The 144,179-nt window shown below is 31.8% G+C and overlaps 11 protein-coding genes and 8 non-coding genes across 27 annotated transcripts; 5 read left to right on the forward strand and 14 right to left on the reverse strand.

Moving 5' to 3' along the window:
* Positions 1-17,188: 17,188 nt before the first annotated feature.
* LOC105768322 (protein indeterminate-domain 14) lies at positions 17,189-18,049 on the reverse strand. The gene has a single exon (XM_012588200.2). It carries the CDS (start codon positions 17,966-17,968, stop codon positions 17,483-17,485), a length of 486 nt encoding a protein of 161 aa, XP_012443654.1. The 5' UTR covers positions 17,969-18,049; the 3' UTR covers positions 17,189-17,482.
* Positions 18,050-27,512: 9,463 nt separating this feature from the next.
* LOC105768321 (ADP-ribosylation factor GTPase-activating protein AGD5) lies at positions 27,513-31,877 on the forward strand. Of its 2 annotated transcripts, none has more exons than XM_012588199.2 (11): positions 27,513-27,795; positions 28,597-28,655; positions 28,819-28,909; positions 29,327-29,381; positions 29,492-29,582; positions 29,688-29,922; positions 30,267-30,447; positions 30,597-30,778; positions 30,954-31,181; positions 31,270-31,325; positions 31,484-31,877. In XM_012588199.2, the coding sequence occupies exons 1-11, from the start codon at positions 27,745-27,747 to the stop codon at positions 31,641-31,643; spliced, it is 1,389 nt and encodes a 462-aa protein (XP_012443653.1). In that variant the 5' UTR covers positions 27,513-27,744; the 3' UTR covers positions 31,644-31,877. The 2 variants fall into 2 exon arrangements, with proteins under 2 accessions (XP_012443653.1, XP_012443651.1); XM_012588197.2 differs by having other exon boundaries at positions 27,515-27,795; positions 30,252-30,447.
* Positions 31,878-50,086: 18,209 nt separating this feature from the next.
* Positions 50,087-62,273, forward strand: LOC105768319 (myosin-2). Of its 5 annotated transcripts, none has more exons than XR_008195809.1 (27): positions 50,087-50,248; positions 50,517-50,963; positions 51,746-51,847; positions 51,945-52,088; positions 52,180-52,330; positions 52,433-52,460; positions 52,577-52,745; positions 52,938-53,001; positions 53,129-53,142; positions 53,236-53,320; positions 53,574-53,677; positions 53,787-53,925; positions 54,113-54,231; positions 54,351-54,503; positions 54,589-54,678; positions 54,926-55,003; positions 55,297-55,455; positions 58,091-58,276; positions 58,455-58,660; positions 58,769-58,904; positions 59,025-59,154; positions 59,270-59,383; positions 59,468-59,583; positions 59,682-59,897; positions 60,502-61,041; positions 61,523-61,594; positions 62,080-62,273. XR_008195809.1 is itself a non-coding variant. In XM_012588194.2 (25 exons), exons 2-25 carry the CDS (start codon positions 50,535-50,537, stop codon positions 60,973-60,975), a joined length of 3,606 nt encoding a protein of 1,201 aa, XP_012443648.2. In that variant the 5' UTR covers positions 50,087-50,248; positions 50,517-50,534; the 3' UTR covers positions 60,976-61,253. The 5 variants fall into 5 exon arrangements, 2 of the variants coding, with proteins under 2 accessions (XP_012443648.2, XP_052486357.1); XR_008195807.1 differs by having other exon boundaries at positions 61,545-61,594; XR_008195808.1 differs by having other exon boundaries at positions 61,523-62,273.
* Positions 62,262-63,785, reverse strand: LOC105768320 (chlorophyll a-b binding protein 13, chloroplastic). Its single transcript, XM_012588195.2, has 3 exons — positions 63,617-63,785; positions 63,245-63,406; positions 62,262-62,903 (listed from the first exon to the last, which is right to left on the reverse strand). The coding sequence occupies exons 1-3, from the start codon at positions 63,731-63,733 to the stop codon at positions 62,394-62,396; spliced, it is 789 nt and encodes a 262-aa protein (XP_012443649.1). The 5' UTR covers positions 63,734-63,785; the 3' UTR covers positions 62,262-62,393.
* A 7,651-nt stretch (positions 63,786-71,436) lies between these two features.
* TRNAF-GAA (transfer RNA phenylalanine (anticodon GAA)) lies at positions 71,437-71,509 on the reverse strand. The gene has a single exon. It is a non-coding gene; the product is annotated as a tRNA-Phe (tRNA).
* A 182-nt stretch (positions 71,510-71,691) lies between these two features.
* TRNAF-GAA (transfer RNA phenylalanine (anticodon GAA)) lies at positions 71,692-71,764 on the reverse strand. Its single transcript has one exon. It is a non-coding gene; the product is annotated as a tRNA-Phe (tRNA).
* A 68-nt stretch (positions 71,765-71,832) lies between these two features.
* On the reverse strand, positions 71,833-71,905 carry TRNAF-GAA (transfer RNA phenylalanine (anticodon GAA)). Its single transcript has one exon. It is a non-coding gene; the product is annotated as a tRNA-Phe (tRNA).
* A 68-nt stretch (positions 71,906-71,973) lies between these two features.
* On the reverse strand, positions 71,974-72,046 carry TRNAF-GAA (transfer RNA phenylalanine (anticodon GAA)). Its single transcript has one exon. It is a non-coding gene; the product is annotated as a tRNA-Phe (tRNA).
* A 68-nt stretch (positions 72,047-72,114) lies between these two features.
* TRNAF-GAA (transfer RNA phenylalanine (anticodon GAA)) lies at positions 72,115-72,187 on the reverse strand. The gene has a single exon. It is a non-coding gene; the product is annotated as a tRNA-Phe (tRNA).
* Positions 72,188-72,255: 68 nt separating this feature from the next.
* On the reverse strand, positions 72,256-72,328 carry TRNAF-GAA (transfer RNA phenylalanine (anticodon GAA)). The gene has a single exon. It is a non-coding gene; the product is annotated as a tRNA-Phe (tRNA).
* A 68-nt stretch (positions 72,329-72,396) lies between these two features.
* On the reverse strand, positions 72,397-72,469 carry TRNAF-GAA (transfer RNA phenylalanine (anticodon GAA)). Its single transcript has one exon. It is a non-coding gene; the product is annotated as a tRNA-Phe (tRNA).
* A 537-nt stretch (positions 72,470-73,006) lies between these two features.
* On the reverse strand, positions 73,007-74,130 carry LOC128041150 (cytochrome f-like). The gene is made up of 3 exons (XM_052630503.1): positions 74,016-74,130; positions 73,302-73,431; positions 73,007-73,250 (listed from the first exon to the last, which is right to left on the reverse strand). Exons 1-3 carry the CDS (start codon positions 74,128-74,130, stop codon positions 73,007-73,009), a joined length of 489 nt encoding a protein of 162 aa, XP_052486463.1.
* A 3,456-nt stretch (positions 74,131-77,586) lies between these two features.
* Positions 77,587-77,659, reverse strand: TRNAF-GAA (transfer RNA phenylalanine (anticodon GAA)). The gene has a single exon. It is a non-coding gene; the product is annotated as a tRNA-Phe (tRNA).
* Positions 77,660-77,923: 264 nt separating this feature from the next.
* Positions 77,924-85,330, reverse strand: LOC105768314 (double-strand break repair protein MRE11). The gene is made up of 23 exons (XM_012588186.2): positions 85,136-85,330; positions 84,987-85,033; positions 84,778-84,913; positions 84,543-84,700; positions 84,150-84,240; positions 83,737-83,856; positions 83,587-83,655; positions 83,387-83,478; positions 83,113-83,215; positions 82,920-83,027; positions 82,761-82,823; positions 82,595-82,666; positions 82,363-82,440; positions 81,633-81,695; positions 81,481-81,541; positions 81,069-81,151; positions 80,610-80,723; positions 80,170-80,247; positions 79,937-80,008; positions 79,573-79,823; positions 79,141-79,240; positions 78,502-78,702; positions 77,924-78,284 (listed from the first exon to the last, which is right to left on the reverse strand). Exons 2-23 carry the CDS (start codon positions 85,001-85,003, stop codon positions 78,252-78,254), a joined length of 2,163 nt encoding a protein of 720 aa, XP_012443640.1. The 5' UTR covers positions 85,004-85,033; positions 85,136-85,330; the 3' UTR covers positions 77,924-78,251.
* Positions 85,331-95,323: 9,993 nt separating this feature from the next.
* Positions 95,324-99,406, forward strand: LOC105768313 (probable disease resistance protein At1g61300). The gene is given in 3 exon segments (XM_052630403.1): positions 95,324-95,633; positions 95,723-95,812; positions 96,332-99,406. Coding segments are annotated over 3 exon segments (3,261 nt in total). The 5' UTR covers positions 95,324-95,427; the 3' UTR covers positions 99,297-99,406.
* Positions 99,407-103,401: 3,995 nt separating this feature from the next.
* On the reverse strand, positions 103,402-104,650 carry LOC105768312 (dynein light chain 1, cytoplasmic). The gene is made up of 2 exons (XM_012588185.2): positions 104,439-104,650; positions 103,402-103,680 (listed from the first exon to the last, which is right to left on the reverse strand). Exons 1-2 carry the CDS (start codon positions 104,574-104,576, stop codon positions 103,489-103,491), a joined length of 330 nt encoding a protein of 109 aa, XP_012443639.1. The 5' UTR covers positions 104,577-104,650; the 3' UTR covers positions 103,402-103,488.
* A 12,819-nt stretch (positions 104,651-117,469) lies between these two features.
* LOC105768307 (uncharacterized) lies at positions 117,470-121,445 on the forward strand. Of its 3 annotated transcripts, none has more exons than XM_012588178.2 (3): positions 117,470-117,636; positions 117,859-118,400; positions 120,914-121,445. In XM_012588178.2, the coding sequence occupies exons 2-3, from the start codon at positions 117,948-117,950 to the stop codon at positions 121,271-121,273; spliced, it is 813 nt and encodes a 270-aa protein (XP_012443632.1). In that variant the 5' UTR covers positions 117,470-117,636; positions 117,859-117,947; the 3' UTR covers positions 121,274-121,445. The 3 variants fall into 3 exon arrangements, with proteins under 3 accessions (XP_012443632.1, XP_012443633.1, XP_052486366.1); XM_012588179.2 differs by having other exon boundaries at positions 117,470-117,632; XM_052630406.1 differs by having other exon boundaries at positions 117,471-118,400.
* A 4,175-nt stretch (positions 121,446-125,620) lies between these two features.
* On the forward strand, positions 125,621-128,902 carry LOC105768309 (universal stress protein PHOS32). Of its 2 annotated transcripts, none has more exons than XM_012588183.2 (3): positions 125,621-126,331; positions 128,542-128,592; positions 128,699-128,902. In XM_012588183.2, the coding sequence occupies exons 1-2, from the start codon at positions 125,668-125,670 to the stop codon at positions 128,547-128,549; spliced, it is 672 nt and encodes a 223-aa protein (XP_012443637.1). In that variant the 5' UTR covers positions 125,621-125,667; the 3' UTR covers positions 128,550-128,592; positions 128,699-128,902. The 2 variants fall into 2 exon arrangements, with proteins under 2 accessions (XP_012443637.1, XP_012443636.1); XM_012588182.2 differs by having other exon boundaries at positions 125,622-126,331; positions 128,539-128,592.
* Positions 128,903-136,761: 7,859 nt separating this feature from the next.
* LOC105768308 (zinc finger protein CONSTANS-LIKE 1) lies at positions 136,762-138,189 on the reverse strand. The gene is made up of 2 exons (XM_012588181.2): positions 137,558-138,189; positions 136,762-137,244 (listed from the first exon to the last, which is right to left on the reverse strand). The coding sequence occupies exons 1-2, from the start codon at positions 138,080-138,082 to the stop codon at positions 136,969-136,971; spliced, it is 801 nt and encodes a 266-aa protein (XP_012443635.1). The 5' UTR covers positions 138,083-138,189; the 3' UTR covers positions 136,762-136,968.
* Positions 138,190-144,179: the final 5,990 nt, after the last annotated feature.

The raw sequence follows: 144,179 nt of genomic DNA on the forward strand, positions 1-144,179 counted from the left end.
TGTCTCGATATTAGAGTTGGTGAAACAAATTTATAATCGAATAACAATTGATACATGTCAACAGATTTTAAAGTTAGAATCGATTTGTCAAATTAATTTACACTGATTTAAACATTTTTCCTACATTGGTGTAAATATAATTTTATTTACTTAATTTAATAAAACGAGTTAGGTGAAAGAAGGATGCCACACAATCTACAATACACACAAAAAAAAACGTGTTTATTTATTATTGGCTAAGAGCTACCTATAAAACATAATGTTTATGTTTATGAAAGAGATGTGATTTGCCTCTCCCATGAAATTTAGGGTGGATTTGGATGGACGGGGTGCGGTGGGGTGTGTTTAGCTTACTTTTTGTCTCACGTTATAATATCACTACAGCATCTAATCTCACCACCACCGCCGTTTTTACACTAACTTCAGGTAAACGCACTGTTCATCCAAACCCACCCTTAAACTATTTGGTATGATAAAAAGTTATAACTTTCCCAAAAAAAAATTAATTAGTGAGAAAATAATCCTTGGTATGCTAAAAAATATTAAATTTTTTGAGCATGTATTTTTTCTTTAAAAATTACTTTCCTTAACTATAGAATCAGAACAAATATTTTTACAATATTTACATGTACCTGGAAAGTTAATTTTATTTTTTAGCTAAAAGTACCGTTTTATTATTTATTTTCTTATTTTTATACAATACATTTTAACCACAAAATTATAAAGAATATTTAGTTTTAAATTTATTTTTTGGTACATAGTTTTAAATTTATTTTGACTACTACAAATTAGATTTTAAATTGTATTCTAATTTAAATACATATTAGCAAATATTTAAATTTATATATTAATTTTGATATAAATATATTAATTTATTTTATTAAAATAAATAAATAAACTTACGTCTTTATTAATAATAAACTAATTTTTTCCTATAGTATATACAACTGTAAAATATTAAAATTAATTTTATTGGCTAATTTTAAGGAGGAGATTTATTAATTTTAATATTTTAGAGTGATATTTATTATGCATTAGTATTTGGTATCTAACAGTTAGAGTTGTCCTTGGGCTGGGCCATTTAGTTCGGTCGAAGGCTTGCCCGAAAAGTAGGAGGGTTTCGGTAAAAATATAGACCCGAAAAAATGAGTTTGGACCAAAAATAAGGCCCATTTTTTAAATGGATTGGGCCTCAGGTTAGCTTTTTCTTTTGCCCGAGCTCGGCCCGACCAGAATTTGCAAAAAAAAAAATTTGTTGCTATATTTTTACTGTTTTGCCACTATTTTTTCATTATTTTGCTATTATATTATTACTGTTTTATTGTTATTGTTTGGATATTGTAGAACTCTAGTTTTATTATTAATTTTGCTACTATTTTAAATATATTTGCTTGCTAAGTTGCACTTATTTTAGTGTTATTTAAGTATATATATATTAATTTTTTCTATTTGTTGGGAAACATTTATTTTAATGTTTTTAGTGTATTTGATGTTTTATATTTTTAAAATTTATTTTTGTATAAAAATAATATTAAAATTTTTAATACGAATGGATTGGGCTCGAATTTTATCATTTTTATCCGGGTCAAGCTTGAGCAAAATTTTAGGCCCAATAGTCGGGTCAGGCTGAGCCCAAGCCTAGAAAACATGCCTAAATTTTTTACTTGGCCTGGCCTGAACCCTGCTCGGCCCATTAACATTTCTACTAACAATCTTAAAAAAAATTCATGTGTTTCTTTTATTTAATATTTTACTTGTAACGTCCTGATTAATTTAACATTGTTTTTGTGGAATTTATCATTAGTGAGTATCTACTTTAGTGGCTAAGTGTTTTGATTGTGTGTTTAAGGTCTTGGGTTCAAGTCTAACTTTGGAAAAATATATTATTTTTTGTCTTGGTTTTATCCCTTTTAGATGGGCTTATGTTATATTCTTGGTAAGGTAAACTTATATCAGATTGAGTTTGCTAGTTCAAGTGGTAAGATATGATAAATTTTGTTTCGGTTGTGTAATCTAGGTTCGGTGAAAGTGGGATTCTGAGGTAGTTGAGAGTTAGTGGGTCGATTTAGTGGGGTTTGTTAGTTAGTGGGATAATGGGGGGTTGAGATATTGTGGGATTTAAATTTAAATTTATTTTATTTTATTTTTTTCCCTTTACTCAATTTTTCTTTCTTTTCTGACGTTAGTTTTCTCTCCCTCTTCCTTTCCCTTATGTTTTCTTTTGTTATTTTTCTCTCTTCTCTATTCGACAATCGTTTGTTCCGATTGTTGCAATCTGGTATTCAGGTGGTTCCTCGTTCATTTTGGTAAGTTTTAAAGGTTTGTTTGGGTTGCTTTCCTTTTTCTTTTGAATTGGCGTGATGGTGTAGTTAGGGAAGTTAATTTCTTCTACAAATCTATTGTGTAGGTGAAGGTGGTGTAGCAGCAGATTTCACTCCAACGACTTGATTCGAGGTTGTGGTCATATTTGTTATCGGTAAGTGCACATGCATGATTGGGTTAATCGTGTGAGATTCATAAATTATTTGCTAAACCAGTGTTTGGGGGCTGTTTTTAGGTTTCGGAGGTCTCGAGATTGCTTTTGCATAAAAAAATGAACCAGGTGTGTAACGAAAACAAGAGAAAATGAGGTTCGGTGAAAGCCAAGAAAGTGGTATGTTGACGTCACACGGCGTGTGACGGGCGAGCGTTTGGGTCACACAGGCTAGGCTGATTTGGATGTGTAGGCCACACGGACATGTGGGTCATGGATTAGGCCATGTGGGCCACACAGGCAAAGCCAATTTAGGCGTGTGGGCCTACACAGGCATGTGAGCCCAAAATTCTAAAATTTTCCCTAGGGCCGCACACGTCGTTCCGATCGACTATAGGCCTTTCGTAGGGTCAGTAAGGGCTAAGCAAACCCTAATGCATAGTATCTGCTATTCTGATAGACTGTTTTGAGTACTAAGGAAATCGATATGTATGATTTGACTGTGTTGTGTAAGTATGTATGAAATCTGTACATGAGCATGCGACACGTCTTAATTCTGTTATATATGTTAATCTGTTTATTTGTTGTCTGTATCTGTACGTGGGGTGGGATCTGTTTATTGGAGAAAGCATTCTGTAAGGCGATATTTCACCGTTATTCTGGCAGCATAGCTGCAAATTATTCTGATAAGTTTCGTACGGACACTATGTGATGTGTAGGGTTAAGTGGGTGTTTTATACCCCACGTGATGTGTTGGGATGGACGGAGATGGTGTGTAGAGGATGGGGGTAGGACTTTGCATATTTGTATGACACTGTTGATCTGAATCTGTTGAGGACTCATGTCTGTAACATTTATTTATTTATTTATTTTGACTATGTTGGTATTATTCATTCTTTTGAACTGGCTCGTTTATTTTATGTTGCATCGTCTATGTTTTTTATTTTTCATCGTTTATTTATTTACTACTTTTCACGTACTTCCAAATTCGAGTTTTATTATTTATTGTCATTGTTATCATTGCTATTATATTATCATGAGTGTTACCGTTCATGCGTGTTAACTTTACGATTCATTTATATTAATGCCATGTGTATTATATTTCATTACGTAAATTATTTCATTGTTGCCCCAAGTGTATATTGCAAAATCGTTATTAATCGCATTTGATCCTTTCAAAGTTTTCAAACGACTTCTTTCCGAATGTAATAAAAAATGCACATTCTATTTTCAAATATTCCATTAATATTCATTCAAATTCAAAATAATGCAATATTTTTGCGTTTGGAAAATTCGAGCAAACGTGCCCTAACGTGCTGGGTTTCGATTTCTCGTTTGACCAAATAGCCAAATATCATTTTTAACTTTCAAAATAAGGCAATATTTTACGTTTGAAAAATTCGAGAAAACGTGCCCTAACGTGCTGGGTTTCGATTTCTCGCTCGACCAAATAGCCAAATATCCTTTCAAATTTTCAAGGTAAGGCAATATTTTGCGTTTGGAAATTCGAGGGAACGTGCCCTAACGTGCTGGGTTTCGATTTCTCATTTGACCAAATAGCCAAATATCCTATTAAATCTCAATCCATGTCATTCGGTTTTTTTTAGGATCGTACTCTAAATCTCTTTAAGGTTTTCAATCTTCGACATTAAGACATTAAGTAATCAACTAGGTACCAATTTTGGGCGTATCGAGGGTGCTAATCCTTCCTCGTGCGTAACCGACTCCCGAACCCGTTTTCTAAACTTCGTAGACCAAAATCGTTGTTTTAATAAAATCAAATCGCTTATTAATAACCACTTTTCAAGGTGACCCGATCACACCTCATCAGAAAGGATTGGTGGCGACTCCCATTTTCGTTTTATTTTCAAAATCCAAGTCGACCCCGTTTCATCAAAAAAATGGTGTCAACAGGTATTTTTCCAAATATAAACCCTAGGTTAAATTATTGCTAGAATAAGCTAAATTAAGCTACCGGGACTCCAAAAACGTAAAGAACATTAAAAACGGGGCTTGGAATCACTTACTATTGAGCTTGGAAGCTTAAAAACCCTAACTATGGCTTCCCCCTTGCTGATTTCGTTCACCATGGAGAAGATGAGCACATTTTGCCATCTTTTTCCCTTTTTAATTCTTTTTATTACTAAATGACTAAAATGCCCCCATTTAAAAAAAATTCTATTTCACCCATTTCTTATGTCTATTTTTGTCCATCAATTAACTAATGGTCTAATTACCATATAAGGACCACCAATTTATAATTTCATAACAATTAGACACTTCTAACATGTAGAACTCAACTTTTGCACTTTTTACTATTTAGTCCTTTTGACTAAATTGAGTGCCCAAACGTCGAAATTTTCGAACAAAATTTGTACGAAATTTTTCCGTGAAATTGTAGATCATAAAAATATAATAATAATAATATTTTCTCTCGTCAGATTTGTGGTCCCGAAACCACTATTCTGACTAGGCCCAGAATCGGGCTGTTACAACTAAGGAAATCAATATGTATGATTTGACTATGTTGTGTAAGTATGTATGAAATCTGTACATGAGCATGCGACACATCTTAATTCTGTTATATATGTTAATCTGTTTATTTGTTGTCTGTATCTGCACGTGGGGTGGGTTTTGTTTATTGGAGAAAGTATTCTGTAAGGTGATATTTCGTCGTTATTCTGGCAGCATAGCTGCAAATTATTCTGATAAGTGTCGTACGGACACTATGTGGTGTGTAGGGTTAAGTGGGTGTTGTATACCCCACGTGATGTGTTGGGATGGACGGAGATGGTGTGTAGAGGATGGGGGTAGGACTTTGCATATTTGTATGACACTGTTGATCTGAATCTGTATCTGAATTTGAGTATATGTGCATGTATGTTCCATTGAGTTACACACTAAGTTTACAAAAACTCACATCTTTTTGTTTGTTCTGTTCAGGTAATACTCAGACATAGGCGGGTCGATGCGACGAAGTCTCAGCAGTGACCACTAGTTCGCGAACTGGTTTAATTAACGGTTTTATTTAAATTCTGGATTATTTTGAGAGATTTGTAATTTTTGAACTCTCTGGATTTTTGGTTTTAAAGTTCTAGATTTTGAAACTGTTTAGATTTTTATTCTGTGAATTCCAACAAAACAATTTTCGAAAACAATGGTTTTATGCAAACAAATATTTTTCTGAAAACACAAGCTCAGTTTTCTAATATAAAATTTTCAAACTTCCGCTGCAAGATAAGTTTTACGTAACGAAATAGACTACCGACATTTTCCTTAATGAGTTTAATAATAATAATAATAATATGTTTTTATAAAATGTGGACTCCCTTTTAGTAACAAATTATACGGGAAATTTCAACACGGTAAAATTGGTTTCAAAACCCTCTTCGTAACATTCCCAGATTTGGCTATAACGTCCATGCCGGGTTTGGGGTGTTATATTACTATACCCTTATAAGACATTTATCAACCCCTGACCCTACTTGTGGAGTCTAGAAACCCCGCTGACAGTACATAGAATATTTTTCTATTTACTATTAGTAAAAATTAATTTTACAGTGATAAAATAACATATTATAAACTTAAAAATAGGTTAGACCAGATTAGGTCCAATCCATATTTTAAACAGACTTAAATATTTTACCCAAAATTCATTTTGTAGCATAATATTTTTGTGCAAACCTTCTCAAATATCAGACAAACTTTCAAACTTAAACACTTAAATAAATAATTTAACTTTTAAATAGATCTACTCGACACTGATGCCTTATAAAATGATTGTAGTTTTACTTTTTTTTATATAAAGTTTGTTTACTTGACAAAGCACTTCTACTTGAAGCCTTGGTGGCCCAATGAATCACTTATGATAGATCAGGGCTACCTCGGTAGATATGAAAAGTAATCTTAGAAGATTGTAGGAGATTATAATCTAATAAGATTTGATTGTGTAATCTTTAAGGATTATGTAAATCCCTTAATTGTAGATAGGCTTTGATATTGTCCGTCAATGTAACTCAAATCTATACCGTTGGTTTTGGTGGAGCTTAACTATAAATAGATGACCTCCCCCTCATTTGTAATCATCTATTGTATCCATTGCATTTCATTCTTTAGTAGTGAATACTAATTGAGAGCATTTACTCAAACACCTTGTAGGCGTTGCTTTTCTGTGGTTATTTTGTTCTTTCAAGCTTTCTTTTGTGTTTGAGTTGCTTTCAATTTATTTTCGATGCCTTAAGAGAATTTTTGTGAGAATTCTTACCTTGCAAGAGTTAGGCTGACTTAGGCACATTTGAAGTGTAGAAATCCTCTAAGGCCACACGAATTGCGAGATGAAATGTCTAGTCCCATGACACTTACGATTTGTTAATTGGTCAATTTGGGTGTCTTGATTTTTATTTTGGAATTTAATGATTTGTTAAATGATTTATTGTGTGTATGTTTAATTTTTACGTTTTAATGTGATTAAATGAACGGTTGATCGAGCGGGTCTTTTCGATGAGCATAGTGACCCTCCAGATCTAATCGGGCTTTCAGGTCAAATTTTGGGGTGTTACAGCCAAACCCTACATAGAAATTGTCCTACATAAAAATTAAGTGCCAAATTAGGTAAAATTCATGTCCAAAATTAATTAAAATAAAGAATAAAGATATGTTTATTAAGTGCATTATCAATCCATATATTTTATATTTGAATATTTTTTAATGAATTATGTTTAAATATTTACCTAATTTTAAAAAGATAGAAAATATTAAAGATAAGTAAAAAAATTAAATTGAAGAGATTCATTGAGGCGGTAATGATTTTAAAATTATACATCTATAATAAAGAAGAAAAATAATAGTAAGTTTTGGTGAATTTGGGTATTTGGAGCGTTAATTTATACGATGTAATTAATAATTTTTGACATAATTCTTTAAATTAGATCGGACCGATTGGTTGAATTAGGAATCAATCAATACATCAATCTGTTGACCTGAGTGAGTAAAAGAACGGGTTAAAATGATTTTTATATTTGTCTAGAAAAGTATTAACAATTTAAAGCCTGCGCAAATGCAAAAAAGGAAAAAGACACTAAAGTAAGGCCCTAAGTCGGGCAGTGATATTATAATGTTTATGATATTATTATTTAATTGTTTTTATATTTTAAAAATGATTTTTTTTCAAACTTTTTTAAAATTTTTTTACGTTTTTAATATTAAATTGATTGATAATAAGATCGATTGAATTCATTAAATTAAGAATTAGTCACTTAACCAATTCCGAAAACCATGAATTCTTGGATCTTAAAACGGAATAGCATTTGACTTGGGGGGCTAATTTTATGAAATAGCTGAAGGGATAATTCAATAGGTCTTAATTCGATTGGTATGACTATTGTTATCAATATCGGAGGACATGGGTTCGAGTGTGTTGAAGTGTATTGTCTTTCTATTTATGGGTTGGAGAGGGACTATGGATAGTTCTAGACATTATGTTAAAACAAATTTAGCACTCAATGATTACACATTATGTCAATTTGGTCCTAATTCTAAAAAAATTTAAGTAATTTGACCCTTAATGTTTACACATTCTTTCAATTTGGTCTTGATTCTAAAAGACTCAAATTTTATATTAAAAAAAACAAACTGCTTAAAACTTCAAAAAAAAAATTATATGACAATGCATAGTCGTTTATGTGGTCATACAAATTTGATTAACATAAACTTTATTAGTTTTGTGTGCTTGTAAAATATACATAAAAATGGAAATATTCCATTGCAAATTCATATGCTCATTTAAAGGTTAGGCTTATGGGCCAACAATTAGATGGGTCGGCAAAGTTGGAGCAAATCTTGGACTTGGGTGAGGATTTAGAAGAATGGCCGGTTGAGATTGTGAATGGGAAGAAAAGGCCTCCTATGGACTCGAAAGTAGGTGTTGTTTCTGTAAATAAGGATTCAGCTTCTACAGGAGGTGATCACGCCATTAATGTTGATCAATCTTTATCGACTGAGCCTACAGAGCAGGTTTAGCCTGGCCCAATGAAAATAATATGTTAGAACGTTCGTGAGCTAGGAAACTCTCGAACCTTTCATTGCCTTTAGATGATTTTATATGTAATAATCTGATTTTCAATGGTGTCGAAAACAGCGGTTTCGGAACTTTACATAATTTGAGTTTATAAATATAAAATATTAATATTTATGAGGTTAACATAAAAATATACTAAAATTTGGTTCAATAATTTTATCAAATTCATAGTTAACATAACAATGGCTCCAAGAAATATCTTTTAAGGAATTTCGAATAAATTATCTTAAGGTTTATCTCCAATTTCAAATCTCATGATTGAACCAAGACTCTTCCAAAGCTTGCTGCTGAGATAATGATAAGTTTCAAAGTCATACTCAAGATAACACTCTTCTATCTTGGAGTCTTCTAAATGTGTCATATTATGTAGAATGATATCTAATGTTTATCTTATGTTTTTGTTGCTTATAATATAACTGTAAAAATAAGTATAAATATGATGCACGAGTTGTGGGTTCTCATATGGGCACAACTTACACCACAACATGTTGTGTACTAATAGAAAATTCTAGAGAAAGTGGGTTGAGAGCTAGCCACCAACTCTACACTGGTGAGCTAGTTAGAGATTAACCAAGATATTGGTTCCAAGTAATAACCTCCAGTTGACAACCACAATAGTCAAGTGTGAAGCTAGTAACTCTAGTATATCACTTGGAGGTGTTGGGGAAGGTGCGACAATGTCACTTATGTTTTTTAAGCACTTGGCTTAAATCTGGAGACGAATTTGTGTCAATGATTCTAGATTAGCACTAATCCAACATAAGTTATTAATTGCCATCAATTGAAGGTGATCATTAACCATTACTTTCATGAATTGAGGTTGAATAATCAAAATAATTAATTATTGTTTCATTTACTTTAATTGTCATATTTACTTGCTCTTTTGTCTTTTAACTTATATTAGTAAATTAGTTGAGATAATTAATTGAAGTCTGTTGCACACTTTACTCTAGATTCAATCATCGGAATACTTCTTAATGGATTTATATTATTGTAATTATTACTTGACAACAATACTGTGTAATTGTAATTATCGGGCAAGTAATGAACACCTTGATGAAGAGTTAGCCTGTTTGGAGAAGAACATACGATATTATGAGATTCAATTGAAGCTTAATCAATATAGGACTCGTACTCTCCGCTAGAAGACCAGTTTGCTTGCTCGTGGGATTTAATGCCTTTGCATTTTTTAGCAAAAAATGGGGAGAAGTACGATGGTATTGAGTATGAGGAGCTAAAGGGAGGAGTCTATGGTGGATGGATTTTTCTTTTTTCTTTTTATATGCTTTTCAAATGATACTTTTAATACTTTTTATATTTGTGGCATTAACTTGTTGAAGTTGCCTTTAATTTTTGCCTTTTGTATGATATTATGACTACACTGAGTTTTTATTGATGTATATATTATTTTTGACATTAATGGATGGTTTCATGGTTTCACTTCATAGCTGGATTAAGGGGAGTGTTTAGTTAGAAAACCACATTTACTTGAACATGTTATGATTTTGTTCAAAAATGCCAAGGGGATATTGTTAGTGCCAGTTACATGTGTCAAATACTTCTTCAATTACAACTTAGCTTGCATCAGGCAGGCCAATGTAACATGTCGTATTTGGTTGGCATTCTTTTGATTAAAACTTTTGGACTCTTCAATAGCACACTTTATTGAGATCAAATTATGGAGAAAATCAAGTCATACATAGTTGAAGATTCTTAATGTGATAAAGTATCCAAAAATGAAGAGATCCATTTTCCTTAGAAAACTACATAAAGAAAGATTTTTGTTTATTATTTTCCATATTAAAGATGTTGTTAAGATGAATACAAGGGAATTAGAGATCCGCATTGACTGTAACTGTGCAAGCCACTGTATTTTATTTAAGACAAGGTTTATCATTAATTTATATATGAGATTAAGGGTGGGTTTGGATGGGCGATTGGGTGCGGTGCGTTTAGCTTACTTTTTGTCTCACGCTACAGTATCGCTACAGTATCTAATCTCACCGCCACCGCTATTTTTACACTAACCATAGGTAAACGCACCACCCATCCAAACTCACCCTAAGAGAACACTTAATTTGTTCATGTGAGAAACTTGTTATAGGTAAATTCCTCTTATTATAAAGGATTATATAGTTTTTTTTTTCTAAGAATCAAACTCAAATAACATATGCAAAATTCATTTTACATTAAAGATTTTGATAAGAAAAACTACATGAATTTATCTAATAAAATCATTTCACACGCTACTATAAGATATATCATGACCAGAGTGGACCAAAAATCAATGGTACAATTGGTTTAATCCGTACTTTAAAATTTGAAGGGTGAATTAATGAAAAATTGATTGAATTAGATTTAAATTGATTTAAATATTTAAATTTATTATTATAATTCATAAAAGGAATGCATGGGTTATATTATTATTGATTTTTTTTTGGAAAGTTAAATTCATTAATTCGTTCAATGAATTGAACCATACAATTCAGGGAAAAAATAACAACACTCGTTATAGGTAATAAATAACAAGCTCTATCAACACAACAAATGTTTTAACCTCAGCACCAATAGAATATTATGACATGCTGACAAGTGGTTTTGCCACAACTCAAGCACGAGATATCTAGAGTGATTGTAAACACTCAATACGATAAGAAAATCAGTTTGGATGGTCTGAAGCGGTGAGCAAAAATCGACAAAAGAATCGTGTATTCACCAAACTAGAGAGGACAACAACAAAATCATCCTTAAAATCACTTGCAAAAGGAAGATTGCATCATAAGAAAGACCAAAAGACGTGCTACAAGAGCAGACAAAAACTTTTAAAACTGAAGATTTATTAAACAATAGAAAAACAAACAAAAAACATATAAAACTTAAGACAACATGAGTCCAAATCGACTCATAAAATCATTTTTTATTCTGAAATACTCTCAAAACAGAAAAAGATTAAAAAGCTAACAAAGAGCCACCCATTTTTCTAGAAAAACTACTGGTGGCCGATAGAGTTTAGCGAACGACAAGCATCATCATCTGTCCATCACAACTAGTGAAGACAACAAAGATACCTATAAAATATATATGCAAACTGAAAAGAAAGAAGACATGTGGAGTGAATGAGAAAAAAAAAAAAGGAAGAAAGGATTCGTGGGAGGGAGAAAAAGACGGGCGATAGCCAACCCAAAGGTTAGCACCGCCGTTAGACAAAACAAAAGAGAAAAAACAAACGAATTATATTAATTTATATTTTTTACTACTTCTTTTTCTTTTGAATTTTTATAAAGAAAAATTTTAAGATTTTTATTTTATAGTCATTGAATTAAAAATTCAACCAATTGAATTTCACTGTCTATTTGATTCTTCTACAATTTGTTAAAATTTTAATACCTTTTTCCTTAAAATAAAAAGGAGTTGGAAGTAAGCACTTTCCATTCTTTCATGTCAATTACTCAAACTTTGCTCTCCATAGCTTTACAATTGATGATCATTTTCTTTACTTTTATATATATATATATAAAAGATTCACGTTTGCACATGTTTCGATTATGATTTTGAGTCCCACCATTATCTCTAAAGGACTGAAATTTTTTAGATAGTGAAACCATGTCCAATCTTTAGTTAATCAATGTGAAATCATTTTTTTTTCTAATACTAGCCTCTAGATAAGGGTGTGAACTCTAGTTTCAATAATTGATATTTGAAGAAGTTCTTGGTTTATTGAAGGTTTGAAATTGTTGTTTTAATTGAGTAAAAAAGTGAGCTAGCAATTTTGATCAATAATTTTATTTTGTAAAATTTAATTCAATTAAAGATTGCTTTGAAATATTTATTGGCTTAAGCTCAATTTATCTTACACAATAGATGATTTGCTGCAATGATGAACCCAATTGTTTTACACAAAATTCCTCACTTACAAACAATAATAATTTCTCAAAAAACTGTTCGACACGAATGCAAAAATACAAAGTATAAAGATAAGAAAAATATTCGACTGATAGAGTTTGTGTAACTCAAATCTCGTCACTTGAAGAAATAAATATCGCACTAGTTGAGTTCGTATAGAACTATACTTTTACTATTTGACTTTGATTAGAACAGGGTTTTTTAATACTTGAATACATGTAGTCGAAACTCCTCTTACATTAGTGAAATTCTTCTCCTCTACCTCTAGTTTTGTCCCAAAAAGGTTTCTACGTAACATCTGTTGCCATTATCGATATTTATTATCATACCCAAAACACAACCAACAAGTGCAACTAAACAAGCTATTTAAACTGACTTCATCCAAGAAAAACATTCTCCTCTTTGAATTTCAAAATCTCACTTCATCTATGAGTAATTTTAAACCAATTCTATTGAAAAACTTCTCCCTTTTCAAAATACAGCATCGGCTCATCATAATATGTGGACAAATATGAAAAAACAAAAGTTAAGGTTTTGTCATAATGATGACAACTTTGAATTATTTGGCTGTACCATGTCCTACAGCTTTATGCTGCAATTCAACTTCCATATAAGGGAGTTTTAATTATATGACTGTAACCAAATAAGCTAATATAGGACAAAGGAAACCCTATAATTCAAAGTGGTCGTATGTCAGCCTAAAGTCTCCCATTAACATGATTGTCTGGTGGTTCTTCAATCCAACTTATGACACTACCATTTAAAGCATTTGCTGTAAGTTATAAGGTCCAATGATCCTTTATTTATCTTTGGAATCCAACCCACCGGCCAATGCTGTCCCCCTACTTTATTTGGTTTTTTAAAGCACTTGGATTTTATATAGATTTGGATATGGAACCCATATATTACATATAAATCCTTTAAATTTTAAGGTTTTTGCATCTTATACACCATAAAGTCAGAAAAAAATTTTTAGGGATGAAATTAAATTATAAAATTTATGATAGTAAAAATGTAATTCTATCATTTTAATAGCTTATATCTTTATAATTTTTAAAGAATTAAATCAAATTTTTATCATTTTTAAGGAGAGCCAAAATGTAATTTTACCTTTATTAACTTAAAATTTTTACAAATTTAAAGAGTCTAAATAAAAAAATTTCTATTGTAGGGGGGCGAGAACCCTTGCCAACCCCCCTAACTACGCCTTTGATTTTATATTTGTCCCAAATTCAAGGAAATTAGCAATATCTCAAAGTGATAGAGGTATGTTGACTCTTTATTTATATTAGGAGTGTTAGTTATAGGGTGTAAGATAACTTTTTGTAATAGAATTACGAGAATGAAAAATTATTAATAACAAGTTGTATTATCTTATTTGGTTCATTTAATTGAAATATAATATTTATATGTTTATTTGACAGAATATAAAATTATCTAAATGCATATTTTACTAAATTATTCTTACTGTAACTTTTTTAATTTAATTTATTAAATATTTTTAGTCTCAATTTCTATAAAGTTATAATTTTTTTTTAAGTTGAAATAAAATTTTATTAGCAACTTTTTTTTTGGTTGTTTAAAGTATCCACTGGAGTGAGTCCAGTGATTAATCTTTCGCGTTTGGTAAACTTATTAAAAGATAAACCCTAATCACAAGTTTTAAAGTTACTCCATACTCGGAATCAATATCCAACAACCATAGAAACACAAAACATCTACTAGAGGCGTAGCTAGTGGTGGGGGCTTTGGTTCCTTTGGCTAAATGGTGAAATTGTTATATAAGGCTCTCCGATAACTAAAATATTAAATTTAAACATTTTAAGCCTTTAATTAAATGGAAAAATTCAAATTTTGTCCCCTCTAAAAAATAAATAATTTAATTTAAGTATTTTAATACAATATATTTATCTTTGCCCCTAAATTATAATTTTATTTTAACTTTCTTTAAACAAAATTTCTAACTTCGTCCCTAACATTTACTATTTCATTGTTACGGAAAAATTATTTTTGTTTTCAATTAATCTTAAATTTATTTGAGAAAAAATCTAAATTGATTAAAATAATAAAAACAAAAGGCATCTTGATCCAAATTAAAGATTACATCTGTAATATAAGATAACTTAAAAAATATGCCTTACACGCATATTATTTCGGAATATAACATTATAGACAATAATATAAGATTCGACCCAAATATTCATGATCGATTTGGCTAACATGAATATGAAGATATGATCCAACAAAAATTCTTGAAATATGTAGGATTTTAGATCAAAGTTGGTTTTACGAGGACACCCAAATAGTTGGAGGCAAAAACAAAGAAAAAATCTGTGTTTAGATGTTAGAAGATTCTTGCAATCTTCATCATAGGTACTTCCTTTTATCACGCATCATTTTTCATCTTTTTGAAACAACAACACAAATGTACTTTTCACGGGGCCTAGTTGTGTGAAACTTGAGACCTCACTAAAAAAATCAAATCTATGTATTCATTATTGAAGCTATATTGTAAATAACTTTAAAAGTATCGTAAAAGTTTTTAAGCGAGAAGTTAGGTTGCATTTTTTTTTACATAAAAAATAAGTAAATTAGTTTATATATGAGTTACTGTTCTTTCTCTTAAAAATTTTATCTACTTTTACTGTTAAAAGTATGCATAAGGTGCACGCGTAACAGTCTGGTTATTTCATTAGTCATGCCAATTTTTAACAATTAAAATTGATGAAAATTTTAACAAACTTTTAGCTGCGACAATAAATTTCCCAAACAGAAAAAGAAAAACAACAGTAACATCTAACAAGTTTTTTTGAGTTGAATCCCAACATGGATATGGTGGGTGTCTGATATCTGATGAGCAAATGTTTTAAGAAGTTGAATCCAAATGGATACAGCTTTATGTTGTGTCATGTTCTTGATGCATTAACTCGCTTTTTGTTCTCATTCATTTTACTCTTAAAGAGATGGCAGATTTGACTCATTAAGGGAAAATTCTGAGTCACTGAGTCGAAACAGTGTGTTCATGCTTATGATGATCCTGACTTGAGATTTTGCTCGACAACTATTTGGCTATTTGGCTCATTAAAACTATTTGGTAAATTAAAAAATACTGAATATAATTATGTTGTTTGATAAAAATAAATATTAGTTTTAAAAATGATTTATTTTAAATTTTAATTTTATTAATATAATATTTTATATTATTTTAGATAGTTTTAGATAGAATAGATATGGTAATTTAAATATTTTATTTTTAAAAGGATATTTTATTTTATTTTTGATAAAATAAAACTAACTTAATATTTTCTACGTTAATAAGTAGCTACCAACTTATTTATCTTATCTAACGCTCTTTTAAAAAAATTTATATTTAGTAAAAATTAAAATAATTTTCAAACACGTTTAAAATATTAAATATTGAACATTTTATTTTTAATCAAATAAAAATCTACTGTAGTTTATCAAACACATCCTAAGTATTTTAGATTTATATTTAATTTAATTATAAACTAAGCTTTAGTTGAATTCATTAAATTATTTAATGTAAAATTAATTAATCACCAGTATCTAATGAAAAATTGATTAAAATATAAAAATAAAAAATATCTTAAAGTTTATTATAATTCAATAATTAAATATTTAACATGTACTTTTATAAGAAATTATTAAAAATTAAAATGTAATTATCATTGCTAGCTCAAGTGATAGTTACCCATAAGCGTCGTATATGCTAGAGGTCACAAGTTTGAATTTCACTAAGAGCAAATGTTGAGATTTCCTTGGTGGATGACCATATTACGCACCCAACAAAGTGATCTCACTCTGTAAACTTGTTGTCTCTTCAAGCACTCAAGCTCTCATGACAAGTAAGACAAAACTCTTATTCGGGACTCAAACTTTTCCTGAGGAAGTCAATTTTTTTTAGTCTATATTTATTTTTGTTTATGTCTCTCTATATATAGACTATGTATAAACTTATTCTGCTATAGATCTAGACATATTATAATTTCCAGTCTGGTTGTACTTTATAATGATTAATTTTAATTATAGTTTTTGAACTTGTTTGTAATTGGAATTATGTCTGTAACTTCCAAATACATTATATTTACTAGAATGGTATAACACAATTTATAATTTAATTTAATAATAATTAAATTATTTTTGTATAACTAATTAATTTTTAATATTTTAAATTAAAATTTTAATTGAAATTGAATATAAAGATTGAAAATAAGAAAAAAATAGAATAATAATTAACTAATAAATAATAAAATTTTTATTTCATTTAAAATTCATTTAATAAATATACATTAGGAAATAGTCTATTTTAATGATCAGGGATAAGTGAATATTTCATAGGCATATATAATTTATATATAGAGAGAGTAACGTAGGCTGTATTTGGATAGGCGGTGCTGACGGTGAGATTAAATACTATAGCGTGAGATAAAAAGTAAACTAAATATACTGCATCCCATTGCGCATCCAAAACATATGGCATCAAGTCAATAAAACACTCAATATAAGCAAAGATAAACTTATATCCGATATTATAAACATAAAAAAATACAATTTTAAATATATGAAAAATATCAAAAGAAAATATATCATATCAAATTCAATCATGTGCCCAACACTAAGTAAAAAAAAGCAAAGGATTTTTTTTTTTTTTAACAAAAGATCTGAATTCATTGAAGATTAGATATGAACTCATAATCATAATAGAAGAGGAGATATTGGAAAAAGCTCTAATAAACAAATTGTCTAATCTAAAATATGAATTGTTCTTCATAATCACCAATTACATAAGTTCTTTTTGACCCATAACTTCCATCCTTGAACCTACCTCAGTTTCATGAACGCCAAGCATCAATGGACTTTTCTGATCATCATGCTGTTTTTATGGTGTTGTTTGTTGATTTCCTTCTAATCCATTGAACCATAAATTCAATACCCAAATTTTCTAAGCTCCCAAACACCAACTTGGCAAAGGAAAACTTATCTATCTCTACTTAAACAAAGCAAGACTTTTAAGGTCTAAACCTTTGTCTACAAGACTGGCAACTGATCTCCATGCACTTAGAATCAATCTGCCTTGTTGCTCTTTGCTTCATTTTCTCAGCCTTTTCAACTTCCTCCCTTGCCCTTAGCCACATATGCCTTGCTCTTGCAAACTCAGACTGAGCCATCTCCATTTCCATCTTTGCAAGCTCCCTCACTCTCTCTGCATATGCCGCTTCGATGGCTGCCAATCGAATTTGCTCCCCCGCTTGCCATCTCAAAGATTCGATACTGCTGCTATCGGACTTAACATCACAAATGGAGCCTCCCGTTTTAACACTACCTGATGGTTTCTGGATTGGCCGTAGATTGACTGATAATTGCAGATCAAGTGAAGGACCTTCGTAGTATTGGTCGGTTACCGTTGAATGATTCCTTAGTGAAGAAGAACTGGAAACTGTGGCGGCGATCGGCAGAGGAAGCAGTGGCTGTCCTCTTTGATCTTCCTCTTCCATCTCGGCAAAGAGGCTTAACCATCAAAAGGGAGGGAAGGAAGATATTCCCATATGTAAACAACCCAAGCCATGCCCTAATTACCTTATTACCCCCTCTTTAGATCCAATGATTGCTTTTCTAGGACTATAGATATCATTCATATTAGTTCTAATTCAGATCTTTTCGAGATTTGTGACTATTAAACCCGTACTTAAAAATTAGAGAATAATTTTTTAAGTCTTTTAAAAGTTAATAAAAATAATTTGACTTTTAAAAATTAAAGAAAAAATTTAAACCTCTTAAAAATTGGAAAACAATACTTTGGATCCCTTTCAGTCTTAAGTCCTGGACGGCTGCACCTCCAAATGACCCTAAGGATCGAGCCCGTTGACTACCCTCTTAACCATCAAGAGGGAGGGAAGGAGATATTTCCCTATTTAAACAACTCACCTCATACTCTAATTACTTTATTACCCCTCTTTAGATCAAATATTTTTTTTATGATCAAGTGTCATTAGAATTTGTTTTACGGTTTAACTAATTTTTTTAAGATTCGTGACTACCCGTTCCAATAATTTTATATCCATTCTGACGTGGAAAAAAGTGTAACATGAGAATTTCTTAATGTGAAAGAAGGTTTTAATCCTAATTAATTTTATTGGGAAAGGCATATTTAAAGCTAAAAAGCTTTTACAAAGATTTCTACCTTGGCAGTTGAGGGATGCTAGCAACAAATTAGGAACAGTACACTGTCGCCTAAAGTAAAACATATCTGCTGGGAGAGCTTGAGAGAACTTGTTCCCTGCAAAACTGTCTTACCTCGAAGAGAGATTAGCAAGGATATTGGTTGTGCCAGGTGTGGAATGGGGAAAACTCTAGACCATGCCTTGCTTCATTGTCTCAAGTTGAAAGATGTTTGGGACTTCTTTAAACTCGATGTTCTGTCTACATCTATTTCTCACTTTTTAAGGATTGTTTTGAAGGCATATTTAGACCTGAAAAGGATAAGTTTCTAACATGTTTGTGAGCTATATGGTTTCAACAAATTGCATTTGTTTGTGGGCAGACATAGAGAGATTCAAGGGTGTGTATCAAACGAATGTCAACTCCTTCCTATCAGGCCCTAGTTTCGTCAGTTGTATGGATGGTCCATGATGTTGGTTGGGTTAAATGCAACCTCGATGCAGCTATATTTCAAGTTGAAAAGTCCATAGGCTATGCTACTATTGTTCAAGACGAATGAGGTTTTTTAAGGCTCTCTTGGGATAATTTCCCAGTCCCATGAATCCTTATTTGCAAAGGCTTTATCGGTCCAGGAAACTCTTTTCAGGAACAAAGAACTAAAGCTTGAAAAAGGTGATTATCGAGCTCTCAATTATTTAGAGAGGTGTCACCCGTCTAAATTTAAAGACTTATCAAAAAAAGTGAGAGTTTAAATAAAAATAAAATGTCTAAAAGTTGGATTCAGATTTATGTAGGTTGGGCTTTGAGTAGAACTTTTTTGACCAACCTGACCTGAATATATATTATATTATATTATATTATATTATATTATATTATAAAAATTATTTATATTAATTATAGATGTTAAATAATAATTATACATTTTTATTAAACTACTAACCTAATAACAATTTAATTCATTACCCCTAAAGCCCAAAAAACCTAACCAACTAAATAATCTAGCCTAAATTAAAATATGAACTTGTTTATTTTATACTTCTAACAATACTTTTTTAATGTATTTTTAATGTGTTAGGAAACATTTATTTTAGTATTTATTTTAGTTTGTTTAATATAATATATTTTCTAAAATTTGTTTTTATATAAAAAAATTTAAAAGTAAATATAGGTGGAGTGGGTCAAGGTTGAGCTTACATTTCTAAATTCAGGTCAAGCTTGGAAAAAAATTTTGCCCACTTTTTGGTCCGGACCTTGAAAATCAATATAGAAGTTTTACATGAGCCTTGCCTGAATCTGACCTAGCCTAACCCATAAACAAGTCTAGTAACTTTAAAATTGGGGATGGTTTTTAAGTGAGTGTCTTACTTTAAGAAATCAATTCCTTAATATGCCTTTCCTATGGAATCAACAAAGTGTAAATAAAGTCATTAACTCTCTAGTAGCTTTATTATTTGCAAACCATATTATTTGGGATTCAATTCCTCTTAGTTTAAGTTCAATTTTGTACTTTGAATTGATTGAAGTTAAATTTGAAAAGGGGATGAACGGTGGGATCCTATATACAGGGTAAACTTACTGGTTTTGGTTAAGAGTTTGTCCTCCTTCCTAAGTACTTACTTTTGGTTCTACACTTTATGAATCTAAAATCTTTGTTTCAAATATACATATAATATGTTATCCATTACGTAAATTTATATTTTTATGCAAAGGTAATAAAAATTTAGTATAAAGATTTTCAAAATCTTAAATACATGAAATATATATAAAAATAAAGGGAAAGTCATCCCTTACAACCAGCAAAGGAGGAGCCGACAATAGAGAAAAAAAGAAAAGAAACATGGGGGGAGGGCGAAAGAGACGAAAGGTGGAGGAGGAGGGGACAGTGGGTGTCAACTCTATGGTGTCAGCCCTAGAGCACTGGCCAACGAGAGAGAGGGAAACCCACCATCGACAGTGAGAGGAAGAGACACAACAAGGGAAGAAACAAAAGGAAAACGAAACAGAGAAAATAGAGGGAGGGAGGGAGTGTAACTTCCCAAACTCTTAATTTTAAATTCGTAAAATTATGACAAGAATAAGCTATTAGCTTAATGGTTAAGAGTGAGTAAGGAGACAATGTAATTGGCTAGAGATAAGTTTGAATCCCTTCTTTTGCAAATTGATTAAAATTGTTGCAATTTTGCTCCCTTCCTATTTTGTGTCGTCCCACCTAGTTAACCTAGGTTTAAAAGTCATTTTTTTTTTATTTTTTGTTCACTATTTATTCATTTCTTCTTTTGGTGTAGCCATCCAAGCTTTCTTTGTCACAACCTAAATTCGACGGATCCCATTTGAGAGAATAATGTATGTATATTAACTGTTTTGGCGCATTATAGTAGTATGATTTGCCACCCGACTGATTCGTTAGCAAGGTAGAGTATTGGCGTATTCTAGCATGAAAGCATCTGCCTGGTGTCGGTATCTAAGAAATTGGTCCAGGATATCTTCAAGTGAAGAAAGTTTACACCTCAGAGTTCTTGGTTAAAAAACGAATAGTCTATTAAGCATATGGGAAAAATTTTCCTTTACTCTCCTAGATTTTTTTACCTTAGTTTGCTGAAAACTAAAGAAAATAAATAGGAAAGAAGTGGTTTGAACCTAAAACCTCTAGGGGTACACTAACTACTTAACCATCAAGCCTAGGTCATTACTTGGTTATTCATTTCATCTAACCCCTTATACTTTGGGGTGTTACATGTAATGGTGCTCCAGTCAATTATTAGTGTTCTATGGATTGTAATTGAGGTGTGGGATTCAAATCAGTTGTGAATGGTGTATGCGTGTGTACTACCCTGTTATACCAAATACTTATTATTAATGTTGTTATACCAAATACTTATCGATCAGCCTCCAATTATTCTGTTGTTTGGGTGTCAATTAACTTCAATTTCTTGTTGTTATAGCCTGCTATGTGTTTGTCGATCAGCACTTAATTTTAGCCGTCAATTGTCTTGTGGTCGTTGTGCTAATCTCAAACTTTGCAACACTCATTCCTTTGTTGTTTCAATTGTTGTTCGCTTCAGCCACTACCTTTAAATGCCATCCAAATTGGTTTAGTTGATGTGCTTGTTTAATGTTGACTTCCTACTAGATATAATGATATTGTGGATGTTCTTATTATCATGTTTGGGTGGATTTGGGTTTTATGCTTTTGCTATTTTGACAATTTTGTGGTCTGATTAGTTAGTTTGATTAAAGTTTGATTTATTGGAAAATTGTTTAGATTAGTCATATAACTAAAATTTGTTAGAATTATTTGGCTAGATTAACTTGGGTTGTTACTAAGTTAAGTGTAATTAGAATTCATGTAACTTAATTTTAAATTAGTCTCTCTTTTTAAATGTGACCGTTTAGATTAGTCGGTACAAGCTTATCAATGTTAATTGGTTTGGATAGAGATAATTAAGTTGAATTTGTTGCATCTTATGATAACTTGATTTGAATTAATTAACTATTCGAGAACAAGGTAAATGTGGTGAAATTATTAGATTAGTTTGCTTATATTAAAATTTATTTTAATTTATTGGATTCGATACATGTAGACATGGTATATGATAAATAGTGTTCAAGTAATGGTGAAATTGAAATTATATCTAAATTAGATAAACAATTAGATTAATTTGACTTAGATTAATTAAAATTAGTTTGAAGATTAAAATTAGACTAATCACCATAGAATTGATAACTTATAATTGTTTTAATGAATTTGTATATTTTTTCTATTGAAGTGAAGGAATTAAGCGACCCGTTGAAAGCAAAGCTCGTTGTGGATTGATCGTTTCTAAGAAACAAATACTTAGAATTACATTTTGTGATCCTTACGTTTTAAATTATCTAAAGTCGTATGATTAGGTTCGTTCAATTTTGAGTTGGGGAAAATTGCAGATAGCAATTGGTTTGCAAACTTGCGTAATTCAGGTGTGGGACTTAGTTAAATGCGCATTGTGTACGTGAGTACTTCTTGTTTGATTTGGTCAAATGATGGTATGTCTTTGAGAGTTGTTTGATTGATGTTTTTGTTTGGTGTTTGGTCGAATTGTGTGTGTACCTTTCAATGGGGAAACTGAATGCACATATATTTTCTTTTTGATGCATGTCGAATATGAAGTGTGGATCTTACCTTGCGCAATTAGCCTTAAATTGATATTATATAATTTATATTGGTAAAATGTGTTTACTGGTTGATGTGCATACAAACATGCCATGACTGATATTGTGTTATGTACATATTTATGCTACATACCATGTATGACATTGATTGTATTGAAAGCATGTACACATGCCACTAATTTTGTTAATTGAAAGCATGTAAGGCATACCCCAATACCATTTACCGAAAAGCATGATAAGCATGCCATTATACTGAACTGATATTGATAAGCATGATGTGTTTCATTGATAATGTGTCCTACTACATTTGCATTGGTTGGATTTCGTGGATGACAAAAGAGTTTCATGGAGTACCGACGACATTTATAGTCTGCAACATTGTTGTCAGTGCACTACACCGGAGTACCAAGGAGATTGGGCGATTTAATCACACTACTAGCAACTCGTCTACACTAATACTGGCAGTTTATCTGCATTTTTGTTGGCTCGTCCACAATATTGGCAGCTTGTCTGCAAACCGTTATTGGTTGTTTATCCACACTGAGCTACAACTCCTAATTGTTTTGGTGATTCAGTAGACGAGTTATGAGGAACTCGTGGTGTGTAGCGAATGGATGGGTAGGACCTTATTGCATTGTCATTCTCGAGCATGCATATGCATAACTGTTGAAAGCACCATATTTTGTGAATCCTGGGTACATCTGTAATTATTGATACTATGTTAAGCTTTTGTGCTCAATTGTCAAACCGGTTTCTTGCATGATTTGTAAGTTCTGCATACTCTATTGACCTTTGATTAAGACTCACACTGGGTTTTTTAAGCTCATCCCATTAGTTTAACATTTTTCAGGTAATCCGCAAAGTTAGGGCTCGGACTCAGCATTCGGAGGTCTCGACGCGATTTTTTTCTAAATAAGTATTAAATGTTATAATTTTATTTTATTCAAGTTACGGGAATATTTTGATATTTGCATGCATTGTGACTAAGACTAGATAAATTAGATAACTGAATAATAAATTAATAATTGGTCTAAAAAAATTAGGAATAATGGCTTCTATTAGTAAATAATAGAGTTTGGATTTTTCACTACAAAACTGGTTTCCGAAACGACAAATTAATAGTTAAATATGTTTTCAAAATTAATAAGAGCTTTTATTTCATTAGATCCTAATTAAATTTCAGTATAAATTAATGATTTTATAAATTCAAGTAAAGCCCATTTTAATTTTCCATAAAATAAGCAATTTGCTTTTTATTAGGTCATTTGAGTGGCCACTGTAACTTCAAAATCGAGTCATAACTATTGGTTTTCATATACATGGTAGATGTGCCATGATCTAGTACTTCATAATAACATTTAATTTAAATATGGTTTATTATTAGCCATAAACTTGAACATAGTCTGTAAAATAGACATGAAAAATATTTTTAAAAATAAATTGGTTACCTTTTTTTTCATATATGTGGTAGATGTGCCATTATCAGTACTTGATAATAACCTTTACTTTAATGCGGTTTATTGTCAACCACAAGTCTTTAACATAAACCGTAAAACGAATATGAAAAATACTAAAAAATATTTTTTTTCATATACGTGATAGATGTGTCATGATCTGCATTCTAATAAATTTTTTAGTTATATAAGAATTTTCTTTTGGTGAATTACAATAACAGGACAAAGCCCGAACAACAAATACAACTAATGCGACTCGAACCCAAGCCACACTTAAGGCTGTGAATATCCTTAACCGTCATGTCATCACATGGGGTTTAGTTATATAAGAATTTTAGTATCTTAATTTTAGTATAATATCATGATATTCTTATGAAAGTACAATTACATTTCACAATTATAATTAATATATCCGTATAACATACTCATATTTAGCACGTACCTAAAATTCCAAAAACATAACTTAGTAATGGAAATAGAGACTTTTAGACGGTTAACTTATCATTTTATTTCGATATGTATTAGTATCAGTGTATTTCGATGAATCATTTTAAATTTCTCGATTCTTTTTAAACATTTTCATATATCATATATGCGTGCAAGATATTTCATTTATTTATATATAAAAATATATTTATATTTAGATATATATGTTTTAAATGATTAATTAAGTTGAATAACTTAATTAAATGACTGAATTTTATTTTTAAATATAATTATAAAAATAAAATAATCAAGATAAAAATATTAGAATCTTGTACCAATAGAAAAAATTGATACCTTGATACCTTGATACAAGTCGATTTTAATCAAAAGCAGATAAAAATACATAAAGAAAATCGAAATACATTTAAAATTTTAGGGTAAATTATATTAGTAGTCACTCAACTATGAAAAGATATAAAATGGTCATTCCACTATTTAATTTTGTCATTTTGGTCACTCGACTATCTTGGATTTTAGATATTTCTATTTTTACGCCATGATTAATGACAAAAAAACCATAATTAGATAACCTCGACTATATAATTTACCCAAAATTTTAAAACAAATATCAACTATTTAATATCAATTTAAAACTAATACATACCATTAATATTGAAATGTGCCTACTACCCTGCATTAAAGTTATAATAAATTTGCTTTTGTTGGTTTTAAATTTTGAACATTTAAAAACAAATGCAATTAATGCCCAATGGAAAGAACTCTTTACAGGTGGATGTAATCATCTAAGGAATCTATACTCTAATGATTAGTTTGAACTGTGTTGGAAAATATGATAATATTATTAATACAATAATTAACAAACAAAAAGAAAGTTTTTATTTATTTATTTATTTAAAGATGGATTGGAATGAATTTTTTTGTCAATGTGGGAGGATGTGGGCTCGAGTTAAACATGTTCATGGGTCAGACTACCCGCCCAAGCCCAAAGGTGCACCCAAATTTTGGGAGGGTTTAAGCAAAAAAATTAGGCTCAAAAAATGGGCTTGGACAAAAAAATTAGGCCCGTTTAAAATATGGGCTGAGCTCGGGCTTGAACATTCAATGCTGGAGCCCGACCCTACCCGTTTTAAGTTTTTATTATTTATATTATGTTATTTTTATATGTTATGTAATTTAAAATACATTAAAAATAAATTTATACTATTAAATAATGTTAAGATGACTATATAAAAATTTTAATAAATAAAAAATGTATAAAATTATTATATATTAAAATAAAAAATATAAATATTTTTTTAAAAAAAATTAAAAAATAATATGGGCGCAAGGGCAAAGCCAGAACAATTTTTTAGGGGGCCAAATGAAAGTTTAATTTTTGTATAGTCTAAATCTTTATAATTTTTAAAAGATTTAACAAATTTTTTTATAATTTTAGAGGGGGTCAAAGTGTAATTTTACCTTTTCTAATTTAAAATTTTAAAAAATTTTAAATGGCCTAAATAGTAATTTTCCATTTTAGGGGAGCCGAGGTCCCTACCAGCCCCCCTAAATTCATCTCTGTATGGGTGGGCCTAAAATGGGCTTGAGTTAATCTTTTGCAAATATGACCGGATTTGGGCAAAATTTTAGACCCAGATTTCTAGTTGGGCCGAGCTTGGGCAAACGTAAAGTAGATTAATATCATGCTTAGATCTAGCGCATTATCCTCTTAGTTATGAGTTGAAAAATGATTATAAATAGTTTTAAACATTCTGTAAAAACAAAACAGATACGACGGATTGTTAAAAGAAAACAGTTTAAATTTAAAACCTAATTTTTCAATATGTTTTTGTTGAGAAAGAAAAAGAAAAGACAATGTATAATTTAATGATTAGAAGAACTCAATGGCTAATGATTTCTTAATTGTGAGGGCATAATTACAAAATTAAAATGTTGGATATCACATGGCCAGCTCAAAAACCTCTTCCCAACCCTACCTGGGAATCAACTTCATCTTCTTCTTCTTTTTTACTTCCAAATATATAATTATAAAGTATTTTTTAATAATTTCAATAAATTTTTAATGTTATAAATTATTTCATCACTATAAAAATTATTTTCAATACATTATAGTAATTGAGAAATATTATTTAAAAATTAAAAATAAATGATAATGCTTTAATAAATTTCATAATTAGAATGAGTACCAACTCAACCTAACTTTAATCTAAAATGAATATTATTTTTTTTGGAAAATTAATATAATATAGAAATACCTTTTAACATATTTTTAGATTAATTAAATAATAAATTATATAAAATATTTATGTAAAAATGTATATTTAGTAGTTTTTACAAAGATACGTCAAGGCATGGGCATTGTTGTTAATGTAGGAGGACGTGGGTTCGAGTGCGCTGAAACATATTATTTTCCTATTTATGGGTAATTTTAGGCATTGTGTCGAAAAATCAGATATGATCACAAGTAAACTAAGAACCGGGAAAATTCAGACTAAAACTGAGACAACATATGATGAAATTCGAAGACCCACACAAAGGATTAATTTTTTCAATAAAGATAAGTTTTTAAGAAGTGGTTTTATCTTGTTTTATTTCGGTATATAAAATAGTTTTTGAATATTTTCTTTATGAATATATTGTTATTATTAAATAAAACCAATAATTTCATTTATGATTTTCAATTAATTAAATCAAAATTTTATTATATAATTTTTAAAAAAATATTTTTTGAAAAATGGAATAATTTATTATTTTTCTAATAAAATTAGAATAAGAGCGAGATGATTATTTGTTTATTTATTTATTTTTTTAATATTTTCTATCTCTAGTGGCATAAAAATCAGAGAGAGAGAGAGACAGAAAAGAGAACATAAGGAGAGGGAAAGAAGAGAGAAAGAGAGGCGACGAAAAGACCGAATTGACCTCGGCTTTCTTTTGAAATTACCCTTTCTTCTTCTTCTTCTTCCTCGTCGGCGTCGTCGCCGGCGTTGTTCTCGTCGTCTTCGGCATCAACTCCGATCTCTCTCTTTCGCTCGCCGTAGATTCCTTTTCATTTCTTAAACATGAACGAGAAGGCCAGCGTTACCAAGGAGCTCAACGCCAGACACCGAAAGGTTATTCTTCAAAATTCACCATTTTGACCTTGTTTATTCGTAATTCCAAGTAGCTCCCTCGTGTTTTCAACTTTTTTTGATTTGATCTGTGTTTTTTATATCAATTTTTGTTGCTTTTCACATGATTTTTTTTTTTGAAATTTCTCTTCGCTTTTTGGTTGTTTGATTTAAATTTCAGCTTTTGTTAAAGGATTTGATCGAATCGAATGTCGAATAGCGAATATGAACTCATTTTAGGAATCTTTACATATGAATAAATGGTTATTAATGTAAAATTGTTATTAGATTAAGATCGGTTTAGATAGATCGAGCCGGTAGATTTCATTGAGATTAATAGAATTTCGTCAGCTAAAAATTGGATTTTAAATAGTTTCTTACTATTTCGGAGAACTAAACTCAGTTTTCCTCAATCAGTTTTCTCTATGAGTTTCAAGTTCTGTTGCCTAATTATCCCTTTTCTTTTTTAAGATCTTTGTCAAGTTTGGCGATTATGATTGATTTGTTCATATATTTGAGAACTTTTGAAAGGTTGATTTTTGGACCATAGGAACAAATTTACGCAATCTTCCCATGTGGCATCAGAGCATATGCTTTAGGTGGTCGAGGGTGTTAATTTCCTCCATTTTCTATTGTAAACGTATAATTCTTGCCTGGAACTTTAGGTTATTGTGCTTGTTTGTTAATCTATTTGATATAGTAGGTTCATCTAATTAATGATTCTTGTTCATGTTAGTAATTTTGTTGATTTTGATATTCCGCCAGTTTGATAAAGTTCTTATTTTTTTTACTCTTCACATGCAGATTATTGAAAGTCTTCTTAAATTGCCGGAGAATAGGGAATGCGCCGACTGCAAAGCCAAGTATGTATCGAGAAAAATCTAGAGAGATGATGTGGATATCATAATAGCAAAAACTAATATATAAATTGTTTCAATACAATTTAAATTGTTATAGATTCTGTCGTTGGATTAATGATAACATCATTCTTATCATAGTGCTAATAATTGCTTCCTTTCTCTTCAGAGGTCCGAGATGGGCAAGTGTGAATTTAGGTATCTTTATATGCATGCAATGTTCTGGGATCCACAGAAGTCTTGGGGTACACATATCGAAGGTGCTTTTCTTATCTCTAGAATATGTACTTTTATCTCTTCCTGATTGAGAAAGTTCATCGAGTTGCTGCTGCTGCTGTCACAACTTTTGTACTTCATTCACATATTTTCATGATAGACTAATTCTAGACCTTGTTCCCATTATGGGTATGGATTTGGCTCACTCAGATGTTGGGATTGCTCTTGTTTTCTGCTACCTAAGATTTCATCTTTCTTTTTCCTCCTCAATATGTAGGTGATCCTACAGTCATCCAATTGTCTCCGATGCTAACTGTGATCCTAAAAAACCTTTTACCGTATAGTGCTTGAGCATGTTTCTTTTTCTATGTTACCGGTTATTAAATTTTGGTTTTATGATTAGTGAAACCCAGTTTATCTTTCCCAATTGTATACCTGCATCTTACTGGCTCTTGCTCCAGGTTCGATCTGCTACACTAGACACATGGCTTCCTGAGCAGGTTGCTTTTATTCAATGTAAGTTATTTGTTAGGTCATGAATTTGCATTATTATGATTGGTGATGGTTTTAATGATAAGATGATAAGAGCCTACAAATTATGACAATGATTAATGTTTATCATGCAGCAATGGGGAATGAAAAGGCAAACAGTTACTGGGAAGCTGAGTTACCCCCTAATTATGATAGAGTTGGAATTGAGAACTTCATCCGTGCAAAGTATGTATCATAGAGTTTTCTGTATCCACCATTAACCTATTTTAGATTAAGTGAAGGTTTTTCATTTTTTTTTTGTATTATATTAATTGTTGTTGTATATTGTAGGTATGAGGAAAAAAGATGGGTTCCTAGAGATGGAAAATCCAAATCACCACCTAGAAGGTTGGACGAAAGGGCTCCCTCACATTGGCAGAGACCTAATGAAACAAGTGGTCATGGGCACATTAGTAATTCCGAGAATTCATTTGAGGAAAGGAGGAACAAACAAGCACTTGGTCAGAAAGAAAATCTTCCTGCAACAAGAGTTAGTCTTCCTGTTCCTCCTAAGGGACCTGATCAGGTACTAAGTTCTTTATGTATGTGCTTTTGTTTCTAATTCTTTCTAGAAAATCAGTCATCCGCTTTTCTCTTAATGCATTTACATGGATAACCTAGAGGAATTAGCATTAGAATGAAGAAGTATGAGACAAATGCCATATGGAAAGAAAGTTTATCACTTGCTAAAGTAGCAAATAAATAGTATCAATTTGAACTAAAGTCTTCAATCTGTTTGTCCATGGGTTAACTTACTTTCTTGCTTACTAGTGTATAGGATTCTATTCCAGTAGTTTACCACTCTTATTTATTATTATTTAAATGTTCATATCACATAATGTGTTGATCGAATAGGTTACACCCGTACAGAAGCCTGAACCAGTTGTTGCGCCAGCTGAGGCAACAAAGCCAGCTGTAGAGACTGCTCCCGTAGCCATCGCTCCTAAAGTCGATTATGCTACAGACCTTTTCAACATGCTGTCCTTGGATGATGGTCCAAGTGAGAATGGTTCTGAGGCAACTTCTACTGATGATTGGGCAGGCTTCCAGTGTATGTCTTGACATTTCTCAATAACTTTTGTTCATTGACGTTTTTTCATTATTATCTTGTTAATGGTATTTGTACCTAGTACTAGCCTCCTGAGAAATGGTTAGAGCATTTTATAATTTCTTTTGATTTTGACACGTGCTATTCTGTAGCTGCTGCTGGAGGGGCCTCCACAACTGACGAACCCAATCCACCAAAACCTGCCGAAAGTAATACCAAGTCTACTAGTGGAATTGAGGATTTATTTAGTGATTTACCTCCATTAACAACCAACCAAGTCCCAGAGAAGCCTCAAAAAGATGTTAAAAATGATATTATGAGCCTCTTTGAAAAGGTATATCTTCAACAGCATTTACTTGGGTCTTAGGAGTCCTTGGTGTAGAACTTATATTAATTGATCATTTTCAGGTTGGAGCTAATTGATAAGCATGACTTTGCGTTTATCTCTGATCCTTTTTTTTCTTTGTTGGGTACAACATTGTTGATGTGATGGTTTCAATCAATTACAGTCCAATATGGTGTCACCTTTCGCTATGCATCAACAACAACTAGCTATGCTAGCACAGCAACAGTCCCTTCTCATGGCTGCTGCAGCTAAATCTGCTCCTGGAAATGCTCAACAGCCTCCATCTAACGGCACAAACATACCCTCTCAAGCTTGGCCAAACAGTGGCTACCAATTCCCTGGAATGATGATGCCCGTTGCTGGGCAGGCTGATCTGCAGAAACTTATGCAGGTAGACTCCATCACATAGTTGCAATTGCTTTAAAACAAGTATATCTAACAAGTTTCTCATCTGGTGCACTTCTTTTTCATTGCATTAGGCTATGAATATGGGACAGACACAAATGGCGAACTCATCTGCATATCCATCATCCAGGTACATATTAATCTCTTTGTTCTCAGTTGTCTCCTTTAATACCGTCGGCCTTGTCACGAGTTTGTCCCATAAATAACTATTGGTTAGATTACTAATTTCATTCATAAGTCATAAGTTGTTCCATTCTCCTAAAGTACTGGTTATGTCCTTTCTTGTAGCTTTTATGGATTGGGACAAGTTGCCCCATCAAATGGTGTTGCAACGACCGGAGCAAGCAAGCCTCAATCAGCTTCCCCAGCTCCGTCCTCAAATCCTTCGCAAACAGGTAAGGATTACGATTTTTCATCATTGACGCAAGGGATGTTCACAAAACACTGATTCAGGTCTGGTTTCCGATGACCAATGGCTTTGTCATAATTACTATACCCAAAAAGTTATTTTCACAGGAATTTAGAGCTTTGGAAGGGTTTTTACAGGGAATTTGATTGTAAACCATGTGTAGATGCAGTTTCAGTTATTTTTTTTGTTTTTCTTTTCATATTTGAGTGATGTATGAGTAGATTTATATGCCAATACTTTAATAAAAGATAGTTTAGGTTGAATTGGATTAAATCAGTCTTGCTCAAAACATGGTTTCTTTTAGCAGCATTATTATGTTCTTTTTGCACGGTTAGAGATGGTAGCAGATTAGTCAAACTATGTTTTTGGTCCCTCTATTATGCTAGAACTTGGATTTAATCCTTGTAATGGAATTGGAATAATTTGGCCCTCTTACTCTTGTAATATGTTATTAGTTAGTCCTTGATGTGTTGAGATATGTTTTTAGAAAACATCTTTTAGCTTTCATTTGATATGTAAATTTTTTATTGGATTTAGTTTGACTTTTTTTTATTTAAAAAACTGACATGTGGACTTTTAAAAAAAAATTATGTTCAATTAAAATATCAAAATTCAAATTTTGACTTTTTGGACTTCCTTTTCATCTTTTTGAAAGGAAAAAAAATGTGGAGTTCGCTTAATTCATTCATCAACATACAATCGAGTTGTATACGAGTAATGTACTTTGAATGCAATAGGTTGCTTCTTCTCCTACTTTGTAAAGAAGTCTCTAGTTATTACACATCTACTCTTTCATTATCTACACCCTATGTTAGGTGATTGGTTGAGCATCCATCAATTGCAGTCTAACTCATTTAACAAAATATGATGTCACACCTCTATCCCCATTGATATACGTGGCAATCCGAAACATGATTTAAAAGGCACTCATAGACTGGCAGTACAAGAAGTGGTCTAAGATGTACCCATATTTCACCATCCAATTGGTCACCCGAACATTAGCCACTCCCCATGTTTTATATTGCCGATACATATGCCATCCATCCTTGGCCATTCATGGGCTCCCTCGTCATGTCATCCGCTATTAGTGGTACACTCTTATCTTTAAGAAAAAATAATTGAAGCTTAACAATTGACATATAGTGGACTTACCACTTGATCGACCACATAGGTGGGCCACTATCTTTATTGTTGGTGACATAATATTGCTAGATATGAAGACCTTTCTTCTATATATATCTCAACACACGATAGATAAATAATATTTCCCCCGTTTTTACTCCCTTAAGCCTTAGCACTCTACAATCTCCTCTCGTTATCGCCTTTTCCCCTCCAACTTCCTTCCTACTCAGCTTTACTCTGACTCTTCGCCTGTAACAAGTGAATCGACCTCTTTGTCATCACCATCTTCTCTTTCTTGGTCCTTTTTAAACACTAGTATCAACGTACCAAATATCTAATCAAATCATTTTATAAAATAATAAATATGTTATGCAAGTTATATAAAATTTAGAAAAATAACACAATAGGATTTGAACCAAAGATCTCGTAATTTTTAATATTTCAACTTTACCAATTCAACCAAAATTTTATTTATTTTTATTTAATTTTTTATAAATATATTTGTTCCCAAAAATTTTCACCAACACCATGGGTGTGTAATAATCTAATTTAATATTTAAGAATTGATTGAGTTTGTGTAACCTATCAATTGAGACTATCTATGAAATTATAAAAATCTATTATTTTAGGTATTTTGTCTTTTTATATTTTTATATAAACTCTAGAAAATATATACACATGATAATATTTGAGCCCAAAATAGTTTTTATTATCTCTGCTCTATCATTTTAACCAAAACCACATTCATTTCTTATATATTTTAATGATTTTTATATAATCTCTTTTCACCTACATCATAAGTTTGTCATAATCTAGTATTTATAGAGCAAATAGGCAATTGTTCTGATTAAGGTTAAATCACTTTTGGGGGCCTCAATTTAGTAACTATTTACTTAAATTTTTTTATCCAATTTAGTACTCGATATTTCCTTAAAGACCTAAAGTTCACGCCCCAATGTGGAAAATAATTGCCAAGTTTAGGGACTAACTTGAACAAAAAAAGTTCAAGCCCCAACATGAGAGCAGTCACCTAATTTAAGCCTCAATGTGAGAATAATTGTCAAATTCAAAACCTAACTTAGATAATAAAAAAATTCATATCTCAATATATAAATAATTAATAAATTCAAACCCCAAATATTAATTTAACGCTTCTTGTCATAATCCGAGGGTCTAAAGGTGGAAGAATTAAGCTATGCTCAAAGTGCCCCAAAGCTATTAGGTTTTTCGGCTGCGGGGGAAGTTGATAATTTCTCTTCTTTTAGATATTGAGTGGTATCTGATTTCTTTATTATAGTTAAATTTTGATTTTAGTTTTTTGTGCTTATATAGTTTTATCTCTTTGTTTTTATAATATTTCAAATATTTTTATCTAAACGCTTCAGCTTAATAATTTTATTGTGTCTCGTGTGATAATAATTTGTTCATTTAATCTTTTAATATCTCATTTATAACTTAATCATGTATAAATTTGTGAATTCGATATTTGAATTGATGTCTTAATTATGTCATGTCAGTAAGTGTTTATATATCGGAAGATATAAATAATAAGAACTTTTTATATAGTGTAATTGACACATATAGCTATTTTAACCAAATTTATTGAGCAGATTAGTTTTAGACTGGATTAATTAAAGTCGAGTTAGATTCTGATTCGAGCCATTTATGTTTGCAAGAAAGACTTTTTCAAGTCACATCACCTTTGATTTAAATCACTTTAAAATATTTGTTCAAATTTCATTTATAATTTATATCATTTTCAGATCGAAGTTAAACCTATTTAAATTATCGACTTGTTTTTACGATGAAATCGAATAAAAAAGGACAAAATGCGAACATTAAGCAGGTGGGTCGTTTTCCAATTTCCATGGATGCCATACTGATATTAGGTTTAATTAAACTCACTTTCATGCACAAAAGGGAACCTACTAACATGCTTTTTAAACCTGTCTCGTTGTCTTGTCTGAAAACGCCTGCTTTCAATTTATCCATTCCTCCTTTCAAGCAATAATAAACCTAATCCAAAAGCTTAACAAATATTGCCTAAATCAAGTGCACTCAGAAACGACAATGCCAGTTTCTCTCCCATTCCCTTTGCATCTTCCAAAAACTCTTAGGGTAGTTCACATGGTGTAAGAAATCCATACAGCATCATTGAATGAGAGTTGATAAAAACTGATTGTGAATTCTATGTGCTGGTCTCACGGCCAGAGTGTTCATTGTCCCAGGTGTGGTCTACATTTGAGTTACGGCAGTCGCGTTGCTGTTATAGTCTTGCCCCCCCTCTTATAATTCACCAAAAAAAATTGATGATTGTAGTTTTTAGTTTATGTTAGTTTAGTTTTAATTTGAAACCATTTTGTTTTCTCGGAAAACAATAATAGTTCTAATTTAGTTTCTTTTCGTTTTTGTTTTTGGTTATATTCTTGCATATTTGCGAAATTTATCAAGGCAAGCGTGTTGCTAGATTTATCAGGAATCGTTATCGGGGAACTTTATCAGGATACATCAATGTAATAGTGAAAACAATATTGAACTCTAAGATGATGGAAAAGAGGATAGGTCATTTAAAACTTATTCTTCGTGTATTACGAATACGGTGAGATCTCTTGCGAACCTTTGACAATGACTAATCGATTTACCAAAGTTTGATTTGACAATGACAAGACGAAATTACAATTATTAATGATTGATCCCACACTATTAACTAATATTTATGGTTTGTGGTAATGAAAGCATCTTTTATTACAATACCAATTAGGATAAGCATGGTTTGGATTAGGGTTCTTGAAATTAAAAGCATGGATAACATATGTAGGACCAGCTTTGAAGGTTTTAAAATTAACCCCACACCACATTTGCATCCAAAATCACTTTAAATCTTTTTTTTTTTAGTTTACAAATTACAACTAACTACATTAAAATTATAAATAATATATATTTCAGTAATTATAACTAGAATAAATTCAATATAAAATATATTTAAATTGTAAATTAAAATAATTCGAACAAAGTTTATATATGATGGGACTTAAAACTCATAATAAATCGAAAGAGAATCTACGTTTATTTGAATATAAACAACACTACCAAAACCTTGTTGATCACTCTAAATCTTACATTATTTCAAACGTAAACAACTAAAGAATTATGTTCGGATATTATAAATAAAAATTTTCTTTTTGGGATTACTTTAGTCTCTAACCTTTAAATTTTAGTTAATTTATTTTTATTGGATGAAAAGTTATCGAACTATTAAAATTTTAACGATCTTGATGTGACAACTCACATATGATTCATGTGTACTTAAAAATTAAGAAAAAATCTTTTTTTAAAACTCAATAAATTTTAAAACGTATCGTAGAATGCTAATTGTTAAATCAACTTTTCTATCTAACAACAAAAATAATTAAAATTTAAAGATTAAAAGCGAAAATTATCTTTAAAAATTAAAGAAAAAATGATAAAATAAATATGATTAATGTATGCTTAAATAAAATAACAATCACAAAAGTAAAACAATATTTGTCCCATGAAAATTCATCATTTTCTTCTTATTTTTTCCCCTCACATGCATGTACCTGATTTGCGATGGTGCTTGCTAGTAAATGGCCAAACCAGAAGATACTTTTGTAGTTGGACAAAATCATTGCTGTACTTGAAACAGCTACAATTACTTCAACTGTCATTTATCAGACATAATTATATGTACAAACACTCCAAGACAACTGAGTTTTTGGGAATTTTCTTTTTGGCTGCAACTGATAATATTTCTCAATCCCCCCGTTAGGTATGCCGATAATCATTCTTGGTATTCCAATACCACCCACCAATCTCCGGGCCAACTCCATGTTCTACACAGTTCTCTTCCATCCATTCAAATCTTCCCTTACTTTTATAAGGGATGTAAATGGGATGCTTGTGTTTCTAAGCTACTCTGATTTCTATTCAAAAAGAGTTCAAATTCAATTCGATCATTGTTAAGTCAAGATCGAGTAGCTTGAGCTATAGAACAAGTTATGTTCGAGTATCTTAATTCTTGATTCAAACAACTCATGAGCCTAAACGAATTTTTACCCTTGATAGATATTCACTTAAAACCTCCCAAACCCTATTTTTGGTTATTTAAATATGACATTTGTACATGAAATGAGTTCGAACTTGAATATGTAAATAATGTAGATGAGCTTAATCAAATTGAGTTCAAACTTTGAGTCAAGCTTAAACTTTTATAATAGTATTGACTAAACTTGAGTTGAGTTTTAAGTAGTGAATGTTGAATCAAACTCAAGTTTCTTGTTGTGTGACGTTGGCTCAATTAGATAACTTCCCTCCTAGCGAGCAACGACAAAAATGACATCGAGATTAAAATTGAATCTTCTTATCATAAAATTTCGTAGAAAATAATCCTATTCATGTGTTGGATCATGATCCAATTTCAAAATATTGTTGTCTAGAATTGAATTTGACTTGGCCTAACTTGCCTCTATAGCTTGGTTCGTAAATTAAAAAATATTAATAATTTTTTTTATATTTTTTATTAATTGATTTGAATTCTAGTAGAATCTAGTCAGTTCAAGGTCAAACATATCCTATCCAAGGTCGGAGTTGGATGAGTGCTTGACCAATGAACATGTCTATTAAAAACCCTATGCATCAAGTTTAAAAGAGACTTTCATACTAAAAATGTGTTTGGATTGTGGTAAGATGAGAAAAAGTTAAGTAAAATAAGAAAAACCAAAGGCTGTTTTAATCTTATTTAGGTAGGATTTTTTTTTTTGTTTTATTTAATGAGAACTTACTACACCAAAAATTATTTTTCGTGACATTTTTAAGACATCATAATACAAAAACATCACAAAAAAAAAGTAGTTTTTGAGCTTCTGTGATGCTTTCAACGAAACATAAGAAAACGTCACGCATGAAAAGTAACAAAAAAAATTTTCGTGACGCTTTAAACATCACAAAATGTGCTCTTTTTGTGACACTTTTTAATGTCACTAAAAGTAAAAAAAAATTAAAAATCAAATTTTGTGACGCTTTAGAACATCAAAAAATGTGCTCTTTTTGTGACACTTTTTAACGTCACTAAAAGTAAAAATTCTCACTTACACTCCCACTGTTGATCAAGCAAAAACGTCTCCAAAAGTTTTCTATCTGGTGGCATTTAAAATGTCACGAAAGTTGAACAAAAAAAGTCATGAAAAGTTTGTTCATTTAGTGACTCAATTTCTTAAAATCATAGAGGAAAGAAAATGTATTTCTAAAATTATAAATGATATAAATGATCTTTTTTACACTTTTTACATTTTATTTTATTTTTAAATAGTATAATTAAAAAAAAGTTATAACACATCATTTACTTTCTTTTCTATTGATGAACTAAACAATAATTGTTGCAATTTATTGTATTTATATTTAATGCACTGATAATGTGTAATTTCATGCACTATCAATGAATAAGATAATGATATGTCATTAAAATGGTTTTAAATAAATTTTGTGTGACTTAATTTTTAATGATGTGTTAGCATCGTCTTCGTTGATAATGCATAAAATAGGCTTTTTTCCTTTTCTCTAGAATGTGTATGCTTTTGCTCTAGTGTCTGTGCATGTGATAGGTCATGCCGAGTCAAGGTGTCTCATGTCTTTCATTCCTTTCTAGTTAATATGGAATTTGGTTTCTAGAATTTACCTTTATTAGATAAAGAGAATGAAAAGTTATTGATCATAAAGGAGAGCACAATCGAAGAGGAAATAAACTACAACTTATGTCTAGTTGGCACATTCTTGGAGGAGCAGATGGTGAATCCAAAAGCAATGGAGAAGACTTTGTTGAGTAAATGGTGTCTAATTGAGGAATTATATCAAGGCTCTCAATGACAACCTCTATCTTATTCAATTTTATCATAAGTTTGATCTTAAGAAGAAGTTGGCCAGGGGCCATGGTCATTTGATAACTGCTTGTTGCTTGTACATCAATTGAAACAAGGTGAGAACCTCTTTCATGTTGATGTTCATTATGATGATTTTTGGGTCAGTTGTCATTGGGCTTTGACATTGTATCTCTAGCCAAAAATCTTGGAAATCTTATGGAACAATTCTTGGAATATGATGGTGCTAAAAAGAGAAATCAATGGGATAAATATATATGTGATTTAGAGTGAGGCTTGATATCCAAGAGCCTTTTATAGATGGAAAAAAGCTAAAGAAGTAAGGGAACAACTATTTAGAAGTGGCTGTCAGTTATGAAAGGATTCTAATAGTTTGTTATCTGTGCGGAAATGTCAATCATAATGAAGCTCATTGCCTAAAACTATTGACTATCTCAGAAGGGGAAGCTCAATAAGAATGGTTAAAAGAAACCAAGGAAGAAGTCAGGGCATAAAATCAAGCTGGAAAGAATCCTTGGAGGCGAGATTAGCAAGATTCTCAATTCCTCATTCAACTTTGAGTTTTTAGGAAATATAAAGTTTGAGTCCTGCAGAGGACAAGGGCACAAGGATTGAAAACAAAATGGCCATTTTAAAAAAAATTAACAAGTTTAAATTGACCAACACATGAATAGAGTTTTTTATGGATATTGAGACAGAGAAAGGCTTTGGAGAAAATTCTTCAATATCCAAAATGAAACAAAAGGGCTATGCAACCAAGGAGGATATAATAATGCAAATAAAAGAAAACAAAAAGAGGGTGTGAGTTCTTGTTGATTCCACTAATGATGGGAAACATAACAATGGAGGTGTTTCCTCTAAAATTTACCTTTGTTAGATAAAGAGAATGAAAAGTTATTGATCATAAAGGAGAGCACGACCGAAGAGGAAATAAACTACTACTTATGTCTAGTTGGCACATTCTTAGAGGAGCATATGGTGAATCCAAAAGTAATGAATATGACTTTGTTGAGTAAATGGTGTCTAATTGAGGGTGAGGGCGTTTATATCAAGGCTCTCAATAACAATCTCTATCTTATTCAATTTTATAATAAGTTTGATCTTAAGAAGAAGTTGGTTGGGGCCATGATCATTTAATAACTTCTTGTCACTTGTACAACAATTGAAACAATATGAGAACCCCTTTCATGTTGATGTCCATTATGATGATTTTTGGCTTCAAATGCGTCAATTGTCATTGGGTTTTGACATTGTATCTCTAGCCAAAAATCTTGGAAATCTTATGGAACATGAAAAGAGAAATTAATGGGATAAATATATATGTGTGATTTAGAGTGAGGCTTGATATCCAAGAGCCTCTTATGAGATGGAAGATACTAAGGAAGCAAGAGAACGACTATTTAGAAGTGGCTTTCAGTTGTGAAAGGATTCTAATTGTTTATTATCTGTGTGGAAATGTCAGTAATAGTTAAGCTCATTGCTAAAACTATTGACTGTCTCAGAAGGGGAAGCTCAACAAGAATGGATAAAAGAAATCAAGGAAAAAGTCAGGGCATAAAATCAAGCCGGAAAGAATCCTTGGAGGTGAGATTAGCAAGATTCTCAATTCCCCATTCGACTTCAAGTTTCTAGGAAATATAAAGTTTGAGTCTTATAAAGGACCAAGGCACAAGGATTGAAAACAAAATGGCCATTTTCTGAAAGTAACAAGTTTAAATCGGCCAACACATGAGTGGAATTTTCTATGGATGTTGAGAAAGAGAAGGGCTTTGGAGAAAATTCTTCAATATCCAAAATGAAACAAAAGGGCTATGTAAACAAGGAGGATGTAATAATACAAATAAAAGAAAACAAGAAGAGGGTGTAAGTTCTTGTCGGTTCCACTAATGATGGGAGGCATAGCAATGGAGGTGTTTACTCTTTGTTGAATAATGATATTTTTACCGATAGTGTTATATCGACAAGTTCTACTCAGCAGGATTATCGAGCTCCATAATTTGCTTAGCTTGGAACTATTGAGGATTTTGCAACCTTCATGCAGTTATAACTTTTAAAGAGTCAGTTTGTTCTAATAAGCTAGATATTTTGTTCTTGATGGAAACACTTGTTTGTGAAAATAAAATTGATGAGGTTTAGGTCACTCTAGGAATGAATTTTTTTTGTTGGATCTGGTGTCCTGAGTGTAATATATTCATTTGTAAACTTGTAATTTTTTTATGAACAAATTAGTTAATAAAAAAAATTCATGGATTACATTAATATACTTTGTATAATGTTTAAACTAATACTAAGCGGTATTACATGGTCTGATCATAATACGGAAAGACAACTTGTATTAGTAGATGAACCTAAACATATCCTTAGTCTAATCGGAAATGAGCAAACCGTTTGAAAAACTAATATCTCGTTTATCAAGCCCAATTGGGGAGATGCTTTGTCTTGGGCATCAAAGTGGATGACTCCCAAAAGATAGAGACATAAATGTGACTGATTAGACTGATAGTACATCAGACTAGACCGAAGAAAAATAGATCTTTAATTTGTTTATGGATTTATTCACTTATGACGTTCAAAGTGTGGCATACCTTAATCCTAAGTGGATGACGGACTATGTATGCGTGACTCGTATACTTTGATGTAAGTAAAAGTTGAGTTTAAATAGGTAAGGAACCAAAAGTTGGTGTGTTGAGTATATGACTTCTGCAATATGTAGCATCATTTACAACAGTGGAATTCATAGCCCGATTGTTATCAAGTATTGTGATCAAGGCGTCATCCTATGTCAAAATTTCATACAAAGAGTAATTCAATATAAGCATATGCAATTTTTATTTCTAGTACTCCCCCTTACGAGGTGCATATTCTTGAAACATCCTCCTCTTTTTAAGATATCAATTGTTATTACAAGAATAAGGCATGAAAATCACAATGGTACCATGCTTTTGGATATCAAACCTTATCAAAACCACAATGATACTAATCATGAAAAACGTAAGTAGGAGAAAAATATGAAACCATATTTTATTGAATGAACAAAGCATATAGCTAAACAAAAAACAATTTATTCAATAAACATATTTAGCATCACACATTATCACCATGTTGAACATAAAATTCTGTGAAGCATATGACATGACAATGGCATCCAATCAGTGATATAGTAATACAAGCGTACAATGAATACAAAAAAAAAAGTGTAATGTGAGGGAGATGATCATGACATATTAATATAAGTTTAAATAAAAGCATAAAATATGTCATGAAAAATGCAACTAAAGGATATGTCAATTCATAGCAAGATACCAATGACAGGAATCCTAAGTCCTAAACTTAAGTCTAATCCTAATCCTAGTTCTAAGTTTAGTTATAGTCTCTAAACTTAATTCTAAGTTAAATCCTAGATCTACTCCCAAATTGAATCTAAAAGTTTATCCTAATTTTAGTCCTAAAACTAGTCCTAAAGATTATTTCTAAGACTAATTCTAAGTCTATATGCTAATCCTAATCATAAATCAAATCCTAAGACTATACTATTCCTAAAATATGTACAAATACCTTATACATAACTTAAGGTAACATGGTAATTAGAGCTTAAGAAAATAGTTTAAAACTTTATACTCTATAAAATGACCATCAAAGGTTCAAAATAAGATAAAAGTACTTTCGATTACCTTGAATATTTTCAACAAGATTTAAGAATTAAAACAAAAGTGTTCAAGTGATATTATGGCCTTAATTTCAAGAAATTCAAAAGTTTGCCTTTAAATGTCACATCTTCTTGAAAAGTCAAATGATTCTTAATAAAGATTATTAAAATATAAAGTATTTTTAATTTAATTTAAAAATTTAAGCTAAGACACTCCCTAAGTATACACACAAATATGACTTGATCATACATCATTTATATGTACGTAGGAACTTAAAAAAAACCTAAAAACTAAGTATCGATACCTTACCGTCATGAAGAAAATGGCGTAGAAGTATCGATACCTCATAATAGATATTGATACCCTATAGCAAAAGTGCAGGAAAATGCAATTTAAACAAGCCTACACTCCTATGCAAATGTTCCTAAAGCCTATAGAAAGTATTTTAACATGTGTACAACATAAAACTTATATAAATAACAAAAAATAACAAAATAAACATGTTTGAATCAAAGAATCACTAGGTGAGTTCTTTGTGTAAGCAAAAAGTGATGCGAGTCTCAAGGCCCAATTTCAGACCCCTGGATGTGATGGGTTTACACTTCTTCAAGGCCCAACAACAAGCTCAAAGGCCAAGCAAATCAAACCAAGATTCGATCAAAGACAATATGTGAGGATGAATATTTTCGAAAAAACAATGAATGATACATGCACGAAATGAGTGAAATTTATTAAAGTAAATTCAACCAAGCTATCAATTTTCAAATTGAAAAGATTAGTCAACTTGCGACGAATTTTTGGATAGGATCCAATCATTTATGGGCTTAAATGTCTGTATAACGTTTGAAGATCTATCTTTTAACTTTAATACTCACTTTGAATAACTCGATTTCTAGTTCGAGAACTCCAATTATGACCATATTAGTGAAGACTATGCGAGTATAATTTCTGGACAGGATTATTACGAAAATTACAAGTTTCAAGCTTTTAATTAAAGTTTAAATCATATTGGGTTCAATTTTTAGGGTAAATTTTTATTATATATGAGCTCAATGTTGTATTTATTAGGTTTTATTATTTATTTATTCTGAATTTTAGAAATTGTTTGAGTATTTTAAGTTGTTTAGGAGTTTTATATGTTTTAGTCAAACAAGAAAGTTTAGTTTACAATTATTCTTATTTAGATTAATTAGAGTTCCAGATACTTTAGAGTTTTATTTGAATGTACTTAGCTAGTCTATATAAAGGCTTCTTCATTGTTCATTAATAACACAATTGTTTTCATTAATAAAGTTTTTAACTCTGAGGTTTAGTTTCTTTTTAGAAGTAGTTTTCTTCTCGATTTTCTTCTAGGCGTTGTGGGAATTCATTCTTCACCCTTCAATTTGTCAAAGGTTATTAACTGAGCTTGTTGGTATTTATATCTCAAAGTGTCCAATTAGACACTTATCCTTCTATCCATCATATCCATCGGTTTACTCGTTTCATCTTCCACTTTATTTTAATCTATCTTTTCTTTATTTAGTTATTATTTTGAATATTTATTTTAATTTTTAAATTTCTTATTTCTATTATTTTCTTTATTTTTTCTAAAACTATTTGGTTCCTTGCAAGCTAATTACTATGTAATGACTGACCCTCTCTCATTAATAATAATAATTAATTAATTAATTTGACTTATTAATTATTTGCAACCCACATCAAAAGTTGTCCAATTAAGGGATATTAATAGGATTGAAGGGACTATTTTGAGAAAAGTAAAGAAAAGAAAAGTTTGTCAAATTATATTGTAATTGCAATCATTTCTATGTTTTATTATAATGAATCAAAGCAGTATTTTAATTTTCTTTATTTTTTCTTCTACCTTAGAAATGATTGCAATTACATTAGATTTCACAAAATTAATTAACATTTTTTTAGTAAAACAACATGCAATAATCATTGAATTGATGCTTCAAAAAAGGGCAAATAACAACATTTAATCCCCAACAACTTTTACAAATTTAGAATAATAATCAACTTTACATTGCATGCTTATGTGTTCCATTTATGAGACATCTTCGTAAATATTCTTTCCTTTTTCACATCAATAATAAAATTAAATAAATATAAAATGTTCATGGCTCGACGCCCGCTTCGTCTGAAATTTGAGAAGGTATAGACAAAAATTTTAGGCCCAAAAAATGAGTTTGGGTAAAAAAAAATTAGGTCCGTTTAAAATATGAGTTGAGCTTGAGCTTGAACATTCAAGGCCCGAGCCCGGCCTGACCCGTTTTAAAGTTTATAATACTTTATATTATATTTTTTATATATAGTATGTAATTTAGAACATATTAAAAAAAACTTATACTAAATATATAATACTACTCTAATATCAACATTAAAATAATGTTAAGATTACTATATAAAACTTTCAATAAATAAAAATATATATAATTATTAAACATTAAAATAATATAATATAAATTTAAAAATAATATGGTCGGGCCTAAAATAGACTTGGGTTAGTTTTTTACAAATATGAACGGGTTTAAGTAAAATTTTAAACCCATATTTCAGGTCGAGCTGAGCTTAGCCAAGCATAAAATATATTAATATTATACTTTGATCCGGCCCGGCCCAGCCCAGCCATGAGCACTTCTAATTACAATTATAAATATAAATAATATAGATTCGAATAACTATAATTAAAATCAAGCATTATGAAAACATAATGAATTGACAATCGAAATGTTTTCCGACTTAAATAATAATAAATTTAGACAGAATTCACACCTAGGAATTTTCATGTCATAAACATTATTGGAAATGTTAAAAATGTTAATTTTTTTAAAAAAATGAAATGATAATTAGAGTGAGATAAATCAAATGGGTCCACATGTTTGCAAAAATAGGTCCCATTTAGAACATAAATCAAGGGAAAGAAAGAAGCAATAAAGTTCAAAATCTCGCCGGGATTAATTGCTTTTTTAATCCTTGGGGGGACAAAAATTATGAAACTTTTTCTTAAAATTGGTCACGAGACGAGACACTGGTGACCTATTTCATTCAAGTGCTTCCATTCATAAATAATTATCTTCCTATGATAAAAAGCTTTTAAATATTATATAAATATATTAAATTTATATGAAACACAATTAAGATATAAAATTTGATTATGATAGTAATAAATATGTTTATAAAAAATTTATATAAATAATAAATGAGACTTTGATTCAATGGTTAAAGTATAAATTTTAAATACTATAGAGGACTGAATTCAAATCTTATTATACTGGTAGATTTGTTCATGAGATGAGTCACCTGGCCCGTCCGAAAAGTAGAAAGATTTTGGCAAAAATATAGGTTCAAAAAATGGGTTTGAACAAAAAAAAATAAGGCTTGTTTTTTAAATGGATCGGGCATTGGGTAAGTTTTTTTTGTATGGGTCCAAACCGAATTTGCAAAAAAAAAAATTGGTGTTATTTTTCTACTATTTTGCCACTGTTTTTTTTCATTGCTTTGCTACAATTTCACTATTATATTGCTACTATTTTGTTATTATTATTTGGATATTGTATTACTCTTGTTTTATTATTAATTTTGCTACTATTTTACAGATATTTACTTACTAAGTTGCACTTATCTTAGTGTTATTTAAGTATATATTTTTTTTAATTTTTTTCTCATTTTTTTGGGAAACATTTATTTTAATGTTTTAATGTATTATATTTTAAATTTATTTTTATATAAAAAATTTTAATGCGGGCGATCATCGAATCGAATTCCCATTAACCCAACCCATGGACAACTCTATACACTGGTATATTTTTCTATGTAAAATATATAAAATGACAATAACACCCTCAAAATAGTACAATTTATTTTGTTATTATCAAACTAAATTGGTACCCAGTTAACTCATAACACTAGCTTGATCAAGTATAAAATATACCTTAATATACAAGTAAATTTCCCAAAAATATCGTTTTTTTAAATAAAATTACAAATTACTTGATTAGGCTTTTTTTTTTTGAAAAATTACAAGATTAAGTAGAAATAACATTTCTAGCTATAAGCGTTTTCAATGTATTGATAGAAAAACGCTTCCAGTTGGAAACACTTTCTGCCCCCAATATCTATTTTTTTTTTAATTTGGTGTCACCTCTTGTGAAAATAAACTTTACAAAAACAAGTTTTTATATAGATCTCAAGTCTCATTTCTCTTATTTTTTTAAGCGATGTGGGATATGGGTCTATATAGACTCATAATCCATTTGTAGTTTGTTCCTAAACAGTGTGAAATTATTTACTTTTTTAAATTAACAACATATTATTAAAAGCTACACTTAATCTTTAAAAATTAATGGCAAAATTTTGTACATCGTTAAACTCTAACAAAATAAAATATTATTATTCGATTTTCTTTTACAACTTTTTCCCATTCCTAATTGTTTTTGCTTTTGTGACAAGATTAGTGGGCCACGTTAACCGTTGGAATTAGGTGAATGCATAATTACTTATATGCCCTTGTAAAATAAAAGAATTTTGAAATATTAATGGGTGGTTTTGGCACTATCTTTATTTATTAATCTTTTAGGAAAGCACTAGTTTTAATTTCCTAGATATCAAATTTATCTAAAAGAAAATAAAATATATTTTCTTATTTTATAATTGATAATCATAAAAAAAAATACAATTTTCGTCATTTTAATCTAAATGATTAACTTGAGTAGTCGATTGAGTCTTAGCTCAATTAGCATTAACATTGTTGCCAATGAGGAGAATATGGGTTCAAGTGCGATGAAACGCATTATCCTACTATTTATGAGTTATACCCAGGACATAAATTATTTTATAGAAAGTCAAAAGAATATCCATACAATTTCTCATTATAAGATTCAAACTTTTAATTATTTGAACTTCCTCCAAAGTCCTCATTAACAAACTTTTGACTTATAAAATACCTAATCATGCTATAATTTGTAGTCATCAACCTAATTACTTTAAATTATAAAATAAGCTTTCATCATTTAAACTTAAAAATATCAAAATAAGAAAAGAAATTCTCAAACCACAAAATTTGTTTCCTCTTTACATCAAATCAGTACTATTTATTAAGTGTTTTATTAAATTAGCATCACTCTCAATCGGATCATTAATTCGGTTAAGAAATTACATAATAAATACTTTTCTGAAATTAAAATAAGTTATATTATTCGAGGGTAATTTAGTCTTTTATTTAAAATAATAATAAAAATATGCATATGGTGAGATTTTAGTTGGTGTTACAAGTTAACTCGATATTGATTCAAGATTGATGACAACACTATGATAAACAATTTTAATCTATTTTTTTCATGTGTTATTAGTAATTAGTTTCAAACCATACGTTTAATTATTTATTGTATATTATTTTAAACACACATTGGTGTTCTAAATTTGTGGTTCCCACACGCATACAGATGTAATAGGATTTCTAGTATTTGTAAGAATTTTTTTTTTAAAAATAATTAAATTTCGGTTGAAATGACAAAGTAAGGTTTTGAAAATTTTGCCGTCTGGAGTTTAAGTCGATCTATATTTTTAATTGATATGGTAAAAATGTTTATGAAATTTTTAGTTACTCAATTTTATTTGATTTAAGAATTAATCACTATTTTAAAAAATTATAAATAAATAAATAAATTATTAAATTATTAAATATTAGTTGCTACCTTCCCAAAATAGATGTGACCAAACTTCATAAGGGCATAAATATTAACATGGTTCATTAATTTGTGATCCAACAACATCCAAGTTGGGGATTAACTATCATATTAATTTATGTAAATCAATGCTTAAATGAGTGAGTAAATTAATTGTTGTGGTTGGATTAGAAGTTAAATTAATTTTTGATAATTTAAAGGAAATATTATTAAAGGGTCTACTGAAAATTAAAAAAAAAAGTTAAAGTATAAATATGGGTAATTAAATTTAAATTTACCTATCTACCTACCACACTGTAATATTAAAATGGAAGTTGTATTAATGGTTGTAATTCTGATTTGATCAGGAGAATTCATCAGTGGTTGATGCGGATTGATCATTGACACATTTGGCACATCTCTGGAGAGGATAATTAGAATGGTGATAGACTAGTTAAACTAGCTCAACATATAACATATGATTTATGCTTGTACGAGGTCTTCCCGTTAAGGGGGATAGTAAAGAGGTGAGTAAGCCTTTTTGTTCATGGACGCAAACGTTTTGCATTCTAAGCTAACCAAATAATGGACCATGATTTGGATATCACAAAAAGAAATGTTGAATTTAGAGTATTTAATACTTTATTGATAAATATATCGTTTTTAATTTTAAATGTATTTATAAAAGTAAAATAGTCGAGATAAAAAATTATTTAAAATATTAAAATGCTTGATTAATTGATATATACCGCTGAAATATACTTAAATTTTAATTTGAACAATACTTATGGTCCATTTGGATAGGTGTTTACTTCTAATACGGTGCATTTAATTTTTCTTTTTATCCCATGTTACAGTATTATTATTATATCTAATCTCACCGCCACTGCTATTTTTACACTAACCATAGGTAAACGAACCGCCTATCTAAAACGACCCTTAAATTATTTAATATCGATTTAACACCAAAACGATAAGGATAGTGTGATAGTATTGGTCCTACAACAATACCGACTACCATAGTTGAATTTACAATATCATGTTGATTATTATTTTGTGAAAAATGATTTTTGTTCTGTCCATTTGTATCTTGTTTTCTTTATGGTACATTTGGTCACCGGTCAAATGGTCTGCACAATCCAGTAGGCTGAATTTACATGATTTCAATTTGAATAATAAAAATATTTTTAAATTTAATTCAATTATAAATTAATATTAATATTCAAATATATTGTTGTTGTGGTCTATATCGATATTAATTGTCAAATCCACTTAGATTTAAAATACATTCATTGATCCATTCTTAAAATTTGTTAATTTGATTTTTTTAAAAAGAGTAACCGTTCATTGACTTAAATAACTTTTAAATAGTTTAGAAACTTAAATGAAAAATGTCAAATAATTCAGTGATTATTTTGTAAATTTTTAAAAAGAAATGAGCAAAACGTAAATTATTCAACTCAGATTCTGACTCATTGCACACATTTGGTTGGGAACTGGGCGTGTTTGTATACTGATGGCTCTGTAATACATGAGAGTGATTCTATTGCTGCAGGAAAATTATGCGAAACCTTAATGGGGAGTGAATTTTTAGCTTTAATAGATTTTTGGAGAGCTACTCAATGTCAGAGGCTAAACTCTGGGAAATCTTGGATGGTTGAGGCATTTTAAGGGTTTAAGATTTTGGTCATGTGATTATTCGGACTAACAGTATTGAGACAGCCAAGATTATTCAAAAGGGACTAACGGGAGGTTATTACTCAGCTTTGATAAGGAGAATTTTTTATTTAATTATTGGCATGTTTCGCATATTTCTAGAAAATACAATCAAGAGATTAACAGACTAATCAAGCTGGCATAAGGGGGAATTGAGCTAGTTTTTGTAACATGTATTTGTTTTAAATTTTAAATTTTAAAAAAAAAATCATACAACTAAAAGGGTATAAAAGTAATTCAATAAAAATTCAAAAAACAGTACTTATAACGGTAATTTTATACAAATCCCCGATCTAATCCAAAAACCCCTTCTTTTTTCCTTTCGTTTCAGATTTTATAATATTAATCAATCTAACAAATCTTAAATATATTTCCCTAAAAAGCCCCCTCTTTGCTCAGATCCAAACTTTCTATTTATTTTATTTCAAAAAAATATTTTTTATTTAATTATGTATATATTTTTAAATTTCTGACATTAAACCCATAGGCCATAGCAAAGCAGAAAAGAAGAAGAAGCTCATTGTTTACTCCAAAACAACTTCAACAGTTTGTGTGTGTGTGTGTGTTTAAATGTTTGCTTCTAACAACCTTAATCTTTTGTAAGAACCTTTTTTTTTTTTTGAATTTCTATGAGTTTCAATCTTTGATTTTTCTATATCTTTCTGGGATTTTAGCAGATGATAGTTCCACCGCAGTTTTTGAACAAAATTCGAAACGTTTCAGTTCTCTGTTTTGTTTCTTTTACTTCATAATTTATACTGTTTTGATCTCTTTTTTTAGTCTTTCTTTTTTTCAATGCGAGTTTAATAAAGAAACTAAATTGAGTTTCTAAAAGAAGAATTCACTTTTTTTTCCGGTGGATTTTAGGGTTTTTGTTTCTAAAAAATGATGTTATCGGTTTCGCCGATGGCTCCGGCGAAAAGTTCGCTAGAAGAAATGTTGGAATCTCTCCGGCGACAAGGCGAAGTCGATAAACCTAAAGATTTACCGCCGGCTTTACCGGTCCGACCGACTTCCAAAGCCAGACTCCCGTCGGCTCGCCGGTCCCTTCCGACGAACTTCAAAATCGATGCTAATGGTGTAGATGGTGCCGTTTTAAGTGAAGTGAAAGGAAAAGAGGAAGTTAAGAGGAACGAAAAGGAGCTGGGAGTGAAGATAGTTAGTTTTGGGAGTAAAAAAATGAGGAAAGATGTGAAAGTGGATTCACCGTATAATTTGGATGCCGTGGAAGAGAAGAAAGGGGAGTATTTGGAAGGGCAAATTGAGGTTAAAGGAGGGAAAGGGAATGCTAATATTGGGTATTTTATTAACAAAGTAAGTATTAAGTGGCAATTACGGTTTTTTCCCCAATTTTGATATGTTTAACTTGGTTTGATATTTAATTTTAATATATATATATATATATATATATATATATATTGTTGTTGCTGCTAATGTGTTACTGCCTAACCCAATGAAGCTTTTGATTAGTGAGCTTAAGAAGAGTTTTTATTATCTCTAGATTAATCTTAGGGTGATATTTGATAAATCTGCAAAAGGTTTTGTTTTCTTTGCCTTTTTGATTTAATGCTAAGTAGTAAATTTAGTAGGCACAGGAGGAAATATAGAATTTTTATGAAATGGGAATTTGCAGAAAAGTTTAGGGTGTTTAGCTGTGATTTTTTTAAAAAAAAAAAAAGGGTTTTCTTGCTGTTAGTAATGTGTGTGTCAAATGTAATGTTGCTTTAATGAATCTTTTAACTAGGAATACTTATGAATTTTGATGAAATGAGTTGGGGGTGTTATGCTTGGAATTGAGGGCAATAACTAAATGGAATCCAACTTTTTCATTATAAACTTACGATTCATTATAATGAACTTGGAAATGTTAAAATCTAGAGTTGGTAGTGTTGTTGATTTGTTATACGGTGCTAGGGTTTATAACTCAGCAAGTATCTGGATTGCAAGATGACTGTGAATTGTGTTCTTTTATTGGAACATCATGAAATCGGAGCATCCACTTGGCATTTGTTTATCTTCTATAAAAAGTTATTACTATTTTAGGTCAATTATTTGATTAAAGAAAATCTATTCATTGTGAGAGGATTTGGTTACAGAAACTTCATGTTTGGTGTCGGCTAGCCAATGGGATGTGGGGATCTGGAACTATACAATCTACGTCTGGAGAGGAATCAATTGTTTCTCTCTCCAATGGAAATGTAAGTTCAAATGTGTCATGATTTTTGCAATTGTATAATGACTAGAGTATACCTTTTGGCAGGTTGGTGTTTAATTTATATTTTATGGCTCTTGTAGGTCATCAAAGTCTCTACCAGCCAGCTCTTACCAGCAAACCCAGGAATTCTGGAGGGTGTGAATGATCTCATACAGCTCAGTTATTTGAATGAGCCATCAGTTCTTCACAATCTTAAGCGCAGATATTCTCATGATATGATATATGTAAGTAGGATAAAATCCTTGCTCATGTACTTGTTTTTGAGGATTATCTCTGCTTCTGAGCTTCATTTTTATATGTATTTTCTTTGTGTAGAGTAAAGCAGGTCCGGTTTTAATTGCCGTCAATCCATTCAAAGATGTCCAAATTTATGGGAAGGATTTTGTCACAAGTTATAGAGAGAAAGCTACAGATAGCCCTCATGTTTTTGCTATAGCAGACAATGCTTATAATGAGATGATGAATGGTGAATGAAACAATTCTTTCCTTTTTTCTTTCTAAAGTTAGCATAAAGTGATTGTAGTAAATTGTTTCTGATTATTTATTGTCTGTAATTTAAATTTTGCAGATGGATTAAATCAGTCTATAATCATAAGGTTAGCTGGATTTTTAATACTTGTAGTTATATATGATAAAATATAAGTTGTGGATCTTTAAGCAAATTGTTTGTTTTATGAACTGTAGAATTTCATAATCTAAATTTATCTTGCAGTGGGGAAACTGGGGCTGGGAAAACTGAGACAGCAAAATTTGCAATGCAGTACCTAGCTTCCCTTGGAGGCGGATATGGTGGGAAAGAGTGTAAAATCCTTCAGACGCATTGTATACTTGAAGCATTTGGGAATGCAAAGACATCTAGGAATGACAGTTCTAGCAGATTTGTAAGTTCTTCTTTGCCTCTTTCATTTGCCCACTGTTCTTTACTGAAGGTAAATATGTATAAATTATTCTCATGGCTAAAAGAATCAATGCTAATTTTTACCCTAGATGACCAATTTCTACTGTGGTTTATACATTTCACATCTGCTATACCTCAGAAAAAAATGTCGTGTTTATCACTCTTTCTGGTGCAGGGGAAACTTATTGATATTCATTTTACTGCATTGGGGAAGATATCTGGTGCCAATATCCAAACTTGTAAGCATGGTGAAATTGAAAAATAAAATGCTATTATACTTTATTGTAATAAAACAGTATAGACTAATCCTGGTTGCTGACTTGGTTTTTGTGCTAATATTGATTCACCAATGACAATCCTGGATAGTTCTTCTCGAAAAGGTGAGTTCTTGCCATGGTTCAACATTATATCAGGTTTTATCTTTGTTGTCATGTATTGTGTCTGATGTGGATTTTTTTGTCACCTTTGAGCAGTCAAGGGTAGTTCAACTGGCTGCTGGTGAAAGGTCTTACCATATCTTTTATCAACTTTGTGCTGGCGCTCCACCAGCTCTAAGAGGTACAATTTCATTTTGCAGTGTTTTGCAATCCATGCTAGTTTAGAAAAGTTGAAGTCTGTATTATCTACGTGGAATTATGCTTGGACATGTTATTTCTTTCAAGTTGTGAAACTTACTTTTTAAGATATTGTATCATATGATTTGTATCATTTAAATATTCGGGTTGCCAAAGCATTCCTGATACTTGGTCTTTTGTTCACTAGATTGAATCTGTGATGTATATTTATGATCCTTGGAATCATGTCTTTGCAGAGAGATTGAATCTTAAAATGGCTAATGAGTACAACTATCTTGTCCAGAGTGACTGCTTGGTAATTAATGGTGTTGATGATTGTCAGAAATTCCAAAAGCTAAAGGTAATTCGGAAGATCCGATTTTAATGTTGCCATCAATAGTGTAGGCATTTATTTACCCTTTAATTTCTGTCTCATTGGCTTTTAAGCAATAGTTTCGCCACTTCTGCAGGAAGCCTTTGATATTGTTCAGATTTGCAAAGAAGAGCAAGAGCAAGTATTTGCAATGCTTGCTGCAGTGTTATGGTTAGGAAATATATCATTTCAAGTAATTGACAAAGAAAATCATGTGGAGGCATTAGCTGACGAAGGTATATGTGCAGTAAAGACCTCATTATATGTGATTTTCATCATCAGTAGTTATATGCCTGCTAATATAATTGGTAGTTGGATCTGTTTAAAATTAAATTTTTAATGAGTCTTTTGTTTCATGTTTGTTAATATATTGTGTTCATAAGATGCTTATTTATGTGAGGTCTTTTTTATTCCTTGTTGCAGCTTTAACCAGTGTTGCCACGCTGATCGGTTGTGCACCACATGAACTGATGCAAGCTATATCTACTCATAGAATCCAAGTTGGGAAGGATATTATTGCTAAAAAATTGACTTTGCAACAGGTTTGTCTAGTATTTGTTAACGAAATTATTATTTCTCAATCCTTCATAAGTTGCATTCTATATTTGCTGTGATGCATACATTGACAACATGATAATACATTAACTAAATTGTAATATAGGCAATCGACACTAGAGATGCATTGGCAAAATTCATCTATGCAAGCTTGTTTGACTGGCTTGTGGAACAAATCAACAATTCACTTGAAGCTGGCAAAAAACACATTGGCAGGTCCATAAGCATCATTGATATTTATGGGTTTGAGTCATTGAAGGTAAATAGTTTCGAAGCAGCTGTTTGGGGATTATCATTGTGAATTTCAGTTTGTCCAACTAATAATGTCGTCATCTGATTTTCAGAAGAATAGCTTTGAACAGTTTTGTATAAATTATGCAAATGAGAGGTTGCAACAACACTTTAACCGACACCTCTTTAAGCTTGAGCAAGAGGTAAGCAACTCAAATCTTTTAATTGCCACAGTATTTTGACTTTTGTATAAGAATGGTACCTCTATACTCTTAAGTTGGGATTTTGGTTCTCTGCCTTCATCTTACTGAACATATTAATTTTCAAGCCAAAAGTTCTTTATAATCTAGTTCTCAGTTGTCTATTCTTGTATCTGGATTTGATTTCACTTCCTTATCTGAGATTATTATTTTGGCCAACTTCCTGTTATTTTTTTTTCTCATTTTTCAGGAGTATGATTTGGAAGGGATTGATTGGACTAAAGTTGTTTTTGAAGACAACCAAGAGTGCTTGGACTTATTTGAGAAGGTAATTTGAAGGTTCAATAGTTTCTTTGTTAGCAAGGTTCATTTGAAGTTTCTAGGACTATTTTAAGGGATTGTTGAACTCTGTTCTGTATCTTATGTATCATGTGTTTCTTGTGTATTCTATAGTTTTTCTTTTTAGATAGAACTTGAACTTGGTCTTACTAAAGTACGTTGTCTTAGCTTGGGTGCTAATGTTGGCTGAAGATTTTATTTCCTTATCACATCTTGTTGCATTTCAAATAAAAACGTGCCTTTATAATCTGTCTTTCTTCATTTTTGGTGTTTATTTTGCAGAAACCCTTAGGGATACTTTCCTTGCTGGACGAGGAATCAAATGCACCCAACTCAACTGATTTCACCCTTGCTAATAAGTTGAAGCAACACTTGAATTCTAATTCATACTTCAAAGGAGACAGAGGCAGGGCCTTTGGTGTTCTACATTTTGCGGGCGAGGTCAGTTATAGGTCTTTAGAGGACAGTTTGAAATTCTTTTTAGGATTTGTCCTTTCATTCAATTTCAATGGAAATTAATCAAGAAAATGGATAATATTCAAGAACTAGTTTCTTTTGGTAGAACTTAAAGTCTGGTAAACCACGCAACTTTAGGTTATTTCTTTATTTCAAATCCACCTAAATCAACCTGACTCTTGAAAATGAGAATTCACAAAGGAATTTCTATAAGGCACCAAAATAAAGCGGAAGCAACTTGTAAAGACAAATAGACTTAGGGTCTGTTTGATTGGCAGTAAAATGTTTTCCGTAAAATGATTTCTGGAAAATGTTTTACATTTCTGTAAAATGACTTCTTGGAAAATATTTTCTGGTGTTTGATTGAATCAGTGTAAAATATTTTCTCATTGTTTGATGATTTCCAAAATATTTTCCGGAAAAGTTATTTTTTAATATATTAATATAAGGGAAATTATAAAAGTTAAATATTATTTCTTAAAATATATTACTTATAAAAGTAATAAGGGAAATTATAAACTCTAGATGGATCCCAATAAGCCCAATTTACTTGAGGTTGAAGATATGATTTTGGATTCAAGACATGGGATATGTGATGCCAAAAGATGATGTTGGATATAAGACATGATATTCTAGGGTGTGTATACAATGATTCGTTCTTGATTTTTTGGAACAAAAGAGAGCAATTGCTTTGACTCCTAACCAATTGCTTTGACTCTCATTCCCACTTCTATTTTCAGACTGCCCTCTTCTATTATCAGAGAACAAAAGAGAGCAATTATCAGACTGCCCTCTTCTATTTTCACCTTCTTCATCTCCTAACCAATTGCTTTGACTCTCATTCCCACTGCTTTCCAATATCTTCTCCTCATTCCCTCCGACTGCAACAGTAAAACTTCCTTCCGATTCACTCAAATTAGCCACACATTCAGCATCCTCTGTTGCTTCCCACTCTAAAATTTGATTGCTTTTATCTGAAGAATCGATAATACCTTGATTTTGGTCAATTACTTCCGCATTATTTTCAATCTCTGCTTTGGGTCAATTTGAAAAGCAAGCTCATCAGATTCTCGTTCACTTTCAATCTCTGCTTTGGGTCATTCCGAATCAATTCCACAGTCTCTGTCTTGGAAACACTACGCTCGATGTCATTCACTTGCTCCCTTTTGGATCTTGATTGCCGAGTCGGATCTGCCCCGCTCCGAACCGACGAAGTGGACGGGGATGGATACCATCTTGGGCTTAAGAGACTGAGGCTGCGATGCCTCGGGCATTACGAGCAGGATCCTCTAAAGCTTCTCCCATAGCGGGGCGAACGACGATCGAATGGATTTTGGGCAAAAGCAAATGGAATCCAAACAAAGCTTCAAGGAGAGCTTTTTCCATCGATTGATCGCCGAGGGCTACACTTTTCGAGAATCGGCAACTTCTCTCCGAAGGCCATCGCCATGGCTTGGAGGCGATTGTAGGCTTCGAAACGGGAAAGGGAAGGAGAAGGGGAAAGGGAAGGAGAAGGGGAAAGGGGAGAAGAATGGGTCATTTTCCGGAAAATGTCTTACCGAATTCAAAACGGTAAGACATTTTCCTCAAACAAGAACTCCTTTTCCCGTGTTTTGTAAAATATTTTACAATAGAAAATCATTTTCCTCCAATCAAACACCGGAAAATGGGGAAAACCAATTTCGGAAATGGTTTTCCCCCTATCAAACAGACCCTTAGAATCGAACAGAAAAGTCACAAGAAAGCAATAGCACACCAAGTGTATGAATAAATGCTTTCAAAAATATTCTCTAGTTCAAGAATGAAGTGATTACAAATGAAGGGGAGACTTTATGGTTAAGTTTTAAGGGAAATTATATCAATACAGATCGAATTATATCAATGATTGAGATTAGTGCTTATCTATAAGATGATAGTTCTAAGGGATTTAAATTTTATACATCTTTATCTTTTAGGATTTACAATAATTATTTTGGTAAAAATATAAGTTATTGTAGTGTTTACGTTTTAACATGGATCTAAGTAGATAGGTATTGGGTCTCTTCCAAGAAATGGGCCAGTCTTGTTGGGCTGAATGACCCCAAGGGAACATGAAGAGTCTAAAAACGTGCACATTAGTTTTGGGCTCGTTTGTGCAGCTCATGACATTCTCCCTCACTTGTTGACAAAGAAGAGAGAGATGGGAAAAACTAAAATTGCACTTTCCCGTAACAAAATAATTTAGTGTGTAGATGATAATATTAATTATTGTTATAAAACAATCCATGTGCCTTTAATTAATATTGGTGTAAAGTAATCTTTATATAGATGAATGAGTTTATTGTAATGGGTTTATTGTATTTAAATTAAAAAATACATTTAATTAAATTATATTTTTATATATAAAATATTTACACTATATATGTAAGTGATTTATTGTATCTAAAATTTAAATACATTCTAATTTAATTAAAAGAAATTATCCACATGGCATTTAAATCGATCGTCCAACTTAGCATTGAATCTTATACCTTGTAATATATAATATATATTTGATTTGTTTGCAAGTTAATTAAATGGCATTCCATACTAATAAAATGGTATGCATACATGATTATTGATTTTATATGAATTCTGCCAGGTACTCTATGATACAAATGGCTTTTTGGATAAGAACCGTAATCCACTGAGCTCTGAGGTAGTCCAACTTCTATCATCCTGTGACGGTCAGTTGCCACAATTGTTTGCCAAAAAAATGTTTAATCAACCTCTGCAACCAGTAACTTCATTGGACACACCAATGCAAAGTGTTGCTTTGCAATTCAAGGTAAATTTGCTTTCTTGTGATCCAAATGTATCTGTGATTATAAACTAATATTTGAATTTGCCTTTGAAAACCTTTACATTCCTTTGGCAATGAGGGATATCTAAAACTGTCTTTGGAAATATTTGTGTTTACCACATGCTGGCATGCTTTGTAAATGCGTTTTCTTCCATACTTGCAGGGCCAGCTCTTCAAATTAATGCATCAGTTGGAGAGTACAAGATCTCATTTTATTTGCTGCATAAAACCAAACTCCAAGCAACTCCCTGGTACATATGAAGAATATCTTGTCTTGCAGCAGCTTAGATGTTATGGAATTTTTGAGGTTATTAGAATCTCGAGGTCTGGATATCCTACTAGAATGACACATCAGGCGTTTACAGAAAGGTAAGGGATAAAACCATTTTTAGTTTATGGCTAGTTTTAATGTTTTTAGTTTCTTTTTTTCTTAATATTATTTTCAGCATAGTTATCTTATATTTGTGCATTTCTCAGGTACGGATTCCTACTGTCAGATCCCATTGTATCTCAGGATCCATTGAGTATTTCAGTTGCACTTCTAAAACAATTTAATGTCCTTCCTCAAATGTATCAAATTGGCTATACCAAACTGTTTCTTCGAACTGGACAGGTAAGTTCTTTACTCTTGTCCTGTTTATATGTTTCTCGGAGTTGGACCTTCAAGTTAACATACTTCTGGAAAACAGAGCTTCAAAGTTCAAACTTATTTCATTCTGTTTATGGTTTGCAGATTAGTGCATTGGAGGATAGGAGAAAACAGGTGTTGAGAGGAGTAATTGAGGTTCAGAAATACTTCCGTGGTCACCGAGCTCGTTGTCTTTTCCATGAGCTCAACAAAGGAGCAAAAAGTATTCAATCATGTAATTTCTTCCAAGCAACTTATTTCCATTTTACATTACGAGCACCTATATTTTGCCAGTTCACATTTTAATATTATTTGCTTATCAATTGACGGACATTTTCTTTCCAATGCAGTTGTCTGTGGTGAAAATATACGAAGGAAGTATGCTGCTGAGTCAATTAGATGCTCAGCATTTGCTTCTCAATTACTTGATGAGCAGTTGACGGCAGTCGTATATTTACAATCTGGTAAATATACTTGGTAACTAAATTTGTCACTTTCCACTGTACGGTTTTCTTATCATAACCACTTTTTTTTTCTTTCCATTGCAGTAATCCGTGGGTGGTTGGCCCGGAGACATTTCAACAACATGCATAATTTGAAACAGTCAAACCGTGGAAGTGTAAAATCTAGACGAAAGATGGGTAGGAAGATTTTTGAAGCAAAGGTATTCTTTAAAGATATACTGACCATTTATTTTTATTTATTGCTTGCATCCAAGCATGTTTTTTTTTCCTAGTATGACCTGTTTTATTGGCTGACCAGGACATGCTCCATGAACAACAGATTCAAGTTCTACCTTCTGTAATGGCAGAGCTCCAAAGAAGGGTTCTCAAGGCAGAAACGAATTTGGGGCAAAAAGAACATGAAAATGCCACGTTACGGGAACAATTACAGAAGTCCGAGGCAAGGTGGTTGGACTATGAGGCAAAGATGAAATCAATGGAAGAGATGTGGCAAAAGCAAATGGTATCACTGCAAGTAAGTTTTTCTGTTTTTATATATTAAAATCAAAACCTGTTTGTACTAAGGCGATAGTTGTTGACCGACACAAAAGTTCTTGGATAAAAGTATCATGGAGTACTACGAGTTGGATTGCGTTTTGCACCCTATACTAAAAAAATGGGCAAATTAGTCCATGTAAGCTAAATTAAAAAGCAAACTGGTCTTTTCCTTTAAAAATTTAATCCATTGCTACTGTTGAAAATTGGTCATTGTATGTTAGCATGAGGTACACATGACATGCCATGTGTCAGTGTCAGGTTATTCCGTCAACTACGCCAGTTTTTAATATTACAAATGGATGAAATTTTTAATAGAAAGGACCAATTTGCTCTTTGATCTAACATATAGGGACTAATTTGCCCATTTCTTAAGTAGAGATGACAAAATGCAATTTGACTCCTAGAACAAGGGCCTCCATGGTACTTTTTACCGAAGTTCTTGATAATCATCTAAGTAATTGCAACATTATTATGATCCTAATGATTGTAGTTAATCATGTAAACTGACTACTACTTTCCATGTAATGTTATAGACAAAATTTATTATAGTAGTAACTTAGATGTCAATGCATTTATTGCAGACAAGTCTTACTGCAGCCCGAAAGAGTCTTGCTGCTGACAATGGTGCAGGTCAGCTAGGAAGAGCTGATGTGTTATCGCCTCGATGCTATGATTCTGAAGATAACGTGTCCATGGGATCTCGAACAACCGGTGGGAACACACCTGTCTTATTTTCTGGTGCTATGCCTGATGTTGTTGGGGGGAGAGAGAACGGTTCTTTGAATGCACTGGGCAATCTGTTAAAGGAATTTGAGCAGCGGAAACAAAATTTCGATGCCGATGCAAAATCTTTAATGGACCTCAGAGTGCCACAGCAAGCTTCTAATATGAATCCTGATGATGAACTTCGGACATTAAGACTCCGGTTCGAGACATGGAAGAAAGATTACAAGCTGAGATTAAAGGAAGCCAAGGCAAGACTACATAAGCGTGGCCACCCCGAATCAGACAAAGCTCGAAGAAAATGGTGGGGGAAGTTAGGTTCAAGAGCGTGATAGAACTCCTGGTTTGAAAGCAATACTGAACTGCTGCCAAAAAGAACCGCCCCTTTCCATTCTCAGGTACAATTTCTTTACATTTATGGCAACAGATATATTATAATGTGCATAAGACAAATAGGGATTTTGTTGAGACTGCTATTTTGCTTTGAATAGTTTTGGCATAGTTTTCTTTTTTGTGTATAATTCTGTGTTTGTTAGTGATGTAAGATCAAACTTTTGTGATTTCTTTGTAATTCAGATGAAATCAGAAATGTTTATATGCCTTTCCTTAACTTATTTTGTTATGGAACAGTGCAATTTTAGTTTGTCCCATCTCTCTCTTCTTTGTCAACCACTCGATACAAGTGTCGTAGACTCTATATTAATACATGAATATGTCAAAAATATATATTTTTTGTGTCAAGGTTAATATCAAAATTTAATATAATCATGACATGAATGCAATCTCTTAGCACTACATGTTCCATTTTTGAATTGAGAAAATAGTAAAAATACATATTATATATCAAAGAGAATCATTTTGGCATTTTATTATGATTAGGATTTGGCATTGTTGTTCTTAGGTAAAAATTGTTCTCTAGAGCTAACTTGGATTGGGATGAGACAGATTCAGGTATGTGTAAAATCTTAGTATGTTTATTTTTATGGGTAAATATAAATTTTGGTACCTATATTTGGTTTCAAGGTCCAAATTGGTACCTAAGGGTTTTTTTTTTTATCCAGTTAGGTACCTAAATTTGGCCTCAATGTTCAATTTGGTACCTAAACCTTTTTTGATCCAATTAGTTGCCTAAACTTGACTTTTTTGCTTTAAATTAGTACATGAAGTTGGCTTCATAGTCCAAATTTGTTCAAATAAGTCATTTATTAGAAGTTCTAATTTAGACCAAAAAGTCAAGTTCAAGTACAAATTTGAATTAAGAAACCAAGTTCAGGTGCCCAATTAAATCAGAATAAATTTTATATACTAAATTGAACTTTAAAATCAATTTCGAGTACCTAAATTATACACACAAAATTTAGATATCAATTTAAATCTTGAAGCTAAATTTAAATACCGAAATGCATATTTACCCTTTTTTTCATTGACCTTTCCAGGATCATACATACCATTTCAAGCTAAGTTATTTGGATTTCGAATTCAATTATCTGTCCAACAATAGTATGTTTAGATTTTTTTTTTAAACATTTTGGTTGTATTTAGAAGATTGTTGATGTGTCATATCTTTATCTCTATTTAGTGTCTAACACGAATACTTATCTATCAATGAAGAGTTAAATTCAATTCTTAATGGCACATAATTTGATTTGTCAAAGTTGTTCAAAACCTACAATCACATAAATACACATATCTCAATTTCTAATCCACACAAAGCAAATTATACAAGTTTTGACCTTTTGGCTATTTTCATTTAAGACCCAGGCACAAACTTAGTAGCATAGACCCAAGCATTGTTTGCAACAGGGTTATCAAGGTGGTCCAATAGGTTCTCCAAGGGACCTTTACCGGTAACAATGGCTTGAACAAAGAAACCAAACATTGAAAACATGGCTAGCCTACCATTCTTGATTTCTTTAACCTTAAGTTCAGCAAATGTAACGGGGTCTTCAGCAAGGCCAAGAGGGTCAAAGTACTGGCCACCAGGGTAAAGATCATTGCCTTCACCAACACCAGGGAGGCCATTGATGCGGAATCCTTCGACGAGTCCCATTAGGACGACTTGGAATCCGAGAACGGCGAGGATGCTTTGAGCATGGACTAGGTTAGGGTTGCCTAAGTAATCCAAGCCACCTTCTGAGAAAATTTGAGCTCCTGCCTTGAACCATACTGGTTCCTTGAAATCAACCCTAAGCCATTTCTCAAGTACTTCTGGTGTGATGCAGCCTAGTGCTCCCAACATTGCCCATCTTCCATGGATGACCTGAATGTTTTGTTTTGGTAACAATGAAGTAAATATTTATCAAGGTATAGCTTTTAAGGAAAATGAAAAACTATGAGAAGTTATAAAATAGTCCCTTTAACTATTCAATTTTATCTTTTTTACTTACTAGTTGGCTAACTTAAAAATGAATGGATTGAGTGATCATTTTGTAACTTTTTTATAATTAGGTAATCAAAAAATCATAATTGGGTGACTACTAATATAGTTGAGTGAAAACTATAATCTCTAAATTTTGGGCTTGGAAAAAAAACTTTTAAAATCAAATGATATTTTTAACCTTGATATAATATTGTAATATTTATATTACGTGGGAGGGTTACCTCAAGAGCCCTATTCCTGGCAAAGGCCTCAGGGTCGGCTGACAAACCAGCAGTGTCCCAACCATAGTCTCCAGGGAATTCTCCAGTCAAGTAAGATGGAGTCTGAGCTGAAAATGGTCCCAAGTACTTCACTCTGTCTGGCCCATACCATAGTTCATTTCCCTACACATATCACACCCCCAAAATCAGAGCAAACAAAAACCAATAAACAAGCTCGACTCTTTATTTTTCATAAATAACACATGAATATGAAAAGAAAACGTCCAAATATATGAAAAAATTTAGAAAATCACACCTAAATCGAGAAACATAGGTTAAAATTACTCACCCAAGAAAAAAATTGTAAAAGAAAGGGAAACCTAAAGAACTAACCATTGCATATTTGGGAGTGCCCAAAGAGACAACATCTCTAAGAGGGTTAGAATTTTTGGTTTGGCCAAGAAATGGGGTTGGCCTAAGAACAGTTCCAGAGCTAAGCATGGAAGCCATTGTTTGTCAATGGGGATTGATTTTGAGTTGCAAAATGTATGAAAATGGAAGTGAAGATTTTATATGTGGTGAAGAAAAGAAGAATCAAAGGAAATGGATGGCAAAGAGGGGGTAAGGGAATTGTGGTGGGGATTTAAGGCTTCAAATGATCACCCAATGAGAAGGCTGCAAAGGATTTTTAAGTATCTCCTACTCATATCCTTATTATCCACAATTTATATAACCCCCTTAATTTATAATTTATTTTCGGAATATATCTATCAGAACGAGTTTAATAATTTTGTAGACATATTAAATAAGTAAACGCTGATTATAAATTTTAAAATTATTTTATATTTAGAATAAAGATTAAATTATCGATCAGTTATTAAGATAAAAAAAATACTTAGTTTATTTAAATTTATATTTTAATATATATATAAGTATACCTCAAAAACAAAATTAACGTTAAAGAAAAAAGAACACAAAGAACAGTTGAGACGTTCATCCAATTGAAGTAAAAATGCCACGTGTTTGGTTTTAATGCAATGAAGTGGACTATTGACCAGTTGTCGATTCACCGTTCACCGACCGTCCAACGTTATTGCCCCATATTAAACTTTTCTAGATTTTTCATATAAATCGTTATCGGGATTTTTTTTCGGAGTTTCTTAAAATTTCAATTTTTAGGGATATATTTGAGAGATATATTTGGATAATTTTTTTTAAAAATTGAGTAATATATTTGAGTAATTTAAATAAAAATTTTATATAATTTTTTAAATTTTTTTTTGAATAATTCTAACTGGATTTATATCATATGTAAAAAAGAAAATTGGGCTAATAGCCACTACAATAAGGACTAGAGAAAGAAAATAAATCAGGCTTAAACTAGCCCATCTTGACCAAAATAAACAAAATTTGAAAATAAAGCTAATCCTATACTAGTCAAATCTAGATAGCTGGACACCATTAATTATCGTCTTTTCAAATCCGCCGTCCAGTCATAATGATAGCAGGTTACCAATTTAATGCTTTGTCTCTGCTATCCTTTAATGAAAACCTTTCCCTTTCTTCAATCCGGAGGATTTGGCCAGAGATTTCCTATCGTTCTCTGAACCACTTCTGGGACTTCCCTCTCCAGGTAAAAACTTTCTCTTCTTCTAAGAGCCTCCTTTGCTATAGTATGTGCATAAATATTCTGTGCTTTAGGGACGAAAGTAAACTCAATGTCCTGGAACCTGTTTTTTAGACTTTGGATATCTGTGATAATTGCTCCAATGACTGATTTATCCATGAAGAAGCTTTGGAATTTCTTGATAACAGTTTTGGAATCTCCTAAAACTGTTAATTTATTGACTCCCAGTCTAATCCCTAATTTTATTGCATGTAACCCTGCATATGCCTCTGTTGTGAATGGATCTGCAATGTTGGAGTGAATGACTACCTGTGATGCAAGTATCTCTCTATCTCGTTCCGTACTATTATACCTGAAGCCGATCTGAACTCCAGACGATCGTAAGCTGCATCAAAATGAATGAAGGTCCATCCCCTTTTGTGTATCTGTTGGAGATTGTCAGATGAATGGAGAGTAAGATTTCTTACTTTTAATACTACAAGTTCTGTAATATAGACTCTGATTTTCCTCACTATTTCTGATCCTGACATGAGTCTTTTTTCATATACGAGATGATTTCTGCTAAACCAGATGAACCAAAGGCTACAACAGAAAAGTTGAAGCTGCTCTTCATTATCTCGATCAAAAACCCAGGTAAGCCATCCCCACATGTTATTTATACTCTGATTTAGCACCCACGATAAATTTAACTGATTCCAAACTTCCATTGATCTAGAGCACTGAATAAATATATGCCAGCTATTTTCTTCAGCAAAACCGCACCTGGGACAAAGAGTGTTCATCACTACCCTCTTTATTTTGAGGTTGACAAAGGAAGGGATAAAATACCAAGAAATCCTCCAAATTGTCATCTGAATCTTTGAAGGGATATGTAACTTCCATAATTTGTTGTAGAAATTTTTTGTCTCGGTATGTAATAATAAATCATTAGGGTCCAGATTAGAACCATGTAATAGTTTATAGGCACTCCTCACCGAGAACTCCCCTGTCGGTTCTCCTCTCCATACTTGAAGATCTTCTTGTTCTGTCTCCGCAAGAGGGATTTGTAATATTTGCTCTGCAACATCTGGTTGAAAGGTATTTCTTATCAGCTCTGTTTTCCAGCTCCTGCTATTTGGCTCAATTAAATCTGAGACTAATTTAACATTTTCATTGTCTTCTTGAATCGTGATTCTGTCAGCTTAGATCCCCGGTATCCATGAATCTCCCTGTATGGAAATTTGATCACCTCTCCCCACCCTCCAACAGCGTCCATTATCAAGAAGTCCTCTCGCAGCCCATATACTTTTCCAAGTAAATGAAGGTAAATTCCCCAACTGAGCTTTGTAGAAATCTGAATTGGGAAAATATTTTGCTTTCAAAACACGGGCCAATAATGAATTCGAATAATTAATAAGACGTCATCCCTGCTTCGCTAATAATGCAACGTTAAATTTAGCAAAATCATGAAAACCGAGACCACTATATTCTTTTAATAGACATATATCCTTCCAAGTGCACCAGTGGATAACTTTTTTATTAAATCCCTTTTGCCACCAGAAGTTGGCTATTATTCTATCCAAATCAGTACAAAGCGTCTTAGGGAGTAGAAAACAAGCCATCAAGTATGTTGGAATAGCTTGGAGAACTGCCTTAATAAACACTTCCTTTCTTCCTTGTGAGAGATACCTAATACTCCAACTGTCGATTTTTTGCTTGAGTTTGTCCTTCAAATTTTGAAAAGATAATCTCTTTCTTTTCCCCACCATACTAGGAAGTCCTAGATATCGCTCAAAATCATTAGCTCTTCTGACTCCAAGGATCTGTGAAACAGCACTCCTTTCACTCTCTTTTGTATTAGTACTGAAGAAAACAGTCGATTTTTCAGAATTCACACATTGCCCAGAACTTGTCTCATATTCTTGCAGTATCTGTTTTAATGAATGTGCTCCCCTATCCGTAGCTTCTGCAAATAAAATACAATCATCTGCAAATAGTAAATGGGAGATAGCTGGCCCTCTTCGACTTGTTTTAACACCTTTAAAAACATTATCCTCTTTTGCTAACCTCATTAGACTTGAGAGTCCTCTACAAATAAGAAATAAAATAGACTTAGAGGATTTCCTTGCCTAAGACCTCTCGATGGGAGAAACGTTTGACCAATATTTCCATTGAAACTCACAGAGTATGAGACTGAAGAGACACAATTCAGTACTAAATCAACCCATCCTGGGTCAAAACCCATTTTTTCCATTACTCCTTTAACAAACCCCTATTCAACCCTATCATATGCCTTACTTATGTCCAGTTTAACAGCCATGAATCCTTTTTTCCCCAATCTCTTCAGTTTCAAAGTGTGTAGAATTTCATAAGCAAGTAACACATTATCAGAAATCAGCCTTCCTGGAACAAAAGCACTCTTTGCTAAATCAATACATTTATGAATTATCCCCCGTAGCCTATTCGCAATGACTTTAGCAATCAATTTGTAAATCACATTACATAAACTAATAGGTCTAAAATGGGTAATGCTTGAGGGATTCTGGATTTTTGGGATGAGCACAATATTTGTTTTATTAATTGAATGTAACTTCATACCTTCGTTTAATCTTTGGAGACAAAAATTGGAGACGTCATCCCCAACAATTGACCAACACTTTTGATAGAATAAGGCTGGGAAACCATCCTCTCCCGGTGCTTTTGTAGGACTCATTCCTGAAAGAGCTTCCCGAATTTCCTCCTTTGTGAACCTTGCCTTCAGTTTAATGTTATCTTCCTCAGAAATACACCTTCTAATACCTGTCAAGATATTCTCAAAGTTATTTTACCCTCCTGTTGAAAACAAACGTAAAAAGTACGATCTGGCAATTTCCTCCATATCCTTCCATTTATCCGTCTCCCTGCCGTCTTCACCCTGCAGCTTGTGGATTCTATTTTGCTTCCTTCGTTGCGATGCTTGTTTATGAAAAAAAGTTGTATTTCTGTCTCCCATTTTCAACCAATTAATTCTAGCCCTCTGCTCCCAATAGCTTTCATCCTTCTCAATTTCTAAATTCTGATGGATTTTTGTGTCAATAATCTCTGCCAAGTTCTCCTCACTTCTATCCGCTTCAAGCAACATTTCTAATTTTGACAATAAGACCTCTTTTTTCATCCTTTTATTCTGTTGGAACCAGACACACCACCTTTGTAACCCTCGTTTTGAATTTTCCAGCTTCTTCACAAGGTCTCTTGTTGAGTTTTCCCAAATACTTTTAGTCTCATCCAAGAATGTCTCTTCCAAAATCCACCATGTTTCAAACCTGAACCTCTGATCTGCTATCCTTTTAACTCTGTGATCCATATCAATAAGAAGTGGACAATAGTCTGAGAATGAATGTGGGAGGTGTTGAATTAGAAAATTTGGAAATAAGTTACTCCATCGTTCTGTTGCCACTCCTCTATCTAATTTTTCATGGATATTAGTTTCTGGCAGATTTTCCCTCTCCCACGTAAACCTCTTACCTGAATAACCTAAATCCACTAAACAACAATCTTCCAAAGCCTTCCGAAATGCTTCCATCCTTCACTCTTCTCTAGGCAAACCACATTTCTTCTCAAAACATATAAGATTTCATTAAAATCCCCACAAACCAGCCATGGGTCATCTCTCTGGTTTCTTAATTGTCGCAACAAGTTCCATGATTCCTCCCTATCATATGAATAAGGGGAACCATAAAAACCTGTAAATCTCCACTTTTCTCCATCTCCTTCTTCCTCAATGATCACATCAATATGTCTACTTGAAAAACTCTGTAGTGCAATACTAGCATTCCCTCTCCATGCTAAACAAAGTCATCATCTAGATCCAATCGAATCCACATCAATTCCAAAGTGAAATCCACAACTTCTTCTAATTTTTTCCATCTTTTTTTTTTGGTTTATTTTTGTCTCTATTAAGAAGATCACTTGGGGATAGTGTTTCTTCAGCGAATGCCGAAGTCGATGAACTGTCCGAGGATTCCCCAAACCTCGGACATTCCAACTTAATATTTTCATTGCGATTGGTCGGCTTGCCTCTTGGCAGCCGCCGATAATAAATGATTGAATCCTTGTACTTTCCTATCTCTCCCTTCCATCTCCCTACTATCCTCAATATCCTTTCTCCCTCTCTTTTTTCCCTCTTCTCCTATAATCATCTCATTCTCTAACTCCTGTTCTATAGCCATTTGACTATAATCATTTAAAGGTCTAACCCTTTCTATTTGTGAGGAGAACCCATTACCTTCCAGATTAAATCCTAAAATAGGATCAACACTTCCCCTAAAATTTCCTATGCTTCCCCTTTCATTATTTCCTCCGCTCATTCCTCCCCCAGAACCTCCTTCCTCCCTTAACCATACACTCCTCATTGCTTGGGCTCTCTTTGATTGTGCACGCAAAGATAAATCTCATCCCATCATATCAACTTCAACCCCTGCCTCCATTTTTGCTTCACAAAAGGAGTCATTATGTCCAAGACGGCCACAGTAGAAGTAAAAAAGAGTCAATATTTCATACTTAAATCTAACATAAGAGCACTTGTTATTAAACATAACCTGCTTTTTCCTTTTGAAAGGGCGCCGAATGTCAACTTGAACTCTTATCCTCATGAAATTCATATTTTTCTTTCCCCAAACTAGGTCCATCGTATTCTTGAAAAATTCCAATAAAATTCCCTAACTGCATCGCTAATTTATCAGAGTAAAACCCAATGGGCACATCATGTATTTGAACCCAAAACGGTGATGAGATTAAAGGAACTTTTAGTGGATCTTCCCCCTTGTAACTTGTGTAAAATTAGTAGATGATTATTGAATGTCCAAGGAGCCCCTTTAATAACTCTTTCCATATCAATAACATTAAAAAACTTAAACAAGTACCTTTTTTCCCCCAGATCCCTAATTTGAACACCCTTGATCGGATGCCATAGATTAGCCATGGTACTTTTCATTGCTGGATAATGAATGATACTGGCGGTAAGAAAACAACCAACCAGACTAAGAGATTCTTCATTAATAACTAAATCTGAGTCACCTTGTGCTTACAAGATCTCTTCTTCTTCTTCATCAAGAGATAAACCCGCAAATTCTGATTCCATGGATGCTGTACTCGAATCCTCCGTTAAAGAAATCACTTCAAATCAATGGAGATGAACGTCGCCAAAACAAGAAAACACAAGAAAAAAACTTGCCAGAGAAGCAGACAGAGACGTGCTAGGGTAGCAGACTATTTTTTACAAAAGTTGACGTAAATTTTTAAGTTTATTTTTTAAAAATAAAAAAATGAAAAAGATTTATTTTTATTTTTCTCATATTTTTTAAATATTATTTAAATTTAATTTCAAAAGAGAATAAAACTGACATGCAAATAGATTAAAAGTTAAAAGAAAAGTTTAAAAGCATTTAACTAGGTATAGTCACCAGTGATGGTTTTACCTTTTTTCATCCAATCTAAAAAGAAAATTGTTTCATCATGTCTTTAAACATTTTACATAATTGCACTTCAATCAGGTGCAGTTAATGACAACATCGGCAGGGGCAAGGTCAAAACAATGTTTTAGGAGGGTCGCATGAAATTTTAAATTTTTATAGTCTATATATTTATAATTTATGAAGAATTAAATCAATTTTTTATAATTTTAGGGGGGCTAAAGTATAGTTTTACCTTTACTAATTTAAAATTTTAAAAAATTTTAAATAACCTAAACAACAAATTTCTATGTTAGGGGGGTCGGGACTCCTGTCAGCCCCCTAGATTCGCCTCTAAACGACAGCATCTAAAAAATATTCTTTTTAAAACCAACCAATGATTGGCCCATTATGAAGCATGGTATCGCTGATGGCAATGGTGACATCGAAGTTCACTGTTCAAAACGAGTCATTTACGTACATGATTTTGAAAAGTGAGTCAATTTTATAATTAATAAAAAAACTTTTGGGTCAATTTTATAAATAGCCATTTACATATTATTAGAATTTTTTTTATTTTTTTAGAAATTTTAATTTCGTTTTATTATTTCAACTTTATAATATTTTATATAATCTTTTTCTAATTTTTTATGTTATATTATATATATATTATAAAAACAAACTCTCGAATTTTTTTTGAATTTATATGTTTATAATATATATGTTTTTCAAGGAATTATCTATTTTTTATTATTTATATATATTTGAATTTTGAGTTTATTATAGGTGTTATGTCATTAAACATGTATAGAGAAACAATAACGTGGCATATTTTTATTGGCTAAATGTGTAATTTACTCTTTCAACCTATTAATTTTTGGATTAATATAACAAAATAATAGTTCAAATATTAAATTAGGACAAAATTAAAACATTAGATACTAAAATGGAAAAATGAATATTAATTAGGGACCAAATCTTAAATAACCCAAATGTCTGCATATAAAATTCGTGCTGTATCTTATTGGTTTTGCTATCTGGACGGTCTAGGTTTTAAGTTATTAAAACTCCCAGAAAAATAGAACAAAAACAAAAGGGAAAGCCATTTACACGGTCAGGATTTCACGTATTTCATCTTTTAGACGGTTTAGATTTAACAAAAAGAAAAGTAAAAAAAATGCGGTGAACGTGGATCGAACACGTGACCTTCAGATCTTCAGTCTGACGCTCTCCCAACTGAGCTATCCCCGCAATTATTTCTTGCCTTCAGATGGCTTTACTTCAAATTATATTCAAAAGGAAAAAAAATGAAAATGCGGTGAGCGAGGATCGAACACGCGACCCTCTCCCAACTGAGCTATCCCCGCGAGTACTCTATTATTAGGAAACGGTTAGTATTTCAATTTAAATATTTTAAACAAAGAAAAGTAAATTGCGGTGAGCGTGGATCGAACACGCGACCTTCAGATCTTCAGTCTGACGCTCTCCCAACTGAGCTATCCCCGCAAGTACTCTGCTTTAAGGAAACGGTTACTATTTCAATCTAAATACTTTAAATAGAAAAAAAAGTAAATTGCGGTGAGCGTGGATCGAACACGCGACCTTCAGATCTTCAGTCTGACGCTCTCCCAACTGAGCTATCCCCGCAAGTACTCTGCTTTAAGGAAACGGTTACTATTTCAATCTAAATACTTTAAATAGAAAAAAAAGTAAATTGCGGTGAGCGTGGATCGAAGACGCGACCTTCAGATCTTCAGTCTGACGCTCTCCCAACTGAGCTATCCCCGCAAGTACTCTGCTTTAAGGAAACGGTTACTATTTCAATCTAAATACTTTAAATAGAAAAAAAAGTAAATTGCGGTGAGCGTGGATCGAACACGCGACCTTCAGATCTTCAGTCTGACGCTCTCCCAACTGAGCTATCCCCGCAAGTACTCTGCTTTAAGGAAATGGCTAGTATTTCAATCAAAATATTTTAAATAGAAATAAAAGTAAATTGCGGTGAGCGTGAATCGAACACGCGACCTTCAGATCTTCAGTCTGACGCTCTCCCAACTGAGCTATCCCCGCAAGTACTCTGCTTTAAGGAAATGGCTAGTATTTCAATCAAAATATTTTAAATAGAAATAAAAGTAAATTGCGGTGAGCGTGGATCGAACACGCGACCTTCAGATCTTCAGTCTGACGCTCTCCCAACTGAGCTATCCCCGCAATCGTGTAAAGGATCTTGTAAAACATGATATATCTACATAAGTAAATCAATAGGCTTTTTTTTTCTTAAAGGTATCTATCAGAGCGAGCCCAGTAACTAACCCTTTACATTTTGCAAGTCTATTGAGGGGATAGATACTGGCCACGAGTTTTAAATATGTTTATTATGTGATTCTACAATTCACTACCTATTCTTTTTTGAAGTTTTCTAAAATTTCAATTGTTTTTAAATTTTTAAATTTTTTATTTTTTTAGAGTTTATATATTATTAATTTTTTTTATAATTTTTCAGAATTTATATACTTTTGGAATCTTCTTAATTTTTTTTATAAATTTTAATTTCGTTTTATTTAACTTTTAGAATTTTTTATCATTTTTTATAATATATAAATTATATATTTATAACTTTGATAAATTTACAGAGAGATGAGTAACTATGACCAGAATCAAGAAAAAATTGATGATAATTATGCAAAGGCAAGAGATGAATGAAAAGAAAGATTGTCTATTTCTTCTTTCATATCGGGCGAAAGACGATCAGGCGGCTAACTCGAACCCCTCTGGTAAAATAAGAACAACACCCACATTCAAAGTCTCTTTCTTACCATTAGCAAGAACTTGTTTCAATTGGATATCATAAGAAATTCTAACAACCGCTTCAAATATAGTATCAGGAAGTATCGCTTGTAGAACCTCAATATGCATGGGTTTATTCGCTAAATGGCAATTGGCACATACAATACACCCAGTCCAAAAACAGAATATGAACAGGGGAGATTCCCTACAAATCAAAAACAGAAATGAACAAGAGTGATTCCCTACCAAAAGCAACCAAGAAGAATAGTGAGATTCCTTACAAAGCAAAGACAAATATGAACGAGAGTGATTCTTTGCCAAAAGCAACCAAGAATGAACATTAAGGTTCCCCACCAAGCAAAGACAAAAATGAATAGTGAGATTCCCTGCAAAAACAACCAAGAATGAACAATGAGATTCCCTACAAAAATGTTGTAATGAGAGTGTAACAAACCCAATTTGCCCAAGCCCACTACCTAAAAATTTCAAGCCTAATAATACAAAACTACAAGCCTCAAACTAAACCCAATCAAGTCCAAAGTTCTAACCCAAATCAAATTTGACCCTAGGCCCACAAAACTTAACATGTTTCAGCCAAAGAAAACCCTAGGTGCGCCGCACCTAGGTCTTCAGGCCTCTGCCACGCCTCCAGCACATGTCACGCCTTCTCTGCCACCACATCTGGCACCTGCAATAGCAAATAACACGCCAAAGAAGAAGCCAAACAGAAGCGGACAACAGAAACAAACAAAAACAATAGAATAGAGAGTTGTTCAAATCGGATATAAAAGCCTAAATCGGATGATTGTATTTTTCTTCCACTTTTACGAACACTAAGAACTAAAAATAAAAAACGAAGGTGATTTTGTACTTTTGTTTTTCTGTTTTCAATATTTATGCGATTTTCTTTTCAATATTTTTATTATTCTTTTATATACATTCAAAAATATAAAAAAACAAGGAAACGTACTTGTGGCCGGATCGCGCACCATCGTCGGAGGTCTCCTCCGTTCGTCAAGGCCCTGAGAGCCTTCTAGGGTTTCTCCTGGGTCACAATTGACAGGGCAGTAAGGCCGAAAGGCCATTCTTTTTTCCTTTTTTTGCTTTTGTTTCAAAAACACCCAAATCAGTTGGGTATTTTAGAAAATAGGAGTTTTTTTAAAAAATAATTTTTTTTTTGGGTTTTGGACGTCTGTCAGCCTTCCGGCACGGCGGCGCTAGGGCGGAGATGCGGCGGAGCCACCACAAAAGCTCGTCGGTGCTCTAGCCAGATTTGGGGAAGAAGAGAAGAGAGTGAGAGAGTTTTTAACAGTTTTTTTTTCTATTTTCTAATGGCAGAATGATTTTTTAAAAAAATTACCTTTATAATAGATGCAAAACGGCGCCGTTTGAGGTATGTTTCAGTGGCCTCAAAACGACGTCGTATGGGGGTACCCGTGCATGACCTGACTCGATGGCCCCGAGGATCCGCGTGTTGCACCTGGAGGGGCTATTTGCGCGCTCAGCCCCTCCGCTTTTATAGTGCAATGCAATCTGACCCTTTTGTTTTCTTTCGTTTTGGCCCATAAATTTTATGCTGATTTCATTTTAATCCTCGCTGAAGCACCGCGTTTTAGGACAGGGGATTATTTACATTCAAAAATATAAAAAAACAAGGAAACGTACTTGTGGCCGGATCGCGCACCATCGTCGGAGGTCTCCTCCGTTCGTCAAGGCCCTGAGAGCCCTCTAGGGTTTCTCCTGGGTCACAATCGACAGGGCAGTAAGGCCGAAAGGCCATTCTTTTTTCCTTTTTTTGCTTTTGTTTCAAAAACACCCAAATCGGTTGGGTATTTTAGAAAATAGGAGTTTTTTTAAAAAATAATTTTTTTGGGGGGTTTTGGACGTCTGTCAGCCTTCTGGCACAGCAACACTAGGGCGGAGATGCGGCGGAGCCACCACAAAAGCTCGTCGGCACTCTAGCCAGATTTGGGGAAGAAGAGAAGAGAGTGAGAGAGTTTTTAACAGTTTTTTTTTCTATTTTCTAATGGCAGAATGATTTTTAAAAAAAATTACCTTTATAATAGATGCAAAACGGCGCCGTTTGAGGTATGTTTCAGTGGCCTCAAAACGGCGTCGTATGGGGGTACCCGTGCATGACCTGACCCGATGGCCCTGAGGATCCGCGTGTTGCACCTGGAGGGGCTATTTGCGCGCTCAGCCCCTCCGCTTTTATAGTGTAGTGCAATCTGACCCTTTTGTTTTCTTTCGTTTTGGCCCATAAATTTTATGCTGATTTCATTTTAATCCTCGCTGAAGCACCGCGTTTTAGGACAGGGGATTATTTCCCTGAAAGTCCCTCGTGCTTTGAGCGCGTTTCACTTCAGTCCCCTGGCAATCCTGTTTTATTTATTCGCAATTTTGACCTCGAATTTCAGTCCGTTTTCAATTCGGTCCCTAGCCTGTTTATTTTTATTTTTATTCTTTTTTTCCTTTAAAAAAAAGCACAAAACAATTTTATTTATTTATTTATTTTCAATTTTTGGTCAAAATTACATTAGTTTTATTTTTATTTATTTATTCATTATTTTTAATTTGGCTTGTTTATTTCATTTTTGTCATTATTATTGCAATTTTATTCCATCATTTATTTATTTGTTATTTTCAAATACTTTTCAAATTTAGATTCATTAGTATAATATTTATTGTTATTGTTATATTGTTACTTGCATTATTATTATTCATGCATATTGGGATTAAGGTTCGTTAGTATTATTGTTATATGTATTTTATGATGCACGTTATGTCATGATCATTTCAATTCTATTATAATATCATTGTTAGCCGTATGATCCTTCCAAAGATTTTAAACGATTTCTTAAGGCATAACCGAATAAACTACGCGCGTTTTGATAGATATTTCATCTACTTATGCCCATTAATAAAAAAAGAGATTTTTTTTTGAAAATTAAGGCAATACTTTGCGTTTTAGAGATTCGAGAAGTCGTACCCTAACTTATAGGGTTTCAATTTTCTCGCTAAACCTAAATAGCTAAATACCCTTTAAAAAAAACCTCAAAAAAATAAAAGAAGTTTCGTTATGAGGTAACATTTCGTGTTTTGGTAACCCGAGAAACCGTACCCTAACTTACGGGATTTCGATTTTTCTCATTAAACCAAAATAGTAAAATGTCCTTCTAATTTTCAAAAATATAAAATTTCAATAAAAATTAAAGGCAAGCTTATTCTCTATGGTTCCAAATATTGTGTCCTAACTTACGGGATGTGATATTTCATTACTTTGAAACAAGTGGGTCTTTAACTCTCCTTTCGATTTATTCAAGCATTTTTTTAATAATTTTAATAAAGGATCGTATTTTAGATCTCTTCATTCTTCGACACTAAGACATTAATTAATAACTAGGTACCAATTTTTGGGCGTTACGAGGGTGCTAATCTTTCCTCGTACGTAACCAACTTCCGAACCCGTTTTTTTGAATTTTGTGGACCAAAATCGTGGTTTTAATAAAAATCTAACCGTTTATTATAAACAAGCACTTTTCGAGGTGACTCGATCACACCTCATCAAAAAAGATTGGTGGCGACTCCCGTGTTCGTTTTCAAAATTTAAGTCGACCCCGTTTTATCAAAAAATAGTATCAACAGAGAGAATATATTATTTGCAAATTATAATAATAATATGAAAATTAGCTATTATGCAATCTTTGTAATAATGTAAGGGATTGAATTTCCCAGAAAAAATATTGTAAAGAGGCACGAGCTCTTTGTAATAGGCTCCTAGTTTTGTAATAAAGGACACGACTTCAAACACTCAATACAGATATTAAAAATTTGTTTCTCCAAACTTTCTATCTTTCACAATTTAAGTTTTTCAAGCTATTTTGTTTTTCAAAAACAATTTATATTTATATTTTCAAATAAGACAAATCAAATTTATATTTCAATTTAAGTTTTCAAATTTTATTTTTCAAAATTTTATATTATATAATTTATATATTATAAAAACAAACTCTCAGAATTTTTTTTGAATTTATATATTTATAATTTTATAAATGCTTTTCAAGGAATTATGTACGTGTCTATTTTTATATTTTTTATAATTTATATATATATATATTTGAATTTTGAATTTATTATAGGTGTCATGTCATTAAACATGTGTAGAGAAACAATCAGGTGGCATATTTTTATTGGCTGAATGTGCGATTTTTTTTCAACCTGTTTAACTTTTTGGATTAATATAACAAAAAAACAGTTCAAATATTAAATTAGGACAAAATTAAAAATTAGATATAATTTAGGGATCAAATCTTAAATAACCCAAATGTCTGCATATGAAATTCGTGTATCCTATTAAGGTTTTGCTATCTAGATTTTAAGTTATTAAAACATTTGCCGGTTTGGATGGTCGAGGTTTTAAGCGAGATTCCCAGAAAAAGAGAACAAAAAAATGAAGAAGAAGAAAACGAATTTAGACGGTCGAGATTTCTCATATTTCATCATTCGGACGGTCTAGATTTAACAAGAAGAGAAGTAAAATGTGCGGTGAACGTGGATCGAACACGTGACCTTCAGATCTTCAGTCTGACGCTCTCCCAACTGAGCTATCCCCGCAACTATTTATTGCAGTTAGATGGTTATTGTTTCAATTTATATTTTTTAAAGAAAAAAAATGAAAATGCGGTCAGCGTGGACCAAACACGCGACCTTCAGATCTTCAGTCTGACGCTCTCATAAAATTAAATATATTTAGTAAAGAAGTGAATCAATAGGCCTTGTGACTGTCCAGATTCACTGCCCATTCTTTTCATTTTGTACGCTACTCACCTCTCCTAACAAGTCATGCTTCCTTTCCCATCCTCATTTTCACTTTACCACTACCAATTAACGTGGTTGACATTCATAAAATGTAATTAATAAATTACAAGTGGACCCGCTATTCTAACAAAATCATACATTTCTCGAGAATCACAGTAAAATTTAACAAATCGGAACTAGAAACGTCTTTACCAGCTTTGGTTATATGCAAAACAGTACACAACTCTTACTAAGTTGACAGTAAATTTCTTGCATCGGAAACGCAATGTACAAATCAGATCAGTACATTCTCGACCAAGGTCTGCTGCTGCATGGAGTTGCTCTTCCTCACAATCATATATAGGTTGATGCTAAGATGCTGATGGGGGACAGTAAATCGTGACAACTCTTACCTTCTCAAAGCACCATAACTTTTTGTTACCTAAGAAACAAGAGAAAAGGTTCAAATTTCAATCACGCAATCCTGATGCATGAAGGGAAAAGAATACTGAATAGAAACTTGCCGAGATTAACAACACAGTGAAGCTAAGAGTAGAATCGGAACACAATTTGTAATTTAGAAGCGACTACGGTAAAACATGTACTAAAACCTGAGTAAAAAAAGGGTGCACAGAAGAAACAAAGAGAAGATCACAAACCCGAGGTTGAGGTTTATTAAATCTCCGAGCAATCTCTTCAGCATCATCGTCGTCATCATCGTCAAGCTTGTTCATGAACCCACTATGAACTGAAGAGTTATCAGATTTCTTTCCCCGCTTAGATGTAGTGCCTCTACCTCTTCCCCTTGGTGCAGCTCTTTTGCGTCCTCTACCTTTAGTAATTTCATCATTTTCGTTTTCCTTCAAAAGATAAGAAAGATAAGAAACATTTATCAGTCCATGTTTACATTATTTTATATGGGTGTATTATGTCAATATGGACAGCACAATTCAAATCCATGTTGCTCCGACTCTTCATTTTTGTATAACTACCCGTGTCCAACATCCATTACCGACAATTACTCAGACATGGGTATGGGAAGATGCCCCTCCAAATACATGGAAAAGCTTCAAAAAAATGAACATACTGTGTTGAACCCATACCAATGTCTAACACTCGCATCCTAGTCCAGATAACATAGATTCAGATATAAAAACAAAGAAGACTTTTTCGAGGGATAATCCATGTTTAAAAGGCGATCATTCTTTAATTTGCGATTACCGTGTACAGTCAAAGAGGAGCAACAGGAAATGAAACATGGATGCTGGTAAGAAATTAATTGAGAACGGATTTCATACCGAATTGCTTTCAACCTCATTAATTTCATGTTCTTCACTTGAAGCAGAGTCAACGTTCTCCTCATCATCAGCAATACTTTGAACCTTAACCGAGGTAGATCTGCTTTAGGCAAATTACCCATGAAACTTAGTCAGTGATGCAAATATCCAAACTTGTAAAGAAATTAATAATGAAATCTCTAGTGCAATAAAGAAAGATATATGGCATACTACTAACAACAATTCATATTTCTAGTTGTGAGCTCTTTAGTTTCATTTTCAAGTAGTAGCAAAATTAGAAGCACCATTAGTACAAAGCAAGAAACATTTAGCATTAAACTAGAGTTAACAGTCTCATAAGAAGGTATTGGGATTTATATTGCATTGTACTGATACTTTTTTTCTGTAGACCTAAGTCAAATTACTAGTCCACAGGTTAGATCGAAGTGTCACCTTTGAGAACGGCGAAACCCCAAAGTAGCATCAAGAGTTGTCTGCTTTAAGCCACTAGAGCCTCTGCCCCTACCTCTACCCCTTCCTCTAGTGGAACTTTTACCAAGTTCAGAAGCATCACGTGATGATCGAGAAGCTGACGAAGACCCTTTCCGGCCTCTATTTGCGGAGCTTAATATTTGCGCTGTGTCTTCATCATCACTAAAGGAGGCTGCACTTCCTATTCCTGTAACATTTTTGCTCCGGATGTTCTATAATATTGAAGAAAGAGAAGTTTAGATGCAGAAAATTTTATATAAGCAACCAGAAGCAACATACATGTTATCATGGTTGACTAGCCCAGAGCAAATATAAAATAAGATACCTCAAACGACTGCATACTGGATGTGAACTGAGAGGTATCTGTAGGGTGCGAAGACCTTTCCTTGACACGTTCCTGTAAAATTAACAGATGAATTGAAGTATAGCCTACCATTTCCATCTATCGGAGGCACAAGCAAAAAAGAACAATTGACCAAGGAACAATTTTCCAGTTGAGGGTATTGCATTTAGCAGTAAAAGTTTGTAGTAATGTTTATATCAACTTTAAGTTCTTGCCTCCAAGCACTCTCCAACTTTAAGAATTAAGTCTTCCTCTTCAAACTTTGAAACATCTGAATCCTTTCCAATTTTTTTCTGTCAAATCAAAAGAGTGAAAAAATCACTACCAATGAAGAAAAGAACTAACCACTGTCAAGCGAATACAAGCAGAAAATCATAAGCTTATGTTGCAATATACCACCCAAAAGGAATTTATTACTGGAAGATCCAGTGGACATAAAATCAAACAAGGACCAAAACAAGCCTTTTTCGAAATCAAGTAAGGCTGTACGGATCAAATAAAGCCATTGAGCTCTATTTAGAACCATGAGTTAAACCAGCAGAAGTTGTTTCCTTTTAATACTTTCTGCCATTTCTTCTTTGGTCTTCCCCACCCCATTCAGACATTATGATTTGCATTATGTGAACAGCATACTGGGTAGCCTGTAAATACTTACACGAGTTTCTTCAAGATTATAATGCAGACAGTTATAGAAAGCCATTTTGTCATCCTTATTAACAAAATTGTGCAGCGCAACATCCAAGTCATTGACTGGAAGAATCTCCATTTTCTGCAAGATAGACATGATAAGGGTCAGGCTAAAGGTGAATAAACTTCAGAATAAATCTTTGTTTCCTGTCATGCAAGTCCCACTGAGCGCACTAGTTCAAAGAAAACTGGAATCTAATACAACTTTCATATGCAGAAGTGCTCAATTCATGCTTAATCATGTACAATTGAGCATGCATCGAAAATAGAATAATTAGTTTTCAATAAAAAAATAGTTTCCATAGGAACAATATTTCGAGATGATTATGCTCAGTACCCTCCAGGACTAAATGAAATAAGTATTAAGTGATATATATAAAAATTAAGAAAGAGGCTAAGGAAACAGGGAATGCTAAGTTTGATTTACCAGATTGTTTTCAGCAACTAATGCTTCTATATTCTGTTGATTTAGTTCTTCTGGACGAAGCCTTTCAGAATCATCAATTTTGGCTACAACCATTAAAAAAAACCTTTTAAGTTGAACTCAAGCTATACCATGCTTCTATGAGCTAGCATCAAGCAGATAAGATTAAGACATCAGGAGAGCTTTGACAATCCAGATGCTGTTTTGGAAGCATCTTATGGCAGATTTCTCTAACAAGTAATAATATCTGATAGTGTTCAAAAGTGAAATCAAGCTTCCAAGCCAACAGCAGTTTCAGTATATGTTTGTCACTTTCGCCCCTTGAGCCTTGTAGCAGAACATTTAACTGGCTACCTAATTTTCTTAAGAAATAGGGGTTTACAAGATTAATTTCAGCAGGCATAAGCTTGTTTACCTTCTTTCTGACTCCTTTTAGAAGACTTGGAGAATATAAGAATATCTTGAGGATTTGCAACCTGCAAATATTGAATTCTAATAATTTAGTGTGTAAATGAAAGAAAAATGAGACTTATTCATCGTATGGTACAAGCAATAGCCTCAAGATACCTTCCCAACATACTTCTGCCCGAATCTTTGAGGATTTATTGTCATGAATCCAGAGTAATCCACCTAAATATCGCAGAGTAATATTGAAAAGGTTATCTCTGAATGCTAAGGTACATTCTTTTTGGAAATCAACGCCTTACAGAATCAAGACAAGCATAGAGTAAAGTAGAATAATAATAAAAAATTGCAAATAATACAGGATGGATGATCTAAGAAACAAAAAAGAAAAAAAAGGGGATGTGTAAGCATTTTCCAAATGATGAAGTGCTAACAACAAAGATACCATGACGAAAGTTTTCTGAATATAGTAAAAGATTTTAGACATATGACTCATTTGACAACATCGAAATTTTTAAGTGAGATCCTTTATATCTGTCACCATATACCAACCCTCACATCCAACAATAAAACATCATAAAAGGGGGGGGAAAAGGAGAATGCAAGGGGAGATAAAGAAGATAGAGGTAGTTGAAAAGAAAAATGCATAAAAGAAATCATGGCTAAAAATAAATCAAAATAGAAAAAAGGGTTGTTGGGCTTAGTTGAGTTAGAGATCTTTAACAGTCTTTCTTCAATTTCCTTCTTGAGTGTGATACACACTAGAGTGCAAGGGAAAGGGACAGGTTGTTCTACCTCTCAAAGGTGAAACATGTCAGTGGGAAAGAAAAAACTCAGGTGTACACATAAGCTATCATAGTAGCATTGTTCACAAAACAGAGTCTGAAATTACCTTAACTCGGACTAATGGGAGCTTCTGCTCTGATCCATTGACAGCTTTCCTATTAGATTTCTCAATCAGACCGCTCACCTAAATCAAAAGTTAAGTTATTACTAAGAAGTTGGCAAAGGATTTTGTCCCTACCATAAATAACTAAAAGACTTAATTTGTTAAACTTCTCTATTGGATAATATAGGAACTCAGAAAGTCCAAAACTGTTATATCATGCAAGAAAGAGACTTGCCACTTTGTCCAAATGTTCAAGAATTGAGTTTTGATCATTGGGATCAATGTCAGGTTCGTCCTTCAGCACAACCTAAATCATGAACATGAGTAGGATAAAAGAATTATTCTCAACTTCTTGCCTTTTGAAATACTTTTAAAAATAATTAAAAACGGAACTGCTTTACCTCGGTATATTCAAAGGGCCTCACTGATGTCAAAGGTATTTTGTTTGGACGATATTGATTTCCCTACAAAAAAAGCAGCAAATTATGGAGAGAAAATATAATGAAGAAACAGATGCTGATTGATTACATGAAAAATCCAATCTTTCATAGACATGCAACCTTAATTTCTAAAAGGAGCACATGTTTTGGCTTTGATTCTCCATCAATCAGTGACGTTGCAACGGAGGAACCTGGTTGAGTAATGTGAAATCCCATCCCTGGTACTTCCTATGAAATTAAAATCAACCTTCAATTTTTTTTGCATCCTCAAAGGTATAAAGGCTAAGACAAAAATATTTTACACCTCCAGCACCTGAGGGTCAATAAGACATTCATGTTCATGTCCCCACACTATGAAATCAAGGAAGCGTGGTAAGAAGCGCTCATTTATCGCATTTTTAGCATTCATCTTCACTCTGCAAGCCACATTATAAAAAGATTTAATATGTCCGAATGTGAATTTACATCATAACATCCTTTTCCACTTCTAATTTTGGTCATGCATGAAATAACTCAATCAAAACACAGAACATATGTAAACATGATACACACAGACAAGGACTGCAACAACCACACACACACAGAACCTGTTCTGATGAAGCACCAGAATGTTGAACCAATCAGACACTTCACATCCTTCTTGAGGTTCAGGTCGCATCCATTGCACGGCATGTGGGGTCTGAGAAACCAAATACAATAAACCAAATAAACAGGAATTTTAACTGAATATTCAGGAACTCAGAAACTAATGAGCTGTAAAAATGATCAACTTTAACTTGTAGAGTACCTGAAACATTCTGTTGAGCCGCTCATCTCTAATATTCCCAAGACCATAAAGAGCTACAGCAGTTGAGCCCTGCAATTCAAAAAGAAACATAAGTTTTCAAATGAAAGACAATTACCTTTCTAGCTCATATTAACAAAATGACAAGCAGACCTTCCTGATAAGAATAGGGTAGAGTGTAATCTGACCAACGCCTGAACCACCAAGAACCATTTTCCCGAAGTAGTTGACAAGGTTACATGCAGAAAGAATATCAACTGCAGAAAGGTTGTCCTGTCACCAATAAACACTTAGGAACAGAACGCACAAATAATTTTAAGAACAGCAGACTTATTCACTCTATGAAAACAAGATTACCTAACAAATCAAAAAGGGAGTAAACAGTTGGAAAGTTCTATCTATGATTATCGTATCCCATATGTAGACAGACATGGGATTAGAGAAACATGAAAATTTATGAGACATAGGATGGAACACCAAAATTAGAGAAAAGGTTGAACAAGCAAGATTTATCTATAGAATGAAAGATACAGTGGGGGAAAGGCATGTTTCAATGAATTCCTTACCACTCCAGCAGGGTCATCATGGTTTCCATGAATGCTAAACACGGGCAAGCCAACATTGAAGTGAGGATCTTCATAATTCACATGCCCAAATCTGTAAAGAGAGCAATGCATTTTACAAATGAACGTGATAAAATCTGTGAACCAGCTATCAAGCAACCAATGGAAAGAGCATATTTGCATATCGGGTGCATATACATCTACAAAGCAAGTAAATGAACTTACTTTAATTAACTAAACAAATTTACCAAAAAAAGAAAAAACATTTGGGCATAGAATCATTGATTAAATATTATCACATCACTAGCTAGACAAAAATATGAGCCTTATGACTTATGGCAAGGTAAAAGACAAAGGTAAGATACAAGACGACACCGAAAAAGAGAGAACCATTACGCATTCTGAAAATTCACAGTCTGATCACTAACAACTTGAAACTGCACAGGTTGATCATTAAGGCAATGCCGACGAAGAATCTCAATGGCCTTAACCAAAGTTGACCTCGAAGGCTTATTTTCATGGAAAAGATCTCCTCCAAGAAGTAAAAAGTCCACCTAATACCAAATCACAATCAGTGCATACCAACACTAAAAGAAATTAAGGAAGAAATTCCATGTTTTAGCAAATATACCTGTCTATCCTCTGCAATTGAACATATTTCATCAAATGATTGAAATGAATCATGTCGTCGTATTTCATCTTTCTCCATATAACCTAAATGACAATCCGTCGCTACTAGTATTCGAAGTGTGTTGCTACTATCCTCACTGCAAATTTTTTTTCCTTCAATACATAATATTCACCCCCCCAAAAAAAAAACAAAAAAAGGAGAAATTTTACCTTCTTGAGTCGGCCATAGTAATAGATTAAGCTCTAAAATTCAAAACCTGAAACAAAAAAACAAACAAAGAAAGAACTTAGTTTTCAACAGCAAGTAAATCAAATAAAAAGGAGAAAATATATTAAAAAAGAGGGTGGGGGGGGAGTACGAGATTAGCTGCCAAAATAAGTGATATGAAGTGTAAAAATTTTCCAGTTTTTGTATGAAGTTGAGAAAGTGAAGGAAAAAAAACCGGCGCGTAATTTCAAAGAAGAAAGGGGAGAAGAAAATGAGACAGAATTTGGGGGAGACAATAACCCGGTCCACGTAACCCGGTTCCAAGAATAAAAGGGATCTGATATGGTGGAGCTGATCTCAAGGTAAGAAGATCCTGTTCGAGTTTTATATTTGAAATTAGTATTTTGGAGAAAATTGAGATGTAAATTATATAATTAGAAAATTAAAATTAAAATTTACTTTTTTTTATTTTTAATTTAAAAATTTTACTTCAATCATTAATAGCATTAGTATTTCTTTTATTAAATTTTACTTACTAGTAAGTATACTTATTTAAGTTCATCAAAATTTCACCGATGTCAAATAAGGTTTTTTTATAATTGAACTAGTAATCGAACCAATTATACCATTAATTTTCGATCCAACAAGTTTGTCTAATTCATTTGAATAAATTATTAAAAATATTTAAAAGATAAAGGAAATCAGTTCAGCCGATTAGTTTAATCAGTTCGCAAGTTAACCGATCCGACCTCTTATTTCAGACCAATACCCCAACTGATTCAATCTAATTCTGAAGAAAATTTTAAATAGAAAAAAGAAGAAGATCCACATGAGCATATTTTGACATTTGAAATTCAGTTGTCAAACTTTAACAAGCTCAAAAACTTGGGCGTAAATGTATCATAGAGGCTCTTATTAGGAGTTAGATTACATTTTACCTCTTTACTTGAGAAAATTAGTCTCTATATATTAGATCAAAGAGTAAACTGATCATTTCTATTAAAAATTTCATCAATTTCTACTATTAAAAACTGGCGTGACTGACAGAGTAACCAAACATTTACGCATGGCGTGCTAGGTGTACATCATGTTGACGTATATGGACCATTTTTAACAGTAAATGGATGGAATTTCTAACAAAAGAACCAGTTTGCTCTCTGATCTAGCATACAAGGACTAATTTGCTCATTTTTTTAGTAGAGAGGGCAAAATGTAACTTGACTCCTAGTACAATGGCCTCCATGGTACTTTTACCAAACTTGAGAACCACTTGTTGAAATTTAATATAAGTTAAACTATGCTATTAGTCTCTATACTTTGCGAAAGTTGTGGATTTAATTCTTGTACTTTTATTTGATCATTTTTAGTCCTTATACTTTACAAATTTTAAAATTCCAGTCTTCACCAAAAATAACTATTAAATTCATTAAGTAAAATTTAGTTATTTCCAATATCTGATGCACTAAACATGTTACCATATGTGTAATGCCATGTTAATTTATTATTTTCACATATTACTTATAACAATAACTTATTATTTTCACATATTACTTATAACAACCCATTTTTCATTGGTGTCGAAAATAGTGGTTTCAAGACCACAATTCCGACGAGTGAGTCCGTAAATATTTTTAAATAATATTTATAAGTCAAATTTAGTGATTTAGTGAATTGTGATTTGACAGATTTTATTAATTGATCAATTAGTCAAGGTGCAAGTGGCTTGTCCATAAGTCAGTAGTTTTGGAAAAGAAGGTATTAGGACCTTGTTTTCATAAACCAAGCTTGTAAGTATTATTAAATATTTGCAGAGCTATTGTATAGGTGAATTGAAGTTTGGTCCGAAAATTTTAGTATTTGGATAGCTAATTAAGGTACAATGACTAAATCGTAAAAATCATAAAACTTAATCATTTTAGATTTTGTTAGTAAAAATGGCTTAACTAGTGAATGTGCAAGGATAAAAAAGGGAATTAGACCCTAATGTTAAAGTAGTGGACAGTAATTGCTTTGTTTTAGGTGATTATATGTTAAAATAATTATAATTAGTTTATAATATGTTGGAATTAAATAAAACAAAACCATTAATATTTTTATTTATTCATCTTCCATCAAAAGTTGAAAGGAAAAGAATCAAAATACCATTGTTATGAATGCTCAAACTATCCGGCCTTTGCATGTAAGTCCTATCTAAATCCCTTTTTCGTAATTTATATATATTTTTAATATCATCGTAGCTTAATCTAGCTAACTCAGGGCCTATTTCGTAAAATTGTTAAAGGTTTTAAAACTTGCCATTAATGTTTTTAGATGTTTTTGAGGTTAAATGATATATTTATAAGCTTGGTTGTTAAATAGGACTAATTTGTAAAGAGATTTTGGTTAATTTTGAGTTTAGGGAGTAAAATGAAAGTATGACAAGTTTAACATGAAATTTCGGTAAAGTTTAATGCTTGAAGGTTGGATAGGGATGTATGTGTAATTGGTAATTAATAGGTTATATGCATGAAAATGAGCATGGTAATGCAATTGAGATTGATAAATTGAATTTAACTATTATATAGATCAAATATTGAATTATGCAGAGGAAAACCAATAAAAAGAAAAAATTGCAAAATAGCCCCTACGAACCAACTCATTATCCGAATATATTAGGTAAGTTCATAAGGTATAGAAATGTATTTATACATATTTTTTACTATTGAATTGTGAGTATATATATGTTGCTAATATTGTGAGTTGGGATTTAGAATGTTACACACTAATGCTAAGGTAAGGAAGGACCTAATTGAGAATTATTGAATACTTATGAAACATGATTCATATGGATTTTTGAATGAATGTGGCTTGTTACAACATGTGTATTGATAACATGGAAGTGCCCTGACTTATAAATGTTATGAATCTTGTATAAATGCCCGTTTGAACGTAGTAAACAATTAGGATACGATTGACATGCCAATAGAGTTTGAATGCGCGCTTGTACGGGTTTGCACTTCGGTGCCCTTGTTCACACTTTGGTGCCCCTGATTGTACAATCATACCCCTGATGGCACTGCGGTGCTCATTGGTGTAGTGTAGTTACCCGAATATCTGAATTATTTTGCTATAGTTCATCGGGCTAGTTAATCTTGTGATTAATTATCAAATGACTTGTTGATATATGTTAAATGCACGACTTGTTGGAAAAAACGGGTTTGAAAAATGCAGCGAAAAATAAATTTAGGGAAAAACTAGATTTTTAAAAGATTTTTCAAAACAAGATCTTGATTATGATATCTAAAGTAATAAACACTTAATCAAAATTGTACCTTCCGATTCGTCTAGGATAAGCTTCTTGACTGAGTAGTCTTTTTTGCTACCCTCAAGCTCACGTCTATCGAGTGTGGGCTTGCTTCAAATCAGAAATTTTTTTCACAAAAATTACCAGTGAGGTAATTTCACAATTTCTTAAACTTTTGGGTCAAGTTATAAATCATAAAATTATCTCTAGAAATTTTCTTAAATAACCTCTTCAGAGAATTTTCTCTATACAACTTTCTCTTGCATTTAAGTGTGTCAAAAATAATGACCTAAGGCTCTCTTTATATTGGGAGAGTTTAGAGAGTTCAACTATGATTAAACTTAATCACTTTAATATTAAATTAATATAATATTTGTCAAGATAAATATTAGATTAAATTTAATAATAAATCTTATTAAAATAATATAATGTTTTTAAATTTAATATTAAGACAATCACTTTAATATTAAATTAATAAAATATTATTAAGATAAGTATTAAATTTAATTTAATATTAAACTACTAAAATAATATTATTGTTGAAATAATTAATCTGAAATCAAATTCTTTGGTAGAGTTCCAGTAGGAGTTTAACTCTTCTACTGCTCAACCACAGATGACCAACCATCGCCGTCCATTGGAACACATCATCGTAGCTGCCAGCACCGCCGTGTCCGGTGGTGCAAGTGCGACACCCTTACGACACTCCGAGTTGATTCGACTACTGTCGGTTCGATCCGCGTCAGTGACGACCTGATCGATCCGGTCTAACCACCAATCGATACGGGTCAGATGCTCTCCCAACTGAGCTATACTTTCAACTGTGAGTAAAAATAATAAAAATTACATTGAGTATTATTTCCATCAAATTTCCTTCCCTTGATCCAACAACCCAAAATTCAAGTACATTAAATGATAACTAAGCTATACATATTTTTTTAAAAAAGGCTATGAAAGTGGATCGAAGACGATATGGATATTTATAAAATGTGACGAACGTATATTGTGAAAGTGGATCGAAGACGTGACCCTTCAAGAATTTTGTCTAACACCCTCCTTTATGGATATCTTTTAAATGTGATGAACGAGGATCGAACACGTGACCTTTTGATCTTCAGTCTAACGCTCTCCCAACTGAGCTATACTCGCAACTGTAAGTAAAAATAATAATTACATTGAGTATGAATTGCATCGAATTTCCCTTACTTGATCGAACAACAAAATTCAAGTTCAATAAATGATAAATAAGCTATGAATATTTTAAAATTTTTATTTCGACTACATTAAATGAACACTGAGATATGGATATTTTAAAAATGTTGTGAACGTTGATCGACCAGGTGACCCTTCAAGTATTTAGTCTAACACTCTCCTCTTCAGATATTTTTAAAATGTGATGAAAATGGATCGAACACGTGGACCTTTAGATCTTCACTCTTACACTCTTCCAACTAAGCTATCCTCGCAATTATAAGTAAAAATGATAATAATTATATTGAGTATGAATTGCATCGAATTTCCCTTACTTGATCCAACAACACAAAATTCAAGTGCATTAAATGATAACTAAGCTATGCATATTTTAAAAATGTTATTTCAACTACATTAAATGAAAACCGAGGTATGGATATTCTAAAAATATAGTGAAAGTGAATCGACCAGGTGACTCTTCAAGTATTTAGTCTAACACCCTCCTCTATGGATATTTTTAAAATGTGATGAACGTGGACCGAACACATGATCTTCAGATCTTCATTCTGACGCTCTCCCAATGAGCTATCCTCACAACTATAAGTAAAAATAATAATAATTACATTGAGTATTAATTCCATCGAATTTCCCTTCCTTGATCCAACAACCCAAAATTCAAGTACATTAAATGATAACTAAGCTATGCATATTTTAAAAATGTTATTTCAACTACATTAAATGACAAGTGCGCTATGTATATTTTTAAAAAATAAAGGCTATGAAAGCGGACTGAAGACGTGACCCTTGAAGAATTTAGTCTAACACTCTCCATTTATCGACATTTTTAAAATGCGATGAACATGGATCAAACACGTGACCATTAGATCATCACACTACACCAAAACAGGCTTTTAGTGACGTTTATAGCGGCGTTTTTAAATCAATTAATAGCGGCGAGTTTAAATAAACGCCGCAAATTATAAGCAATAGCGGCGATTTCCCAAAAACGCAGCAAAAGAGTTAGGTAAACGATACCGTTTTCTTAGTGAGCTTCATAGACATTAGTGGCGCTTTAAGCAAAATGCCGCAAAAGTCAAACATGTAAAAGAGCTGCAAAACTATTAAACAAACGACATCGTTTTATTTTAGGTTTAGAGACATTAGTGGCGCTTATAAGGAAACGCCGCAAAAGATCATGTATTAGCGGCACTTTCTTCAAAGCGCCACAAAAGTTTTTATTAAACAACGTCGTTTACATGTTGAGGTTTAGACACATTAGTGGAGCTTTACGAAAAACGCCGCATAAGTCAATCATTAGCGGCGCTTTAAGGGAAGCGCCGCATAAAGCGCCGCAAAAAGTTTTAAGCAAACGGCGTCGTTTTTCTGTTGAACTTTAGAGACATTAGTGGCGCTTTACAAAAAACGCAACAAAAGTCAAACATTAGCGGTGCTTTATCGAAAGTGCCACAATAGTTTTAGGCAAACGACGACGTTTTTTTTTAAGATTTAGAGACATTAGTGACACATTCCTAAAAACGTCGCAAAAGTCAAGAATTAGCGGCGTTTTCAAAATAGCGCCGCAATTATAAAAATGCCACAGAAATAAAGCGCCGCAAAAAGATTTAAGCAAACGATGTCGTTTTTTTTGTGGAGGTTTAGATACATTAGTGGCGCTTTACAAAAAACGCTGCAAAATTCAAGTATTAACGGCGCTTTTTTGAAAACGCCGCAAAAAGTTAAGCAAAACAACCTTTTTTTGTTGAGCTTTAAACGCATTGGCGGGTTAGGGATTATGGGTTTAGGCCTTACGGTTTATTGTTTATTGTTTAAGGGTTAAAGTTTAAGGTTTAAGGTTTATATATGTTTTATGATTCAGGGTTTAGGGTTTATAGTTTATATATGTTCTATGATTTAGGGTTTAAGAAATATAGGTTAAAAATTTAGGGATTATGGTGTAAGAGTTGGGATTTAAGGTTTAGGTGTTTGGGGTTAAGGGTTAGTGGTTTAGGGGGTTATAGTTAATGTTTTATGATTCAAGGTTTAGGGGATATGAATTAATGGTTTATGTATTATGGTTTGTGGTTTATCATTTGAGGTTGGGGCTTAAGGTGTAGGTGTTAGGGGTTAAGGGTGATGGTTTATGATTTACAGGTTTAAGATTTAGGGTTGAAGGGATAAGAGAGTTTAAAGTTTAGGGTTTAGAGTTTATGGGTTATTATTTGGGGTTTGTGGGTTTAAGGTTTAAGGGTTTAGGGTATATGATCTAGTGTCTAAGGAATAGAGTTTACAATTTATGGTTTTTAGGATAAGGGTTATGGTTTAGGGTTTAGGTTAATTACTATTTTTGAAAAATACAACCTGACTTCACCGAATTAAATTTCTAAATTGAAGTTTTAGAAAATACAAACACTATTCGGATTAAGTTCCTACTATAAATTTTAAGTAAAATGCAAGCACTATAAATCAAATTTCCCATTTAATATAATTAAAAATAATGTCATATTATTGTATGATATTTTAATTTTTTAAAATTATTAAATATTTGGAAATTTTTAACAGTAGTGGCGTTTGGACCAGAAACGCTGCAAAAATGTGTTTAAAATTATATAAAACGACGCTGTTTGGTTACATGAATTTGATTTTTAGTGGCGTTTTTATCAAAAATGCCACAGAAGGTATGCAATAGCGGCGTTTTTTTTTATAGAAATGCCGCAAATATATATCAAAATGTGTATGAAAACGACGTCGTTTGCTTAAATGATTTTAACTCTTTAGTGGCGTTTTTATCTGAAACGCCGCAAAATGTTAGCTTTAGCGGCGTTTTTCTGAAAATGTCGCAACTTCGTATTAGAAAATGTTCAGAATGTCGCCGTTTCGTTTGAGGAACAGTTCAATTATTCAAAACGTCGTCGTTCTGCTTAGCGTCACATTTTTTCCCCTTTTCCGCACCCAGCCCCTAAATTTAGTTTTCTTTCCCTTCCAAATCCCTAATTCCCTTTCGAAATCTCTTCCACATCTCTAATTCCAGTCATTCACTGAGTCGATCCTGTAGAACTGCTGCTGGTTTTTATTTTAGTTTATTCGATTCTTCATCTCGTCGGTTTAGTTATTCAATTCTTCACAGCATTTAGACGAAGACAGACCAGTGGGGATTATGTTTTTTGGGTAAGCATGAACCGGTTTCATTTCTCTTTTTTTTTTCGTGTTTAGGGTTTGGGTTATTCATGTTTGAGTGAGCTTTTCCGTGGAATTTACTTGTTTGTATCGTTAAAATTGATGTTCGTCCATGGTTTTAGGGTTTTCGAACACATAAAACTTCTCTTTTTTCTTATTTGAACCTAATTTATCGTTAAATAGAAGTAGATATATTCTGTTTGTATGATTTCTGGGTTGACATATTCTTCTCAGCTGAATGCTAATAATAACAATAATATGATGAAACAGTGGAGTAATTTCTGATGTGATGGCCTTCATTTCACTCACTAGTTGCATGTTTATTGTTCATGCACTGATTAAACAAGATTTAAAAAAGGCTAAAAGCATGAGCATGCAACACTGAATTGTCAAATACTCAATAGTATAAGATTGAAATGGTGTTATTTTGCAGGAAGAATGGGTGATTTGCAGAATAATACACAAAACAGGCGAGAAGAAAAATGGGGTAGCTGCTGCCCAAGGACAAGGCTATCTCTTGGAACTTTCTTCAATATCTTCAATAGCAAAGCAACAACTTGCTTTCGTCCACTGCTTGAAATCCCAATTCCGTTTAGAATCTCAAGCTCAAACTTCAGTGCAGGCTGCCCCTAACTCTTTTATGGAAAACGACCTGAAAAAGCCTAATAAACCCAGTTGTGTATCCAACTAATGGTTCCAACCCTCCTTTTCAGCCACTTCCACCTAGCACACATGTCAAAGTTGATAGATAAATTTATTGTTATATCGATTTTTAACTGCCACATCACCCTCCGATAAAAGTTTTAACGCACTTAACGAAAATGGATAAAAAAAACAATCTCAATTAGTTGAGTGACCAAATTAAAAATAAATTAATAGTTAGTGACTAAAAAGAAAATGGACAATAATTAGATGACCTGTGATGGAGTCTACCCAAATCTTTTTAAAAGCGTATATATATATTTATAAATGTCATCATTCTAGAATCAATTTATAAATGTCACAAATATTAAATCATTAAATTGCATGTTTCAAAACAAAATTATTAATTCATTTTTAAGATTAGTAATTAATAGAAATAGGATGAAAAACATTCATACTAAACTTAACTAAACAAATTTATAATTTGGTCACTCATGTTTTCGAAATTATTTGTTTTCTTTACTCGAATGTTAAGTGGCGCTTGTTTTAATTGATATAATAATTATTTTAGTCCTCAATTTTATATTTTCTATCAATTTGACCTTGATTTTATGCAAAAATTATAAAAAAAACCCTTCAAAGTATAAAATAGAAATTTTTATATAAAAATTCTAGAAAAATAAAATCTTGAATATGTTGTTTAGAAGTGTCCATGGGCCGGGCCAGGCCAAGAAAAAATTTCAGCCTGCATCCTAGGCCCTGCCCAAAATATGGGCCTAAAATTTTTCCTAGGCCCAGCCCGGGAAAAAATTCCTAAGCCCGAGCCCAGCCGGTCCGACCTATTTTTTAATAAATACAAAAAATTATTTTAAAAATAAAAAAATAAAAAAGTATTTTAAAAATATTTTAAAATTAAAAAAATTAAAAAAATATATTTATTATATTTGGGCCGAGCTGAGCCGGGCCCGAGCCAAAAAAGTGGTGCCCGAGGCCCGACCCGTTTTCTAAACGGGCTTCATTTTTTTTACCCAAACCCATATTTTGGGCCTATATTTTTACCCGAACCCTCCCATATTTCGGGCGGGCCGTCGGGCCGGACCGAGCCGCCCGGCCTATGGACACCTCTAATGTTGTTACAAAACTAAATTGTATAAGAAATAAATAAAATTAGTATTTAATAGAATCTAATAATAAATTAAAAATGAAATAAAAAGTTAGATCATTACATACTTCATCAATGTTTCTCGAAACCAAATTAGTAATATTATTAAGTTGAGCTTCATGTCCTTAAAGAACATCTAGAACTGATATTGCAAAGGCTTATGAAATTGACCTTGATGCCATTTTTTTTCAGCCAAAAGCTATTATGTTTCAAATTTAATTCAATTTTTCATTACATTTAAATTATTTTTGAAACTCAAATTGGAAAAAGAAATCATATTCAAATTTTATCTTTTGTAAAAATTATGTCAAGAAACGAAGAGGTAAAAACAGAGAACAAATAAATCAGTTTAATGTTTGTTTTCTATGTTTGTTTTAAAGAACAGTATTGGATATTTCAATATACATAATATAGAGAATTTCTGTAGGGTTTAAAACAATTATTCCTCATTTTCTCTCACTTTATTTATTTTTGAAATTTTATCAATTTTATTTAATTTTTAATTTTATAATTTTCTAAAATTTTAAAATAATTTATTTTTTACTATTTTATATATTATCAAGATGCTAAAATATAAAACTTAAAAAAACTAAAATAACAATTATGTTAATTTAAAAATACCACTTAACAATGGAGTATGTAAGAAATTGTCCAAGAGTTAAATCCAAAACGTAATATCAACAACACAAGTTATTCACTACAACACCAATAACTATATATATATATATATATTATTATACCTAATACAAGTCATTTACTAGTATATTAGACATTCTTATACCCTGCTTTCCCATACTTTCCCATGATGATGATGATGATGATGATGATGATGTTCCAATTGAGCACCAAGATGACTGCAAAACTTGTTAGTATTGTCCAAGATGAATGGAAAGGACATTTCAATGGATTTTAGACCTCATATCTATCTTTCAACTTTTGAGAGCAGGTTCAAGGTTTTATCAAGTAGAAATGTCAGTATGAAATACCCAAAATGCCAACTAATAATGGCAGACAGCAAAGCAAAAAGCTAAAAGAAAATATGGGATTTCTTACTAATAATGCTGCCTTTCTGGAACCCACCACAGAAGTGACTGCCTCATTATTTTGCCTGTTTTTATCTTCACTTTCTTCCTTGTTTTGCTATTGTACCCACAACATTCTTTCTTCTTCACTGTTTTTATCAAGCATCCAGTCAAGGTAATTTTCTTTCATTTGCTTAATCCATGACATGCTTTTCATTGCTTAGTTCATGACTATGCAATGATTGTTTTTATTATCTGCTTCAGTTATAGCAGTTTGCTTTGTAAGATAGTCAAGGGAGTGAACTTCACTGCTTCATTTTCAGTTCTAATCTCTCAACACTTTTCAGCCAGTAGGTCAGGCAATTTCTGCTTCCCATTCTTTGATCCTTAAATATGCAATTCAGCTCATTTGAAAATTTGTTTGCTTATTATCAACTCATGACATGGTTTCCTTTGCTTTTACATGACAAGAAAGATGAATAATTGTAATAAGATCTGAAGCTATGATTTCCTCTGCTGATTATCAACAGTTTTAGATTTCAAGAGTGGATGATCAGCAGACATAATCTACTATAGTTAGAAATTAATACCAAAAGAGCTACCCAGAAGCAATATAATGTTGAAATCCCAAACTGTTGAACATTTTACCTCTTAATATTCTGTTGCACACTTGAATCTAGCATTTTCTATACATTGAGAGGTTAATTCTGGATATACAAATTTCATCATGTTTCTGTCTGCCACCCATCCATGGCTCCATCTAATAAACGCCATTGCTTGAAACTTGCATTCATGCTTACACTGATACATCAAAAAGACAATACATTCACAGATTTTCATTATCTGCTACTGTTATATATGATTGCGTTGCAGGGACATAGCAATGGAGTACGTAGAGCCTGTTCTTGGCATTGCAAATTGTCTTGGAACTCCAGCTTGTAAATACTTGCAATATCACAGAAAGCTCAATGATTATGTGAGAAACTTCAAGAGGATGAGAGATGAGTTGAATTGCAAAATGGAAGATATAGAGCTGCAATTGAAAGCAGAGCTTCTTCGTCCTCTGGGGAAGATACCGAAGAAGGGAGTTGAAAATTGGTTGAAAGCTGTGAAAGAGATGATTAGGGAAGCACAAGTTGTTGAAAACAAAGTCAGTAACGGGAGATATCTCTGTCGTGCTTGCAACGGGAAGCTGGTTGATGAAAAGACTCGAGAAATGAAGGAATTTCTTGATAACGCTCCTAATGCCTCTGAAGGTCTTGCTATGGATGGTCCAAGTGCTGGGTTGCCACTGCCAACATCAGAACTAGTTGGAGAAGAAGCTGTCAGAAATGAGATTTGGGCGTGTTTGATGCAGGAGGAGGTGAGCAAGATTGGGGTTTGGGGGATGGGCGGTGTGAGTAAAACCACTATCATGAAGCACATCCACAATGATCTTTTGAAAGAACAAAGATTCAAAAGGGTAATCTGGGTTACCATATCAAAGGAGTTCAATGTAATGAAGGTACAAGATGATATTGCAGGTGCTTTGAAGTTGAAGGAAGATTGGCCCAGAGAAGGAGACAAGCTCAGACGAGCAGCAATCTTGTCAGAAATGCTGAAGAAGGCAGGAAAGCATGTTCTAATCCTAGATGATGTGTGGGATAAAGTCTCTCTAGAGGAAGTTAGGATCCCCGAGCCAAGTAGCAGCAATGGCTGCAAGTTGGTGTTGACAACCCGTTCGGAGCATGTCTGTAAGTATATGGGTTGTAAGGTGATAAAAGTGAAGCCCCTTTCAGAAGAAGAGGCATTGATACTATTCTTGAATAAAGTTGGACCTAACATAGTTTAAAGTCCAACTATAATGCCAACTCTGAAGCTTGTTGTCAAGGAATGTGCGGGTCTACCTCTTACAATTGTCGTGGTAGCTGGTACCATGAAAGGAGAATATAACCATCGTATTTGGAAAAATGTACTCAAAGATTTGAAAGAGAGAATAGGGAAAGTGGAAGGAGTGGAAGCTGAGGTAATCGAGCGCTTGAAATTTAGTTTCGATCACTTGAAAGATGAGAAAGTAAAAGATTGCTTCTTGTATTGTGCATTATATCCTGAAGATTATGAAATTCGTAAGGTTGAACTAATCGAGTGTTGGATTGCTGAGATATTCATGGACGAGATGGACACAAGACAAGAAATGGAAGATAAAGGCCTTACTATTTTGAAAAGGTTAGAAGATAACGGCTTGTTGGAAAATATTACCACTAAATTTGGTTTACATGGTATAAAGATGCATGATGCAGTGAGAGACATGGCATTGTCGATCACAAGAATGAATCCTCGATATATGATAAAAGCAGGTTTGCAATTAGAAGATTTACCAGAAAAGCAGCAATGGAGTCCGGATATTGAGAAAGTGTCACTTATGTATAACTCCATATCAGAAATTTCCTTAGATGTGCTACCCACAAAATGCCAACTGCTCACAACCTTGTTATTGCAGCATAACCCTATAAAGAAGATCCCGTATTCTTTCTTCACAAACATGCCTTGTCTTAGTGTTCTCAATTTGTCCTTCACAAAGATCGAGAGTTTACCAAATTCCATCTCTGAACTAAAGAACCTCACAACATTGTTACTTCGTGGTTGTCGAGAATTAAGAGATCTGCCTTGTCTTTCGAGGCTTCAAGAATTGAAGAAGTTGGATCTTCGTCTGACTGAAATTGAGGAAGTCCCTGAAGGCATGGATATGCTGATAAAGCTAAGATATCTTGATCTTAGAGTGCACACTCTGAAAGAGATACCCGCTGGACTTTTACCAAAACTCGTTCACCTTCAGCACTTGAGTTTTGATGTGGGCAATGAAAAAACAATTCTAAAGGCAGAGGAGATGGAACCATTGAAGAGGTTGGAGTGCTTTGACGGACGTTTCGAAGACATCGGTGAATTCAATAAGTTCATCTCCTCAATGCAACAAAGTAAGAAAAATCTCATCAAGTACTATTTACAGGTGGGCTTATTTAGTATGGGCTCAGCTGATATGACTCATAGAAGAGATAAAAGATTAACAATTGGAGGAGACCAGAATTGGGAAGGTGAGTTAATTATGCACCCAATTGAAATTCAAGAGTTGAATATTTTAAAGTGCGACTATTTGAGAAACTTAGTCGATGATAATTCTTCCTTCAAAAATGCGATTGACTTGAGGGTTTGTAGGATTTTGTTTTGTGAAGGGATAGAGTGTGTTGTTTCCCTGTCCTCTTTTGCCTCTTCTTCCGCTCATCCATTTCAAAACCTCGAGATGTTGTATCTTCTAGGTCTGCCAAAGTTGAGTGCCCTTATTATGAAAGATGCAGGAATTGGTTCAGCAACATCATCAACATTGGCTCCGTCTACCACCTTTTCCCATCTCAAGGAAATTAAGATAGTGAACTGCTCAAGTATGAAGACGTTGCTTCCACATTGGTTACTTCCAAACCTCCAAAATCTGGAAGATATTAGGGTGGAAGAATGTCACGAGTTAGTAGAAATATTGGGAGCAGCAGCATCAGAAGTTGAAGAAAAAGGGAGTGATGCATTAATCAAATTCCATCTTCCCAAATTGAGAAAGTTGGAATTGTGGGTATTACCAAATTTGAAGAGCATTTGCAGCAAAAGTGGAGTGATGGTTTGTGATTCTCTCCAATTGATCAGTGTTATGTTTCTCGGTAATAAACTGAAGAGAATTCCTCCATTTGTTCCCCTTGTTGGCAATGGGCAGCCATTTGCATATGCTCCACCTTCTCTTACCATCAGGTCAAGCACAGAATGGTGGGAATCGTTGGAGTGGGATGACCATCCAAACTTTAAAAATCTCTTTTGAGGATAAGCGGTATGAACCATTTATGATTTAGTTTATTTTTTTTATTCTGATAAAATTTCTGGAAACATTAAGATTTAAAAAATAATAAATGCTTCCTTTTTAAAACATAATATTTATTAAAAAATTATAATAGGATTCATTCATATGTAAACGTAACATAGTTCTAAAAATTAAATAATATTTTAAATTATGAGGACTAAATGAGAAAATTAAAAGGTGAAATCCTTTTAAAATAAATTAAAAACATTAAGGGATTATGTTGCAAATAACCCTCCACGTTTCCTATCTATGAAAGACATTTTCCTTTTCTTTTAATTTGTGATGGCTAAGTTGGAAAATAAAAATGAAAAACTTAGTTTCCTTCTTTTTAAAAAATTTTTAGTTTTAAATACTGAAAATATTTTTAAAAGAAAAAGTCAAAACAGTTATCGATGCTTTAGGTCTTGGGTTCAAATTTTTTAAAAATTTTCCTATTTATTATGGTATTATGTTCAACTTGAGCCTTAAGGCCTATCTCTTATTTTCAATTATGAGTGTACTGATTTAGTGTTAAGACTTTAGCTTATCACCAATTTAAATTTTATAAAATCTGGTAAGTGGGATTTGGATTAACTTAAATCTTTTTATTTATTTATTTTAATTTAATTTTACTAAATTTCTATTTTCACTCATTGTTTCAACCGTCCACACTCTCACCCCACTTTGTACGCTACTTTCTTTTGTTTCCCTATTCTGTCGTTTATCTTCTTTTCTCTTCCTTCTTTCTTCTCTTTGATTATTCTTGAATACTACTATTTATTTTGTGAGTTCTGTCACTTGGATCGTATTCTGTTTGCAGTGTAAGTTTCATTTGGTTATCAATTTGATGCTCTCCCAATTGAGCTATCCTCACAATTGTGATTAAAATTAATAATAATTTCATTGAGTATGAATTTCATCGAATTTTCTTTACTTGATCAAACAACCCTCATTAAATGAAAAATGTTATTTCAACTACATTAAATGAAAATTGAGGTATGGATATTTTTAAAATGCGATGAACGTGGATTAAACACGTAATCTTCAATCTGACGCTCTCCCAACTGAGCTATCCTCACAATAGTGAGTATAAATAATAATAATTACATTGAATATGAATTGCATCGAATTTCCTTTACTTGATCAAACAACCCTCTTACATGAAAACGAAGCTATGCATATTTTAAAAATGTTATTTCAACTACATTAAATAAAAATTGAGGTATGGATATTTTTAAAATGTTGTTAAAGTGGATAGACCAGGTGACATTTTAAGTATTTAGTCTAACACTCTCCTTTATGGATAGTTTTAAAATGCGATGAATGTGGATTGAACACGTGACCTTCAAATCTTCAATCTGACCCTCTCCCAACTAAGCTATCCTCGCAATAGTGAGTATAAATAATAATTACATTGACTATAAATTGCATCGAACTTCCCTTACTTGATCAAACAATCCAAAAATCAAGTTCATTAAATGATAATTAAGCTATGAATATTTTAAAATTTTTATTTCAACTAAATTAAATGAAAATTAAGGTATGGATATCTTAAAACTGCTGTGAAAGCAGGTCGACAAACTGAGCTATCCTCGCAACTATGAGTACTAATAATAATAATTAAATTGAGTATTAATTCAATTGAATTTCCCTTCCTTGATCTAACAACCCAAAATTCAAGGACATTAAACGATAATTAAGCTATGTAGATTTTAAAAATGTTATTTCAACTACATTAAATTACAAGTGCGCTATGTATGTTTAAAAAAAAAGGGATATGAAAGCGGATCAAAGACGTGAACACTCTCCATTTATCGATATTTTTAAAATGCGATGAACTTGGATCAAACACGTGACCATTAGATCATCAATTTGACACTCTCCCAACTGAGCTATCCTCACAATTGTGATTAAAATTAATAATAATTAGATTGAGTATGAATTCCATCGAATTTCCCTTACTTAATCCAACAACCCAAAATTCATGTACATTAAATGGTAACGAAGCTATGCATATTTTCAAAATGTTATTTCAACTACAATAAATGTAATGAAAATTGAGGTGTGGATATTTTAAGAATGTTGTCAAAGTGGATAGAAGACATGTCCCTTGAAGAATTTAGTATAACACTCTCCTTTATGTTTTAAAATGCGATGAACGTGGATCAAACACGTGAACTTCAAATCTTCAGTCTAACGCTCTCCTAACTAAGCTATCCTCGCAATAGTGAGTATAAATAATAATTACATTGAATATGAATTGCATCGAATTTCCCTTACTTGATCAAACAACCCAAAATTCAAGTTCATTAGATGATAATTAAGCTATGAATATTTTAAAATTTTTATTTCAACTATATTAAATGAAAACTGAGGTATGGATATTTTAAAAATGTTGTAAAAGTGGACCCTTCAAGTATTTAGTCTAACACACTCCTTTATGGATAGTTTTAAATGTGATGAGCGAGGATCGAACACATGACCTTCAAATCTTCAGTCTAACACTCTCCCAACTAAACTATCCTCACAATTGTGGGTAAAATTGATAATAATTACATTGAATATGAATTCCATCCAATTTCCCTCACTTGATTCAACAACCCAAAATTCAAGTACATTAAATGATAACTAAGCTATGGATGTTTTAAAAAAAATTATTTTAACAACATTAAATGAAAACTGAGCTATGGATATTTTAAAATTTTTGTGAAAGTGGATCCCACACCTGATTTGAGAACACATGGCCTCGTTTTAGATCCCAACAGAGGGGTTCGCACATGTGTTTCACACACGGCTTCGCACATACTGGGGTTTTACCTATGTTCATCAATGCTAGTTCTCTACTTCCTATCTTTATGAATTATAGACAAAGATTTATTTTAGATCCCACACTTGATTTGAGAACACAAAAACCTTAGCTTGGGAGAGGAAGTTGAAGATCCACTTGAGGGAGAGGGGTGATTTTTGAAAGCTTGAATCATTTTTCTTGAAATTTGATTTTGGTATTTGGTGGAGAACATGAACTTTTGGAATTGTTCTTGAAAATTTTGTGAAAATTCTAGGGTTTGAAAACTTGATTATTTATAAACTCTTTTTTCCTAATTTTAATAGGATTAGGAGTTATTTTAAAATTAGGGCTTAATTTGAATTAGGGACTAATTTGAAAAAGAAAACAATTTTGGGCTAGGCTATTTTGTAAATTCAACACTTTTATGGGGTAAAAATGTAAAAATAAAACATTTTGACTAAATGTTTACTAGGGATTTCAAACTTGATACCTAAGGATAGACTAAGGCCTTACCACTAAATCAATAAACTTATTATTGTCAAATTTTCAACAAAAATAAATTTTAAGGCATTTTAAATTTTTCTCACCTTATGCTAAAAAAAATTTAATTAATTTTAATCCTATTTCATCTAGGCCTATTTTTGGGATGTGACACCCCAAGCCATCTACCAACATCGTCCCTTGCCACTACGGTAGTTGAAGCCAACCTCGAATTCGAGGATCTTGCCCCGTCTGTGTTCAGCTTAATGTACTTCAAAGGTGGAGATTTCCTTTCTCGACATTGTCTCTGTCTCGTATAATTACCAGTAGAGGGCATAGAACTATGTTTAATTAATTTCGCCCAACACAACGAAGATTGAAGAATGTGATATACATCGAAATCTTCTCCTTGGAATACATATATTAACTTTAATTTAGTGTATTTGAATACATCAAACTCTAATCTTAGTTCAATTTTCACATTTCACTAAGCTTGTTATCTATGTGGCACAATTTTTCATTAAGTCGTGTGTAATTTACAGATTAAAATTTTTTTTAAATTATTTACAGTTAGATTAAAAAAACAAATTTATTGACGGAAGATAATAAACTCTTTTTTCAAGTGTGTTTATTTTTTTAAGTCTCAATTTAAGTGTTATGAATGAAAAAGAAAATCACTTAGAGACCTTTCCCTTTATCTGAGGTCCGACATAATTTGACTTTGGATTAATCGGAACACAATTTGATTCTGGAATGATCAAAACTCAATCCGACTATTGATTAAGACAAAAAGAAAAAAAAGAAAAGAAAAGAGATTGCTAAAGTTGAAAACTCATCATTCTTTGCCATTTTTTTCTCTTTAATTCTAATGACAAATATTTCTGTGCTGAACCAAAACAAATTATGTTATGCTTTGACTGTTTCTAAAGCATTGAACTGGTTTGGGTGAGATTGTGGAACAGCTGAACCCTTGAAAAGCAAGAAAGCAAGGCTGCCAATGCAAAAATAAATGAAACAGCCAGAGCAGTGTGTCACAAATGAACCAAAATCTGTTCCTACTATGCATTGCCACCCTTCTCCATATGTTTTGTCAAATTCCTGCATCATGGGTTAAAAAAATCGAGTAAATTAAAAAAAAATTATTTCGAACCAAAATGTTTGGTTCGATTTTATTAAATTTGATTCGGTTTTGTTACTGATATTACTTAAGTGTATTTAGTTCGGTTCGATTTTTAGTTACTATATAAGATATTTTAAATAAAATTTAAAAGAACGGATAGAATTCTATTTTTTTTCTTCTCAAAACTGATTCAATCAAACTATTATTGTTCTTATTACAAAGCCTTCATGATCAAAGCCATAACAAAAAGCATTGGAGACCGCATATATAGGGGCGAAGCCAAGAATTATATGATGGGGTGGAGATAAAACTAAAAAAGTTTGGGGGTCAAAGTTAAAAAATTTATATTAAAATGACTTGAACTAAACTTTTTAACTTTTAAAAGGGACCAAAATTACAATTTTTTTATATTTAAAACAAACTAAAAAGATTAAATTGAACTATTTACATTTAAAAAGCACTAAAAAAACAATTAAACCATTAAGCCAAGGGACCAAGCTTTTGCCTGCCTTGCCTCTTTTGGCTACGCCCCTATACATATCACACATGAAATGAATCATTGGTACAATGCCATTAACCTCTAATTCATGCTCGTAAATGGTTCAATTTCCATAAACATTTTGGGGTGTGTCAGTACAGTGATGGAAGAACTCTTAAACTTTTCAGTGATCAGGATTCAGTCCCCGACAATCTCAACTACAAAAAAGAAAAAAATTGCATTTACTTGTTATCTCACCTTCTTTACGAACCGTGCAATGTCGGTAGCTTCGGTGACGTCGAAGAAATCGAGGGCTTTAGCGGCAAGATGGAGGGCATCTTGCTGCATGGTTTGAAGCATATCAGTGTCACCAATGACTGCTTTGCCTTCAAGCATGGCTGATATAATAGATAATATGAAAGGAGTTCAACAAAGATTTGAGGTGATAAAATGAAAGCAAAAGTAGGGTATTTATGGATGAAAATAGAAGGCGTTAGGTGCCAATGGATCAACCAGGCCAGGATTTTACATTTTGTGGTCGCCAATAGATTCGATGGAATATACTGAAATGAACCCATTTTGATACTGCAAAAAAATAACTTGAATTTGATGGATTTTGATTCCACCCAATTTTATAGAAGTGATTTTTAAAATTTTTTTTTATGAAATTTAATAATATATCGGGAGTTAATGCATTATTTGAGGTTTGAATTTAGTAAGTGTTTTCTTTATGCAAGTTAGTTTCTAAACTTAAGAATTGTTTCCGCATTGGGATTCGAATTTTTTTGTCCAAGTCAGTTTGTTATATTTTCTTGAAAAAAGTTTAGACCCCAATGTGAGAACTATTACCAAATTCAAGCTCCCAAAAATTGGATGAATCCTATTTCAGAGGGAGCAAATTGGAGTTTTGGAGTTCGTTCTTTAATTTTTGGGATCAAATTAGGGATAACAATGGAGTGGGATGGGGCAAATATTGCTAAATTCACCATTGCTCGACAATTGGCACACTCTGCTCCACCATCCGCCCTGCCCTACTATGGATGTATGATATTAAAAACTACTATCACCTCCATGGATGTTATATGCATCCATCCTCAACCCACCTCGCTCCACTTCAATTTAATTTTTGTTACTTATCTTCAATATTTTCTATCTATTTAAAGCCAAATAAATATTTAAAAAATATTCAAACATAAAATATATGGATTTTTTATATTAAAATATTACATTTTTATCCTATTAATAGCTTACATATACAATGATACAATGATAATTTCATATAATGGCGCAAGTTAAGTTGAGTCAAGTAATTATTATAAACATTCTATACCCACTATTCAAAAGAAAGTATCCACCCTGCATCCACTTTTCAACATATATATATGCTCCATTCGAAGTGAATATATTCGGAATTCATGAAGTGATTCGGGTTTTCCACCTCTAAATTAAATTCATAGTTTAAATTTTAAATAAACTAAAATCGAAGGGAGATGCAACATGGGGGAATTTAAGGGGCAGGCAATTACAAGAGAACCATTGTGGTCGGATATTGCAAACACGTGTAGGGGTGTGCATAATTCGGGTAAAACCGAAAAAATTCGGTTAACCGACCGAATTCGGTTAATCGGTCGGTTAACCGAATTTTTTGATCGAAGTCGGTTAATTTTTTATGATTTTTCGTTAACGGTTAATTCGGTTTGAAACCGGTCGGTTAACCGAAAATTTTCGGTTAACGGAAAAAATTAATAAATAAAATTATCCAACCCAACCCAAACTCAATTACCCAACCCAATAAAACTAAAACTAAAGTTTACCCAATTACCCAATCCAATAAAACTAAAACTAAAAGACAACCCAATTTACTAAAGTCTAAAACCCAATTTACTTTAATAATTTATAAATTTTTAAATTTTAAAATAAAAATAAAAAAATTCGGGTAATTCGGGTATTTTATGGTAATTCGGTTAATTCGGGTAATTCGGTTAATTCGGGTAATTCGGGTAATTCGGGTAATTTTTAACCAAAAATAAAAAATACATAATTTTCGGTTAATTCGGTTAACCGACCTTATTAACCGAAAAAATTTCGGTTCGGTTAAATTTTTTTAAAAAAAATCGGTTCGGTTAACGGTTAAAATTTTTAGAAGGTCGGTTAATTCGGTTATAGTAATTTCGAGTCGGTTAACCGGTCGGTTAACCGAATGAACACCCCTAAACACGTGGATTACTCGTTGTGGCTCATCAATATGGTTTAACAATGACGTCCATACTCTTATTTGTCAAGTTCTGCCAAATTTTGGTGCATTTCTCATTTGGGATAAAGTTTTGACATATCTCTCCATTTTCTGGTTTTATAAAAGACCCTTCAATTATTTCGGAAAAAATTAATTAATTATTTTCTAATTGAGTTTTTCAATTTAAAAAATTAATCGATTAAGTCCCTTAACCATTAGATGTAACAGTTTTGATGATGTGGTTATTAACGATGGATGAGACATATTTATGTGTGTCAGTTTATTAATGTGCCACATTAATAAGAAATAAAAAAATGTTAAAAATTATAAAAGAAATGTACTTTAACACTAATTAAATGAAAAAAAAACATTTATTAAAATAACTTCATCTTCCAAGCGATTGATGGTGTCATCGTCGCCTTTGATGACTATCTCTAACCAATAATGGCACCAAACCAATTGCCGTTTCCTTATCTCCTTGCTTCTTGATTTAGTTTTTCAAAAACACTTATCAAATAACACAAATCTCAATGGTGGGTGTCAAATCTCAATGGAGGTCACATTTGGTGCTAGGATGTGATGAAAGAAATTAGAGAAAATGCAGGAAGAGTGAACTCTATACCTACAATGTGTCACTCATGTCCAAACTTATCATTTCAGGTTACGGAGTTCAATAGACTCGACCAATGTATTATTAGGGGATTGTACCGTGTATACCTGGAACGATGGACCTACGATTGTGAGAGATTTCAACCACTTCGTTTTTCTTGCGCACATGCAATTACTGCATGTGTCTTGGCACGACTAGTTTGCATGATCTATGTTGACGAAGTGTACAAACTAGAACACATGTATAACATATGGAAATCTGAATTTCCACATGTCCAAGGTGAAAGTATGTGACCACCTATATTGGGCGCTTCATTCAAGTTGGTACCGAATATTTCATTACGTCGCAAGCCAAAAGGTCGGCCGACTTATACTCGGATATGCGAAAATATGGATATTTGGGAGAGGATAGACCAACCAAAGTTATGTAATTATTGTAGGAATTCAGGGCATACGAGACCAACATGTCCACACTTGGGGGAAACATTGAGAACAATACCTCATTAACACATTTATTTATTCTTTTGATAGACAATTTGTTCATTTTTTATTACTTCTTATTTTTTGGTAAATTGTGAATATTTATATATTATTGATGTAAAATACAGTAAAATGCAATATAAGAATTTTTTTCAATTTCCATAGATTGTAAAAAATATATGTACATTATTGATATCAAATACATTATGGATGAAAAAAAATGTATACAATACAAATTAAAAGTTAACAAAGTAAATGATGGTTTACATGACAAATCTTTAAAAGAATCATCAACGTCACCAGACCGAATGTGTGTCACAACCTAATGGGTGTCGGTTGCGAGACAGATTTCATTGTACAAGTTGGGTTTTCGGCTCCACATCTTCTTCATCTTCGTCTTCATCTCCTTCCTTCGTGGTTGAGTATGATGTCCTCTTACTTTGCTATCATATGTCTTCCATTCCATTAACAGGTCGTCGCGAAGATGAGCCACCACGGTAGAATAGTGATGTTGGAGGTGTTTGCGACACTATCGACAGATAAGTGTATGGTGTCACATAACCCGGTTGCAAATAAAATGTTGGAATTAACGGATATGGCAGATACGTCGATGTTGTTGTTGGCATTGGTGTGTAATATGGCGCTGGGGACGAAGGTGGTGCAAAAAACATATCTACATAAGGTGTTGAAGCAAGTTATGGTGGTGCATAGTGTGGTGCTTGTGTAAAAATAACGGGGTTAGTGAAAGTACTAGAATAATATACATCATATTGACCGAGAGGTGGTATAGCCCTTGGTGCCTCGTGTTGGGTTGGAGCTGACGATGAATCCATCGAGGCATACATTCCCGACCTAGGATTGATGTGGGGGTCATCTTGGCCTCCTAGTACGACAATGCTTAGTCATTGCCTCTTCCGACAGAAGATATGGCTTGCCGTGATGTCTGAACCATGGCATGTAGTCTAGAGAGGTCACCAATTTCGGAGCGAGAAATGGTTCGTGACTAGGTATGAAATTGTACCTATGCTCCCAAATGTTGATATATTGCCCATGGAATTTAGGCAAATCTTCATCGATTCTTCCTTACAAATCGACCTTGTGCAGTGCTTCGGTGTCTTGGGTGATGGCAGAATAGTTTGCCTAAACCCGAACTGTCGCATCACTCGACCGAATTCATGCATCTCCACCATAGTGTAAACTATCAATGACACTTTCACGTGTCAAATATTAAGATTGACAAAAAATTCGACCAGGATCTCGAATCGGCATATGACATCCATTCAAACTATAGTATGAAACAATAAATTTTATTATTTACATAATATTAAATTTAAAATCCTTAGGTAAATATTATATAATTAAAAATTTTAAAAACTAACATCGGCTTTCGATCATTGATCTAACATTAGTTGAATACCTTCAAGCTTCTCTGCTAGTCCCACATGACTCGAGAGATTGTTCCACCTATTCAAATACCATGTTATTTCAAAAATATAATAATGAAAAAATATTATGGTTACTATATTATCAAATAAATTTTACCCTGTTACAAGCGGGAAAGTATAAGGGGCGTCGACTCAGGGATGTAAAAATGGTAGCCGGTACCATGCCCACGATTACAGAAGGAGTATGCAACCACCGATTTTAATTTTTTATGGTTGTGTTGCCCGACACATCTCTCGGTACAATGTAGCCAACACGGTTGATCCCCAACTTAGTCGACCCGTTTCTTTCAAGTCGACGAGTTGTAGTAGGCACCTTAAATGTACCAGATTTTTATATTTATCGGGTAGTAGAACACCACTGATTAACCTCAATATGAATGCACGGGTGTCTTGTTCTCTTTCAATGGCACTCGAGGTGTTGTTGAGATAACTGAAATTATTTTTCAACCATTTCATCTTTATTTGACTACCAAAAACCTTGTCTGGCACATAGCCTAATAGTTGCTCACAAATGTCGCTCCAACCACCAATGATCTTTGATCTCGTAATGATTGGCCCATCCACCAATAAACCGAGTTGTAAAGTTACATCCTCGAGTGTGATTGCACACTCACTGCTTGGAAGATGGAATGTGTGTGTCTCAGCTCTCCATCTTTCCATCAACACGCTAATAAGTGTGGAATCCAATCTAAACCCCCTAGCATACGAGACACGTGCAAGAATCTCACCTCTTGCAAGTATCATTCAATTACATGCGGTGCCCTCAATGATAGATTGTGTATGTACATCTCCAAAATCCAATCTTTAGCCTGAATATAAAAAAATTTAAAAATTATAAATTCAATAATGTTAACAACTTAATAATGAACTTAATTAACATTTAAAAAATTAAAAATATTTTCCTACCATTTGCAATTGGACGTCGAAAATGTGATGGTTATCGAAATGAATAAGAGTATTTGTCATTATAAACATCAATTTAAACGAATAAAATACAAAATAGAAAATTAAAACAATAAAAATTTTAGAGAAATTTAATGAAAAATCGAGAACTAAAAACTTCAGAGAATTCGATTTGAATGCAAACTAGAGAAAATGGCTAGCGTTTATATAGCAAATAAACTAGCCGTTGGAGTTTTTGTAACTGTTGGAATTTTACCGTTGCAAAAATGCATCCTGCAAGGCACACTTTCTTGCCACATAAGCAGAAAACATGTCTTACTAGATGCATTTTCACTTTCTCTCTCCAAAATCATTCTATTTACCTAAATATCCCAGCAAACTACCTAAAACCATCAAAAAAAAATTTTATATAAAATTTAGCCAGGTAAAATGGGTTGAAGGAAAGAAAAATTAAAAAAAGAAAGAGAAAAACGGATATTCTATGTTATTATTATTTTTTAAAAGGTTTAAAGTGTCATTATAGTTTTATTATTATAAATAAATTCATAATAATTTTTATGAGTTGATAATAATCCAAGTGTAATTTTACATATTATTTTATGAGTTAATAAAATTATTAAAATAAATATTTTAAAATTTTAAAATGATTTCTTTTAAAAAATGTACATGTCCACTATTTAAAATTCTTCGAAGATGCGAATCGAAGAATGATACACTTGAACATATTATGTTTCTTTGTCCTTATGCAGAAACTGTTTGGAAAGTTTCAACGTTCACTTACAGTCTAAGGGTGGGTTTGAATGGGCGGTGCGTTTACCTGCGGTTAGTGTAAAAAGAGCGGTGACAGTGAGATTAGATACTGTAGCGACATTGTAGCGTGAGACAAAAAGTAAGCTAAACGCACCGCACCCAACCGCCCATCCAAACTCACCCTAAGAAAAGAGGGATTTAGAGGATTTACGCATTGGTGGTTGGAGATTTTTTATTGGCTTGGGAAAAATGGAGTGTGGTCTGAAGTTAGTTTGATTGCTAAAACTTGTTGGTCCCTCATGACAATATCACATAATTACTCATATTTTACGTAGTTAATCTTGAATACTATCTTTTCAAATTATCACTTGAATGGATTTAATAAACTCTCATATCATCATTTTTCTGAAAATTATGAGTGAGACATAATTTTAGAGAAATATATTTGATTTCTTCAAAAGTTCCAACAATAATCATAACAAACTTTAATCTTGATTCTTCTATAAAAAATACATATGTTTTAGCATTCTAAATCTTTCAAGGATTCCAGATAAACTTAATTATATAATCTTTCATATAAAGTCGTAACAATAACCATTAGACACTTGCCAAATTTTCATGAATTGTCATACTAATAAGATATCTAAAATAGTATCTACCATAAAAGAATATTATACATTTTATAACCAATGTCATAACTTAGTAAAAGCTTCATTTCCACTACTAGTCCAAAAGCTTTAAGAATTTAATTTTACTTGAATTGCGTCTTTCCACTTTGGCCAATCTATTATATGTTTATATTTCTCAATAAATTTATTTAATATCTTCCTTTTCTTTCATAATTTCAACAATAATATTAAATGTAAAATCGTTCTTTGAGAGCTTTCTATTCTCTACAATTCTATATTTTATTGTACTAACATAACTTATTGAGATCTCATTATTTTCATCATTTCCATATTCAGGTACTTGAATCTCTTCTAGAGTTTGAATAATTATTTATATTTTGGGTTTCTTCAGGAGAACCCGCCTCTACTATATAACCATCTTGATTTATTATTTTTTACGAGAATTTTCATATTTGAAACCAATGGATCTACCATGCTTCTGGCATGCATTACTTTTAATTTATTCTAACAGGTGATCCTATTGGGACTTCAACACATTAGCTGGTATATAATACTTGATTATTCTTATTAGGTTAGTAAATACATTTGATAATTAACTTACAATAAAATGAATTATCTTTTGAGCTTCTGGTTCAAATTACTTTCAATGAGGATCTAGATAATGATAATTTATCCAAGTAATTATTTCATCCAGCTATTATTTCTTTCCCCCTAATGTTGGGAAAACTATCAAATCCAAACAAAAATCATGCCATAATTTAATATACAATTCATTCAAAGCATCTAATAATACAAGGAGATTCATAATTAATATATATCCCCAACATTATTTGAATACCCATTTTTTTGTATTGTGGCGAAGCAACTTGAACATATATTGCACATTCAAAGATTCTAAAATAGATTGTATTTGGCTCCTTACCAAAAGCAATTGTAATGGGGAGTATATATCATAACTTATTGGCATGATGCGTACAAGTGTCAATTAATGCAAAACATCATATCCTTATACATATTCAAAAGTAGTGTTCTCAAAAGATATTATTTAGCTACTGATTGGAGGGATTTAATTATTAATTTCGCTAAACCATTTTATATGTATAAACATCATGCTTTTACATTAGATCCTCACACTAACAATCTGCATATAATGATCATTGAAAGTCTGAGTAATAAACTCACCAACATTAGTAAGTAAGAATTGTCTCAATTGCATAATCTGAAAATTTTGTTCTTAAACAAATCATTAAACAATTAATCACGCATACGGCAAAGTTGCAATTTGATAACTCACATGTGATTATCTTATAGATACATCTACCATATATAATAATATCAAAACATCCACTTATATTGGATAAATGGACCTATATTTATTTCATAGATGCAACAAATTTAATATCAATTTTTGTTAATGAGGTTTAATAAATTTATCTGAAAACAAGCAACACTCGATAAATGAAAAATCTTTAGGTTCTTTAATAAATATTCATATAAATTCTTATCTTGTCGCATCATTATTGATCAAGATGGTCGACCAATCATGCCAACTAATTAACATATTTAGACAAATAAACTTCTAGTTTATTATGCATGTGATTTAACAATACTAATGTAAACTTTTAGTTTATCATCGCATGTGATTTAACCATACAAACATAATATAATAACATTGTATCGAAGAAGACACCAAATTAATAAATCTAGAAGTAGTTATAGATGTCATCTTTGAAGCATTCAAACATAGACCATTAACCTAAATACAATAAAATCTAAGCCCGAGCCATGTATATTTGTTGCAAATAGAATTTATCAATTTATCAAGTTTCAAAATATGCATAAACGAACATTTCCTTTGCATAGTTATATGTACAAAATTAAGCAAAGCGTATGAATATATCATAATTCGCAACAATTAAAATCTAAAATATAATATGAAAGTATTAACCTAAAGTTTAGCATTAATCTTATTATCAATCTCCATATCATCTTCACCTTTCCACTTCTGGTGGTGAAAACAATTATTATGATCACCCTTTGACAATTATTATAGTTCCACCTATCATGTTTGCGTTTACATCTTTTGAATTTATTATGTATTGTTGCATTCACTTCAAGGAATGGAACAGATCCAAGAGGCCATGATTTATAATTTTTCATTTAATAACTTGTTATTTTATTCAAGATATTATATTAATTCAGAATATTTCTTAAAATCTTTTTCACAGTATTGCTATTGCAGAAGCACATTTGAAGCATGAAATGTTGAAAAAGAAATTTCTTTAACAAGTTCTCATTAATAATATTATTCTCACATAATCTTAATTGAGATCTCATCCTAAAGTCTGTAGAGTTATCATCACTCACAATGCAACTTTAGTCGCATCTAATCATAACAAGTATTAGATAAAATTGTCATATTCCGATAGCCATATTTCTCTTAAATTATTCCACAATTCAAGTGGATACTACATGGTCAAATTTTCTACTTTCAACCCTTCACATACAATTTTAATCAATTTCAACTTTTTAAACATACTGAACAACCAAGAATTCAATAGTCAATCAAATACTGAAGCATTCAAGAATCATGCATAATATATTTCAATAATGGAATACTTCTCTATCATTTTCAAAATGAAAAGCAGTAGATATTCATAGCAAGAATGATTCATACCAAATATATAATTTTTCCTTATTCATAATCCCAATATGAGATCCATTACAATGAATACCTTTTAAACTTAATGAATTCTTTGAGATTGACTAGAAGATAATGCATTAACCATCACAATTTTGTTCCTTCATATATTAATATATTAGTTCTTTCAAAGCTTTCAACTAATTTTGTACCACTAATTTTTGTTTGTTTCAAGACCAAATAAGATAAATACTTTCGCCTATAAAGATAGTATTTATTATTACAATGTCGATGAGACATATAATTTCCTTCCTCAAAAATATTAATAAAGGCATACGACAAGTATGTGACCAATGATCATTCATATCACATTGATAACCTTTTGAAGGTTTATCATGTTTTCACTTCTAGTGGTTATTGCTATGCCACTTATCATATTCATGAGTTTATCATTTAAATTTATTTTTATGCGTGCATTCATTTAGCAAATGATTTAATAGGATGAAGTACTAATAAATTTTTCATTTAAAGGAAACTGATATCACAAAAGCTTATATCAATTTCATGAAACTAAAATTTTATCATAAACATAACAGCGGATTTAAAAAAATTGGCAAATAAAAACTACTCGAAAAAAGGCGAAATTAAAACAGAATCTTGATCAAATTAAAGATATTAAGCATAACAAAATTTTGTTCTTGGAGATAATTTTGATTGAGTTATTAATATGTTTTTGATATAAGGAAAAAAAATGAAGAAAGGAAAATAAGGCAGACTAAACAATACTTCTTTGAACTCACCCAATCAAAACGCCTTCAATTCTTACAAGAGAATAGAAGAAATCACTAATAAATAAATAAATAAATAAATGATCACTTTAGTATTACACTAAAAATAAATATCATTTTAATAGTCTATATCTTTATAATTTTAAAGGGTTAAATCAATTTTTTATCATTTAGGGGGGCAAAATATAATTTTACTATTACTAATTTAAAATTTTATAAATTATAAAGGATCTAAATTGAAAATTTACCATTTTAGGAGGGCCCTGAGTCTCTTAGTGGCTCCGCCACTGTCCACAAGTAGTGACAACGTGTTATGAAATAAATAACAAAGAAAGTAAATGAACAAAAAAAAGGAGAACAGAAGGGAAGTATGTATTTCATTCATCAATAGAGATGTTTTACGATACTTCTCCAAAATTTATATTTATAGACATAAAAAGTATAAATAATATAAAATTCTACTTCTAATAAACATTAAAGTCCTACTGCATATATCAAACTTCTAATCCACTTTATAATAATAAAATATTTATAGCAATAGTTAATTTTTTATTTAATATGATAATGAATAATGCCAACATAACACGGGTTGAGCTTATATAGAATATTGAATCCATATTTTAGGTCGGATCAAATTTGAACCCGATTCAACCAAGCCCATTAACAGTGAACATCTATTTGTATATTAACCTCTTTAGTTTTTTTTATTTTTATTTTTATTTTTTATAAAAACACATCTTGATTCTCTTAATTTTGATATTGATCAAATTAGTTTCTCTAAAAAATTATAGTAATTTAATCTCTTTTAGTTTCAAAAGTGAACAACTAAAGACAATTAATCATGGCAAATAATTTTTTGTCAATTGTATATAATTTAGACTAATATAATAACAAATTAAACTCTCAATGTTTACATATTCCGACAATTTAATCCCAATCTCAAAAATTTGAAAAAATGTATAAGATTTAAAAATATAAAAAGTCCCAAAGGAATATATATAAAAAAACTTTAGCTACAATATTAATATATAGAGAGAAATAATATATAAAATTTATGAGTTAAATTTATTATTATAATAATTAAAATTATATAAAATTGAAAAACATCAATGTTATGATTAATTATCTTTATATGCTCATATTTAAAATTGATAAGAATTAAATTATTTTATTTTTAAAATAATTAATTTACTCAATATCAAAATTGATAAACAACTTAAAATTAATTTTATCAATATTTTGATTCAAAGCCAAGGCCATGAGGAATGTTTTGATAAACATCAATGTTAAATCATTGTTGTATGGAATTCTTTGTTTATATCGCATTTTTTCTTTTTTTATCTTCGATACTGATTGTGAAATTAACTTGGGTTTAAGTTATGTTTTACTCATCGATGGGTATTGATTTGTCGTACCAATCTTCAAATCGTCACTTAGAGCTTACTAGTTGGACTTTTCTTTTTTTTTAAAAAAAACTTAATAATCCACTGACTCAAACAATAACTTTTGAATAGTTCCGTAACTTAAATAATTTTTTTAAAATTAAATGATGAAAATAAAAATTACTAATAATTTAATGATATTTGGTGTAATTTACCCTTAAACAATTAAAAAGTAAGTGTAATGTTGAGATGGCAGAATCAAAACCAATGGACAGAATATCTACCAAAAGGACTTCTCCACTGTCTATGATTCTCCAATATAACAAAATCTAAATTCAAATATTTAAATTTATTTTAAAATCCAAAATTTTAATATCTATATTAAAATTGAGTATTATTGTTCAAATCCAAATTAAATAAATTATTTGTAGGAATTTATAAAAATTCAAATTTGAAAAAGTAAAATAGTAATTTAAAATAATATATTTAAATAATTGAATTTGAATTTATCATATGTAAAACGGATTCACACAATAAATATTTATATATATTTTAAATCTAACATGAATAGTAATGAAAATGTATAAAACTAAATATTACTTTAAATTTACGAAATTTACGATGTTCAAACTTGTTACACCCCAATTATCTGGATCAAGGAGTAAGTTAATGAACAGTGCAAGCAAACCTCAAAAGAATTTTTTGTAAAAACTTTTTGAGCTAATAGTTAAACGGATCCTTCTTATTAATCACAACACCAGACTCCTTTCATGGCGTCACTTCAAAAGTGACACAAGATACACCATAATACCACCCTACATAACCTATACCATCAGATCACTTAATCACTTGACTTTGATTTACTAAAAATAGCTCGACACTTGTCATTTAGGGACAAGGGACTAAGAGTACATAAGGCACAGAACAACAAACAGTGGAGAGAGATCCTTTTTTCCTACTTCCTTCTACTCTTTCTTACTCTTCTTTGTTCTCATCTCCGACCATTCTATTTGACGGCTTTCTGTCTTGTACCAAACGAGGTAAACTTTTCTTTTCCGCCACCTTCTCCATTAATCTCAAATCAATCATCAACAAAACTCATAAATATAATAGTAAATATATATATCTTCACTATAAACTTTAATCGTAATATGCTATTGTGGTTATTATGTTAAATGATTTTTTTTCTTTTCATGGTTATTAGAATAAGATTGGATCGATCAATCGAATTAATTGGACCGGAAATTGGTTGATACATTAATCCAAAGAAAGAGATTGAATCAATTAACTCGTGAATTGATATAAATCATTTGAATTAAATATATTGATTGAAAAAAAATATTCTTTTTTAAAAATATAAATGTTTAATAATTTTATTTAAAAAATAGAAAGTTAAAAAGCCACAGACTTATTAATCTGTCGTACCACCGGTGCAGTTACGAAAAACATTGTTGGTTTCTTTGCTATTAAGGAAGGTTCGTTATCGAATGTCAACCGCTCCATGGAAGGCTACAAAGTAGTGATTTTGGTGGCGGTGTGCAATCCCGCACTGACATCCAACCCAACACTCAACGTGTCACCGACAAATTCGTGTCGGTAACGCAACTCTGTCCCAACCAACTAGATTCCCCCCACTTGTCTCCCTTCAACATTTCCATGAATTTTGTATTCATCTTTTATGTTTAATTTGGGAAATCTTCTAATCCTTCTTTGCATCTTATTCGCCACAATCTTTTCTCCACCTCTCTTTTCGAGTTTTTCCCATAACCAACAACTTCGTTTTCATGTTTTGTTTCCTAACCAAGTTTCTTCTTTCAGTTTCCCTGTGAGCAGAAAGACCCACACCATTAGAGCACACACACAGGGCTGAGAGAGAGACGAAAGCAGTGGGGTTATAACTTATAACCATGGGGCGTCGTCTCTTTGCCTGTTTTCGTAGGGGTTCATCGTCTTCTTCAAGGAATGAAGTCCATGCCAATGGGAAAACCAATGGAACAGTGGTTGAAGCGTCGGCGGAAGGCCCAGTCCTGGTCGAGTTGTTCTCTTCACAGGGGTGTGTTACATCGCCGGCGGCGGAGTTGCTTTTGTCGAGGCTAGGGAGAGGGGATTTTCAGTTGGATGCCCCGGTGATTGTGTTGGCTTATCACGTTGATTATTGGGACTATATGGGGTGGAAAGACCCTTATGGTTCAAGCCTATCAACTGTTCGACAAAAGGCTTATGTGGAGGCTTTGAGGCTTGATACCATGTTTACACCTCAGGTTGTGGTTCAAGGCAGGGCTCAGTGTGTGGGTAATGATGAAGATACTTTGTTATCCATCATTGCCGGTGCTCCCAGGTTCCCTGCTCCAACATTCCAGGTTTCTATTACTTTTCCCCCCCTCTTTTGTTTATAATGTCTTTGATTTCCATCTTTTTTTTCATTGAATTATAAATCTAGCCCTTTGTTAGAATCTGGAAGTTTTTGGTGATTTTGATCTGAGGATCCCAGAAAGTACCTGTGAAGATAAATTAAGAAATGTAGTAAGTTTAGGTAATGGATCCTCTGTTCAATTAAATAATCATTAACTCATGTCATGAACATGAATCTTGAAACTTTTGTAGGGAACCATGGATCAATAATGGAATACATATTTAGTGAATCAAGATCAAGCCTAGACCACCTCAACTATCAAATATATATATTTGTTAGTTTATTATATTTTCTTCCATAGGTAGTAAAAGTATTATAGAGACCCTTGTATTCGGAGTAAGATATAAAGATTAATTTACTCATATCTTAGAAGAAAGAGCGAATTAGTCATTCCGTCAACCACACCAATTTTTAATAATAAAAATAAAAATTAATGAAATTTTTAACAAATGACCAGTTTGCTCATGGATTAAACGTGCAAAATTAATTTACTCATTTTTCATTAAAATGGGCAAAATGCAATATGGCTTCCTATTAGAGAAAACACATTGTAAAATGTATAGTCCCCAAAATTAAATGGTGAGTTGAGTTTGGTAAGCAAATAACAAATCTTGGTGGACGGAACGCATTTATAGGTTTCTCAATTGTTACAGTGGCTTTAACTTTAATTTCTTCTGTTTTTCACCTAATTCATTAAATAAAGAAATTGAGTCAGTAGAAACTAAAAAAATAAAAGAAAAATGGATTTTGGTTCACCCTTCTTTTTTCTTGAAGCATTTTTGCCATTGATATTCTAACATTAGTTTATATATATAACCCTCCTATGCAGGGGCAACACCAGAGGGGAGGCAAGGCTTTGGCCTCTTAGTTACTTAAAACACTAGTTTTTGTTAGGGTGAATGTACTTTAGAGGTCCCTCTATTATAGGGGTCTGATCAAATTAGTCCCTCTACTATTAAATGGATCAATTTAGTCCTTGTACTGCTAAAGAAAATCGAATAAGGCCAAATTGGAATAGAATTAGCATTTACTGTTTTAAAAAATATCATTTATTGTTTAATTGATTTAATATTTTTAAAGTTATGTGAATGAAATCTTTTGTTTGAAATTGAACTGCAATCAAAAGAAATAATTTTTAAGACATTTTTATACAATAAATGTTAACTCTATTACATTTTGGACTTATTTGTTTCTTTTTATTAGTATAGGGACTATTAATTCATTTAATAATAGAGGGACTAATTTGATTCAGTCCTTATAATACAGGGACCTCCAAGGTACTTTAAACTTTTTGCTAGTTAATAAGATGGTAAAATGATATTTTGGCTCTAAAAATTTATAATTCAATCTCAAACTCTTAATATAAATTTCTAGCTTTATCCCTACTTCAAGCACCCTTTAAATACATAAAAAAAGCATATAAAATACGAGTAAGACACATACTCACACCTAAAGGCTATTAGATATTGGCTCTCACTCGACACTCCCTCGTCTCTCGCAGTTCATCTCTTTGCCGAGTGCATAAATCACCTTCAAAATATGGCCTTGGTGATAGAAATTTTCCATTTTCCTTCTGCTAATGTTGTTGAATAGCGACACCGAGGCAGGTATTCCTTGAAAATAAGTCTTTTTCATCAAATCCTTAGCCTAGTAAGCTAATGTCTCAAAATGGGTTGACCCAATACTAATGCTTGTTTTCTACACATGAAAAATGGATAATGACTAGGGCCTCCATTAGTTGGTTTAAATTGAGGTAAATGTACCATGGAAGTCCTTATACTAGGAGGTGGATTGCATTTTGCCTTCTCTACTGAAAAATGGGTCAATTAGTGCTTATATGTTATATCAAAGAGCAAACTAGTCCTACTTTCAAAAAAAAAAAGCAAATTAGTCCTTCTATTAAAAATTTCATCCATTTTAACAGTTAAAAACTGGTCTTTGTACCTCAGCACGAGGTACACATGACATGTCATGTGTAAACTGTCTAATTATTCAATCAGCTACATCAGTTTTTAACAATAGAAATAGATGAAATTTTTAACAGAAATGACCAGTTTGCACTTTGATTTAATATACAGGGACTAATTTGTCCATTTTTTTAGTGAAGGGGGGAAAATGCAATTTAACACCGAGTACAGGTTTTTCTATGGCATTTTTACCTTTAAATTGGTTTAACTGGTCAAAACGAAGATATTTGGTTTGGTTTTTTCAGTTTTGAAAGTTAATCAGTATGAAAATCAATGTATTCGACCAGTTCAGTTACTGAGCTTCAAATTTGATATCCGAATAGATTGAATTAACATAACCTTTTGATAATTTAACCCGTTTAGTCAGTTTATCAGAATGTTGTAACCAAGCTAGCATAGCAAAGATCAGTTCATACAATTCATGTTAATCTTTCATTGACAAGAACCAAATCTTAGATATAAAACAAAGAACTAAATCTCTGTCTTAAAACAGGCTAATTTCCAAAGGCCTACATCAGAGTCCTTACAAGTGACCTTAACAGGAGCTTTGAGGTCTAAAGTAGACAACAATGGTGTCAATATAATGGTGGCATTGTACGAGAGCGGATTGGTAAATGACTGCCCAGCAGGTGAGAACAAAGGGAAAGTCTTATCCAATGATTTCGTTGTTAGAAAGCTCGAAAAACTCTGTACTGTCAAAGACGTATCTGCTAAGAAGACGGTCTCTGGCACTGTTACTTTCACTCTATGGGATGGTTTCAACAGTAGCAAATGTTCTCTCGCTGTCTTTGTTCAGAACAACTCCTACCAAATCCTTGGTTCTCAGAACTTTCAACTTCCAAATGATATTTGAAAATTAAGGGTTTAACCCGATCGATTCATACAGTCGGCGGTGTCCGATAGATTTAGGACTCGAATCCTTGTATTTGCACCCCTTTCTCTTGTGCCTAGATTAAGGCATCTTTTGTATAAAAAAGATCCTGAAGTATTGTGATATGAGTACAAATTTTTAGGCAATTTTCATATATAGGATGTGTTCTGGTTAGGGATTGAATTGTTTTCTTATTTCCTGCTTTTATTGTTTAGGATATGGAAGTTGGAGAGAGACATTTGCATTCATTATATGATTTTTTTTTTTTTTGGTTTTAACTCTCAATATTTTGCTGTTCCTTTTATAACTTTACTTGTTTCACTGTCATGGTTGAACTGATGAAGGCAGTCCAAAGCAGCAAAGGTTTACAATTTGTTCACTAGTCTATACATTTGGATTCCATAAATCTTGGGTCGAGTCGAGTGGAATTTTAAAATTTTCGAATCATTTTTTTGGGGTCATTTGTATTTTAGGTTTACGTTTTTCAAGTTGGGTCATTATAGGTTTTAGTTCTTGAGTTTGAAGTGTTCCAATTTCTAGTCTGTTAAAATATGTCAGTCTAAAATTTTATCTTTGTACTTAAAAATATTAAAATAGATTCTCTTAATTTTTTTATTTAAAATTTCAGTTTAGTCATTAATGTTTTTAGTATTTTCCATCAAAATTTGCTAACTTGTTAATTAAACTATCCTCATATGACACTGTATATGATTGATAAAAATAAATATAGAAATTACAAACCATGATAATGATTATGATTAGAATTTTAAATTGAAAAAAGCAGGAGGATTAAATTTTTAATTTTTAAAGTACATGGAATAAATCTCAAATTTTAGATAAGTAAAGGGATTACCAACATGACAGTTCTAAGAGATTCCTCATATTTCTTCAACTTATCATCATCTCCAAGTTTGTTAAACAAATTATCAGAAGATGGAGCACAAATTTTCTTAGCTTGAGAAGTGGAAGATGAAGATGAAGATCTGATATTGATCTTAGCATGCTGTTGAATTGACCTTTGAGCATAAATCCATGTACAAATTCCTTGATCTTTCAATGCCTCAATAGCTCCACTGCTAGCTGCTGCAATCCAAGCTCTTGTTGAACAACTCATGGTTTTAATCCTTTTGGCTATACTTTTCAGATCAAATGGCTGTTTTTTTCTTAAGCAAATGGTAATGGTGGATATGAGGTTCTTATATAGTGACTTTATGGGGGGGGGGGTGAACCAGAGATGGTATTCAAATAAAACAAATGGTTTTAATTGTATCCTACAATAGAGACAATGATAGTAAAGAAATGAACAAAATCACCAAAGATAAGGTTTTGGATGGATTGTTTTTGGTTCCTTTGGATTTGGGGGATGAACCCTTCACTATTCACATCCATTTTATTGCTTTCTATTACATCTTTCCATGAAAAGTTGAAATCCTAATGTGACTTGAGAAGTGGATTACCTTGTTCTCCATTTATATTCAAATTCTTCCCATGTTTTTTTGTTTTTGGGGTAGGAGTTGGAAAAAATTAGGATTTTAAGTTTTAATTTATTAAGTTTTCAATATAGATAAGAATAGATAAATGCGTGCTTGAATATTTATAGATAAATGATTTATACTCATTTCGGGATATGTGATTGTCCATAAAAAAAAAGGTTAAAAAATGTTGTCTCCAATCAAGGGTAAAGCTAGGGGGTCGGTAGGGGCTTTGGCCTCTTAAAATATAAAAATATCCTCTTTAGTTCCTTGAGCATTTATAATGTGTTAAGTTAATTTAATAGTAAAATTATATTTTGGCCTCTCTAAAAACAAAAAGTTTATAGTTTAATCCCTTGAAAGTTGTACAATTTTACATTAATACAATGAAAAAAATTACATTTTTTAGCTCTCCTAAAAATTTAAAATCAAAATCGGCCCTTCTAAAAAAATTTTAACTTTACTCCAATTTAGTTAAAGTACACTCAAACCCTAAAATCAAAATTCCATTATCAAAATCTTTAATCCATATCTTAAATCCCATTAGGAATGTTGTTCCAAATTCCATTGGAACCCCTTTTCACCTTTTTTTTCCCTCTTCCCCACTATTCCTTTCACACAAGATATGACTAGGGGTGTAACTAAGGGGCTCACAAAGGCTCCAAGTCTTCTAGAATGGAATTTTTTTTATTTAGGCTTTTTATATTTTTTAAAATTTTAAATTAGTAAAGGTAAAATTACATTTTGGCTCCCTAAAAATGATAAACATTTGATTTAATCTTTTAAAAATTATAAAGATATAGAATATTCAAATGGTGAAATTATATTTTACTATCGTAAAAATTAAAATTTAATTTCAACCCCACTAACAAAATTTTCCACCTTCACTATTTAATCATTTTTAATCTAAATATTAATACAATGCTTCTTCTCATATAATATAATATAATATAATATAATATTTTCATTAAAATATTTCATAAGTCCATATATTCTTCATAAGTTTAGAATTTAGTCTTTGTATTTCTATTTCTAGGAATTTAATCTTTCTACTTTTCAAATTTCAAAATTCAGATCTATCTGTTAACACTGTTAAAATTATTTTGTTAAATTCAGGTTCATTACAAATTTTTTAGTTACATTGCTATCAAGTGAGTATTTTTTATTTCAAAATGTCACACCAAAAATTTAACAATATTAATAATCGGACCTAAATCTGGAAAAAAAGTAGAGAGACTAAATTCTTGAAAAAAATATATTAGGACTAAATTTCAAATTTCTGAATAGTATAGGAACCTATAGCATATTTTAACCGTTTTCTTTTTGAATTGTTCATTATAATTCAGTTTTGTTTTTAATTTTCATATTAATTTTTCATTTTGGATTTTAGATTTTTTTAAATGTACTTTGATTAATGACTTTTGAATATTGTTTGACAAAGTTTCAATGTCCTTTTTACATTAATATTTCTAAAAACCCAATAATTTTTCAAGTAAATAAAAAATATTCAATAACTTTTATATCGTTATATGGTTTTTAAATATATATATATATATAGAACTTTTAAAAGTTGGAACTGAAAGGAATTGATAGAGTTTAAGGGTGAGTTTGGATGGGAAATGCTTTTACCTAAGGTTAGTGTAGAAACAACGGTAGCGGTGAGATTAAATACTGTAACAATACTGTAGCGTGAGACAAAAAGTAAGCTAAATGCACTGTACTGCACCGCACCACATCCCATTACCCATCCAAACCCACCCTAAGAATTAATTAGGAAGGAGACTAAAGTGGCAAGGAAATTTAGGTCTTTGTGTGAAAAGAAAGATAGGATAAAAGCTATTTATAGGGTTTAGAGTTTCATCTAGTTGCATTTAAGTGGACTCAATACTTATTATTCCCCTATTTAGCTCGACTTTGACTTTTATTAGTGTCGATTTAGATGGTTAGATTGTTTTAAACCTTATTAGTCGGACTTCCACATCCATGAATACTGAAGGTTGTGATGTGATAATTATATGTACTCTAAAGGATTTGAGATTCGATTCTAAATTTGTGAACTAAACCTCCACACCTTAAAATCTTGAGTTTCTCAAAATACAAAATGTTATCATATAATAGATTTCAACACTCAGATAATAATTTTTAAACTAATCTCAATACCTATAATGAGGAGATCATATGGTATAAAAGAAAGACATTTCGATAAACACGTTGTGATGTCTTTTTCGATAAAACTATTATAGAGGTTTTTATATCAGGAATCATATTATGTTTTACCTCCACTACTTAAAAATAGGCAAATTAGTCCCTGTACATTAGAACAAAGAGCGAATTGATCCTTTCTATTAAAAATTTCATCCTGTTGTACTGTTAAAAATCGGCGTGGTTAACAAAATAACCAAACAATGACACGTTGCATACCATGTGTCTCTCATGCTGACATACATGAACCAATTTTTAACAATAGAATTTGATGAAAATTTGAACAAAGGAACCAGCTTGCTCTTTGATCTAACGTACAATGACTAAATCACCCATTTTTTAATAGAAATGGCAAAATGCAATTCGAATCCTAGTACAAGGGCCTCCATGGTACTTTTACCTGTCTTTTATTTCTAATTAGTCATTTTACTTTTTAGATTTTAAAAATCAGGTCACTCTACTTTTATTTTAATAGGAGATGGACTTAAATTTTAAAATATAAAAAATAGAGGGGTTCAATTACTAGAAATAAAAATATAAGGACTAAATTTTAAATTTATGAAGAGTATAGGGATTGATGACATATTTTAACCTTTAAAAAACGACCTCTAGAACCGTCCTTCCCAAAGCTCTATAATTTTTATTCTTAAATAAAACCCCTACAGAACCCAAAAAGAAAGAAAATCAAAGTTCCACAAGAAAATGAATCACTCTGACAACAGTGACCACCCTCAGCTTCCATCCATCAAGATCCGTCATCCCTCCTCCCCTCACCACCCCTCCTCCGCCGCTACCCCTACTCCTACCGCTGGCGCCCGCCGTAAGATCGGTGTAGCCGTCGACCTCTCCGACGAATCAGCTTTCGCCGTCCGTTGGGCTGTCCAAAACTACCTCCGACCCGGTGACGCCGTCATCGTTCTCCACGTCTCACCTACCTCCGTACTCTATGGAGCCGACTGGGGCCCACTCCCCCACACCCCACAAAACGCGGAAACCCCGGAGTCCCAGAAGCAAATAGAAGACGAATTCGATGCCTTCACGGCTTCAAAAGTGGCGGATTTGGCCAGACCCTTGAAAGAATCCGGGGTTCCCTTTAAGATTCACATAGTGAAAGATCATGATATGAGGGAAAGGTTGTGCCTTGAAGTGGAGAGGTTAGGGTTGAGCGCCGTTATAATGGGGAGTAGAGGGTTTGGAGCCGAGAAAAGAGGGAGTGATGGGAAGTTGGGCAGTGTTAGTGATTATTGTGTCCATCACTGTGTTTGCCCTGTTGTTGTTGTTAGGTACCCTGATGATAAAGATGGCGGGAGTGGTGAGCCTGTGGTTACCATTAAGGAGGCCGGGGTAGAGGAGGAAGCTTCCAAAGGTTAGGGCTTTAATTTTTGGTTAAATTCTGTTACTAGTCCCTGTACTTTGTAAAAGTTTTGGTCTATACTTTTTGTATCGGTTTATTTTAGTCCTGTAATTTTTTACTTTTGAAATTTTAGTCCTAACCCAAACGGTAGCTGTTAAATCTGTTTGTTTAAATTCAATTACTAGTTTAGTACTATACTTACAGTTGTAGGTTTAGTTTATATTTTTCAATTGGATCATTCTAAGTCTTGAATTTTGAAATTTCAATTCAAATGACAGTTTTTAATCTATGAACTGAATTTCTAGTGAATAATATGTGAAAATAACAAGCAGACATGATATTACACATATGATAATATATTTGCCACATCAGATTTTGGAAACAACAAAATTTAACTTAATGAATTTAACAATTTGAAAAGTACAGGAACAAAAAGTGACCAAATTCAAGTACAGGGACTAAATCTACAACTTTCGCAAAGTGCAGGGACTAATAGCAGAGTTTAATAGCAGAGTTTAACCTTAATTTTTTGGTTGTTTCAGTTTGATTACAAAATTTGGTATCTTTATACCTGTTTTAATGCTTATGTGCTTTTATAGTTATGAACTGCTATATAGGATATAGTAGCAAAGTCTCATGATATGGTCCATGCGGCAATCCTACATGCTTAACTTTGTTTGGTTTTGAATGACTAAAATTCGGCTTCTTGGCAATCTTTTGGCGTTTAATTTAGATGATTTTAGCATATTCTTTTCTTGGGTAATGTGTTTTTATTGTGTTACATGAATGATTAGGCTTCAAAAAGCTTAAGTTTATGTATATGGATGACCTTTATGTGATACAATATTTAAGTTGGCAAAGGTTGGCCTTTTGTTGGTGTTAATTTTGGCATAATATGATCTATGTAGATCACCACATGTTTGTGACTTTGTGTTGGCATCAGTGATTCAAAATATGGTTCCTTTAAATTTTTTTATAACTTAATTTTGGATTGTTTTACAAGCCTTTTCTTACTTTATATCTTAAATAGGACAAGGTAGAAGAATATGGTCTATATAGCTCATTTTACGTGTTGGAAGGTGTTTGGTTTGTGTTGTCTGTGTAGTTTAAATATTATTTAGCTTAGATTTTGTGTTAGATTTTTGTGATGGCATGGTTGTTGAGTGGATGGGGTTGTTTTCACCCCCTTTAATTTTGTTGCGGACTGCAAGTTAATTAGAGATGGAGGTCGGTGATGGATGGACAATAGAATTGATATATAACAACAATGTGTGGAATGCGGTGTGCTTGGTGATGAATTCATCATACATGTCACTGCTGATTTGGTATAGCAAGTGGGGAATGGATAAATATAATAAAGATATGTTAATAGATATCGTTATAGAGTAACTAAGTAATTTGTAGTGCCTTGATACGAATAGTTTGTCCATTTAAGACAAAGCAAGTTGATTTTTAAGGAGCCGGACTCATTGGGATTGAATTATTGATTGTTGCTTAATAGGGGGACTATTGGTAAAAGTACCATGGAAGTCCCCATACTAGGAGTTAGATTGCATTTTGCCCCTTTTACTCAAAAAAATGGACAAATTAGGCCTTATACATTAGATCAAAAAGTAAATTAGTCCTGTCAATTTAAAATTTTCATTCATTTCTATTGATAAAAACTAGTGTGATTGATGAAATAACCAGATAGTTACACAAGACACATCACGTATACCTCATGTCGTTGTATAGGGACATTTTTAACAAAAAGGATTAATTTACTCTTTTTGATCTAATGTACAAGGATTAATTTGCTCATTTTTCTAGTAGAGAGGGCAAAATGCAATCTGATTCTTAATACAAGGGTTTCCATGGTACTTTTACTGGGGACTATCATAAGCTGTTTTTATGAAAATTAAATTATATAACGTAGTTACTTAAACTTGGAAATAGGGAGATAAATCTGCTTCGATGTGATCTTCTCTCTGGATTTATTTGTTAAAGCATGCTACCCCCCCTTTCTCTCATATTCGCGGAAACTTTATTTGTTTGTTTAGGCAATTGCTTGTGAAGCATGGTGAACCGTCTCTACCCTTTATACTTTTCTGGCAGAAATACCTAATAAACATAAGACTGCCTGTTTAGTGGCAAAGCTTCATGACTTTCCTTCATGGACTCTTGGTTTAAGTAGGAAAACTCTTGTAAATTGACATTGCTGTTTGATTCTTGTTTCACAGCAGATGCTTAGCAAGTCCTTGGTAATTGCAGCAGCTTTATTGCATCAGTAGCAGGTCAGTATCTTTATGTTGATCTTCATTACCTGTTTCTTTTGTGCAAACCCTGTCTGCAATTTGATTTTTCTTCCTTTCATCTTTTGCTTTCTTGTGGTGTACATAGCATAGTAGAAGGCTCCCAGTTGTGAAGAGAACTCAGGTAAAGTGGATTGTAGGGTTCTCATTCTACTGGGGTATATCCTCTTTGTATAAACTCGGTTGTTGAGGTTCTTGGTTTCATTTTTATGGCACTGTGAGGAGATATTGTTGTACTATACTATGATATAAATATAAAGATAAATCCAGTGTCAACATTTGAATTTTAGCATTTTACGAGCTTTTATGTTTGCTTTGATGCCATAAATTCAAGGGATGAAGTATGAATATACTCCATTAGAGCTTCCCCTTGCATTAAAGGGCCTTTTTCTCTGCATATAATTAAAGCAATGCTAATCTTTTATTTTTCTTGAAGTATTGTATTGTATTGTATTGGATATATATATTTGGACATGGGTATGAGGATATGGATTTTATTAGATCTTGTAAATATACTATAAACTTTATAGGTTTAAATATATCATTTGGTTTAAATATATCATTTGGTGCTCGAGTTTGACACTTTTTTCTATTGTGATATTTGAATTATTTTTGGTACTTATATTTGATAAAAGTTATATATTTTGGTACTCAAAAGTAAAAGTGTTAATGTTTCAGTTTGTAATTCAGGTTTTAGAGTTGATTTGATGGAAATTGATTGCGTTTGAATTTTTTAATGATTTTGTTAATAGAATAAATTTAGTGTTAATTGTGAATTTGTTTAATTTCGTGATTAATTAGTCAAATAGAATTGATGGATATGATATAATTAGAGTTTTAGAGTTAATTTGATAGAAGTTTATTGTTAATAGTATTAGCTAATTATGAATTTTCATCAAATTGACTTTAGAACTTGAACTAAACACTAAAAAGTTAATATTGTTTTTAGGCATTTTAATGTATAATTTTAGTTAAATACAAGTATTGTATTGAGAAAATAAAAGCGTTAAAAGCACCATTAATGTATTTGTATTAGGAGTTAGATTGTATTTTACTCTTATTTATAGTTGAGTTCTATTCGATCTAACGGTACATATTATTTTACATCAATAGTCAAGATTAGAATCTATCTACATTTAAAATTTTGAGGATTTACGCTATCTAATTAGTTTTACAAAATTAAATCTTCTTAGATAAATCTCTATATTTATTATGGAAGCCTTAAATATTTATCTTTTAAGCACTTTACTTGTATTTTGTCCTTTTAGCTTAAAAACATAGACAAATTAGTTCACTTATGTAATTTAGCTCTTAATATAAGAATTTTTATGATACTTTATTAAAGAAAAGATTAAACTCAAATGGTAGAAGAGCAGAGATGCTAACCACAAATTCCCTCACTCAAAAGGTAAACAATGAGAAAAGAAATTCCATGGAAGAATTTACCCATTTCATATACTGATTTCAGTCAACTCTTTTTGCATCCACTATTTTACACTGTTTAGAGAAAGACTATCTAAATTTTGTTTTGGGTTTATTTGGATACTTAAACTGTACCTAAATAAGGAATGTTAATTTATGTTGGGAGTTATCGAGTATAAAACATTTGATTACAATTTGAAGATAATTTTTTTTTGAATATTAATTTTATTATAGATTGTTATAATATCTGTTCTTTTTTATACAAGAAGTAGAACTACTTATAGTCTCTCCGTAACTCTTAAATAGGAGGATAATGTGTTTCAACGTGCTCGAATTTACGCCATCATGTACTTATAACAATGCTAATACTAATCGAGTTAGGATCAATAAGTCGAAGATTAAATTTATTTATACCTAAATTAATAGTTTTTTTTATCGAGAAAGGGTGAGATTGTTTAAGTTAAAATATGAAACCTCTTTTAAACAAGACTTCAACACATTAGACTAATGGCCAATTGAAATAAAATTAATAGTTAATACTCTTCTATAAAAAACTATTTAAACCAATAAATGTTGGATACAATGATAAGATATATTGCACTCTTAATAAGAGATGAAAGATCGATTTTAGAGACGATGTTATTGAGATGAGCAATTACGAATCTAAATATGAACAATAAAATAGACATTAATAATAAAAATAAAATAAAATATTTGAGTATATATAAATAATATAATATTGCAGCTTTGATGGAACCAACTCTTCTTGATTACTTTTGTCTTTAACAGATAATGTTTAATATTTGATATGATTATTTAAATGTAAAACTTGTACTTGATTACTTAAAGATCATTGGTTGGAAAAGGTATTAGGTATTGAAATTATAATCTTCATATTTTATTATTACCATATCTATATGCTAGTGATGATGGCCATTCCCACATCTATATATATATATATATATATATTAGAGCATATGTAATTGATTTAAGAGAAAAGATTCCATGCAAGATAAACTTACTTTAATGGTTAAAATAATGTTTATAGTCTTTGTATTTTTTAAAATTAAGAATTAAGTTCTTATGTTTTAGAAATTTAATCTTTTATTTTAGATTTTAAAATTTAAATCTAACTATTAATACTAATAATTTTTAAAATTCAGGTAAATTATAATATCTTTCTTTAATTATATGGTTACTAAGTGAATAGGTTTTTTTTGTTTCAAAATGTCACAACAACAAATTTAACAAAAAAATTAACAGTGTTAACGATTGAACTTAGATTTTGAAATCTGAAAATAGAGAAACTAAACTCCTAAAAATACAAATACTCAAACTGAATTCTTAATTTTGAAAAGTATAGGAACTACAAACATATTTTAACTTATGTGTATTTTTTATATATGTAATAATTTCTTTATTTAAAAAGTCGAATAAATATCTATCATATCATGCAATAAATAATTGTTTTTCAAAAAATATTATATAATATGATTTTAATGGAAGTAGATATTCGATTTTGAATAATCATTTTTAGGATAAAAGGAAAAGCTTATATGTAAAAAAGTCTTTAAGAAAATGAAAAAAAACTCATGTATTAAATTTGTACCAAATTAAATCATTGTCGTTAACTAAAATAATCAATTAAGCTTTTTCGTTAACGGTTTTCGTTATTAATCACGTTGACCATTAAAATAAATTGATGGACCAATCATATAATGACACATGGTAACTTCTAGTTTAATATAAGATAAACGACACCAAATGTCACTAAACTTTGGTTAATTTATAATTTTTTCCATCAACTTTTTAAAGTTTATAAAGATGCCACTAATAACAAATTGATTAAAAAGTAAAAAAAAAAAAATTCCCATAACTACATATGAAAATAAAATTTAAACAACAAACAAAAGAGATTTTCCTTTCACCTAGAATGGGCAACATTCCCGCATTGAATACATTTAGGCTTATTAAGCCCACCTTGTGTCTTAGGTAATGTATCCATACACTGAAACGACATAGGAGGATGAGGTGACATCATCTTTATCGTAATAGTAGCTGCAACCATCGTAGTTGTCATGGTGGTGGTTGTTTCAAGGGGGCTTTTCGTCTTCAATGGTGTGAGACTGATATTTTAAATCACGATTTTCCTTGACGAGTTCATTCTTGGACTATCTACTGATACCCCCTTGCTTGTCGATGCATCCCTCCGGATCCGACTTTGTCTTGTTCGATCCCCGCCGTGTTGAGAGGTGATTTTGAAAGACGAAATTAAGCTGCTCATTGTGGCCAACCACAACCTTCCCTAATCTTCTAATCATTCTGCCATCCCAGGAATACTTAGGGTGAAGCTCAGGATGTTCTTGAATTTTCTGACACAAAATTTGGAGCTTAGCATCAACTCTATAAGAACCCACAATCTGATCCCATAGCTTAGACCAAGAAAGACTAACAGTACCCATACACTAAAAACTCGGATGGTTATGCTCTTAAGGAATCCTAGAAAAAACATCTGCAATAGTGTCTGAGTCAATGACAATCCAATTGGTCCGATCTAGCCACTGGTTGGATCGTCAGCTTGGTTTCACATATCAGGCTTGGTTTGACTAGTTTTTGGGTATTGGCCTCGGTTTTGGGCTTTCGAGTCCAGTTTACAATCTCAGGTCCAATTTTCAAGTTCAATTACCCATTGGGCCAATTGTCTAACTTGAAAATTAACTTCCAAAAATATCATATTAATTTTAATTGATTTGATTAATTTAATTTTACTTAATCAAAATTAATTTTTCTAAAAATCACTTAGATTTTCTAAATTAATTTTTCAAGAAAATTCTTTAATCAAATTTTGTAGTTGAACAATTCTTACGACCACCTAATTTAATTCCATATCGAATAAATCGACTCAATTAAATTATTCCCAAAGTTGTAGAATTTTCTTTTGATTCAAATGCAGTCCGATCGAGCTTTTTTTGAGCTAATGGAGGGACCAATCAGACATATACAATTAGGCTCTAGTAATTGCAATTATGTCCAGAAGCATCGTTCCAATAATTCACAATTATTTAACCATGGAGTCAGTCCACAAAAAGTACCATGATTGAAAACTCCTTATTATATACTCTTTATGAAAGCAATTCATCCAATTGCTTTATCCAATGACCTCGTCATGTGTGTGTTACTCTCATATGATATCCTTGATTCTTTTGAGTTAAATTCGTTCACTCAATACAATCCTATTTTATCTCATTGTCACAATTGTATGTGATTATTGTCAACAGATGACTATGATAAATTGCTCGTTCGAGAACTAGCAACCCATGGCCACGTTCCATATTTATCCATCCACACAATGCCAATGGCAGGATATCATTAACTTTTTAATTGAGCTATGAATTCTACTGTTGCTAGTAAAGTCATGCCATACACAAGTCTTGTACCCAACATACCAGCTATGGGCCCGATCATCTTTAGAGCATAAGCCTCTACTTATATCAAAGCACATGATTTGCATACGCATGGTCAGTGACTAACTCATGATTTAGGTAAATCAAACCATGAACGTCACAAGTGAATTAATTCACAAACGGATTCAGAATTAATTCACAATGCCAATGACAAGAAATCATTAACTTTTTAATTGAGCTATGAACTCCACTGTTGCTAGTAAAGTCATGCCATACACAAGTCATGTACACAACATACCGACTATGGGCTCGGTCGTCTTTAAAGCATAAGCCTCCAATTATACCAAAGCACATGATTTGCATACGCATGGTCAGTGACTAACTTAGGATTTAGGTAAATCAAACCATGAATGTCACAAGTGAATTAATTCACAAACGGATTCAGAATTATTCATTTTGGGTCCAGTCCAATGTATCATTCTACCAATGAATACATCTATATCTCTACTCGTGGAGTCAACTGCTCCGATAGCTAAGACTAGTCATCTCCTCAATTGGAATTGTAGACGACATAATAATCCTTCTCAGTATTTGAATCAAATGCTCACTTTGATTCTTTTACGAGATTATGGACTCAATTAGATTATCTACTGAAGTAAGTTGTGTTTCTCGTAATGTAAACGTTCTTTACAATGCCACGTATCTTCAGTTTGAACTTTAGACAATCAATAAGCTAATATTTTCTTGTCACAATTTTGCTATGCATGCAAAATAAGAAAAACATAAATACAAAAGAACATAATAGTGAATTGTAAAATTAACTTTATTTATTTATTTATTCATCATTCAAATAAATAGAAAATAATTACATGTTTACTACAATATGGGCACATTTCCCAACAAATTACTCCCATCAAAATGAAGACAGTCCACTCTAAAAAGAGTACTCCTAACATCCAAGTTTGTTACACGAGAAGAAGCACCAGTTTGTCTCAAATTTGGTATGGGAGACACAATCAACTGTTCCATTGATGAAAATCCTGGAAGGCTTTCGCCTAGAATTCCCTTTCCTTTGTTTGAAACCAAACCAGTAACCACAGTAGTAGGAGTTTGGCCAAAGTACTGCTAAAATAGAGAGTGGAGCTCTGAATGAAGCCCAGATCATACCTCAGAATGAACCTCATTCTTAATCCTTTCCTGGAAATCCTTAAGATGTGCATAAATCCTTGTGTCCAACTGATTGAACTTTGCTTGCAGCTCTGTAAGCTCATTCTGTATTAGCACCTATCTTTCTGAAGACTGGTTGTAATGCCCTCAGTAATCATGACAATCAACGAATCTCTGATACCTTTGTTACGAGGTGATTTTAAAAGAAGAAATTAAAGAGAAGAGAAGATGAGAAAGAGAGAAACAAGAGAAAAGTTTAGAGAGAAGAAAACTGAATTTGGTTTTATTAAACGGTGTTTCCCCCCAAAACGAATCGCTTAAGCAATCGTTGATTCCCCCATTTAAATACAAAATATACCCTGAACCCTAAACTCTAAACCCTAAATACAAAATACACCGTACTACTAAAACAGTACTAAAACACAACATATTACAATAAAAGGAAATAACAGTAATTAACAGAAATATGAAATGACAGTTACAATTGCATTCCTTAACACACTGTTGGTTACACACCCTGGACTTGCTCTGCTCGTTTAGCCATCTCATCTTCAATGGGTTTGGGTTTATGTTTTTAAAAGGAGTGAAAAGGTTGGGGTTGAGCTTATCGAAATCAAGGGATAACCTTAGGAGATTCATCGACGAGTTCTGTGTTCAAAGAAAGCCACTGATGGTGGTGAAATTAATGGCGACTAGGGTTTGCTGGAAAGGAAAAAAAATGAAAAAGAAAAGAAGAAAAAGGGAAAAGAGAGGGAAAAATAAGGAAAATATGAAAAAGAAAATAAATATTTTAATATTAAGAAAAAGAAAAAATATTTTTTGTAAACACGTGGCACATTTAATGTGCCACATTAGACGTGCGTTAGCTCAATAACAATAGTAAACGATTAAGTGTTATTTTTGTAACAATACGATACATCAGTGGTATCCTTGTAAGTAAAGTATTGTGGCAAAAAATTAAATTAACCAAAGTTTAGTGACATCTAGTGTAATTTATTTTTAATTTAATAATTTCTCATAAAATGATTAAAATTATAAGAAATTATGAATAAAATAAAATTTAAAAAATTTAAAAAATTAAAAAATATGAAAATTGATATAAACTATAAAAATTATAAAATTAATAAAACATATTTAAAATATTTAAAATTTTATAAAAACATATTAAAATTATACAAAAATCATAAAAAATTTGTAAAAAATTATAAAAGTATTAAAATTGATATAAACTTATAAAATTAAAAAAATAATAAAAACTTGAACTTGATCGGATCAATCGGTTGGATTGGTTAGACCGAAATCAACAAGGGTATCAGTCTAGAAAAAGCCATTAGACTGATTGACTTGGAAACTAGTCGGTTAAATTGATTTTTTAATTATTTCTTTTATTTCTTTTAATGTTTTATTTAATTAAATTGGACGGATCAATCCAGCTAATAAATCGATGGCCTAATTGGTTTGACCACCGGTCTGGTTCTGAAAACCTTAGTTGGAATATTACATTTTGACATGTGCTAATAGCTGGATAAAGAAATTTTAGTTTGATAAAAATATTAAAAAATAAAAAAATCCATTCAACCGATCTAATGGCTTTCCTTGGATCGATACCCTTGTCGATTTTGGGCTAACCGATCCTATTCAAGTTTTTATGATTTTTTTTATAATTTTTAAAAGCTTAAATCAATTTTAATATTTTTATAGCATTTTACAAATTTTATTATTTTAATAATTCTAATACATTTTTAAATTTTAAATATTTTAAATAAGTTCTATTAATTTTATAATTTTTTATAATTTTATAATATTTACAAGTTTGTATAATTTTTTAATAATTTTAATAAGTTTATATCAATGTAAATATTTTTAAAATTTTTAAATATTTAACATTTTTATTTTTATAATTTTTTTCTAATTTTAATCATTTGATAGGAAAATGTTAAATTAAATCAAAAGCTACCATGTGTTAGTCTGTTAATTTATTTTAACTATCAATATGGCCAATGACGGAAACTATTGATGGAGGAGCTTAATTGATTATTTTAATTAATGATAGAGACTTAATTGAGTCCGAACTTAATAAAGGGGCTTGATTGAATTTTTTTTTTATATTTTCTTAAGGGCTTTTTTGATATCCAAGCCGAAGAGAAAAATAGAAAAATTACAAAATTAAAAATATAATTAAATCCCAACAAATTTCCACAAAATGAAGAGAATGGCAGCAAACCAAGGGAAAAAAAATTTGAAGTACAAGGACGCAATGTCTCAAATTTAAAGAACGGGGACTAAATCTTAAATTTCAAAAGAGTACAGGGACCCTTGAGATATTTTTAAAAAAACCTACATATGAGTTAGTGTGGGAGATAAATTAACGGCTCTGATCTCTGCTCAACCTACAGATTCCTGTGATTGTGGCTGATGCATCATCATCATTGGTGATCGTGTGCTTCTGAAGCCTTTTTAAGTAACTGATGATAGCCGTTGACCTTGACTTTGTTTCACCATGATCTTGATTCCTAGCTGATTGATTAATTTCAGCTATTTTTGGTTGCTTCAATAATCTTGATGATTCCATTGACGATGATGCTTCTCCATTGGATGATCCTCTTGAGCTTACTTGAGATGAGGAGCAACCAGTCTCATCCTGCATTTGTAAATAAAATAAAATAAAATCACTCAGCTGTTTGGCTGCTCAGAAAATTCATGATTAAATATCAAGTTCACAAGAAAATTAACTCTTTTTTAGCTCAAAAACTCAGATTTTAAGTCAAATAAATTGTATAAAAAATGTTTATCAAATATGTATATGAATAAATTTCCATCTAAATATAAAAATAAAGTTCATGCAAATCATAAAAAATAAACTCATTTTCAGATTCAAATATTTCTAATTCAGATTTCAATATTATTAAAAAAGAAAAAGAAAACAGAGTAAGAGCAAAAGAAATCGAACATACATCAGACCAAGAACTAAGACTTTCTCTCATTCTCTTCAATCCAGAACCGCCGTCACCGTCACCGTTGCCGTTGCCGCCGCCGCCGCCATCCCCTTCATTAGTACTCAAAGACTTCAAGCTAGATATCGGCTTCGACATTGAGACAGGAGAAGACTCCCCTGACCATGGAACCACCTGATTTTCAGCATCTTCAATCTCGGCCTCCTCTTCCTCCTCCGTTTCTTCCATGGCGTCATTATCATAATCTCCCTCCTCCTCTTCACCAGACTCTCTCTCCGATGACTCACACTTATTATTACCGTTCACAACGCATGAATCACAAACAGAGACCGCGGAGCCGAGATTCCGACCAGATGCGAGCCAAGGAGTAGGACTTTGACAAACATGACAAAGGAGAGTTCGATTATGCTTAGCTACGAGGAAGTTGGCTCCATGAACCTTGAAATCACAGTCCCAACATAAATTTGCTTGATCTGATTCACAGTGCATTCGAGCTAGCCTTCCACATAGTTCACACTTCTTCATTTTTTTTTCTTTTCCGAGAAAATTGTGGAGTGTTTGGTTAAAAGAAAAGGAAGTATGAACTATTAACCCCACCCCCTAAATCTAAATCTTTACTATTTAAATCGAAATTCTCTTCATTAGAATATCAAATCTATGTACTAAGGCAGTATTTTTAAGAAGATTTATTTTTTTTTCAAATATTTTATTCAATCAAACTATATAAATTTATTTCCATTTTTTTGAGGTAAAACAAATAGTTGACCTAATTTCTTAATTAATGATTCTTAAAATTTTAATTAAATAAAATACATTTAAGGTTATTTAAATGATTTTTAATTCGACTGACATGGATATTGTTACCAATACAGATGAACATGAGTTTGAATACATTAAAGTGAATTATTTTTCTATTTATAGGTTGAGGAGGGACTACGAGTAGTTCTAAGCATTTTGTCAAAAAGAACAACAGAAACTTTATTTTTTTATGATTAGAGGCGAATTTAGAGGGTTGATAAAGACCTTAATTCCCTTAAAATAAAAAATTTACCATTTAAACCCTTTACTTAAAAAAAAATTATATTAATAAAGATAAAATCGTACGTTGACCCCTTCAATTTTTTCCCTCTTCACCCTGATAAAAAAATGTATTTATTAAAATTTTAACTAAATAATCTTTTTTAAAAAAATCTCTCTAAATAAATATCACTAATTTATACGCTTAAAAGTAAAGTTTTCAAAATTAAATTAATGATCAAATCAATCTAATCATCAATTCATTAGTCGGAATAATTTAATTAAATAAATTATTAAAAATTAAAAAAATTAAAATTATTAAAAATCTATTTATCCCTCGATTTTATCGATTTTTTTTATCCAAATCAATTAAACAATGTGAATCAAATTGGTTGCCAGGTCACTAGGAGTTTTTGATTGTGGTGGTTGGGTGGGCCGACAAATAGAGGCCGTAGGTTGGGTGCCACGTGGAAGACAATGGTAGATGGGCATTTATGCTTTGCTTCAAGATATTTTTCTTGAACAGGAGAAGATTTATATCATGACGTGGCTGATTCTCCATATCAATTCCACGTGGAGGAATCCTGTCCATACCACCCTCCCCACCCACGTGATCCCAAATCCTTTCATTCTTCTCACGTGGCACTCTGGGACCCATGTTTTATGTTTTCCCATGCTCTTATTTACTTATTTATTTATGGTTTAATTTACAAATTGGTATCTAAATTATACCATTTTTTCATATTGGTATCAAGTGGTATTTAAAATTTTTTTCCCTAAGTTGGTAGTTTTGTTAGTCGAATCGTTAGTCAAACAGTTAAGTCTATTTTAAAGAGGCTTAATCCACAAATTGATACCTCAACTATGCATTTTTTTCTTCTTATTTTGATACTTAAATATTATGTTTTATCACGAGTGGTATCTAAACTATTCTTATTTTATCCAATTTACACCAAAACGCTATATCAATTAAAAAATTTCAACCAATAAACTCCTTGAATGGTAATAAAAAGTGTTTATGGCCGTGTAGTGTAGCAGGCCCGAGTAAATAACATATATTTTTAAAATTTTTGGCAACATTTTTGGAATCGGACAAGTGGTTGAATTGGTTAAATCAATGATTCTCAGTTTGAATAGTCTCACTGATTCAAAGAAAATAAATTATTAAAAAATAAAAAAATAGTAAAAATTATAAAAATTGGTTCAACTATTTTTTATCTTGATTTAACCAGTCTATATCGGTTCATAGGTCAATTAGTTTTTTAGCTCTCACCAGAATGATACCCTAGCCTATTCTCGGTCCAACTGATCTGTTCTAGCTTAGATAATATTGAAATTTGAAATTTTGTATATATTTAAAATGATTTTTTAATTTTTAATTTTAAATAATTTTTATTTTTCCATAAATTTAGATTTAGAATATATATTTATAATTTTTTATGTTTTTGTTTAAAAATTATTTTATTTATTTTTAAAGGGTAAAGATCAAATTGACAAACAATTGTAAATATTAAGGGCTAAAAATTATTCTACCTTTTCATAATAATCATTATGGTGTTAGTGCAAAAATACTAACCTAGGTGATATAGGATACCAATTCAAATGATAACTAGGTAAAAAGAAGTACAAAGAAGAAATTCAAGGGTAAAATATATATAATCCCTAACTTTTAACATGATACAATTCTACAAAACAAATATAATGTAACATAAAAATATTATAAAAATCTAATTTTAATAAATACTTTTTTAAAATTCTTTTCTCGTGATTAAATTTAATAAAGATAATTAAAAAGTACGAATATCATATCTTTTATTTAATCGTTGTTATACCTCTTTACTATGGGACACGTGGTAGACTCATAAGCGGTCCCACTTGAACTCCTCATGGACACCGCTCGCCCAAAGATGAACGAACCCATCTGTCACATGACATTCCAAGAACAATGGTATTAGAACAAGATAATCTACGATATAACGAGACCACACAACACGTAAGATAATGACAACTAATATGCAAGAGAAATACTTGTCATCATTATTATTATTGTTAATTTACATTTTCTATTTTCTTTCATTTGATTAGATTTTGATGAAATTAAAATTGTGAAATTGAGGGGAATTTGATGGTGTGGTTCACACTATGTGAAGATGTCAACGAGACACACAATTAAAGGAGGTTTTTGGGAGATTGGAATTGACAAGTGAATGAGAATAATGTATTTTTTATTTATAGGGAAGAAATATGTGGAGGAGAATGGAGATTTAAAAGAGGGGCTTCTTTGTGTATAGATTCCATAGTAGGATATAATGTACCCTTTAAATGCAAAGATGTGTGTGACACTTGAATGTGTGATGTAATGTGAGCCTTATCATTATTATTATTTTTCTAAGAAAAGTTATATATGATCAATTATTACATACATATATCTTTAAATAATTAATTAAATTAGTCGATTGTATTTAGTTCGATTAGTAAGGGTATTGTTATCAATGCAGGAGTACGTGAATTCGAGTTTGTTAAAGCGCATTATTCTCCTATTTATGGGTTAAGGAGAGATTATGGGTAGTTTTAAGCATTGTCTTAAAAATAGCAGATATGATCATAACCTATATAATGAGATTATTCAAAATTTTAAAATTCTTAATTTTTTGGTATAATGACTTATTTGGCTCACCAGTTTTACAAAATAATCATTTTAACCCTTCATTTAATTCTTCATCTCTTTTAGCCATTGAACTTGCACTATTTGTCAAATCATCTTAAAAAATTAATTAATTGCTGATGTAGCATTTGCGTGTATACTACGTCAACAAAATTAATTTGCCAAATAAGTCGTTATGTTTTTTTTATACAATGTCTATTTTTACTCTTAATTCCTTCTCAACTTTTAAATTACGTTTGAACCCACTTCCTCCTTAGTATTGCGAAATATTTAATTAAATTATTTAAGTTAAAAGATACTATAAAGAAAAGTTATGAGCTTAATATTTTTTATAGGTTTAAGTTTAGCATCATCCTTGATGATTTTAGTAGATAATTAGGAATGATTTTGGGAAGATATTTAATTAGGGGATGAAAAGATGGAATAAAATCATGTGGTTGTTATAATAGTTTTATTGAAATTAAGTGGTTAGTGGGTATGCCTAATTGTAATCACATTAATTTTTTTTAATACATGTGTTAGAATAGTTAAGTATAAAACAAAAATAATTAGTATAAATTAAAAGAATGAGTGAAAATTCTTATACAAAATAAAAAATTAAAAGGGTGGGTGGTCTGACTCCCGATGAGGTCTATTTCATGTTATTTGATTTTTTTTTGTATTGTTCATGTTCGTTTTACAGTTCATATTTGGGGTTTGTAGCTGCCCTTCCCAATAATATCGTTTCTAAGGTTTGAGCCTCATTTTTTTCTTTGGGAGTGCAATATGGCTTGCCACTACACCTAATACTTATTGGTATTTGACTTTTTTTTTTAATTTTAAATATTTATAGTTTGAAATAATTTAATTAGAATTGGGGAGTGGGCTGAATATGGATGGGTGTATAATAATTATTTCATGTTTTTAAAATTTGATGATGTGACAAATTTTTATTGGTGCTTAAAAATAGTAATTTTAATTTTTTTATATTTACATTTAATCTAGTAATCAAGCCACGTCTACAACATTTATCATTAATAAAAGGATAATGTCACCTGTAGTTTTAATGTTTATATTCTTTTGTCAATTTGACCCCAACTTTTAAAAATGAATTAAATTGATTTTTAAATAAAATATTAATTAAAATATTACTTTTTATCAATGTTGGCATGACAATCCGTATTACAGTTCACGTGTACTTTGTGCTGACATGAAGCTATTTATCTTATATGTCACACCAACAAATAATTTAAAAGTTATAAAAATATTCAAAAAAATTTCATAATTCATAAAAATTAAAAAAAAAATAACATAAAGTATGTGTGGATTGCCATGCGTGCTGTTCTGTTTAAAAATTTAACGTATTAGTCAGTATTTTCGTTAAAAAACCATCAATTCAACTCTTTTTGAAAGGTTAATGGTCAAATAAGATCATTTCTTTAAAGTTTGAGGGTTAAATTTAGGAAAAAAAAAGAATAAGAGTCAAATTGACAAAAGACGTTAGCACTTAGGGCTAAATTTAGCTTTATGCCTTAATAAAAATATACATTTAAATTATTATAGATTTTTTGGGTAAACTATAATTCAAGTCACTTTAAAATAGTGTCATTCATATTTTGGTTACTTTAAATTTTTTGATAATTTAGTCGTTCTAATTAAGATAATTGCTCAAATTAGTCGCTGTCGTTAAAAATTTCATTAATCCACTAATGGATTATCGATGTGGTATTTCATTTTACTTTTAATAAAATTAGAGACTTTTTTATAATTAGTTCAAAATATTTTTTTTTTGGTTTATTTTCAACAGAAAACTAAAGCTTACAAGTTTTCCCCTTTTCCTTTTCTTGTTTGTTTCTTGGAAGAAGTAACGAGGAAAATGAGGATAGATTTGACTTGTTTGAGAAGAACCCCATTGTCTTACATGAGTTTTTCCTTAATGTTAACGTGGAAAGATGGCTCTTGCAAAAGGAAATTTCTTTGATGCACAAAGCATTTTACACATCAAACATGCTTATGTTGTCTAATTCATGGTTAGCAGATGCATATACTTGAATCTTGCTTTAGAGAACTCACTGGATGTCTGTTTTTGCAGGGGAATAGTCCTCATGGCATACTTGTCGCCATATTGGACAGATTGGTGATCATCCGTACACAGATTTACAGGTTAAATGGCTGTCCATTTCTCTGGATCTTCTCCTTCAATCTGTATCCCTTCCTTTGCAAAATCCATATTCCCACATAAAAAACACACAAATTAAGAGAAACCCATGCCAATAGATTCATGGAAACAAGCAAGTAATGAGTGTCTTCTCAAATCAATTAAAACCATCCTCAATTGCTTTACCTTTTTCCAGGAAACAAATGACAAGAACAAAGAAGAAAAAGAAAACTACTAATGGTGGGTTTGGATGGGCGATTGGGTGCGGTGCGTTTAGTTTATTTTTTTTCTCACGCTACAGTATCGCTGCAGTATCTAATCTCACCGCCACCGCTGTTTTTACACTAACCGCAGGTAAACTCACCGCCCATCCAAACCCACCCTAAGCTTTAGTCTTATATTACAAATAAATTAAAAAACATTTTGGACTAATTATAGCGAGCTTTTTAGCTTTACTCAATAGTAAAAAAAATGCTACGTCCGTAATCCATCAGCGAAATAACAGAATTTTTAATGACTATGATTAATTCGAGGAATTATAAATTATCTTAATTAAAATTATTAAAATAAAACTTGTATACTAATAACAACTTGCAGGATTGATAGATTCACTAAAAGGAATTATTTATATTGAAAATCCAACCTCAACTTATAATTTTGTTTCTATATAATTCTTGGAAAATTTTTAAATAAATTACTTAGATAGTCACCCAAATTTTAGTGCATTTCTATTTTAGTCACTGAATTTTTTTATTAATATAATCACTCGGTTAGATCAATTGAAATTTTAATCATTTTACCAT

This window comes from Gossypium raimondii, chromosome 5 (genome assembly GCF_025698545.1).
Source record: "Gossypium raimondii isolate GPD5lz chromosome 5, ASM2569854v1, whole genome shotgun sequence".
NCBI classification, from domain to species: domain Eukaryota; kingdom Viridiplantae; phylum Streptophyta; class Magnoliopsida; order Malvales; family Malvaceae; genus Gossypium; species Gossypium raimondii.

Bases quoted from the DNA above. Each gene is read 5' to 3' on its own strand.
- LOC128041150 (XM_052630503.1), bottom strand. From the start codon at position 74,130: ATGGCCTTTCGGCCTTACTGCCCTGTCAATTGTGACCCAGGAGAAACC. The intron at 73,432-74,015 runs GTACGTTTCCTT...TTGTTTTTGCAG, and splicing joins GGTGCGCGATCCGGCCACAA to GGAATCTCACTATTCATTTT. The intron at 73,251-73,301 runs GTTGCTTTTGGT...TTTGATTTGTAG, and splicing joins GAATCTCACTATTCTTCTTG to GGAATCTCCCCTGTTCATAT.
- LOC105768308 (XM_012588181.2), bottom strand. From the start codon at position 138,082: ATGAAGAAGTGTGAACTATGTGGAAGGCTAGCTCGAATGCACTGTGAA. The intron at 137,245-137,557 runs GTATGTTCGATT...TTACAAATGCAG, and splicing joins GTCTTAGTTCTTGGTCTGAT to GATGAGACTGGTTGCTCCTC.
- LOC105768307 (XM_012588178.2), top strand. From the start codon at position 117,948: ATGGGGCGTCGTCTCTTTGCCTGTTTTCGTAGGGGTTCATCGTCTTCT. The intron at 118,401-120,913 runs GTTTCTATTACT...GTCTTAAAACAG, and splicing joins TCCCTGCTCCAACATTCCAG to GCTAATTTCCAAAGGCCTAC.
- LOC105768320 (XM_012588195.2), bottom strand. From the start codon at position 63,733: ATGGCTTCCATGCTTAGCTCTGGAACTGTTCTTAGGCCAACCCCATTT. The intron at 63,407-63,616 runs GTTAGTTCTTTA...TGATATGTGTAG, and splicing joins GCACTCCCAAATATGCAATG to GGAAATGAACTATGGTATGG. The intron at 62,904-63,244 runs GTAACCCTCCCA...CAAAACATTCAG, and splicing joins CCAGGAATAGGGCTCTTGAG to GTCATCCATGGAAGATGGGC.
- LOC105768321 (XM_012588197.2), top strand. From the start codon at position 27,745: ATGAACGAGAAGGCCAGCGTTACCAAGGAGCTCAACGCCAGACACCGA. The intron at 27,796-28,596 runs GTTATTCTTCAA...CTTCACATGCAG, and splicing joins TCAACGCCAGACACCGAAAG to ATTATTGAAAGTCTTCTTAA. The intron at 30,448-30,596 runs GTATGTCTTGAC...GCTATTCTGTAG, and splicing joins TGATTGGGCAGGCTTCCAGT to CTGCTGCTGGAGGGGCCTCC.
- LOC105768309 (XM_012588182.2), top strand. From the start codon at position 125,668: ATGAATCACTCTGACAACAGTGACCACCCTCAGCTTCCATCCATCAAG.
- LOC105768322 (XM_012588200.2), bottom strand. From the start codon at position 17,968: ATGGAAGAGGAAGATCAAAGAGGACAGCCACTGCTTCCTCTGCCGATC.
- LOC105768314 (XM_012588186.2), bottom strand. The intron at 83,857-84,149 runs GTAAGGAATTCA...TATTGGTGACAG, and splicing joins ATGATGACCCTGCTGGAGTG to GACAACCTTTCTGCAGTTGA. The intron at 80,724-81,068 runs GTAAATCAAACT...TCTATCTTGCAG, and splicing joins TAGTTGCTGAAAACAATCTG to AAAATGGAGATTCTTCCAGT.
- LOC105768319 (XM_012588194.2), top strand. From the start codon at position 50,535: ATGATGTTATCGGTTTCGCCGATGGCTCCGGCGAAAAGTTCGCTAGAA. The intron at 52,331-52,432 runs GTGAATGAAACA...TAAATTTTGCAG, and splicing joins TTATAATGAGATGATGAATG to ATGGATTAAATCAGTCTATA. The intron at 54,504-54,588 runs GTAAATAGTTTC...TCTGATTTTCAG, and splicing joins ATGGGTTTGAGTCATTGAAG to AAGAATAGCTTTGAACAGTT.
- LOC105768312 (XM_012588185.2), bottom strand. From the start codon at position 104,576: ATGCTTGAAGGCAAAGCAGTCATTGGTGACACTGATATGCTTCAAACC. The intron at 103,681-104,438 runs GTGAGATAACAA...CCCATGATGCAG, and splicing joins TTGCACGGTTCGTAAAGAAG to GAATTTGACAAAACATATGG.